The sequence below is a fragment of the Callithrix jacchus genome, chromosome 7 (assembly GCF_049354715.1).
Source record: "Callithrix jacchus isolate 240 chromosome 7, calJac240_pri, whole genome shotgun sequence".
Lineage (NCBI taxonomy): Eukaryota > Metazoa > Chordata > Mammalia > Primates > Cebidae > Callithrix > Callithrix jacchus.
Window position 1 is genome coordinate 47,352,332 of NC_133508.1, and position 141,385 is coordinate 47,493,716.

General features: G+C 49.6%; 2 protein-coding genes and 1 non-coding gene across 10 annotated transcripts; all 3 read left to right on the forward strand.

Annotated features, from left to right (window-relative positions):
- Positions 1-35,998: 35,998 nt before the first annotated feature.
- On the forward strand, positions 35,999-36,105 carry LOC118143329 (U6 spliceosomal RNA). The gene has a single exon (XR_004727556.1). It is a non-coding gene; the product is annotated as a U6 spliceosomal RNA (small nuclear RNA).
- Positions 36,106-41,548: 5,443 nt separating this feature from the next.
- On the forward strand, positions 41,549-81,164 carry SLC25A33 (solute carrier family 25 member 33). Of its 5 annotated transcripts, XM_054258742.2 has the most exons (9): positions 41,976-42,116; positions 42,527-42,634; positions 56,391-56,570; positions 61,490-61,570; positions 69,856-69,933; positions 70,698-70,798; positions 73,702-73,768; positions 78,694-78,974; positions 80,691-81,164. In XM_054258742.2, the coding sequence occupies exons 2-9, from the start codon at positions 42,576-42,578 to the stop codon at positions 80,891-80,893; spliced, it is 1,050 nt and encodes a 349-aa protein (XP_054114717.1). In that variant the 5' UTR covers positions 41,976-42,116; positions 42,527-42,575; the 3' UTR covers positions 80,894-81,164. The 5 variants fall into 5 exon arrangements, with proteins under 5 accessions (XP_035163524.1, XP_017829799.1, XP_054114717.1 ...); XM_035307633.3 differs by lacking the exons at positions 41,976-42,116; positions 42,527-42,634 and adding an exon at positions 41,549-41,809; XM_078330314.1 differs by lacking the exon at positions 41,976-42,116 and having other exon boundaries at positions 42,352-42,634.
- Positions 81,165-87,412: 6,248 nt separating this feature from the next.
- TMEM201 (transmembrane protein 201) lies at positions 87,413-112,588 on the forward strand. Of its 4 annotated transcripts, XR_013519776.1 has the most exons (12): positions 87,413-87,647; positions 95,347-95,467; positions 96,297-96,491; positions 97,833-98,009; positions 99,698-100,050; positions 100,465-100,665; positions 105,851-106,083; positions 107,862-107,933; positions 108,335-108,634; positions 108,845-108,903; positions 109,596-109,733; positions 110,969-112,588. XR_013519776.1 is itself a non-coding variant. In XM_035307639.3 (11 exons), exons 1-11 carry the CDS (start codon positions 87,535-87,537, stop codon positions 111,064-111,066), a joined length of 2,001 nt encoding a protein of 666 aa, XP_035163530.3. In that variant the 5' UTR covers positions 87,413-87,534; the 3' UTR covers positions 111,067-112,588. The 4 variants fall into 4 exon arrangements, 3 of the variants coding, with proteins under 3 accessions (XP_035163530.3, XP_035163528.3, XP_035163529.3); XM_035307639.3 differs by lacking the exon at positions 108,845-108,903; XM_035307637.3 differs by lacking the exons at positions 108,845-108,903; positions 110,969-112,588 and having other exon boundaries at positions 109,596-110,150.
- The last annotated feature ends 28,797 nt before the right edge of the window (positions 112,589-141,385 follow it).

Below are 141,385 nucleotides of genomic sequence, written 5' to 3' on the forward strand. Positions count from 1 at the left end.
GTTCTTACACAAGAAGCAGCAGACAAAATAAAAATCTCAGAGCATTCCTGGAACTGGTGTTGATCAGAAGTCATCCCAGCGGGTTAGTGTCCTAGACAGAGTCACTTTGGCCTGCACGCAGGCATTGTTCGAAGTATGTTACAAATGCTAAGCCACTTAATTCTCGTAAAGGCTTTATACGGCAGGCACTATTATCACCACATTTTATAGATGCAAGGGCACAGAGAGGTTAAGCAGTCTGCCAGAGGTCACACAGTTGCTGAGTGGCAGAGGACGTTTGTACCCCAGCACTCTGTCCTAAGGCCCCTGCTGTTAGCCACTGACAAGGCTGCCTCTGCTGATGGCGGGCTCTCCAGCTGAGCAAGGGTGGCCAAGCATGAGCCAACTGCCCAGCCACTCGGGGAGTGAGACAGGCACATCTTGACACCAAGGAGCAGGCTAGGAGCACCCTGCTTATTTGAGCAACCTGGAGGTCAGAGGCCGACTGAGCCAAGGAGCTCCAAGGGGAGCTAGGAATCCTCAGGCTAGACCGCTCCATCTTCATTCACCAGCCCTCAAGGGAGAGCTCCAAGGACCACATCTGTTCCTGCAGGGGAGCCATGGGAGGCGGCCACCCCTCCCCAGAAAACAAGGTTTGGTGCCTGCCCTTGAGAAAACAGTTTGTCACTGAAGGAAAAACAAAACAATAAAACTCAGCTCTGGGTGAAGGATGGTCCCACTGCTCCTCCACCAGTGTGAGGGAGTGCGCTCCCGAGAAGGGCTCCCTTTTGTAGGAGCAGGTGCATCTCCTCCTGGCCTGGAGCACATTACAACCACATCATAAACGCTCTGCAGGAGAGGATGCTCCACGCTGGCCCCACGCAGTCCGCACCACCTCTCCAGGGGGCTGGAGAGTGAGCAGCGACACAGGAGGCTCCAGCAGTCCTGGCCGTAAGGGTCACTGGCTCCCCTGTGACAGCTGACTCTGCTCCCAGGAAGAGGAACAGGGGAAATTCTAGAAACAGGAGCGGATCCCATCCCAGTGGTCTCTGCCCTCAGAAAGAGGTGACGCTGGAGAGAGGTGTCCCTGCCAGGATGGAAACCACAAGGGCCCCAGTTTCTGTCCGTCTTGTTTACCAGTGGGCATCTAAAATACCATGTCACAGAATGTCCACAATTTTTCTCTAAAGGATTTGATGTGAGAAGCTTAGGTTTTGCAGTCCACGGTCTCTTGCAAATCCCCCACTCTGCCACTGGAGAGCGCACACCGCCCATAGTTTCCAAGAGGATGAAGCCTCCTCCCAATCAAACCTTAGATATGGACACTGAAATTAGATTTTCTTTTTCTTTTTTGAGACAGAATCTTGCTGTGTTGCCCAGGCTGGAGTTCAGTGGTGCAATCTCAGCTCACTGCAAACTCTGCCTCCCGGGTTCAAGTGATTCTCCTGCCTCAGCCTCCCGAATAGCTGGGATTACAGGTACCCACCACCATGCACAGTTAATTTTTGTATTTTTCATGCATGTTTCACCATGTTGGCCAGGCTGGTCTCGAACTACTGACCTCAAGTGATCCGCCCACCTTGGCCTCCCAAAATGCTGGGTTTACAGGTGTAAGCCACCATACCTGGCCTGAAAGTTGATTTTCATATCATTGTCAGATGTCATAAACTACTACTTTTTTTTTTTGAGATGAAGTCTTTCTCTGTCACCCAGGCTGCAGTGGTGTGATCTTGGCACACTGCAACCTCGGCATCCTGGGTTCAAGCAATTCTCCTGCCTCAGCCTCCCAAGTAGCTGGAATTACAGGCATTTGCCACCAGGCCCAGCTATGTTTGTATTTTTAGTAGAGATGGGGTTTCGCCATGTTTGCCAGGCTGGTCTCAAACTCCTGACCTCAGGTGATTTGTCCAGCACCGCCTTCCAAAGTGCTGGAATTGCAGGCATGGGCCACTGTGCCTGGACATGAACTATTGTTCTTCTTTTGATATATTTTCCCAACCATTAAGAAAAGTACAAACCTGGCCAAGCACAGTGGCTCATACCTGTAATCCCAGCATTTTGGGAGGCTGACACTAGAGGATTCCTTGAGCCCAAGAGTTCAAGACAAGTCTGGCTAACATGGCAAAACTCCGCCTCTACTAAAAATACAAAACTTCAGTGCAGCATGGTGGTATGCACCTGTAGTTCCAGCTACTCAGGAGGCTGAGGCAGAAGGATCACTTGAGCCCAGGAGGCGGAGGCTGCAGGGAACCCAGACCACACCACTACACTCCAGCCTGGGTGACAGAGTGAGACCCTGTCTCAAAAAAGAGTAAAAACCATCCTTTGCTTGCAAGTTGTACAAAAACAGGCAGCAGGCGGGGCTCGGCCTGCAGGCTGTAGTTTGCTGACCCCTGGTTTTGTGGCCACAGCCCCAGGGGATCAGACCCAAACAGAAGGCTCCCAGTGCCGTGTGGTCATGGACCCCCTGCCCTCCCATGGGCCCCCATCTAACAACAGCGATTCTCAGCTCACACCTCTCCCGTGGGCTCTTGGATCATGCTTGCTTCTCCCTTTCTGGCACTCACTTGTTTTTGGAGACTCGGTTCAAGTATCTCAGGCTCTGGGAGCCCTCTCTGGATGCCCCCTAGGGTTTTAATGCACCTCTCTGTACTATCTAAGCCCAGCAACCAGGCCCTCAATGCACTTGTTGCCAAGTCTGACGGTGGCAGTTTGTACTCAGCCTCCTCCAACGGCCCAGAAGCTACTGGAGGGCAGGGCGTGGGTCTTCCAGCTCCCTTTCCCAGTTCATGAAACACCGTAGACGCTCTGTAAGTGCTTGCTGGGATCATCTGTCCATCCCTCTTCCTCCTCCTCCTCGTCCTCCTCCTCCTCTTCCTCCTCCTCCTCTTCCTCCTCCTCGTCCTCCTCCTCCTCGTCCTCCTCCTCCTCGTCCTCCTCCTCCTCTTCCTCCTCCTCCTCCTCTTCCTCCTCCTCCTCCTCTTCCTCCTCCTCCTCATCCTACTCCTCCTCTTCTTCCTCCTCCTCCTCTTCCTCCCCGTCTTCCTCCTCCTCTTCCTCCTCCTCCTCTTCCTCCTCTTCTCCCTCCTCCTCTTCTTCTTCCTCCTCCTCTTCTTCTTCCTCCTCCTCCTTCTCCAAGTCACTCATCCCCTAAGTTTGGCTGGCCCAGAGCTCAGACCTGGAGTCTTCTTTTTGTTTTATTTTGTTTTTCTTTTGAGACAGAGTCTCGCTCTGTTGCCAGGTCAGAATGCAACAGCTCAATCTCAGCTCACTGCAACCGCTACCTCCCGGGTTCCAGCAATTCTCCTGCCTCAGCCTCCCAAGTAGCTGGGATTATAAGCCCATGCCACCATGCCCAGCTAAATTTTGTATTTTTAGTAGAGAAGGGGTTTCACCATGTTGGCCAGGATGGTCTCTATCTCTTGACCTCACAATCTGCCTGCTTCGGCCTGCCAAAGTGCTGTCATTACAGGCGTGAGCCGCCGCACCCGGCAGGGCCTGGAGTCTTCTTTTCTCCACCCACCTTCACATCCTAAGTGAGTTCTCCCCACCTCAGGGCTCTAACAGCATCTACATGGTGATGACTCCCCAACGTGTATCTCCAGCCCCAACTTTTCCCGTGAACCCCAGATCTGGAATGTTTTCGGCCACTCTCAAGGCCAGCTTCAACTACTAATCATGAATAGATAAAGGAGGCAATTGGCATGAAACTGGTAAACATAAGGGCGAGTCAGAAATGTGGAGGCATCATGACCCCATGTGACAGAGGAATTAGAGAAACTGTCCCAAAAGAAACCAGTCAAATGGGGCTGGGCGCAGCGGCTCACACCTGTAATCTCAGCACTTTGGGAGGCCAAGGCGGTGGATCACCTTGGCCTGAGGTCAGGAGTTCAAAACCAGCCTGATCAACATGGTGAAACCCCATCTCTACCAAAAATACAAAAGTTAGCTGGGTGGGGTGGTGCCCACCTGTAGTCCCAGCTGCTTGGGAGGCTGAGGCAGCAGAATCACTTGAATCCAGGAGGCAGAGGTTGCAGTGAGCCGAGATTGTGCCACTGCACTCCAGCCTGGGCGACAGAGTGAGACTCTGTCTCAGAAAAAAAGAGAGAAAAGAAAAGAAACCGGTCAAATGTCTGCTCAGCTTGGACCAGAGACCAGAAGCCCACAGATGATTAGACCCTAATACTACAAGAGCACCCCCACTTCATCTGGTTGCTTGTTCAGCCTTCACCCGCTGGCGGGATGAAGACGCTCTTTGGCTCTTCCACCCAGCTGCTGTTTGAGACTCTCCTAGAAGGAGCAGAAAGCAGGCGTCTGGTCCTCTCTGCTGACCTCTCCTCCCAGCCTGTGTTCCAGGGTCAGAGCCCAGTCCACAGCCAGAAGTCCACAGCCTGGGCTGCAAACCCACACAAACGTGTGTGAAGGAGGCTGAGCGCCTGGAGATGGGGAGGGGGTGGTCACTCCCGACAGAATAGATCCTAAGTCCCTGATCTTGTAAAACGTTGACAGTATCAGGCCACGGCGTATTTCCAAGCCCCTTGGAAGCCCATTCTTCTCCTCAACGGGTTTTTTGCCCAGAAATGGTCTTGAACCTCTTGGCCTATCACTTCCTTTTCATATTACCACTCCATTCCTCCTCCTCACATCCTCCCAGACTCTCCCCAACTTCGCCTCCATCTGGACCCTTCATATCAGCCAGCGTGAGGCCACGTCTCCCTGGATCTGCGCCGCGGCCTGCCCTCATCATCAGGCCTTACAGCCTCTCCATCACTTTTATTGCCTTTTCGAGTCAAAATTCCCTACAAAGTCATCCCTGAATTCCATGTGAGAAGACCCAAAAGAAAGGGCAGGCCCCTGATAAGAAGCATCCTCTTATTTCCAAGGTATGCGAGTTTGGTGCAAGTACTTCTCATCAGCCTGATTATAGACGCAGCTTTGGCCAGATGGAGAATGTTTGCGATACTTGTGAGTTTCTGGTCTGTCTGAGCCTGAATCCAGCCTGGGTTTTCTCCCCTCTTTCTGGCCTGCGTTTCTGCCCTCTCCAGATCCTCTCTGTCAAGCCGTAACAGGAGACTGCTCCCTGTTATGTCTGTTTCTGCCTCAAGAACATTCCACCCAAGAGCAGAGCCAGGAGCCCAGTGGGGAATCTTGGAGCCCTGGGTCCATCCCCACCACCTCCTCCGGTCATTCCAGCATCCTAGGCCTCCTGTAAATATCATCGGACACCAGCCACAGTGGCTCATGCCTGTAATCCCAGCACTTTGGGAGGCTGAGACAGGACAACTGCCCAAGGTCAGGAGTTCGAGACCAGCCTGGCCAACATAGTGAAACCCCATTTCTACAAAAAATGCAAAAACTAGCCAGGCATGGTGGTGCACATCCACAGTCTCAGGCACTCGGGAGGCTGAGGCAGGAGAATGGCTTGAACCCCAGAGTCAGAGGTTGCAGTGAGCCAAGATAGTGTCACTACACTCCAGCCTGGGCCACAGAGTGAGGCTCTGTCTCAAAAAAAAAAAAAACAAGCTGGCCAGCCACAGTGGCTCATGCCTGTAATCCCAGCACGTTGGGAGGCTGAGACAGGACAACTGCCCAAGGTCAAGAAAGCAAGACCATCCTGGCCAACATGGTGAAACCCTGTCTTTACTAAAAATACAAAAATTAGCTGGGCGTGGTGACACATGTATAATCCCACCTACTCAGAAGGCTGAGGTAGGATAATCCCTTGAACCCGGGAGGAGGAGTTTGCAGTGAGCCAAGATTGCACCACTGCACTCCAGCCTGGCTGACAGAAGGAGACTCCATCTAGAAAAAAAAAAGTCAGTGGAGCATCTCCCTTGTGCCAAGCACTGCTGGGGAGCTTTGCCACATTATCCCATTCCATCAACAAAAAAAATTCCGGGTTTTTTCTCTTCTTCTTCTTTGTTTTTTCTTTTGAGACAGGGTCTCACTCTGTCACCCAGGCAGGAGTGCAGTGGGGCAATCACAGCTCACTGCAGCCTCCACCTCCTGGGCTCAAGTGATTCTCCCACCTCGGCCCCCGGGGTAGCTGGGACCACAGGCACATGCCAACATGCCGGGGTAAAATTTTTTATTTTTTGTAGAGACGGGGTTTCACCATGTGGCCCAGGCTGGCCTCGAATTCCTGGGCTCAAGTGATCCTCCAGTCCCAGCCTCCCTAAGTGCTGGGATTAGAGGTGTGAGCCACCACACCCAGCCACCTTAACCATTTTTAAGTGACACCAATGTTGCTGGCCTGAGCAAAGCAAGGGATGGGGCTGCCAGGAGCAAGGATAGGGAAGTCTGGAAGGAGCAAGTCCCCCCCAGGCAAATGGAAGCGGCTTTGCAGAGTTAGGTCTGAACTTTTCAGTGGGCCTCCCGTGAAGAGGCTGAGGCGGCAGCTGGGCATGGAGTCCACAGTAAGGGGACACTTGGGGCTGGACTGATGGCTGGGTGGTACTTACATCCTGAGACCTGCTGAGAGCACCTGAGAGTGAGTTGACAAGCAGAGAAGCAGTCTATGGACATGTGAGCATCGGCAAGCCGGCAGCAGACTGAGAAGGAGCAGTCAGGGAAGCAGGAGGAGGATCCAGAGTGCTGTGGTCCCAGAAGCCAGGAAGGATGTGAAGAACAGTTAGGCCAGGCACAGTGGCTCACGCCTTTAATCCCAGCACTTTGGGAGGCCAAGGCAGGTTGAACACTTGAGGTCAGGAGTTCAAGACCAGCCTGGCCAACATAGCAAAACCCTAACTCTACAAAAATTCAAAAAATAGTCGACTGTTGTGGTGCATGCCTGTAACCCCAGCTACTTGGGAGGCTAAAGCAGGAGAATGGCTTGAGCCTAGCTAGGAGGCAGAGGTTGCAGTGAGCCGAGATCGCGCCACTGCACTACAGCCTGGGCAACAAGAGCAAAACTCCATCTTAATTTAAAAAAAAAGAAGAAGAAGAGGGAGCATTTGTTTGCAAGGTCACCAGCGAGCTTGACAAGGCTGATTTCAGGGGAGTGGTGAGGGTAAGTGGCTACCCAGAGTTTTCAAGGCCTGCCCCTCTCCACAGTTCTAGAAGGAAGCCTTAGATGTCCTCCCCACCTCCCTGGCCAAAAGGCGGCTCCTGCATTTCAGTTTATTTTTTCTCCTCATCATTGTTACCTTTTTTTTTTTGAGACGGAGTCTCGCTCTGTCACCCAGGCTGGAGTGCAGTGGCTCGATCTCGGCTCACTGTAACCTCCGCCTCACAGGTTCAAGCGATTCTCCTGCCTCAGCCTCCCGGGTAGCTGTGATTACAGGGGTATACCACCACACCTGGATAATTTTTGTATTTTTAATAGAGACAGAATCTCACCATGTTGGTCAGGCTGGTCTCGAAATCCTGATCTGCCCATCTCAGCCTTCCAAAGTGCTGGGATTACCGGCGTGAGCCACCACACCCACCCCCATTTTTACTATTCTAAAGTGTATAATCCACTGGTTTTTAACATATTCACAATGCTGTGTCATCATCACCACTGTCTAATTGCAGAACATTTTCATCCCACTGAAAAGACACCCTATACAACAGTCATTCCACCTCCCCACCTCCCCAGCCCCCGCAACCACTAATCTATTAGTGGTTGTCTGTACCAATTTGCCTGTTCAGGATATTTCATATCAATGGAATCACAGTTATGTAGCTTTTAGTGTCTGGCTTAGCATCATGTTTTCAAGGTTCATCTATGTATCAGTACTTCATTCCTTTTTATAATTGAATGGTATTTTTTTCTTTTCTTTTCTTTTTTCTGAGACAGAATCTTGCTCTGTCTCCCAGGCTGGAGTGCAGTGGCGTGATGTCAGCTCACTGCAATCTTCACCTCCCGGAGAATCGCTATTCTCCTGCCTCAGCCTCCTGAATAGCTGGAACTACAGGCATGCACCACCACTCCCAGCTAATTTTTATTTTTAGCAGAGACGGGGTTTCACCTATGTTGGCCAGGCTGAACTCCTGACCTCAAGTGATCTGCCCATCTTGGCCTCCCAAAGTTCTGGGATTACAGGCATGAGCCACCGTGCCCAGCCTGAATAGTATTTCATTGTGTGGGTTTTTAAAAATCTACACATTTTAGGCCAAGCAGTGTGGCTCACACCTGTAATCCCAGCACTCTGGGAGGTCAAGGCAGGCAGATCACCTGAGGTCAGGAGTTCAACACCAGCCTGGCCAACATGGTGAAACCCCATCTCTACTAAAAATACAAAAATTAATTGGGTATGGTGGTGCACACCTGTAATCTCAGCTACTCGAGAGGTTGAGGCAGGAGAATTACTTGAATCCAGAAGGCGGAGGTTGCAGTGAGCTGAGATAGCACCATTGCACTTCATCCTGGGCAACAAGAGCAAAGCTGTCTCAAAAAAAAAAAAAGAAAAGAAATCCACACATTTCATGTGTCTATTTATTTGCTGGTGGGCATTTGAGTTGTTTCCGCTCTGGGGCTGTGATGAACAATGCTGCTATGTGCAGGGGTTTGTGCCAATGTATGTCCTCACTTCTTTTGGGTATATACCTCAAAGTGGAATTTCTGGGTCATATGGTAACTCCACGTCCAGCTTTCTGAGGAACTGCCAATCCATGTGCCACTGCAATCCATTTTACTGTCCCCATAGCAATGTCCGGGGTTGGGGATTGGGCCTGTGTGGACAGTATCGGCTCATCGTCCTGGTCTGATTCCCCGGGCGTGCACATAGGCAGCACGCGTGTGTGTGTTGTGGGATGTGAACCCGTGTTGTGGACCCCAACGCTTCAGAGTCTGCTTTCCAAGGAGCCAGTTTCATCAAGCAGTCTAGAGGCTGTCATGGCAATGTGCAACTTCCATGTTCTGGACAAAGCTCGCCCAGGGAAGGGGCAGGAGGCCCAGGGACCCTATCATACTCTCAGCTTCAGCATGGGAGGGAAAGAAGCCTGCTCACAGCTGGGCACGGTGGTTCATGCCTGTAACCAGAGCACTTTGGGAGGCGAGACAGGATGATCACTTGAGACAGGAGTTCAAGGCTTCAGTGAGCTATGATCGTGCCACTGCCCTCCAGCCTGGGCAACAGAGAAAGACCAGAGCCCCATCTCAAAAAATAAACAAAATAAGGCCGGGCACAGTGGCTCGCACCAGTAATCACAGAACTTTGGGAGGCCCAAAAGTTGGCCCTAGCCTTCACCTCATGCATGTCTCAGGTTTGTGTGTAAAGTTTCCCCCTCCAAGGAGTTTGCCATCTCAACAGATCTCACAGCGGGTCGCCCAGACTCAGCCCCTGCCCAGCCCCTCCATCCCGGGCGGATTTGCTTGGTCTCAGGCTCCCCCTGGCGGACACTGAGCCATAGAAAGCCGCATCTGGAGGCAGCTGGCAGCTGGACCACTGACTTGTCCAGCACATTCTCCCGGGCCCACTGCATGCCTCTCATAACGTGGGTCCCTTCACACTCAGATAAGGTCATTCCCAGGCCCTGAAAAACCCTTTTCTAATTTTTAAGAACATTATATTATGGAGAGTTTCAAACATAAAAAAAAATAGAATAATCTAATGAACAATTAACAACACTTGACAGGGTGCAATGACTCATCCCAAGTCTGTAATCCCAGCACTTCGGGAAGCCAAGATGGGTGGATCACCTGAGATCAGGAGTTCAAGACCTGCCTGGCCAACATGGCAAAACCCTGTCTCTACTAAAAATACAAAAAATTAGCTGGACGTGGTGGCAGCCTCCTGCAATCCGAGCTACTCGGGTGGCTAAGGAAAGAGAATTGCTTGAACAATTGCCGGGAGGCAGAGATTGCAGTGAGCTGAGATCATGCCAGGGCACTCCAGCTTGGGTGACAGAGCGAGACTCTGTCTCAACAAAAAATCGAAGAAAAAAGAAAACAAACACTCGATCAATCTCATTCTCATTTCATAGTCACCTGCATCCATTACCCCCAACTGTACTATGTTAAAGTAAATCCCAGATGGCATATTCCTCCATCTGTAAATATCTGTGCATGCATAAAAGGACTCTTTAACATCACCACGTTGTTATACACACCTGAAACAAATTCTTCAACACCACTACCTTATCAGTGTCATATTATCAACAGTCTTATCAATGACAAAAATGTTCTTTTTAAAAATGTTTTGGGCTGGACGTGGTGGCTCACACCTGTAATGCCAGCACTTTGGGAGGCCGAGGCAGGCAGATCACAAGTTCAGGAGTTCTAGACCAGCCTGGCCAAGATGGTGAAACCTCATCTCTACTAAAAATACAAAAATTAGCCAGTCGTGGCGGCACACCTGTAATCCCAACTATCAGGAGGCTGAGGCAAAGAACTGCTTGAATTCGGGAGGTGGAGGTCGCAATGAGCCAAGATCACACCACTGCACTCCAGCCTGGGAGAAAGACTGAGACTCCATCTCAAAAAAATAAAATAAAAAATAAATAAATAAATTTTTTTTGTACTCCCTCAGTATGTTTCCCAGGCTGGTTTTGAACTTCTAGTTGGTTTTGATCCTCTTGCCTCGGCCTCCCAAAGTGCTGGAATTACCAGCATTAACCACTGCACCCAGCTGTTCTTTTTGTAAAGTCAGTTTGAATCAGGATCCACTGAGATTGGTTGATCTTCCATTTAAATCTTTTTCTCTTTAGGGTCTCTGTTTATTTTATTTTATTTTTTTACTTGCAATTCATTTGGTGAAGAAACCGGCTTTTCTATTTTAACACATAATTTAGATTTGCATGTGGCCTGGGATTGCAGCTGTGTTAACGAACTGAGTCAGCGAATTCTGCTGTCGGAGATACAGGGATTTTATTTGTCTTTCTCTCCCAGTTTCCCCACCTCTCTGTAGATCTAGCACTTTTATTAAAAAAAAAAAAAAAAAAAAAAAACATTTTTTAAACAGAAATGTACCTGAGACACTAGCAGAGAAAAAAAAAAAATACCCGACCCTATTTCAAATAACCAGCATTTGTCTAAGTCCTTCTGAGATTTCTGAGCCTGTTAAGGAGAATGAGTCAGGCCAGGCACAGTGGCTCTCGTCTGTAATCCCAGCACTTTGGGAGGCCGATGTGGGTAGATCACGAGGTCAAGAGATTGAGACCATCCTGGTCAACATGGTGAAACCCCATCTCTACTAAAAATACAAAAATTAGCTGGGCATGGTGGTATGTGCCTGTAGTCCCAGCTACTTGGGAGGCTGAGGCAGGAGAATTGCTTGAAGCCGGGAGGCAGAGATTGCAGTGAGCTGAGATTGCACCGCTGCATTACAGCCTGGCACCTGGCAAATGGAGCAAGACTCTGTCTCAAAAAAAAAAAAAAAATCACAAACACGCCAAGCATGGTGGCTCACACCTACAATCCCAGCACTTTGGGAGGCCAAGGTGGGTGAATCACCTGAGGTCAGGAGTTTAAGACGAGCCTGGCCAACATGGTGAAACCCCATCTCTGCTAAAAATACAAAAAATTAGCTGAGTGTGGTGGTGAGCACCTGTAATCCCAGCTGCTCAGGAGCCTGAGGCAGGAGAATCGCTTGAACCTGGGAGGTGGAGGTTGCAGTGAGCCAAGATCATGCCATTGTACTCCAGCCTGGGCAACAAGAGCAAAACTCTGTCTCAAAAAAAAAAAATCACAAACACAGACACATAATTTCTTCCAGTTCTCAGTTCACTCCCGTCATGGTCCCTACTCTGCTCTTCCAGCCGTGGCTATGGCCTCCACCCAGCTGGGGGTCAGCTCACCTGCACCTGCTGGCCAGTTGCCTCTAGAATCCAGTCACACTAAGGATGTCCTGGGATTCACACCTTATAAAGAAGAAAGACCCAGGGAGAAAGCGGAGGCTTCAGGGCTCCCTCAAAGGAGGACACAGGGGTGGCCACGAGCTGGCCTAGGGCAGGGGGCCCATTTACATGAAAGATGTTGTCAGCTGTCGGAGGATAATACCAGAAAAAAATACTAAAAGATGTTATGGCCAGGCAAAGCGGCTCACACCTCTAATCCCAGCACTTTGGGAGGCTGAGGCAGGTGGGTCACTTGAGTTCAGGAGTTCGAGACCAGCCTAGCCAACATGGTGAAACTGAAAATACAAAATTTAGCTGGAAATCGCTTGAACCCAGGAGGCAGAGGTTGCAGTGAGCAGATATCATGCCACTGCACAGAGCAAGACTCAGTCTCAAAAAACAAAAAAATATATTATTAATAAATACTTTAGCCTCACAAATGGGTTTTTAAAAGTGGAATTCTAGACTATTTCCCTAATGGCTCATCCATTATTTCACCAATAGATTATTGCTTTCTCTTCATTTCTTCCTTCCTGAATTAAACTATAACCATCAACTTGAGAATTTAAAACACACATTTTGCCAATTTTTTTTAATTCTTTTTTTTTTTTTTTTAAGATGGGGTTTCACCATTTTGGTCAGGCTGGTCTTGAACTCCCAACCTCAGGTGATCTGCTCGCCTTGGCCTCCAAAGTGCTTGGATTCCAGGCATGAGCCACTACGCCTGGCCAATTTTTTTAAATTCTTATTTGAGCTGGGCGCGGTGGCTCATGCCTGTAATCCCAGCACTTTGGGAGGCTGAGGTGGGCCAATCACCTGAGGTCAGGAGTTTAAGACCAGCCTGACCAACATGGTGAAACCCCATCTTAAAATAAATAAATAAATAAAAAGAATAAAATTCTTATTTGATGGCCGAGCATGGTGGCTCATGCCTGCAATCCCAGCACTTTGGGAGGCCGATACAAGCAGACTGCCTGAGCTCAGGAGTTTGAGACCAGCCCGGGCAAGATGGCAAAACCCCATCTCTACTAAAAATATAAATAATTACCCAGGTGTGGTAGCTCATGCCTGTAATCTCAACTACTGGGGAGGCTGGGGCACCAGAACGCTAGAACCTGGGAGGCGGAGATTTCAGTGAGCTGAGATCATGCCACTGCACTCCAGCCTGGGCAACAGAGCAAGACTTTTTCTCAAAAAAAAATACATAAATAAAAGTGGCCAGGCACAATGGCTCAGGCCTGTAATCCCAACACTTTGGGAGGCCGAGGTGGGTGGATTACAAGTTCAGAAGTTCGAGACCAGCCTGGCCAACATGGTGAAACCCCGTTTCTACTAAAAATAAAATAAAATACAACTGGTATAAAATCATAGAAGCTGCCGGGCATGGTGGCTCACGCCTATAATCCCAGCACTTTGGGAGGCCGAGGCGGGTGGATCACGAGGTCAAGAAATCAAGACCATCCTGGTCAACATGGTGAAACCCCGTCTCTACTAAAAATACAAAAATTAGCTGGGTATGGTGGCGCACGCCTGTAGTCCCAGCTACTCGGGAGGCTGAGGCAGGAGAATTGCTTGAACCCAGGAGGCAGAGGTTGTGGTGAGCTGAAATGGCACCACTGCACTCCAGCCTAGGCAACAGAGAGAGACTGCAACTCAAAAAAAAAAAAAGTAAAAATTCTTATTTGGAGTTGCTGGAAGAGAAGGAGGGGTCAGGTAAAGCCCTGGCACCCTCTCCTTTTGGTATTGCCTCTGCATGTCTTAACACTCAGCTCCCAAAAACCAGTTGGCAGAGCCCTTCCCTGGACTTGTTGCTCATAGAGGGAGGGACTTAGTGAGCGGATGGGCTACTCTGGGCTGGGCATCCCGAGGGGAGGAGGTTTGCCTCTCTCTGACTCTGGTGGTGTGTCCTGGGAGAGCCGGAAGGGGAGGGGAGGAACTTGATCTTCATCTTGGGTAAGGTTGGTAGTGGCTGAGTAAAGAAAGGACTTTAGGGTAGGTCCTGGGGATGGCGGCTCAGGACTCTCAAGAAAGCAGGTGGGGGCCGGGTGTGGTGGCTCACGCCTGTAATCCAAGCACTTTGGAGGCCAAGGCAGGTGGATCACCTGAGGTCGAGAGTACAAGGCCAGCCTGACCAACATGGTGAAACCCTGTCTTTAAAAAAGAAAAGAAAAAGCAGGCAGGGAGAAAACTCAGCGTGGCTACCGTTGGGGACCTTGATTGGTAGGTCATACCTCAGTGCCCACCGCAAAGGTGGCAGCTGCGGACCGACGCGAGTTCGGCCCCGCCCCAAGTAGTGCCCCAGAGCGGCCGCTCCTCGTGCGGCCACCAGGGGGCGCAGCGGCGCCAGCAGGAAGCGAGGGAAAGGGGCCAGGGTGGCCTGGGCGAGGATGCGCCCGGCCGCGTTGCGCCTTGAGCTGTTACCCCGCGGTCCTCCCCTGCACTGCGGGCGCGGAGTGGCAACTACCCCAGCTGGAAAGTGGGGGTGCCGCAATGCAAACCCAGAGGCAAGCTCTCAACTGCCCCCGCCCTTGCTTCTCAATCACCCTGCACACAGTCTCCCCCAAAACCAAAATCCCCCAGGAGAGTGGGGTACCTCCGTTACAATCGACACATCATTGTCACTAAAGTCAGCCCTGACATTGGGGTTCACTCCTGGTCGTGTTCATTCCAGGGCTTTGACATTTGTAAAATGTATTACGGCATGCATCCACCATTGTAGCAACATAAGAACAGCTGCACTGCCCGAAAAATCCGCAGTTCTTTGCCTGTTCATCCCTCCCAACCCCCAAACCCTGGCCACACTGAACTATTTACTGTCTCCATAGTTTTGCCTTTTGCAGAATATCACTGTTAGATAGAGTGAACTCCAAGTTTATCTTCAAAGAATCAGCATGTCAGCATGTTCGGCTCCCTTATTCTTTCATTCTCCATTTTAAAGTTTAACTTGCTTGGAGTTTTAGTCGACAATCTTTTCCACCAGTTCTAATCAGTAGTTCACATCTGTCTCCCCTGCCCCGCCCTGACTCATCCTGGTCACCTGCTCCCGTCACCTCCTTTGACCCCTGCTCACCTGCTCTGACCTGCCTGTAACCGTCCTTCCCGCCAAACTACCCACCCCACCACTCCAGCTCATACCCCTGCTCCCTTTAAAACAGCCGATTGGAATTAGATTAGACTGTGAGATCTAACTGTAAGCCAATAGGGGAATGACACAGCAGTAGGGGCTCCTGCATCAGGAATAAGTACCCCTCCAGTCCCTTGCGCAGGTGTATGCTCGCCATTGTTCCTTCTGGAAGCCGCACCCTTCTATAGAAGTAAATTAGCTTGCTGAGGAAATTTATATTCGAGTGCTACTACTTTTGTGGCATCAAAAATTCTACTTATAGTGGCCGGGTGTGGTGGCTCACGCCTGTAATCCAAGCACTTCAGAGGCCAAGGCGGGCAGATCACCTGAGGTCGAGAGTCCAAGACCAGCCGGACCAACATGGTGAAACCTCGTCTTTATTTAAAAAATTAAAATATGTAAATTTTTTTAAAATAAAGAAAATTCTACTTATAGCATTACATAGCTGGAATCATGCTGCATGTAGGCTTTTCAGACTGGCCTCTTTCACTAGTGATAAGCACTCAAACTTCCTTCTGCCTTTTCTTGACTTGATAGCTCATTTCTTTTCAGCACTAAGTGATATTCCACTGTCTGAAGTTCCATCCTTTTGGGGGCTTTTGGGTTTTTTGTTTGTTTGTAAGACAGACTCTCACTCTGTCACCCAGGCTGGAGTGCAGTGACACAGTCATGGCTCACTGGAGCCTTAAACTCCTGGGCTCAAGCAATCCTCCCCGCTCAGCCACCCAAGTAGCTGGGACTACAGACACACACCATCGTGCCTGGCTAATTTAAAAAAAAAAATGTATCACTGATGTCAGCCTGGGCGCAGTGGCTCATGCCTGTAATCCCAGCACTTTGGGAGGCCAAGGCGGGTGGATCACTTGAGGTCAGGAGTTTGAGACCAGCCTGACCAATATAGTGAAATGCTGTCTCTACTAAATACAAAAAATTAGCTGGGCATGCGGATGCATGCCTGTAATCCCAGCTACTCAGGAGGCTGAGGCAGGAGAATTGCTTGAACCTGGGAGGCGGAGGTTGCAGTTAGCCAAGATTGCACCACTGCACTCCAGCCTAGGCAACAAGAGTGAAAACTCTGTCTCAAAAAAAAAAAAAAAAAAGAGAGAGAGATGATGTCTCACTATGTTGCTCAGGCTGGTCTCAAACTCCTGAGCTCAAGTGATCCTCCTGCCTCAGCCTCCTGAAGTGCCAGAAGTGCTAGGATCACAGGTGTGAGCCACTGCGCCCAGTGCCAGCATGACATCTGCGGAAGGGAAAGGTCATCAAGATGGCTGTCATCAAAACTAAACCGTGACAGGGCTGGAGAGCCAAGACGGTCAAGGTGCATTCGCAAACAGCTTCTGGTGTGCCTTACGAGCAGGTATAAAGAGAAAGGCATTTGCCAGATCAATAGCTGCATGCAGTACCAGGGACCAGAGAGGTGTTAATTTTTGGAGTCACCACTTGGTTAAGCTTACAATAATCCACGATCAGTTTCCAAAGTCCATCTGTCTTCTGTGCAGGCCTAATGGGAGGGTTGAGTGTGGATGTGGAGGGGTCACCACCCCCTGCATCCTCCAACTCCTTGATGGTGGCGCTCATCTCTGCAGTCTCCCCCAGGGATGCAATGTTGCTTTTGATGTACTATTTTCCTAGGCACAGGCAACTCTAACGCTTTCCATTTGGCCTTTCCCACCATAATCGCCCTCACTGCACAAGTTACAGAACCAGTGTGGGGATTCTGCTAGGTGCTAAGTGTGTCAAGTATGCATCTGGAACCAGGAAATAACCACAGGATGGGTTCAGGGATCCACTGGAACCACCACGAGTCAGACACTAAAACTCTACTCATCACCTGACCTCCCTAAGGTGTCCGTGTGTTGCCCAGGCTGGTCTCAAACTCCTGGGCCCAATGATCCTCCTGCCTTGGTCTCCCAAAGTGCTGGAATTACAGGTATAACCCACAGTGTCCAGCGGGCCCACAGTTCCTCTTTTTTCTTTTTTTTTTTTTTTTTTGAGACAGAGTCTCTCTCTGTTGCCCAGGCTGGAGTGCAGTGGCTCGATCTCAGCTCACTGCAACCTCTACCTCCCGAGTTCAAGCAATTCTTCTGCCACAGCCTCCTGAGTAGTTGGGACTACAGGCACATGCCACCATTCCTGGCTAATTGTTTTGTATTTTCAGTAGAGATGGGATTTCACTGTATTAGCCAGGATGGTCTTGATCTCCTAACCTGGTGATCTGCCCGACTCAGCCTTTTTTTTTTTTGAGACAGAGTTTCACTCTTGCTGCCCAGGCTGGAGTGCAGTGGCGCTATCTTGGCTCATCACAACCTCCGCCTCCCGGGTTCAAGAGATTCTCCTGCCTCAGCCTCCTGAGTACCTGAGATTACAGATGTGAGCCACCATACCCGACTTATCTTTTGTATTTTTAGTAGAGACGGGGTTTCACAGTGTTAGCCAGGATGGTCTTGATCTCCTGACCTAATGATCCACCCACCTCGGCCTCCCAAAGTGCTGGGATTACAGGCATGAGCCACCAGGCCGGGCCCAGCTTTGGCTATTCTAATAGGTGGGCTGTATTTCATTTTTGATTTACTGTGCAGCTATCTAATGGCATACGATGTTGAACACCTCGTATCCTGTTTGCCATCTGCATATCTTCTTTGGTGAGATGTTGGTCAGGTATTTGGCCCATTTTAAAATCAGGTTGCTCATTTTCTTATTGTTATTTGTATAGTTTTGGTTTTTGTTTGTTTGTTGCTGTTTTCAGACAGAGTCTTGCTCTGTCACCCAGGCTGGAGTACAGTTGCACAATCTTGGCTCACTGCAACTTCTGCCTCCCAGGTTCAAGCAATTCTCGAGTCTCAGCCTCCCAAGAGGTTGGAATTACAGGCATGCGCCATCACACCCAGCTAAATTTGGTATTTTTAGTAGAGACAGAATTTCACCATGTTGTCCAGGCTGTTCTCAAACTCCTTGAGTGATCTGTCCTTCTCAGCTTCCCAAAGTGCATGCGCCACTGCACCAGTTTACATATATATATATTTTGAATAACCATCATGTGTGTGTATGTGTTGGATTTTGTTTTGTTTTGTTTTTTGAGAGGGAGTTTTACTGTTGTTGCCCAGGCTGGAGTGCAATGGCATGCAACCTCAGCTCACTGCAACCTCTGCCTCCCAGGTTCAAGTGATTCTCCTGCCTCAGCGTCCCAAGTAGCTGAGATTACAGGCACCTGCCACCATGCCCAACTAGTTGTTGTATTTTTAGTAGAGTCGGGGTTTCACCATGTTGGTCAGGCTGGTCTCAAACTCCTGACCTCAGGTGAACCACCTGCCTCGGCCTCCCAAAGTGCTGGGATTACAGCCATGAGTCACCGCGCCCAGTCTGTTTTGTTTTGTTTTTTTGAGACAGGGTCTCATTCTGTTGCCCAGACTGGAGTGCTGTGGTGCTATCACAGCTCACTGCAGCCTCAACCTTCCTGGCTTAAGTAATCCTCCCACCCCAGTCTCTCAAGTAGCTTGGACTACAGATGTGCGCCACCACACCCAGCTAATTCTAACACTTTTGTAGACAGGGTCTCCCTATGTTGCCCAGGCTGGTCTCAAACTCCTGGGCTCAAGCAATCCTCCTGCCTTGGCCTCCCAAAGTGCTTGGATTATAGGCATGTGCCACCACTCCCAGCCCAATCTTTTATCAGGTATGTCTTTTGCAAATATTTTCTCCCAGGTTATGGCTTGTGTTTGCATTCTCTTGACAGTGACTTTCACAGAGTACTAGTTTAAAATTTTTTTTTAAAACGGAGTCTCACTCTGTCACCAGGCTAGAGTGCAGTGGCGCAATCTTGGCTCACTCTAACCTCCGCCTCCCAGGTTCAAGCAATTCTTCTGCCTCAGCCTCCTAAATAGCAGGGATTACAGGCACCTGCCACCACGACTGGCTAATTTTTTGTATTTTTAGTAGAGATGGAGTTTCCCCACATTGACCAGTCTGGTCTCTAACTCCTGACCTCAAGTGACCCACCCGCCTCAGCCTCCCAAAGTGCTAGGATTACAGGCATGAGCCACCACACCCAGCTTCAAGTATCTAATTTTAATGAAATTAGTCAATCAATTCTTTTTTTTATGAATCATGCCTTTGGTGTTGTGTCTAAAAAGTCCTCACCTTACGCAAGGTCATGCAGATTATCTCCTATGTCATCTTCTAGGAGTTTTAGTGTCTTACGTTTTATGTTTAGGTCTATGACCCATTTTGAGCTGATTTTTAGTGAAGACTGTAAGGTCTGTATCTAGGGTGGTTTTGTTTTTGTTTCTTGTTTGTTTTTTGTGTGTGGAAGTCCAGCTGCTCCAGCACCATTTCTTGAAAAGACTATCTTTGCTCTATTGTCTGCTTTTGCTCTTTTGTCAAAGATCAGTTGACTATTTTATGTGGGTGGATTTATGGGCTCTCTGTTCTGTTCCATTGATCCATTTGTCTGTTCTCTCACCAACACTACACTCTATTTATTACTGTAGCTTTAGAGTAAGTCTTTTTTTTTTTTTTTTTTTTTTGAGACATGTTGCCCAGGCTGCAGTGTGGTGGTGCCATCTCGACCACTGCCTCCTGGGTTCAAGCAATTCTCCTGCCTCAGTCTCCTGAGTAGCTGAGATTACAGGTGTGCACCACTACACCTGGCTAATTTTTGTATTTTTAGTAGAGATGGGGTTTCACCATGTTGGCCAGGCTGGTCTCAAACTCCTAACCTCAAGTCATCCACCTACCTTGGCTTCCCAAAGTGCTGGGATTACAGGCTTGAGCCACTGTGCCTGGCCTTATATTGGAGGGATGCTAATGTAAATGGTAATATGTTTTTAATTTCAAATTCCGCTTGTTTATTGCTGGCATTAGGAAAGTGATTGCCTTTTGTATATTAACCTTTATCCTGCAAACTTTCATCACTAGCCTTTTTCACCCTTTAGGTTAGAACCCCATGAGAGCAGGCAGTGGCACTGGGTCATTGGGAGGCCTGGACATGGCTGCCCTGTATGGGTGGGCAGGGTGCGCACATTGCACATTGCAGAGGGAGGCATTCACATCGTCTACATACTGGACATTGTAGATTTGTATGTTCTTGGTGTCAATTTCCTAGTTGTCAAGTGTCTTGAGGAAGAGATACTGTTTTCTAATTCTCACAGAGGAGGCTCTGATCCCGCGATGGCCCTGGTCAAGGTTGGGGTGAGCTAGCTGCCTCATGTGCTGGGCAATACTGAGGACACTAGGCTGAGTGGAGACAAGGGAATGGGCTGGGAGGGAGAGCGTGGTTTCAGATGCAACTGCTGGCCTGCGGTTCTCTCTGTACCATACTTTCTGCTCCTGGTGTTACCCACTGGGCCAAATGCAACCAGCTACTGATTAACAGAGGCCTCTGGGCAGCTGTGTGTGGTTTTTTCCAATGAACCAAGTGCGTAAACTTTTTCAAAGTCGAATGTGGGTCCAGAGGTGTCAAGCACAGAGGTTAAGAACAAGGCTTGTGGAGTGTGACGAGCCATGGGTCCAGTCCCAGCTGTCCACGACCTTGGGCAAGTTATCTGATTCCTCAGCTTCCTTGTCTGTGGATAGAAGGTAGCAGGGGTACTACCCTACAGCCTGTTGTGAGGAAGAGTTACAATGTTGCATGTAAATCACTTAGCATGGGAAACCTCGATAGCAGAAACAGAATATGAATAAGACAGCAAAGAGAGGGTGACACCAGCAGCCCCAGAACTGATTCAGCATTTGGGCCCAGGAGCTCTGATACATTTAGGACCCTGAGAAAATGTTTTAAATCCTTTATAAAATCAGGAGGAAATGGCCAGATGCGGTGGCTCACACCTGTAATCCCAGCCCTTTGGGAGGCCGAGGCAGGCAGATCATGAGGTCAGGAGTTCAAGACCAGCCTGGTCAACATGGTGAAACTCCATCTCCACTAAAAATACAAAAAAATTAGTGGTGAATGGTGGCACGCACCTGTAATCCCAGCTACTCAGGAGGCTGAGGCAGGAGAATCATTTGAACCCAGGAGGCATAGGTTATAGTGAGCCTAGATGGTCCCACTGAACTCCAGCCTCAGCAACAGAGAAAGACTCCATCTTAAAAAAATACAATAAATTAAAAATAAAATCAGGAGGAAAATATGAATATAATAAATATATATCATAACGACTACAGCTTAGATTTCGTTTGTCTTTATACCAATGTAGCTGTAAAAATAATTTTAATGGAGGAAGGTACTCATGAAAGAAAAAGTACCCAGGGCCTGTGAAAATCAAGTCCTACAATATATGTTTCTGAAGCCTTTTCTCCCATCTGCTTTGTAAATAAAAATGAAACTCTGGGCTGGGTGCAGTGGCTCATGTCTGTAATCCCAGCACTATAGGAGGCCAAGGCAAGAGGATTGCTTAAGCTCAGGAGTTCAAGCCCAGCCTGGGCAACATGGCAAAAACACATCTCTACTAAAAAAAAAAATTAGCCAGGCCTGGCATACGCCTGTAGTCCCAGCTACTTGGGGGCTGAGGCAGGAGGATCACTTTACCCCGGGAGGCAGACATTGCAGTGAGCTATGATCATGCCACTGCACTGCAGCCCAGGTGACAAAGTGAGACCCAGTCTCAAAAAGAAAAAAGAATAAAGAGAGGAGAGAGGAGAGAAAGAAATAATAGAAAAAAAGAAAGAAAGAAAGAAACTTCAATATGTCCATTTCTGAGAAAGGACACCAACAGGGGCAACATCTAGGGAGATGCTCTTGGGAGCACCCCCGCCCCCGCAGCCCCAGAGCTCCACTGTTTCCATCCCATGGTCAAGGTGTTTGTCCAGAGGAACGGCAGAAGAAAAACCTCACCTTGGAGCCTGTGAGGACTTGAAAGTGTTTGGTCAGCAAGTGTTGATCCAGTGATTTGATTCTGGGATTCTGTTCATGCTCAGATGCAGATTCTTATTGAAGAAAAAGAAAAAGAAACAAAAAACTTGGCACCAGAGACTCAAACAAACCAGTCTGATCCAGGCACACTGGAGGCAGCCAGGGCTTATAAATAACCACGCTGGCCGGGCCTGGAGGAGCCTGGGCAGTACGGTCTGTCCCCACGAGGGGCCAGTGGCTTCTGGGCCCTAGTTTCACCCCATGGCATCAGCCGAACTGTGATGTCACTCCAAGGAAAGGAGGGAGCACAGGAGGTGGCTCAGATGACTCTCCTGGTGCCTGTCGTTCACTTGCTCTGGCCAGACAGAGGAACAAGCTCCCCAGCTGGCACCAGAAAGGTCACGGGACTAAAGTTACTTGCCTTGAATGGGCACTCCTCAGAGCCCCGCACCTCAGAACCCATAGCTGATTATTATTAAATGTTTTATTTATTTATTATTTATTTGTTAAGGGAAGGAGTCTCACTCTGTTGCCCAGGCTGGAGTGTAATGGCCTGATCTCAGCTCACCGCAACCTCGGCCCCCCAGCTTCAAGCAATTCTCCAGCCTCAGTCTCCTGAGTAGCTGGGATTACAGGCATGCACCAGCATGTCCAGATAATTTTGTATTTTTAGTAGAGATGGAGTTTCTCCATGTTAGTCAGGTTGGTCTCCATCTCCCAATCTCAGGTGATCCGCCCACCTCAGCCTCCCAAAATGCTGGGATTACAGGAGTGAGCTATCATGCCCAGCCTATTTTTTATTTTTAAGACAAAGTCTCACTCTGTCCCCCAGGCTGGGGAATACTGGCAAGATCTCAGCTCACTGCAACCTCCCTCTTCCAGGTTCAAGTGATTCTCCTGCCTCAGCCTCCCTAGTAGCTGGGATTACAGGCATGCACCACCATACCCAGCTAATTGTTCTGTGCATTTTTAGAAGAGACGGGCTTTCACCATGTTGGCCAGGGTGGTCTTGAACTCCCGACCTCAAATGATCTGTCCACCTTGGCCTCCCAAAGTGCTAGGATTACAGGCGTGAGCCACCGTGCCCAGCCTACCTTTTATTTTTTAAGCAACCATTTCTGCTGCTTTCTTCTGGGGTTCCAGGTGAGGCATAAGGGGTGCAGGTGGGCAGCCTGGGGGAGAAGCACCACCATCCTTGGGGGCTGTGGCTGTGGGCTGTGCCAGGCTGGGTCCCCCCCATCACAGGGATCACTGTAACCCCACCACACCCTGGGCTCTCTTTGTCGCATGGTCCCTTCCGAAGCAGCCCTGTGGGGGCACTGCCAAGCCTTCAGCATCCACTATCCCTCCTGTTTCCATACCCCAAATCAAGCCATGGGCCAACATTTTCTTTCCATTCACACTCAATGCCTCATCTGTACCAGGAGAGGGCAGGTCTCCAGGGTCACTTCCAGCACTGACGTTTCATTCCCCACCAAGCATCCCTTTCCCATCCAGGTACTTACTGTATAGACAGAAAGAGGAGCTGCAAGAGAGGTCCTTCCAGGCTGGGTGCGGTGGCTCACACCTGTAATCCCAGCACTTTGAAAGGTCAAGGCGGGCAGATCACCTAAGGAATTCGAGACCAGCCTGGCCAACATGGTGAAATCTCATCGCTACTAAAAATACAAAAATTAGCTGGGCGTGGTGGCGCGTGCCTGTAATCCCAACTACCCAGGAGGCTGAGGCAGGGGAATCACTTGAACTGGGAGGCAGAGGCTGCAGTTAGCTGAGATCACGCCACTGCACTGCAGACTGGGCAACAGAGCAAGACTCCATCTGAAAAAGAGGTCCTTGCGGGCAGGGCCACGGGAGTCTTTAGGTCTTCCAGGCCTTGCCACTGAAGGCTTGAATTTAACCCTTTAATCTTCCCACAGCCTCTCAGGCGCCCTGGAGTGCTACTCAGTGCACAGAATTGAAGATCTCAGGGATAGGACCTGGCTGGTGGCTATTCGTGTTAGATTCTCTGTGCTCCTGTATCAGGTGATGGAGGGCAAGAGCCCTGCAGGCGCGGATCATACAGCAGGGCCCCACCTGCCACCTTGGCCAGGACCCTCACCTGGTCTGAGCCACTCTCCAGCACTGCCAAAACCGGAATATAACAGCATCTACCTTACAGATTCTTCCAAGGATTAGACAGTGTAAATAGATAAAAGGCTTAACCTACACAGTCCCCAGTCTATGGCAAATGCTGCTTTATTTGACAATACATTATTGATGAGGCACTAAGACCCAGAAAAACTGTATTAATTTCCTGTGGCTACTGTAACAAATTGCCACAAACTGGGTGGCTTAACAGAAATTGAGTCTCTCACGGCTTCAGAGGCCAGAAGTTCAAATCAAGGTGTTGGCAGCACTGCACTGTTCCAAAGGCTCTGGGGGAACAGCCTTCCCGGCTTCTTCTGGCTTCGGGTGGCCCCAGGCGTGACTTAGTTTTCTCCCGTGCTGGATGCTTCTGGCCCTCGAACATCAGACTCTATTCTTCAGCTTTTGGGATCTTGGACTCACACCAGTGGTTTGCCAGGGGCTCTGGGGCTTTCAGTCTCAGATTGAAGGCTGCCCTGTCAACTTCCCTACTTTTGAGGTTTGGGGACTCAAACTGGCTTCCTGGCTCCTCAGCTTGCAGGCAGCCTACTGTGGGACTTCGCCTTGTGATCGAACAAAAAATACAAAAATTAGCCAGGTGTGGTGGTGTGCACCTGTAATTCCAGCTACTCTGGAGGCTGAAGCAAGAGAATCACCTGAACCTGGGAGGCAGAGGTTGTAGTGAGCCGAGATTGAAACACTGAACTCCAGCCTGGATAACAGAGCGAGACACCATCTCAAAAAAAAGAAAAAAAGTATTGCTTTTCTTTTGGAATCAGCAGCCAGACAATGTACAAATGTCCTTAAGAGAACCACAGGCACCATCTTCTCTACAACGCAAGGAGAACTCGGGTTATAAACTCTTGCATGTGCTTCATGCAGGGCCAGATGCAGCTTCAGCTGCAGGGACTCCAGCAGCAATGGTCCTCTCCTGGTCAAATGTTTTTGCCAGACTTGCAAAGGGGAACTGATTAAATATGACCCCTTTCCATTCTGACCTCCCACTATGCATTGCCCCTCCTGTCAGGGATCATTATAACAGATGCTGTTGCTAGGGATCTGATGAGGAGAAGGCAGGTTAAGTTTGGAGGTGAATATCTATGCGATTTGTGGTCAAGTCTGTGTATGTAAAATTCTTACAGGAAAGGCTTCTGCCGGGTGCCATGGCTCATGCCTGTAATCCTAGCACTTTGGGAGGCCGAGGCAGGTGGATCATGAGGTCAAGAGAGCGAGACCATCCTGGCCAACATGGTGAAACCTCGTCTCTACCAAAAATACAAAAATAAGCCAGAAGTGGTGACATACGTCTGTAGTCCCAGCTACTTGGGAAGCTGAGGCAGAAGAATTGCTTGAACCCAGGAGGTGGACATTGCAGTGAGCAGAGATCGGCCTGGCAATAGAGCAAGACTCCCTCACAAAAAAAAAAAGAAAAAGAAAGAAAGAAAATTCTTCTGTAACCAGGTGTGGTAGTGCAGGCCTGTAGTCTTAGCTACTCAGGAGGCTGAGGCAGGAGGATTGCTTGAGGCCAGAGTTCAAGGCCACAGTGAGCTGTGATCACACAACTGCACTCCAGCCTGGACAACAGAGCAAGACCCTGTCTTTGAAAAAAACAAAAAACAAAGTCTGGGTATGGTGGCTCCTGCCTGTAATCTCAGCACTTTGGGAGGTCAAGGTGGGAGGATCACTTGAGCCTAGGAGTTTGAGACCAGCCTGGGCAACATAATGAGACCACATCTCTACAGAGACATTTCAAAAATTAGCCAGGCATGGTGGCAGGAACCTGTTGTTCCAGCTACTCAAGAGGCTGAAGTGGAAGAATCACCTGAGTCCAGAAGCCACGTCCACACCGCCGCACTCCAGCCTGGGCAGCAGACCACGACTCTGCCTCACACACACACACACACACAAAACAGAAGAAAAGAATTCTAGAAACACTTTCGCCACCCACTGCTGCTCACCTAAACAATCCAGGTTGGTGCAGGGCCAGAAAATGTGCGGCCAAATGTAGGGGAAAGAACTCTAGGAGCGCCAGGCTGCTGACTGATTTTGAAAGATTATCTTTTTTCCTGGATTAAATGTTTTTTTATTTTTTATTTTTTATTTCTTTATTTTTTGAGATGGAGTTTCGCTGTTGTTACCCAGGCTGGAGTGCAATGGCACAATCTCGGCTCACCACAACCTCTGCCTCCTGGGTTCAGGCAATTCTCCTACCTCAGCCTCCTGAGTAGCTGGGATTACAGGCACGCGCCACCATGCCCAGCTAATTTTTTGTATTTTTAGTAGAGATGGGGTTTCACCATGTTGACCAGGATGGTCTCAATCTCTTGACCTCGTGATCCACCCGCCTCGGCCTCCCAAAGTGCTAGGATTACAGGCGTGAGCCACCGCACCCGGCCCTAAATGTTTTTTTAATACTATTCCCTACTCCAGTCTTCTTGTCTCATGGAGGGCAACAAGAGAACAAGGTTGGTTTGAGTTCTGTTGTGTCACAGGCACCGATTTTCCACCCTAGCAGGACATCCCATAGAGGTCAGGTGGATTCTCGAAGGGGAAGTCAGGCTGGAGGAAGCCTCCAGCGCACAGGGGCTTATTAAATCCCAGAGACAGAACAAGTCCCCAGTAACACTGCACAGTGAGAAGTAAGTGATACAGGAGTTAAGAATAAATTACTGGGTTGGGCACCGTGGCTCACACCTGTAATCTCAGCACTTTGGGAGGCCAAGGCGGGATCACCTGAGGTCAGAAGTTCAAGATCAGCCTGGCCAACATGGTGAAACCCTGTCTTTAAAAAAATAAAATAAAATAATAAATTACTGGCCAGGTGCGGTGGCACACACCTGTAATCCCAGCACTTTGGGAGGCCGAGGTGGGTGGATCCCCTAAGGTCAGGAGTTCGAGACCAGCCTGGCCAATGTGGTGAAACCCCAGCTCTACTAAAAATACAAAACATAAGCCGGTCGTGGTGGCTGGTGCCTGTAATCCCAGCTACTTGGGAGGCTGAGGCAGGAGAATCCCTCAAACCCAGGAGGCGGATGTGGCAGTGAACCGAAATCACGCCATTGCACTCCAGCCTGGGCAACAAGAGCAAAACTCCATCTTAAAAAAAAAAAGAAAGTAAGAAACTACTTAGGCAGATAATGAAGGTACGGAAGTCATCAGTAAGGTTTTCCTTATAATGAATAGCAGCCCCAAATTATTTTCCTTTCTAACAAAGAGTAGCCTGTAAAATGAAGCCACAGACATAGATGCCAGCAGTTGTGCCAGTCACGTTCATGATGGCAGCTCCATATTCCCTTCTCTTTGTTGGCCACCTGTATAGTAAGGAGCACACAAGATAGTCCAGGCCATGGAGAAAGTTCATTTGCATAAGAAGATTAGGGTGGGAAGCCAGCTTTCCCTGCACACTATGTAAATGTCATACTTGATTGAATCAATCTGTGAGCCCTGTGTAAATCAGACACTGTCTCCTCAAATGTGACTATAAAATCCCTCCCATTGGCTGGCTGAGGTGGCTTATGCCTGTAATCCCAGCACTTTGGGAGGCCGAAGCAGGCGGATCATGAGGTCAGGAGTTCAAGACCAGCCTGGCCAAGCTGGTGAATCCCCGTCTCTACTAAAAATACAAAAATTAACTGGGCGTGGTGGTGCGTTTCTGTAGTCCCAGCTACTCAGGAGGCTGAGGATCACTTGAACTCAAGAGGTGGAGGTTGCAGTGAGGCAGAGATTGCAGTGAGCCAGGGTCATCCAACTGTCCTCCGGCCTGAGCAACAAAGTGAGACTCAAGTCTCAAAAAAAAAACCCTGCGCATCCACCACTGGTGGGCCTTTTCCTCTCAGAAGTCCCCTTTCTCATTAGAGAGAACTATTTTCCTCTTTCTCTTTCTTGCCTGTTGAACCTCCACTCCTAAACTCCTGGTGTGTATCCATGTCCTAAGGTTTTCTGGGGCAAGGCAATGAACCCCAGGGTATTTACCCCAGACAACGTTGCTGCTTCAGAAGGACCTAGCACAGGGGACAGAAGAGGAGACACGGAGGAGGCCAAGCCAGGCAAGCAGGGAGGGTGGAGGGAAAGTAGCAGAGGTGACACCAGGGAAAAGAGAGCTTTCATCACCTGGATGCCATGAAATCCCAGTGGATTCTTTCTGCCCTGCTGAAACTGCCATTACAAAATTTGAAATCGATCTGACCTAACCAACTCTATCTTGCTTCTAACCTCCAAGCTGTCCTTCATTCCTGGGTGCAGGCTGAACTAACTTTGGAAAGAACTTAGTTTACATTTTTATATTTTTACTTTTTTAGATAGGGTCTTGCTGTGTCACCCAGGCTAGAGTGCAGTGAGCCAAGATTGTGCCATGATTGAACCTCCACCTCCCAGGTTAGAGTGATTCTTGTGCCTCAGCCTCCTGAGTAGCTGGGATTACGGGTGTGTGCCACCACAGCCAAGCTAAATTTCTTGTATTTTTAGTAAAGACAGAGTTTCGCTACGTTAGCCAGGCTAGTCTCAATGATCTGCCTGCCTTGGCCTCTCAAAGTGCTGGGATTACAGGCATGAGCCACCGCACCCTTTTTTTTATGGTTTAAAACAAAGACGATAACAGCCCTTTCCCCAAACAAACCCTCTCCTTGCCTATGGACTAGACTGTCTTTGTAGGACTAACAGAGTGGCCAAAAGATCAGGAATGATGGTTTAGGGTCATGCAGCTGGAGACTGCAAGATTCTGACCCTCCCCAAACTGCTCCTGGGGATAATATCACTATGGTAAAACCTAAACCAATGCTTGAGATGTTTTGCAGACTCTGCCCTTGACAGACAAGCTGGCACCACCCAGATCAATTAACTGGCTCATCTGATCCTGTGGCCCCCACCCAGGAACTGATGACAGCTTTGAATCCCTATGATTTCATCTCTGACCTGACCAATGAGCACTGGACTCACTGTGCCCACCCCCACAAAGTTATTCTTAAAGGCTCTGATCCCCAGCAGGGTGCTGTGGCTCATGTCTATAATCCCATCACTTTGGGAGGCTAAGGTGGGAGGAGCACTTGAGGTCAGCCCGGCCAACATGATAAAACCCCATCTCTATTGAAAACATAAAAATTAGACTGGGCATAGGGGCTCACACCTGTAATCCCAGCACTTTGGGAGGCCAAGGTGGGCGGATCAGGAGGTCAGGAGATGGAGACCATCCTGGCCAACGTGGTGAAACCCCGTTGTCTCTACTTAAAATACAAAAATTAGCTGGACATGGTGGCATGTACCCATAGTCCCAGCTACTAGGGAGGCTGAGGCTGGAGAATCTCTTGAACCCAGGAGGCAGAGGTTGCAGTAAACTGAGATGGAGCCACTGCACTCCAGCCTGGCAACAGAGCGAGACTCCATCTCAAAAAAAAAAAACTCAAAAACCTCTGATCCCCAAATGCCCAGAGAGATTGATAAAAGTAGCAACTATAAACTCCAGTCTCCCACACAGCTGGCTCTGTGTAAATTACTCTTTTTCTATTGCAGTTCCCCATCTTGATAAATCAGCTCTGTCTAGGCAACCAGCAAGGTGAATCTGTTTGGCAGTTACACTGCTGCAGAGATAAAACCAATTCACTGAGACTGCAGTATTGCAGTAGAGAAAGAGTTTTATTGATTTGGATCTAGCCAAGCCCAAGGACTGGAGTTATTACTCAAATTAGCCTCCTCAAGAACTCAGAGGCTAGAGTGTTGTATGAGTCCATTTTCACACAGCTGATAAAGACATACCCAAGACTGGGCAATTTACAAAAGAAAGCAATTTAATGGACTTACAGTTCCACCTGGCTGGGGAGGCCTCACAATCATGGTGGAAGGTGAAAGGCACCTTCCACATGGTGGCAGACAAGAGAAGAGAGCTTGGGCAGGGAAACTCCCCTTTTAAAAACCATCAGACCTATGGTCAAAGGTATTACATTAAAAAAAAAAAAAACCATCAGATCTTGTAAGATATATTCACTATCATGAGAACAGCATGGGACAGACTTGCCCCCATGATTTAGTTACCTCCCACTGGGTCCCTCCCACAGCACATGGGAATTCAAGACGAGATTTGTGTGGGGACACAGTCAAGCCACATCAAGCGTTTATGGTTTATTCTTGAGACAGGGTCTTGCTGTCACCCAGGCTGAAGTGCAGTGACACGGTCATGGCTCACTGCAGCCTAGACCTCCAAGGCTCAAGTGATCTGCCCCTCTCAGTCCTAGGACCACAGGCATATACCACTATGCCCAGTTAATTTTTGTTTGTTTGGTTGGTTTGGATTTTTTTTTTTTTTTTGAGACGGAGTTTCGCTCTTGTTACCCAGGCTGGAGTGCAATGGTGAGATCTGAGCTCACCACAACCTCTGCCTCCTGGGTTCAAGCAATTCTCCTGCCTCAGCATCCTGAGTAGCTGGGACTACAGGCACGCACCACCATGCCCAGCTAATTTTTTTTTATTTTTAGTAGAGACAGGGTTTCACCGTGTTGACCAGGATGGTCTCAATCTCTTGACCTCGTGATCCACCTGCCTTGGCCTCCCAAAGTGCTGGGATTACAGGTGTGAGCCACCATGCCCGGCCATGGTTTTTTTTTTTTTTTTGAAATGGAGTCTCACTCTCTTGTCCAGGCTGGAGTACGGTGGCACAATCTCAGGTCACTGCAACCTCTGCCTCCCAAGTTCAAGCAATTCTTCTGTCTCAGAACTCCCGAGTAGCTGGGACTACAGTTGCCCGCCACCATACCCAGCTAATTTGTTTTGTATGTTTAGTAGAAATGGGGTTTCATCATGTTGGTCAGCCTGGTCTTGAACTCCTGACCTCACAATCCACCCGTCTTGGCCTCCCAAAGTGCTGGGATTACAGGTATAAGCCACCAGCTACTTGAGAGGCTGAGGTAGGAGAATCACTTGAACCCAGGAGGTGGAGGTTACAGTGAGCCAAGATCGCGCCACTGCACTTTAGCCTGGGAGTCAGAGTGAGACTCCAACTTTAAAAAGAAAAATTGAGAACGTGGCTTGTTAAGGGTATAAATGAGTTTGGGTACATGAAGTGCCGGCTGGTGGTCAGTGCTCAAGGAACGTGCTCCTGCCATGTGGCCAGCATGGGCTCTGTGACCTTGGGCAAAGCACTCAACCTTGCCAGCCTGGAGAACACACTAGCACAGGGTTGTCAGGTGGGTGAAATGCATCCACAATCCTTCGCCCACAATTCTGAAATCCAAAAGCTCCGACAGCTAAAGCTTAAATCCCTTGGCAGCAGAGCCCGACCTGGCCCCACGTAATTTAGAGGCCAACTGACACAGTTTCAGGGTGTTTTTATTTATTTTATTTTATTTTTATTTTGAGTTATTTATTTATTTATTTATAATCCTTCCACCCCAGCCTCCCATGTAGCCGGGACTACAGGCACCAGCCACCATGCCTGGCTAATTTTTGTATTTTTTGTAGAGATGGGTTTTAATCACATTGGCCAGGCTGGTCTCAAATTCCTGAGTTCAGGCAATCCACCCACCTCAGCCTCCCAAAGTGCTGGTATTACCGGTGTGAGCCACTGTGCCCGGCCTCCAGGTGTTTTTAAATCTCATGCAGTGTGACGATTCCCAGATATTATGTGCTGGATGACAGAGTGCTGCCCAGGCCCAGGGGTGTCATGTAAGATGCAGTACATGCCGTCTGTCTGTCTGACTTCTCCACTATCATCAGAGCAACTTCGACATGTGAAATACAGTGCGGGTTTTGGATAAGGGATTGTGTTTACAGCATCCTCTGCATAAGGCTGACGGGCTTAATAAATGCTAATTTTTAAATTTTTCTTCCTTCCCACTCTCCTTTTTTTTTCTTTTTGAGACAGAGTCTTGTTCTGTCACTCAGCCTTCAATGAAATGGCATGAACATGGCTCACTGCATCCTTAACCTCTTAGCCTCAAGCCATCCTCTAGCCTCAGCCTCCTGAGAAGCTGGGACCACAGGTACCTGCCACCACATCTGGCTAATTTCTTTGATTTTTTGTAGAGATGGGGGTCTTGTCATGTTGTCCAGGCTGGTCTTGACCTCCTGAGCTCAAGCAATCCTCCCACCTCCGCCTCCCAAAGTGCTGGGATTACAGGTGTAAACCACTGGGCCCAGCGCCTTTTTTAAGGATTATGTATGTTCTTAGCCTCTTTATCTCCAGCCCACCATACAGCATTTCAATGGATGCAAATAGATACCGGTTAGAATCCCGGTACAACCACTGTGTATTCAGCGTTGGCCATAGCAGGCCTCTAAGCCCTTTATACAGCCCATCTCAGCTGCTGCCTGAGACCAAGTAGCTGGATGGTTAATCACATGCCCCCTGCCCTCTGCCTTCTGCCAAGGCATTTCCTCTATTCAAATCTAGACTCTCCGCCTGCTGTTTAAGCTTTCCATGCCATTACGTGGGGATACAGTCACAGGTCTAATTTAAAAGCGTCCTAGCTGGGTGCAGTGGCTCATGCCTGAAATCCCAGCACTTTGGGAGGCTGAGGCAGGAGGATAGCTTGAGCCCTGGAGTTCGAGACTGGCCAACATGGTAAAAGCCCACCTCTACCAAAAGAGTCACAAAAATTAGCTGGCTGTGGTGCTGTGTGCCTGTGGTCCCAGCTACTCAGAGGTCTTGAGGTGGGAGGTTCCTTCAGCCCAGGAGGTCAAGGTGGCAGTGAGCAGTGATCGCACCACTTGCACTCCAGCCTGGGAGACAGAGGAAGACCCTGTCTCAAAACAACAACAATAAACACGGCATCCTAAGAGGACTTATGTGCCTGACACATAAGTGTTAGAATAGTTATTAATCTTCACTCTAAACTATGTACCATAACTAGCCTCACTGTGCAAGTGAGGAAAATGAGGCATGAAGCGATTGTATAAGTTAGCAGTTTGGCAACAGAACCCTATGCTCTACTTAGCCTCTAGGAAGTAGAGACAAAGGGAAGAGTGGGAGGGAGGGAGGAGGTAGGAAAAAGGTCATTGTCTATCCTGGCGGCACCTGCTCAGCCAGCCATTCCCATGACAGTGTCATGTCATCGATTCATACTGAGCAGCTGCCGAATTCCAGGCATGATTCAAAACATATCAGAGACCAGGCACATTGGCTCATGCCTGTAATCCCAGCACTTTGTGAGGCTGAGGCAAGTGGATTACCTGAGGTCAGGAGTTCGAGACCAGCCTGGCCAACATGGTGAAACCCCATCTCTACTAAAATTACAAAAATTAGCCAGGCAAGGTGGCGTGCACCTGTAATCCCAGCTACTTGGGAGGCTGAGGCACAAGAATTGCTTAAACCTGGGAGGCGGAGGTTGCAGTGAGCCAAGATTGCGCCACTGCACTCCAGCTTGGATGAAAGAGCAAAACTCTGTCTCCAGAAAATAAAAATTTAAACATTTTTTTAAAAAACTTAAGCTTTCCACGCCACATTACATGGGGATACAATCACAGGTCTAACTTAAAAGTGTCCTGGCCGGGTACAGTGGCTCATGCCTGGGAGGCCAAGGCAGGAAGATTGCTTGAGCCCTGGAGTTCGAGACCAGCCTGGCCAACATGGCAGAAACCCATCTCTACCAGAAATGATACAAAAAGCTGGCTGTGGTGGCATGCGCCTGTGGTCCAGCTACTCAGGGGTCTTGAGCCCAGGAGGTCTGGGCCAGAAACACAAGTCTGGGCCTCTTAGACTTGAAAAAGGTGCCTCCTTCTAAGAAATGATTGTGAACATTTGTGGGCAGGGACAAGGAGCTCACAGAAAATAGGAAGAACATGTTCCAGCCTTGTGGGCACAGAGACGGACTCTCAATAGGCAGCGGCCTTTCCTGGTCGGAGCTGGAACAACAGGCCTTTCATTAACGAGGCTTGACTTGCACAGTCTCATTAGGCCCATAGCTGGAAGCCTGGCTCTGGCTGAATCAGTTGAGGAGAAATGAGAAGAGGACCGGCGACCTGCTGGCCATTTGTGCTTTGCCCCCAAATTGCAGTACCTGCCCCTGCTGCCTCTGGGCAGACACAGGCCTCCCAGCTCCCACTCACCTTCCTCCTGGGAGGTCCAGCCCCAGCCTTTGGCTCTCTGCTAAACTGAAATGCTCCTTACAATCCCCCTGCAAAAAAATGAAACCCCAGACTTTTGGGAGTGGGTGGATGTTTTTCCAATAGCCCACAGCTTTTGCAGAAAAACAAGGATTAAAGAAGCAATTAGTGGTTTGCCAACAAGCAGTCAGAGGGGAGAGCAACAGAAATCCACAATGGGTCAGCAGGAAGCCGCAGGCCCTTCAAAATTTGGAATGGTTACAAAAAGCCCACACAAGCTTCTCCTCTCCCACCCCACCAAGTCAGAGACCCAGGGACACTTAAATGAATCTGTCTCTGAGTATAACTGTCTGTGCATGTACCCCCCTCTACACCTGGCATATCATACATACATATATACATGCATACATACATATATTTATGTCTGTAATCCACCTTGCTTTTTCACTTTGTAAGTCAATTTATTTCTTTCATTCTCTCTTTCTTCTTTCTGTTTCTATGTTTTTCTCTGTTTCCCTGTTTTTCTTTCTTTCTTTCTTTCTTTTTTTTTTTTTTTTTTGAGACAAAAGTCTTGCTCTATTGCCCAGGCTGGATGGAGTGCAGTGCTGTGATCTCAGCTCACTGCAATATTCACCTCCGGGGTTCAAGCAGTTCTCCTGCCTCAGGCTCCCAAGTAGCTGGGATTACAGATGCCTGCCACCACACCCAGGTAATTTTTGTAGTTTTGGTAGAGACGCAGTTGCACCATGTTGGCCAGGCTGGTCTCAAACTCCTGGCCTCAAGTGATCTTCCCACCTCATCCTCCCAAAGTGCTGGGATTAGAGGCCTGAGCCAACTCATCTGGCCTACTTTATGGTCAACTTTTCTAAAATACATTTTAGTTAACATACAATAAAATGCACCCATTTTAACTGTAACTTTTAACGAGTTTAATTCTCATTGTGTGGGCCAGGCGCAGGGGCTCACGCCCGTAATCCCAGCACTTTGGGAGACGGAGATTGGTGGATCACCAAAGGTTAAGAGTTCGAGACTAGCCTGTCCAACATGATGAAACCCCACCTCTACTAAAAATGCCAAAAAATTAGCTGGATACCTGTAATCCCGGCTACTTGGGAGGCTGAGGCAGGAGAATCGCTTGAACTTGGGAGGCAGAGGTTGCAGTGAGCCGAGATGACGCCATTGCACCACTCCAACCTGTGCAACAAGAGCAAAACTCAGTCTCCGATTCTCATTGCATGTATATGCCTGATCAGGGTATGAAGATATGAAACATTTTTGTCTTCTTCAGCCTCTTTGCAGTCAGTCCGCTCCCATCCCCAGCTCCAGGCATCCACTCTTCTCTTCTCAGTCACTAAAGATTAGTTTTACCCTTTTAAGAATTTCATATAGCTGGGCACAGTGGCAGGTGCCTGTAGTCCCAGCTACTCGGGAGGCTGAGATGGGAGGGTCGCTTGAGCCCAGGAGTTCTGGGCTGTAGTGTGCTATGCCTATCAGGTGTCTGCACTTAGTTTGGCATCAATATGGTGATCTCCCAGGAGTGGAGGACCACCAGGTTGCCGAAGGAGGGGTGAACCAGCCCAGGTCAAAAACGGAGCGGGTCAAAACTCCCGTACTGATCAGTAGTAGGATTGCTCTTGTGAATAGCCACTGCACTCCAGCCTAGGCAACCATTTCTAAAAAAAAAAAAAAAATTCATATAAATGAAATCATATACTTTTTATGTCTGGTTTTTTTTCTTTGTTTTTATTTATTTATTTATTTTTTGAGACAGGGTCTGCTTCTGTCACCCAGGCTGGAGTGCAGTGGTGCAATCATGGTTTACAATAGCCTCGACCTCCCAGGCTCAAGAGATTCTCCCACCTCAGCCTCCAGAGTAGCTGGGATTACAAGCGCACACTACCACACCCGGCTTATTTTTTAAATTTTATGTAGAGTGAGGATCCGTCTATGTTGCCAGGCTGGCCTCAGAATCCTGGGCTCAAGCAATCCTTAGCCTCCCAAAGTGTTAGAATTACAGGCCTGAGCCACCATGCTCGGCCTCACGGCTTAAGCCATCCTCCCATCTCAGCCTCCTACATAACCATGACCACAGGTTTGGGCCATCACACCTGGCTGTAAAAATAACTTTACATGTGCTCGCTTCAGCAGCACATATACTAAAATTGGAACGATACAGAGAAGATTAGCATGGCCCCTGAGCAAGGATGACACGCAAATTCATGAAGTGTTCCATATTTTCATTTAAAAAAAAAATTTTTTTTTAAAGACAGGGTTTCACCATGTTGGTCAGGCTGGTCTTGAACTCCTGACCTCAGGTGATCCACCTGCCTTGGCCTCCATAGTGCTTGGATTACAGGCATGAGCCATCACACCCGGCCACTAAAAAATTTTAAAGTAAATAAAAGTTTTAAAATGTCTAATATATAAAAATAAACAAATAAAAATAATTTTACATTTGATCTTAGCCAAAGGCCAAGAAGGAATGTAAAAATATATATATTTTTTAAGACAGAGTTTCCCTCTTCTTGCCCAGTCTGGAGTGCGATTTCGGCTCTTTGCAACCTCTGCCTCCCGGGTTCAAGTGATTCTCCTGCCTCAGCCTCCAGAGTAGATGGGATCACAGGCATGTGTCACCATGCCTGGCTAATTTTGTATTTTTAGTAGAGAAAAGATTTCTCCACGTTGGTCAGGCTGGTCTTGAACTCCTGACCTCAGGTGATCGGCCTGCCTCAGCCTCCCAAAGTGCTGGGATTACGGGCATGAGCCACCACGCCCGGCCCCAAAAAATAATTTTTAAAAAAGTTTTAAATATTAAAATAGAGATGGGGGCCAGGTACAGTACCTCATGTCTGTAATCTCAACACTTTGGGAGGCCAAGGCAAGGAGATCACTTGAGGTCAGGAATTCAAGACCAGCCTGGCTCGTATGGTGAAACCCTGTCTGTACTAAAAGTACAAAAATTAGCCAGGCATGGTGGTGGGAGCCTGTAGTCTTAGCTACTCGGGAGGCTGAGGCAGGAGAATCACTTGAACCCAGGAGGCAGAGGTTGCAGTGAGCCAAGATCGCGCCACTGCACTCCAGACTGGGTGACGGAGTGACAAAAAAAATTATATTAAAGTTGTTTGCAGCTAGCCAAAACCTTTTTTTTGTATATTGACCTTATTTATTGTGATCTTGCTAAATTCACTAATTAGTTCTAGTAGTTGTTATACAGATTCCTTAGAATTTTCTAGTAAATAGTTACATCACCTGTGACTCTAGACAGTTTCACTTCTTTGTGATCTTTTCATATTTTTTTCTTTTTCTTGCCTTACTGCACGGACTAGGGCCTCTAGTACAACACTGAGTAAGTGGTAAGAGCAAATGTCTCTGCTTCTTGCCAATCTGAGGGGGCAGATGGTCAGTTATTTAATGTTGTGTGTGATGCTACCTGTAGGTTTGGCATAGATGCTTTATATCAGATAGAGGAATTCCCTCCTGTTCCTCGTTTGCTGAGAGCTTTTTTCATGAATAAGTGTTCAGTTTTGTCAAATGCTTTTCTGCGTCAATTGACATGGTCATCTGATTTTTCTCCACTATTCTCTCTCTCTTTCTCTTTCGCTGTTTTATTTTTCTTTATTTTTCTTTTCCTTTTGCCATTGACATAGCCCCAGGAGGTCCTGAGAACATACGTCCCCGTTATTCTCTTAATATGCTGAATTATATGGATTGAATTTCGAATGTTAAACCAACCTCTAATTCCTGGGTATCTCTCATTTCGTCCTGATGTTTTATCCTTTTTCTTTTCTTTTTTTTTTTTTTTTTTTTGAGACGGAGTTTCACTGTTGTTACCCAGCCTGGAGTGCAATGGCGCGACCTCGGCTCACCGCAACCTCCGCCTCCTGGGTTCAGGCAATTCTCCTGCCTCAGCCTCCCAAGTAGCTGGGACTACAGGCACGCACCACCATGCCCAGCTAATTTTTGTATTTTTGGTAGAGACGGGGTTTCATCTTGTTGACCAAGATGGTCTCAATCTCTTGACCTCATGATCCACCTGCCTCAGCCTCCCAAAGTGCTGGGATTATAGGCGTGAGCCACTGCACCCAGCTGTATTATCCTTTTTCTGTATTGCTGGATTTGATTGCCAATATTTCATGGAATCTCTGTTATATACCCAGCACACAGCCATGGCCACTGCCTGAGCTGGTGTCAGAGAAGCTCTAAAGTCTGGCCGGCAGAGGAAGGGGGTCATCCTAGGCAGGGAAAAGAGCAGGTTCAGGCCGGGCATGGTGGCTCATGCCTGTAATCCCAGCACTTTGGGAGGTGGAGGTGGGCAAATTACCTGAGGTCAGGAGTCCAAGCCTGGACAACATGGCAAAACACTGTCTCAATTAAAAATACAAAAATTAACTGGGCGTTGTGGCACATGCCTGTAGTCCCAGCTACTGGGGAGGCTGAGGCAGGAGAATCACTTGAACTCAGGAGGCAGAGATTATAGTGAGCCGAGATCGTGCCACTGTACTCCAGCCTGGGTGACCGAGTGAGACCTCATCTCAAAACAAACAAACAAACAAACAAAAATGAGCCAAACATGGTGGCACACATCTGTAATCCCAGCTATTTGGGAGGCTGAGGCAGGAGAATCAATTGAACGAGGGAGGCAGAGGTTGCAGTGAGCCGAGATCACGCCTCTGCACTCCACCATAGGTGACAGAGTGAGGTCTCCTCTTAAAAGAACAACTGCAAAACCCAGCAGGTTCAAAAGCTCAGGGCATGACAGATCATTGCATCAGCCGCTATGTAGCTGGGTGACCTTGGGCAAATCTATCCTGCTTATCAATAAAAAGGCAAGGAAAGCAACTGGGCTACCAAACATTGTGAGTATCCAATGGGACCTTGGGAAGGTCTTAAAAGCAACAAAACATGAAACGCCTTAGGAACATTTTTTTTTTTTTAATTTTCTTTCTTTCTTTGTTTTTTTTTAAGATGGGGTTTCACCATCATGGCCAGGCTGGTCTTGAATTCCTGACCTCAGGTGATCCACCCACCTCGGCCTCCCAAAGTGCTAGGATTACAGGCGTGAGCCACCGTGCCCGGCCAGGAACATTCTAATAGGAAGACAACTCTGACAAGGAGGTGGGGAGATCTATCGTTGTGGGCACACAGCACTGGACAGACAACACTTGGGAAAAGAAGGCAGGAGGCCAGCTGCTACCTTGGAGTTAAGAGCTTGGGTCCCAGCCTCAAACACCTCTGTGAGCAAGGAGCCAAGACGAAGGGCTATGCTCCAAGAATGGCACCTCCTAGGGCTTCAAATCCTGCCCAGAGATCCAGCGTGGTGGCCCAAGCCTGTAATCCTAGCACTTTAGGAAGCCTAGGCAGGGATATCACTTGAAGTCAGCAGTTCGAGACCAGCCCAGCCAACATGGTGAAACCCCCCCCAACCCCCTTCTCTACTCAAAAAAGATTAGCTAGGTGCGGGGGTGGGCACCTGTAATCCCAGCTACCTGGGAGGCTGAAACAGAATTGCTTGAGCCCAGGAGGTGGAGGTTGCAGTGAGCCGAGATCACATCGCTGCATTCCAGCCTAGGGGATAAAGCAAGACTCCATACTAAAAAATATATAAAAAATAAAAAAATTATTTATTTTTACTTTTTTTTTTTTTTTTTTTTGAGACAGGGTCTCACTCTGCCACCCAGGCTGGAGAGCAGTGGCACAATCTTGGCTCACTGCAACCTCTGCCTTCTGAATTCAAGTGATTCTCCTGCCTCAGCCTCCCAAGTATTTGGGACTACAGGTGCACAACAAGATGCCCAGCTAATTTTTCTATCTGTAGTAGAGACAGGGTTTCACCATGTTGGCCAGGCTGGTTTTGCTGGCCTCAGCCTCCCAAAGTGGTGGGATTACAGGCATAAGCCACTGTGTCCAGTTACTTTTTTTTTTTCTTTTGTAGAGATGGGGTTTTGCCACGTTGTCCAGGCTGGTCTTGAGCTCCTGGACTCAAGCAATCCGCTCTTCTCAGCCTCCCAAAATGCTGGGGTGACAGGCGAGAGCCGCTAGGCCAGGTCTCTTTACTTCTTTTTGTCAGATATCAGATATCTCATTCCCTAGGATGGCTTCCCCTTCTCCTAGGCCTAGGAGCAATGGCTTTAATAAAGTAATCACTGTATTTGCATTTTGGAGGACTGCTCCTGAGAGCTGTTTTTATTTAAAGAGTCCCAGCAATCAAATACAGATTGGCTTGCTAACTCCTATGTTTCCACACAATTCCCTCCTACTTAAGCTCTGTATGTTTACACACAGGACATCTAACTGCTTGTTCTGGTCAAGGTACAGCTTTCAGCAGCTCTGAGAGAAGAGAAAGGGTTGGTATGTTCTACGGGTAAATGATGGGCTGCTGAGAGAGAGACAGGGAGATAGAGTCCAAGGTAACAGGAAAGTTTCTGGCACTGGCGCCTGTGCAGTCGGTGATGTCACTGCCAGGACAGGAAACAGGAGAGGGAGAGCAGGTTTGGGGGAGGGGAAAAAGGATAAGTTCAATTTGGGACCTTTATTCATTAGTTCCTTGGCCATTACTAGGTGGTAGCTACCGTGTCGGGAACAACGATGAACAAAAGAAACAAGGTCCCTGCTCTCCTCAAGCTTACCTTGCTGTGTGGGAAGGAAAACTTACAGAAATCAACAAAGGAACCGCAGGAGTCTGGTTCAATAGTCATGTGACAGACTGCCCTGCAGAGGCGGCCAGGGAAGGCTCCATCTGGGGGAGACCTGGAGATTAGAGGTCAGGCTGAGTTTGACAATGACCCAGAAACCTAACAATTTGGATGTCTAGGTCTGGGCTGGAGATGATCAGAAAGGAAGCAAAAAGCATGCTGTGAAATATACGCAGCATATAATACTACTTCAAGGGAGATCAAAAATGCACATAATGATAATGATTATTAATTATTTGAGACAGAGTCTTGCTCTGTGGCCCAGGCTGGAGTGCAGTGACACGATCTTGGCTCACTACAGCTTCTGCCTTCCGAGCTCAAGCCATTCCCCAGCCTCAGCCACCCAAGTAGCTGGGATTACAGGGCTGGGCCGCTGTGGCCATGTAACTTTTGTGTTTTTAGTAGAGACACGGTTTCTCTATCTTGGCCCCAGGCTGGTCTCTAATTCCTGGCCTCAGGCGATCCACCCGCCCTGCCGCCCGCCTCGGCCTCCCAAAGCGTTGGGATAGCAGTCGTGAGCCACCGTGCAGGGCCTCACTGATTATTTGAGACTGTTTAGATTGTGGCTGGGGCGGGGGGGGGGTCCCCTAAACTGGGTGGTAAGTTCAGAGATGTGAGATGTAACACGTAATCTGAACACCTTTTTGCACACGTAAATATCACAAAGTAAACTTTTAAAATAAGGCAACGCCTAAGGCCTTGCGAGGCTTCTCTGAGGAGCGAGGACCATGCAGTCACAGCCAGTTTCCACTGCCTCCACGCTCCGGCCTAAGCCACCCCTCTCCCCAGCCATCCGCTAAGGGCTGGCTCCGCCCCAGAACCGTGCGATCTTCCCGCCCACATCCGCCCCATAGCCAATGGGCGCTTGGGATTTGGGCCCACACCTCCGTCACGCCCCGCCCCCGACTCGCGCGCCCCGTGACGTCACGGCACGGCCCCCGCCACGTGACGGCCGCGCGCCGTGCTCTTGCTCCCCGCCGGGCTCGCGCCGTAGAGGCCGGTGAGGCGCCGGCGGCCACGCCGCGGAGGTAGCTGGCCGAGCGGAGCCGGGCGTTGGGGCCGGCGCGCGCATGGAGGCGGCGCTGGCGGCCCCCTGAGGGCAGCTAGGAGACCGGACCCGGCGACCTAGCGCATCCCTCGAGCCGCCACGCGCTGTGAGCACCGGGTGGCGGCGGGCCGCGGAGCTGGCGCGGCCATGGCGACCGACGGCCGGCAGAAGGAGAACACGCTGCTTCACCTCTTCGCCGGCGGGTGAGTCGCCGGGCCCAGCCTCGTGCCCCGCCGCCGGCAGTCCCTTCGGCCTCAGCGCCGGGCTCGGCCCCGGCCTCCCGCCGCTGTTACCGGCCCTACCCGGGCTGCGGCGCCGGCGCCCGGGAGGAGGAAGTCCCGGCGTCGGGGACCGGTGGGCAGGGCCGGGGGGGCTGTCGGGCCTTCCTTACCCCCATCCTGACCGCAGCCCCGAGGGCGGCTGCGCCCCGTGCGGTCGCGCCACCCCCGCCGCCCATCCTCCTCCCCACAGCGTCCCCAGCCTTTTCCCATTCTGAACAATCAGTGGCTGGTGAGTGTGGCTCCGCTGCGGTCCTGCCTGGACGCGGTGGCGCGACCCCCCAACCTTCTCCCGGGGCCTTTCCCGAAGCGCAGCGCCTCAGAGCCCAGGGCAGGATCCCTGATGCTCGCGTGTGCCCGGGGTTCCTCAGGGCAGCGCGGGAGGTCATCCGGACGGACAAAAAGGGCTGCGGGCGTTGGACGCCAGCAAGGCCTGGAGGGTGTTGGGGACGGTGATGCTGGCGGCCACACGTGCGGTGGCCAAGCCAGGGACCCGCACGAATATGAGGTCTGGAAGGTGTGTTAATAGACTTCTCGCCGGCTGGTGGATGCTTCCAACGCCGGAGACCGCAGAATTGTTAGGTGTTCCTTGTTTTGAAAGCTGCCTTAGGTCGATCGTCAGGCACCTTAATTTTTTTCCAGTGGAGACAATGCGTTTTTAGGAGGTTGAGTTCTGAGGCTAGAAAGGGAGATGATTTTCACCTCGGTGGCCCTCGCCACCTCCCCGCCAGCACCCACCGTGAATAGAAGGTAAACTATTTCTGAGTATTAGTAATTTTCTTTTTTCCTTTATCACAGCCGGTGGCTTGGGGTTCTGTTGGAGTCTTCCAGATGTTTGGAGTCGTAATTTGAGGACCTCATGGGCCTGGCACAGCAATTTTTGAGTGTAGTATATTTTGCATAAAATCAAATCGTTTATCCTGGATGATCATCTTAACTTGAGTAGTGTTAGTTGCAGCTTGGATTCCTACCTGGATATGTTCCTTACAACAGTGGTTGAGAAACAGATGATGACTGATGAAAGCGTCCCTGAGCTTTTTTGTACTTGTATTGTGGGCAGTCACCAGGTTACTTTCTCTAACCAAAACCTTTGGTGGGTCTTCATAGATAGGAAGAGTTTCTCATTCATTCCTTTCAGATCATTCCTTTGCAACCGTTCTTTTCATGTCTCCATTGGGACTTCTCTTTTTTTGTTTCGTTTTTTGTTTTTTGAGAGAGAGAGAGTCTCTGTCACCCAGGCTGGAGTGTAGTGGTGTGATCTCTAGGCTCACTGCAACCTCTGCCTCCTAGGTTCAAGTGATTCTCCTGTCTCAGCCTCCTGAGTAACTGGGATGACAGGCGCCTGCCACCACACCTGGCTAATTTTTTTGTGTTTTTAGTAGAAAGGAGGTTTCACCATTTTGGCTGGGCTGTTATCTAGAGACGGGGTTTTGCCATGTTTGCCAGGCTGGTATCCTGACTTCAAGTGATACACCCTCCTTGGCTTCCCAAAGTGTTGGAATTACAGGCGTGAGCCACCACACCCGGCAGAGACTTCCTTTGAGAGTAACACAAGGGGGAAGCATTCTTAAATTAAGCCACTCTTCATATAAATTTGTCTTTCTCGGAAATTTTAAACAAGCTGGCCATTTTTTTTTTTTTTGTCTCACACGTTTTTTAAGCCAAGAAGGATAATTTTTTAAAACATGAATTTATGCTCAGTGACTTTTACTTACTGTTTTTAGTGAGATGGTCTTTGAAAATTTCTCTTTCTATTCGGAACCGGGTGAGTTGCATGCTGGAGCAGCCTCTGTGGAAGCTGACTGTGAAATAGATGGCTCTGTCTTGTTGAATCTCCCTCTGTACCCTTCACTGTGCCCTCTGGCTGCCAGATTCTCCTGCTAGGGCACCAGCCTTTTACCTTGTGATGGAGGAAATCTGCAGTGGCCAGCAGAGCTCTCCTGCTTGATTAAGATGTAGGTAGTTTATTAGAGTGGCGCCTGAAGCCATTGGATTTAACAAGTTTCGGTTCCTCTATAGCAGCAGTTTGAGATTCCAGAAAGAAAAGACAGCTTCCAAAAGGATGTTTTCAGAGTAACTATTTAGATTTTGATCCACTCTCACTAACCTAAAATACTTCACTTTTTGTTAGAGAAGAACATGAAATGGCTGAATTATATGGTTAAAATGAGTCCACCCAGAGGTCCCACCTAGTCCGGTGGAATATGTGCTGCTTTGCTCCAAGTAACTAGTTGCCAGTGTTGTTAAGCTGGCGTCTTTCCAAAAATGAAGTGCACTTCCTTTGAAAAGAAGTCAGAGCCTCCACTTTAAAACTCTGTCACATTTCTCTTGTTCATCAAATAGCCTTTGGAAACTGTAATATCTTTATTTTCTTTTTTTTTTTCATGCTGCTGATAAAGGAAACTGTAATATCAACCAAGTTTAATGCTGTCACTAATAAATGATATTGAACACGTATTTTTTTTTTTTCTTTTTTTTTTTTTTTTTGAGGCAAACCCTCACTCTGATGCCCAGGCTGGAATGCAGTAGCACGATCTCGGCTTACTGCAACCTCCGCCTCCTGGGTTCAAGCCATCCTGCTGCCTCAGCCTCCTGAGTAGCTGGTATTACAGGTGTGTGCCACCACGCCCAGCTCATTTTTGCTTTTTTTTTTTTTTAGTAGAGACGGGGTTTCACCGTGTTAGCCAGGCTGGTCTCAAACTCCTGATCTCAGATGATCCGCCCACCTCAGCCTCCCCAAGTGCTGGGATTACTGGCATGATCCACTGCGCCCCACCTCTAAACAAATATTTTAATCGAGTATAACAGACTTATAGAGAGTTGAAAATTAATTTTAGATCCTGGAAAATAAAAACTACACCAAAAATTCCAAAATGCTGGGATTCCAGGTGGAACCACCATTCCTGCCTAAATTTTTTGGATTCTTTACAAAGGGACAGTACTCCTATATTGTTATTGTAATTAGTTACATTAATAGTGTGTTTCCCTTTAAGATAAGAATGGGAAGAGGAACCTCCCACCAACCCACACCTAAAAAAAAGCAGTTTAGGAGAGGCTCCATGCCTGCAGATGTGGACCAGATGTATAATTTTATATCCATTTTAAAAATAGGCTCATGTTCTTTAAATTGCTTTCTTCTTAGTAATATATTGAGTGTTAATGGCAGTGTATACCATTAGTTGATCATGTTGACCTACCATGCAATGCCTAGGTTTGGGGGAGATGGCAATGAAGAAGGAAGGCAGACCTGATTTCTAAGTGCAGTGACTGGTATTCACTGACATGGTTAGTCACAGGCTACCTAACTTATTCTTTTTTGTTGTTTTCGAGATGGGGTCTTGCTCTGTCCCAGGCTGGAGTGGTGCAATCTCTTGGCTCACTGCAACCTCCACCTCCCGGGTTCAAGCAATTCTCCTGCCTTGGCCTCCTGAGTAGCTGAGATTACAGGTTTGCCATCACGCCTAGCTAATTTTTGTATTTTTTAGTAGAGATGGGGGTTACAGGCTGGGCGTGGTGGCTCACGCCTGTAATCCCAGCACTTTGGGAAGCCAAGGTGGGCGGATCACCTGAGGTCAGGTGTTTGAGACCAGCCTGGCCAATATGGTAAAACTGGCCAATATGAAACCCCACCTCTACTTAATCTCCAATAATCATCCTGTTAGCCAGGATGGTCTCAATCTCCTGGCCTCTGGTGATCTGCCTGCCTCAGCCTCCCAAAATGCTGGGATTATAGATGTGAACTACCACCCACGCCTGGCCGAGTCAGAGGTTTTTAAGGTTTTTGGTACCTACACAACACCTTCATAAACTGTCTGAGGGTGAGTTACTTCTGCATGAACCGTATTCATTTGATGTTTAGTACCTTTAGTGTTTCTGCTGTTTGCAGCTTTCTTCCCTCTTACCCCCAAATCTGGGTGATATTATTTTTTAAAAAAAAGTACTCAAGCACATTTTATTGTTACTACATAACAAAACCTGTCATTACTTTATTCATTTATTTTTTTGAGAGGGAGTCTCCCTCTGTCACCCAGGCTGGAGTGCAGAGGTGGGATCTCGGCCCACTGCAGCCTTCACCCCCCAGGTCGAAGCAATTCTCCTGCCTCAGCCTCTGAATAGCTAGAATTAGAGGCATGTGCCGCCTTGCCTGGCTAATTTTTGTACTCTTAGTAGGGATGGGGCTTCACCATGTTGGTCAGGCTGGTCTTGAACTCCTGGTCTCTGGTGATTCACCTGCCTTAGCCTCCCAAAGTGCTAGAATTACAGGCATGAGCCACCGTGCCCAGCCCTGTCATTCCTTTTCTATTGTTTAAACCATCTCATCAAGAAAAACACAGAAGTGCTCTGAGGTGGCCCTTCTGTGTGAGGGCTTGATTTGCCAGAGGAAAATCCTATAAATTTTTCCCATCAAATGGCCTGGGGGTTCTGGTTGCCCGTTAGTGTCAATATGTCCTTCATCTTCTGGGCAGGCGGTTAACACAGCACAGTGCCCATTTAGATCTACCCAGTCCCTGAAATAGCTGGGCTAAGCTGTCCTTAGATTTAGAGGTTGATCCTAGATTAGATACTTTGGGTTTTATTTTTATGGCATGCTCTTTTGTTTTGTCATCATAACCTTTAAAATGTATTTTAATGGGAATTTGATATCTCTTAAGATCTTAAACTAGGCCAGGTGCAGTGGCACATGCCTGTAATCTCAGCTACTTGGGAGGCCAAGGTAGGAGAATCGCTTGAATTCGGGAGGCAGAGGTTGAAGTGAGGCTAGATTACACCACTGGACTTCAGCCTGGGAGACAGAGCAAGACTCCATTTCAAAAGAAATTTTTAAAAAAGATCTTAATAATAAGCCGCAGATATTTTCAAAATTCAGTATTTTCCCACCTATTATGGGTGGCTGTTGCCAGGCATACTGAGGTACTTGTCTCCATAAATTAAATCTTTGTTAGCTAATGGTTACTTTTTTTTTTTCTTTTTTGAAGCAGCATCTCTCTCTGTCACCCAGGCTGGAGTGCAGTGGTGCTGTCTCAGCTTACTGCAACCTCCACCTCACGGGTTAAAGCAATTCTCATGTCTCAGCCTCCTGAGTAGCTGGAATTACAGGCACATGGCACCATGCCCAGCTATTTTTTGTGTTTTTAGTAGAGACTGGGTTTCACCATGTTGTCCAGGCTGGTCTCAAACTCCTGACCTCAGGTGATCTGCCCACCTCATCCTCCCAAATCATGTACCCTTCCTAAACAGATAACGAGGCAAAGTTGATGTTGCACTGTGGGCAGGCTTCAGTGAGTCAGGGCCAAAACTAGAGGCTTGAGCCACTGCGCCCAGCCAATGCCAGGTTTTAAGTAAAACATTCCAAAAATGTACAGTGTATACAGAAAAGCATCTAATGTTTTTCAAATAGCACAATAGAGGTAGCAGGTAAAATGGCGGTTATCAAAGTTCCAAAGATTACTAGGATTGCAGGGTGTCTGGCAGTATCATTTGTTAGCAGAATATGGATAAGCTGTGAGCCTGGAAACTGGCTGATCATCATTGGGGTGGTGATTATTATCAGAAAGAGCACATAGGCCTTGGTCTTAGTGCCCGATATGCATGTATGCCTAGGGAACAGAAGCTCTTGTTGAAGAGGAGTTGTTTTTTACAATTTTTTCTTGGTAGTTGAAACTCAGAGTTAAAAGCACAAATCTGTGTGCATAATTTAAAATTTTATATGACTTTCTGATCACATAAAGACACTTTTTTAAAAATCCCGGTATATATATTATAGTAGTGATGTTGTAGTTTTACTCTGCTGTCAACTGGAGGCTAGGTGCCTAATCCATGAGGGGAAAATTAAACCAGGGCAGCGTGGGTGTAAGAGGATTAGAAGGTTAACTATATCTTCATGTAATAAACACAAGACTTCAATTTTGGAAAGGAAAAATGAGAGAAGGTAGAGGAATGGGGAGGGGAGCATATTTTTATCTTTTAAGAAAAGGAATACATAGCCTGGGCGTAATGGCCCATACCTGTGATCCCAGCACTTTAAGAGGAGGCCAAGGCAGGTAGATCACTCGAGGTCAGGAGTTCAAGGCCAGCCTGGCAACCTGGTAAAATCTTATGTCTACTAAAAATACAAAAAAAATTAGCTGGGCATGGTGGCGCGTGCCTGTAATCCCAGCTACTCAGGAGGCTGAGGCAGGAGAATTGCCTGAACCCAGGAGGCAGAGATAGCAGTGACCCAAGATTGCGCCATTGCACTCCAGCCTGGGTAACAAGAGCGAAACTTCGTCTTAAAAAAAAAAAAAAATTAGCTGGGTGTGGTGGCGCAGGCCTGTAATCTCAGCTACTTGGGAGACTGAGGTAGGAGAATCACTTGAACCCGGGAGGCAGAGGTTTTAGTGACCTGAGTTCACACCATTGCACTCCAGCCTGGGTGGCAGAGAGAGACTCCATCTAAAAAGAAAAGAAAAGGAATACATAGTTAAAAATTAGCCAGGCATGGTGGTGCGTGCCTGTAATCTCAGCTACTCGGGAGGCTGAGTCAGGAAAATCACTTGAACCCAGGAGGCGGAGGTTGCAGTGAGCCGAGATTGCGCCACTGCCCTCCAGCCTGGGCGATAGAGGGAAACTCTGTCTCAAAAAAAGGAAAAAAAGGGAAAAGGTGCAGAAAAAGTTTAATTAGTAGTTTCTTTTTAGAAATAGGCAGATAGACTTCAAAGAGTATCTCTTGTGACTCCTTTTAGACATGTAGTTAACCACTGTTCCCAGCCTTGCCTGCCACTGAATTCAGATCCTTCAGATGTTTGCTGTGAATGGAATATCCCGCAGAGAACTTTCTTCCCACTTTGGCATCAGTGACTGACTAGAACACTGTTACCTTAGAAGCAAAATTAAATTAAAGTTCAGGGTGTTTCCTCAGAACTGTTAAGACAAGCATGAGTCCCAATTGGTCTTTGGAAGATTATTTATGTTAGTAAAACTCTTCAACTGCTTTCTTGAAAAGTTTAAGTGTACATTTTGTTTGACTAGGTTCATTTAGAAGCATTCAATTGTAAATAATAGAAAATTCAACTTCAAACTGGCTTGATTATGGGTGCAAAAACCTGAACTCTAGAGGGAGCATAGGCTTCAAGTGAGAGTTTAGCTGAACAGTGCTCAGTGTCACGGGGAGCGGCCCAGCCATGTCTGCTTGGCCTCTGGTAACCTGCTTTATTCCAAGACTGGTCCTGCATAGCCACAGGATGGCTTCCAGCAGCAGCTCCTTATATTTCTCCCACTATTGAGCAAGTCTTCAGTGTAACTCTCGACCCACTGGGACAGGTACCTTGCTCTAACTAAACCAGTCATTGCTCCCAGGGAAACTATGCTGAATACTTGGACTAAAATCATGTACCCTTCCTAAACAGATAACGAGGCAAAGTGGATGTTACGCTGTGGACAGGCTTCCCTGAGTTAGGGCCAAAACTAGACATGAGTTCAATCCTGTCCCCACTGTGTGATTTAAGAAATTAGGGATCTTGGCCGGGCATGGTGGCTCACACCTGTAATCCCAGCACTTTGGGATGCTGATCTGAGGTGGGCGGATCACGAGGTCAAGAGATTGAGATTATCCTGGTCAACGTAATGAAACCCTGTCTCTACAAAAAAAAAAAAATTAGCTGGGTGTGGTGATGCATGCCTGTAGTTCCAGCTACTCAGGATGCTGAGGCAGGAGAATCACTAGAACCTGAGAGGTGGAGGTTGCAGTGAGCCCAGATAGTGCCACTGCACTCCAGCCTGGCGACAGAGCGAGATTCTATCTTAAAAAGAAAGAAAGGAAAAGAAAAAAATAATTAGGGATCTTGGCTGGGCACAGTGGCTCATTCCTGTAATCCCAGCACAACCCCGTCTCTACTAAAAAAAAAACAAAAATCAGCCAAGCATTGTGGCGCACATCTGTAATCCCAGCTACTCAGGAGGCCGAGACAGGAGAATCTCTTGGACCCAGGAGGCAGAGGTTGCAGTGAGCCGAGATTCCGTCAGCTTGGGCAGCTAGAGGGAAACTCCATCTCAAAAAAAGAAAGAAGAAGAAGAAGAAAGAAAATAGGGATCTTGTTAAGATAGGAAGAGGGGAATGCTGAGGAGGCAACCGGCAGTGCCACCAATCCATTATACGGCCATCAAATAGATTGCCCATTTTATTGTTCTGGGACAGGGTTTCTCACCTTTGGCTGGATGATCGTTTGTCTGTGAGGGGTGGGCTGTCTTGTGCATTGTAGGCTATTTTGCAGCATCTCAGGCTTCTACTCCCTAGATGCTAGTAACCCCTGTCCCCCATTTCATAACCCAAAATGTCTTTAGACATTGCCAGATGTTACTGGGGTGGGGACAAAATTGCCTCAATTTTTTTTTTTAAGTTTTTGGGGTTTTTTTGTTTGTTTTGTTTTTCTTCCTGTCACCCAGGCTGGAGTGCAGGGGTGGGATCATTGCTCACTGTAGCCTTCACCTGCCATGCTCAAGCAATCCTCAGCTTCCCAAGTAGCTGGGACTACAGAGTAGATGGGACTACAGGTGAGTCGCACCACACCAAGCTAACTCCTGTAGTTTTTGTAGAGATGGGTTTTCACCATGTTGCCCAAGCTGGTCTTGGAACTCCTGATCTCAAGCAGTCTGCCTGCCTTGGCCTCCCAAAGTGCTGGGATTACAGGCGAGAGCCACCATACCCAGCCATGGCCTTCAAACTTGAATCACACAGCCCTGATGAAGAAGGAGACCCAGGCATCTGGGATTCCCTCCCCCTCTGTCATCCACTGTGCAGCTCAATAGAAGAGAGAGCAGGCCAGCTGGCGCCTCCTGAATCTCCTTCCTGAAAATAACACACTTGGTCTTGAGGAAACTCTCTGGAAGACACTATTTTTACTTAAAACAAAATCAAACCAGACACCTTTTCACATGAGTCTAAAACTGTAAACTGGAACCCTTTCATATGTGATACCTAAAGCAATAAACCTAAGATTCTTCCACGTGTAACATCTAAAGTATAAGCCTATATAAAGGCAGAACCTTCCTTTGTTAGATGAGCTGGGTTTTCGACAAATAAACTCCTCCCTCCTTTATTTGGTGTTGGAGAGATCTGTTTCCCGTGGCCGCTCCTGCTATACTATGATTAAAATCTGCATATCTCCTGTATAATTATGTTACCCTGTTAATTTTATACATATTATAAGACCTATATACAAAATAGAAATTAAATGGGCCAGGCGTGGTGGCTCACACCTATAATCCCAGCACTTTGGGAGGCCCGGGTGGGCAGATCATCTGAGGTCAGGTGTTCAAGACCAGCCTGACCAACATGGCAAAACCCTGTCTTTACTAAAAATATAAAAATTATCCAGGTATGGCAGTGCACACCTGTAATCCCAGGACTCACGAGGCTGAGACAGGAGAATCCCTTGAACCTAGGAGGCAGAGATTGCAGTGAGCCGAGATCACACCACTGCACTCCAGCGTGGGTGACAGAGTGACACTCCATCTCAAACGCAAACAAACAAAATACAAATTAAATGGTGGAAGTTATAAATAAAATGCTGTTTCTTTCTGTGTGCCAGTGGGTCATCGTGCACATCTCTTACAGTATGTATCCCAGTTTGGAGATTGGTGGTCTAAAATACTGCTTGCCAATCAGATTACTCCATTTTCTAACTATGTGAGGCTAATGCTGTGTCAGCATGAAACCGGAGGTTGAATATGACTTTTCCTTCTGTCTGAGCACTGGCTATTGGGGCCCTCAGATGAACCAAGAGGATCCTAGTCTAAGACTTAGGTGGAAGAATCTGCTCTGTTGCCATTGACCAGACTGTCTATGCAGAAAAGAACTGTTATATGTGTCAACATTGGGGTGTGTGGAGGGCAGAGGGGATTTTCCTATTATTGTCCCCAACTCTATCCCCAGCCCCTAGTAGGTCTGGGGCTTGTAAGGCAGGGAGACTGGTAGTTTGCTCTGTGGCCAGATGCCTCCTACAAGTTAGAGGCTGTTGCATCAGGCCAAGCCAGCAGAATGAGAAGGGACTGGTTGGTGTGCTTGGGAAGGACGCTCACTTTGAGCTAATCTTGTTGCCTCCTAGAGGTCCCATTGGCTTGATGTCAAGGAGCATGGGACCAGAGGAAGGCACGATACCTAGTTCTGCCCATAGGACCTTGGGGCGAGGAAGGCAGAAAAGAGATTAGAGGATGAGCTGCTGGTGGGACCAGTGGGAGTTCCCAGTGTTGGGCTCAGGTAGGTTGAACGCCATCTACAATTCAATAACATTCACCCAGGCCTCCAGTACACCACAAACCTGTCTTTTTTTTTTTTTCTTCTGATACGAAGTCTTGCTCTGTCACCTAAGCTGGAGTGCAGTGGCATGGTCTCAGCTCGCTGCAACCTCTGCCTCCAGGTTCAAGTGATTCTCCTACCTCAGCCTCTCTAGTAGCTAGAATTACAGGTGCCTGCCACCATGCCCAGCTAATTTTTGTATTTTTAGTAGAGATGGGGTTTAATCATGTTGTTGGTCAGGCTGGTCTCAAACTCCTGATCTTAAGTGATCTGCCCACCTTGGCCTCCCAGAGTGCTGGGATTACAGATGTGAGCCATGTGCCTGGCCTATTTCTTTATATGTTCTTGAGACGGGTTCTCACCCAGGCAGGAGTGCAGTAGTGCCGTCTCAGCTCACTAAAACCTTGACCTCTCTAGGTCAAGGGAGGGTCAGGTGACCTTCCTAGTAGCTGTGACTACAGGTGCACACCACCATGCCTGGCTAATTTTTGTTTGTTTGTTTTTTGTAGAGACAGGACTCCAGCCTGGATAACAGCAAGACCCTGTCTCTTTAAAAAAAAAGAAGCTGGACACAGTGGCTTACTCCTGTAATCCTGGCACTGTGGGAGGCCGAGGCAGGCAGATCACAAGGTCAAGGGATCAAGACCATCTTGGCCAATATGGTGAAACCCCTTCTCTACTAAAAACAAAAAAAGTAGCTGGGTGTGGTGGCACACAACTATAGTCCCAGCTACTTGGGAGGCCGAGGCAGGAGAATGGCTTGAACTTTGGAGGCAGAGATTTCATTGAGCTGAGATCACGCCACTGCACTCCAGCCTGGCAACAGAGCGAGACTCCATCTCAAAAAAAAGAAAAAAGGCCAGCAGGATGAGAAGGCCTGCCACCTTCAAAGAGGTCACTGACTCACTGTTACTAGGGCATTTGCTTTGCTGGACAAACACACCATCCTTTGAACAGTGGCATAGACTTGGATGACAGTTGGCCAAAGTAGTGAGTGCAGTTTGCTTAGGGACAAAGCAAAGGTGGCTGACTTGTATGGTATTTGAATTTACTGGCTTTCTGATGAAAGGATTTACCCAGAAACACTTTTTTTCAGTGATTTGAAGTTAACATTATTGAACACAAATGGATTTCAGATATTTCTTTATCTTACTGTGTAGCTGGTAAGTTTTTCAGTATCTTTAAATGTTATACATTTTAGACATGTGGTTATTACGATAGGTAAAAGCATTTTGTATGAATAGACATGGGTTAGAAAGTTTTTACATCTATAATTTTTATTTTTGTTGTTTGTTTGTTTTTTGAGATTGAGTTGTGGTTTTGTCACCCAGGCTGGAGTGCAGTGGTGCGATCTCAGCTCACTGCAACCTCTGCCTCCTGGGCTTAAGCCATCCTCCCACCTCAGCCTCCTGAGTAGCTGGGACTACAGGCATACATCACCACACCCAACTAATTTTTTGTGTGTATATTTTTGGTAGAGACAGGGTTTTGACCTGTTGCCCAGGCTGGTCTCAAACTCCTGAGCTCAAGTGGTCCACCCACCTCAGCCTCCTAAAGTGCTAGGATTACAAGCATGAGCCGCCACACCTGGCCACTTCTATCTTTTTTAAACATTTCTTATTATAGCCTATTTTCTTTAGGTATATTCTAGTGCTTAGAGAAAATTACACAGACCAATATTAAGCTAGGCCCACAACTTGATTAAAAATAAAAATAGTCCAGGCACGTGGCTCACACCTGTAATCCCAGCACTTTGGGAGGTCGAGGTGGGTGGATCACTTGAGGTCAGGAGTTCAAGACCAGCCTGGCCAATATGGTAAAACTCCTTCTCTATTAAAAGTACAAAAATATTATAGCTGGGACCTGTAGTCCCAGCTACTTGGGAGGCTGAGGCAGGAGAATCGCTTGAACCAGGGAGGAGGAGGTTGCAGTAAGCTGAGATCGCACCACTGCACTCTAGCCTGGGTGACAGAGTGCAACTGTCCCCCCCAAATAAATAAATAAATAAATCACACATGGGGATTTTACTTCATTCATTACCTTCAGAGTCTGCGTTAGGTGCTAGGTTTGCTTCTAGATTTCCAGCACTTGCCTCTAGTGGAGTCGGGAAGCTGCGTAAACATTCTGTATGTCCAGGCCGGGTCTTCCTTCCTGTGGTTACCTTTCCAGGCGGAGATGCTGATGAGCTATTATTGACCCACCTATTTCCTGCCAGGTGCCTGCTACACTCTGGCTGCAAGAATGATGAATAGCTCTTTTCCAGGGAGCTCCCAGTCTAGTGAGGAAGACTTTTTTTCAAATATTTAGAAACCTTAGAAGACATTCTCCTTGAAATCTCAACTGAATAATTCCTTTACTTAGTAAATACTGTTTAGGGCCGGGCGCGGTGGCTCACGCCTGTAATCCCAGCACTTTGGGAGGCTGAGGCAGGTGGATCACGAGGTCAGGAGATTGAGACCATCCTGGTCAACATGGTGAAACCCCGTCTCTACTAAAAATACAAAAAATTAGCTGGGCATGGTGATGCATGCCTGTAGTCCCAGCTACTCGGGAGGCTGAGGCAGGAGAATTGCCTGAACCCAGGAGGCAGAGGTTGCAGAGAGCCGAGATCGCGCCACTGCACTCCAGCCTGGGTAACAAGAGCGAAACTCTGTCTTAAAAAAAAAAAAAAAATACTGTTTAGGAACCCATTGAGCCCTGATGCCAGGGATGCAAAGATGAGTAAGGCCACAGGTCTGGATCTTGAGGCGTTTATCAGATCAGAGTGATGTTTGCCAGAGTGAGGCCCTGTGTCACTTGTAGGCACGGGTGAGGATGTGTCTATGGCCCTTGACATCATTAATTATAGGTAGCCCATCAAACTTGCTATTTCTTGGATAGTATTGTTTAAGAGATGATGAAAGTAGGTATTTTAGGATAAATAAGTGAGTTGTCTTGAAGAAAAATATTTAAATAGTAATTCAGGTAATATTTCGATATGAATATGTTATAAGGGTAATACTCAAATAATTGGCTTAGGGGATGTGATCCAGAGATGTGACTAATGAAAACACAGGAAGAACTGACTAGTTGTGAATGATGGCAGCACAAGACTTCATTGTTGAAAGTGCTCAATCAGATTTTTTTTTTTTTTTTTTTTTTTGAGACAATCTTGCTCTGTCACCCAGGCTGGAGTGCAGTGAGTGACACTGCAACCTCCATCTCCCACCTTCAAGCGATTCTCCTGCTTCACCATTCCCTGTAGCTGGGATTACAGGCATTACAGGCATGTACCACCACACCCGGCTAATTTTTGTGTTGTTTTTTTTATTGGATTTTACCATGTTGGCCAGGCTGGTCTCGAACTCCTATCCTCAAGTGATCCACCAGCCGTAGCCTCCCAAAGTGCTGGTAATACAGGTATGAGCCACGGTGCCTGGCCAAAAGTAATTAATAAAATTTTAAGAAGGGTCTGTATTGGGGTAAAAATTGATTTTTAAAATAATATCTTCATCTGAATGAACTATTTTGTTTGAATGTGCAAAAATAGTTGTCTAGAGTCTTCCTTGCAGCATGGTAGTGAAATTGAAATGGCATGAATGTCCAACAGTAGGAAATTGGTTAAAATCTTATCCATCAGTAATGAACAGATAGTATGATGCCATTGCAAATGATGATGCAGGTGCATCATTTTCCATAGAAGGGCACTCAGAATACCAAGATACTGGGAATGGGTTAGGTTAAAATGCCAAGAATGAAAAGTCCCAAAGGGTGTGCTAGATGTGCTAACTTGGGAACAGTAGTTATCTCTGTAGCTCTAGAATTTCATCTTATTTATTTATTATTTTTTTGAGATGGGAGTCTTGCTCTGTTGCCCAGGCTAGAGTACAATGGCGTGATCTTGGCTCACTGCAACCTCTGCCTACCAGGTTCAAGCGATTCTCCTGCCTCAGCCTCCCGAGAAGCTGGCATTACAGCCACCACGCCTGTCTAATTTTTGTATTTTTAGTAGAGATGGGGTTTTGCCATGTTAGCCTAGCTGATCTCGAGCTCCTGATCTCAAGTGATCCACCCGCCTCGGCCTCCCAAAGTGCTGGGATTACAGACATGAGCCGCTGCACCCTGCAGATTTCAACTAATTTTTTTTAATCTCCCTTGTATGCTAGTTTTAAAGAGAGAAGAGCTGCACTTCTCATTCCATTGTGTAAAGGATAGTATAGCTTCTCTCATCCGCTTCGGTTTCCTTTCTTACAGGTGCGGAGGCACAGTTGGTGCTATTTTCACTTGTCCACTAGAAGTCATTAAGACGCGGTTGCAGTCTTCAAGATTAGCCCTCCGGACAGTCTACTATCCTCAGGTTCATCTGGGGACCATTAGTGGAGCTGGAATGGTGAGACCAACATCCGTGACACCTGGACTCTTTCAGGTTCTGAAGTAAGTTCATTCCCCATTCAGTATTCTCTGCTACTGCCGCCTACACACCCTTTACCCCACTGTCAACACAGAATGTTCATTGGGCTTATCAAATGTGATGTTCTGATTGCATAGCCTTGGCCCTTAACTTAAGAATTCGGTTTCTTTACCAATACCTTTGAGCTATGACCTTGCTCCCCTGGCAGCAGGGGTCCCAGTGTGCATGTGACCATCATCCGGGTCAGTTAGAGTAACCCAGCAAAGCAAACCAAAAATCCATGTGTGTAAATTGTTGCATCAGATTGTCGCTCTTGCTCAAAGCTTTTGAGGGATAACAGAGAAGGGGTGGTAGATTAAAATTTTTAAAATTGCACAAGAGAAGAGTTGTGAATACTATATATTTTTTATTTATTTATTGAGATGGAGTCTTGCTCTGTCACCCAGGCTGGAGTGCAGTGGCACAATCTTGGCTCACTGCATCCTCCACCTCCTGGGTTCAAACGATTCTCTTGTCTCAGCCTCCTGAGTAAGTGGGACTACAGGCTTGTGCCACCAAACCCAGCTAATTTTTGTATTTTTAGTAGAGACTGGTTTCACCATGTTGGTCAGACTGGTCCCGAACTCCTGACCTCAGATGATCTACCCGCCTTGGCCTCCCAAAGTGCTGGGATTACGGATGTGATCCACCACTCCTAGCCATAAATATTTTTAAAAGAAACAAAATGGTTTTTGTGGGGTTTGTTTTTGTTTTTTGCTTTTTATTGGGAAATAATTTTAAATGTATAGGAAAGTTACATTTAATAAAATGGGTTTTAAAATTTATTTTATACTTGAGCTACCTGCCCATTTTATTATTGTTACTGTAGGAAAAATAATTTATTTGCTTATAAAGTAGCTAAATATTCGTAAGTCGAATTTGGCTTATCAGTCTATGCTTAAAAATCAAATTCAGAAGAGAACTTATGGAATATCTGATTTTTAGCTTAGGACCTTGTACTTTGAGATGCTCTATAAATAATAGTTGAATTTAACTGAGCATGATATTCAAATCTCTGGTACGGATTGTTGGGAAGAGTGTGTTCAAGAAAGACATTTATCAAGAAAGCTATCAGTGTAGAGATTTATTTGGGAAATGTTAGAAAAAGAAGTAATAAAATAATGGAGATGCTTTTTTTTTTTTTTTTTTGAGGCGGAGTCTTGCTCTTTTGCCCAGGCTGGAGTGCAGTGACATGAACTCGGCTCACTGTAACTTCTGCCTCCCGGGTTCAAGCGGTTCTCCTACCTCAGCCTCCTAAGTAGTTGGGATTACAGGCACCCACCACCATGCCCAGCTAATTTTTTTTTTTTTTTTGTATTTTAGTAGAGACAGGGTTTCACCATGTTGGCCAGGCTGGTCTCGAACTCCTGACCTCCAGTGATCTACCTCGGCCTCCCAAAGTGCTGGGATTACAGGTGTGAGCCACCGCACCCGGCTGCTCAGTTTTAAAAACCACGTATTTAGCACTTTTAGGCACAATTTAGATAAGGCAGGATGAGTTGGAGAGTGCTTAATTTATTTTAGGTATGTTTTGTTTGTAAGACCTACCTGTGAGTCACTCGGTCATTCATGCCAAATGTGTACAACGGTACATTTGAGCTTACTGAGCAGAACTGAACAGCAGGACCAGCTGCCAAGGACAAATGAGGGCATCAGAAGCCCAGTCAGGGAACTAGGGAGATCAGTGTTCAAGGCTGCAGGAGAATTGGGGTTTTGTTTGTTTGTGTTTTTTTTTGAGATGGATTCTTGCTCTGTTACCCAAGCTGGAGTGCAGTGGTACAATCTTGGCTCACTGAAACCTCTGCCTTCTGGGTTCAAGTGATTCTTCTGCCTCAGCCTCCCAGGAGGCTGAGGTAGGCAGATCACCTGAGGGCAGACCACCTGAGGTCAGGAGTTCAACACCAGCCTGACCAACATGGAGAAACCCCATCTCTACTAAAAATACAAAATTAGCCAGGCATGGTGATACATGCCTATAATCCCAGATACTCAGGAGGCTGAGGCAGGATGATTGCTTGAAACTGGGAGGTGGAGGTTGTGGTGAGCCGAGATTGCACCATTGTACTCTAGTCTGGGCAACCAGATCGAAACTCCATCTCAAAATAAAAAAAAGAAGAGGAGTAGAGACACTGGGCAGGAAGGTTGGGGGTGAGTACAGGAGAGACAGAAGCACAGAGGTGTGAAGGGACACTTTGGTTTTAGGACAAATCCGAGTCCGTGGTCCCGAACAAGATGGGACTGTGAAAAACACCCCCTCCTGCTTTGCCTTTTCACGTGCATAGGCAGTGCCAGTGTCCCGGGTGACACCTTTCTTCTAAGGAACATACAGTGCTTTGGACGTAAGGAAACCGAGACAGGTAACATTACTTCAGTAACGTTTAAAATGAACTTCCTCTTGCCAAATAACTCATGACTAGTGAATTTGGATTTACTGTAACTGGGGAACTGTTACCCAAAAGTATGAGTGTAGACGGGGCCAAGCTTGGAAGGTAAATGGGAATGTTTCTCCATTTTAGGTTTTACAGGATGTGTGGGTTGAGTGTCCCTTATCCGAAATGCTTGGGACCAGAAGCAGTGTGGATTTCAGATTTTGGAATATTTGCTTCATCATACCAGTTCAGCATCCCCAGTCTAGAAGCACAAATTCGCCACGGGGCATTTCTTTGAGCATCATGTTGTCACTCAAAATTTGATTTTTGAACAATTTGTTTTCTGTGGGGGGTGGGGAGGAAGAGAGAGAGAGAGAGAGACAGAGAGACAGAGAGTGTGTGTATGTGTGTGTTCCCTCCCCTCAATTAGGGCAATTATTTATTAAAATTTAAATCAAAGGAAAAAAGCCACTCCATGTTTTAATACAGGAACAACTTCCATACCACACAAAAGACAAGCTATTTTCCTTATGGGCCCACTGGCTTCATTGGTTAATGCAGCTACACAATAATGAGCCATCACTTACATGTGAATACTTTGTTTTTGTTTTTTGGTTTTTGTTTTTTTTTCCGAGACAGACTCTCGTTCTGTCGTCCAGGCTAGAGTGCAGTGGTATGATCTCGGCTCAATGCAACCTGCGCTTCCTGGTTTCAAGTGATTCTCCTGCCTCAGCCTCCTAAGTAGCTGGGCCTACAGGCGCCTGCCACCGGGCCTGGCTAATTTTTGTATTTTTAGTAGAGATGGGGTCTCACCATTTTGACCAGGCTGGTCTCGAACTCCTGACCTTGTGATACTCCTGCCTTGGCCTCCCAAAGTGCTGGGATTACAGGCATGAGCCACTGTGCCCAGCCACGTATGAATGAATTGATTGATTGATTGACAGTTTCCCTCTTGTTGCCCTGCTGGAGTGCAATGGTGTGATCTCAGCTCACTGCAATCTTTACCTCCTGGGTTCGAGCGATTGTTCTGCCTCAGCCTCCTGAGATTATAGGCATGTGCCGCCACACCTGGCTAATTTTGTATTTTTAGTGGAGACAGGGTTTCTCCCATGTTGGTCAGGCTGGTCTCAAATTCCCAGCCTTGGGTAATCTGCCTGCATTGGGCTCCCAAAGTGCTGGGATTACAGGTGTGAACCATCACACCTGGCATGAATACTTTTAAAATCAGTTTATTATATTAACATCAAAATTCAAACAATGACATTATTAAGTAAAATTTTAGTTAAAATGTTTTATTAGAAAGGCGTTTGTAAAGTGGCATTTTTCACCCAAGAGCTGTTTTATTTAAGATTTATTTCCTCAGCTTTATTATATATTTTTAAAAGTCTCGGCCAGGTGCAGTGGCTCATGGCTGTATTCCTAGCACTTTGAGAGGCCAACGGAAACGGATTGCTTGAGCCCAGGAGTTTGAGACCAGCCTGGGCAACGTGTTGAAATCCCATCTCTACAAAGAAATTAGCTGGGTACGGTGGCTTACACCTGTAATCCCAGCTACGCAGGAGGCTGAACCCAGGAGTTGAATATAACTGAGCGTGGTGTTCAGATCTGTGAAACTGATTCTTGGGCAAGAGTGTGTTCAAGACAGACGTTTATCAGGAAAGCTACTTATCAGTGTTGAAATTTGTTTGGGAAATGTTAGAAAAAGACATAATAAAATGCAGGTGGTCTGTTGTAAAAACCACAAATTTAGCACTTTTAGGCACAATTTACATAAGGCAGGATGTCCTTGAGCCCAGGAGATAAGGCTGCAGTGAGCTATGATTGTAAGACTGTGTGTCCAAAAAGAAAAGCTTATCTCACATAACTAATAACTTGCAAGTAAAAGACTACTTTAAAAAATTGTGAGTACATAGTAGGTATATACATTTGTGAAGCAAATACTTTAACATAGTATTACTTGATTTTTCACAACCTTAGCAGACTAGTACTCGGGTGTGACATTACCTCTATTTTAGAGAGGAGGACATACAGGTTAAGGGTTAAGTGACCTGCCCAAAGCCATGTTCAATGTAGATCCACCTTGTTTCTAAGAAAGACTCGAAGCTGCTAAAAGTAAAGTAAGAAACGAACAAGCCCCAGGCTGAGCCTCTGCTGCTTTTCCATGAAGGCAGCAGCAGTTCCCAGCTCAGAGACCCCTAGGACTCCACCCTCCTGCCTCAGCGGCTATTGCTCCCGTTGCCTTTGCTGTGCCTGCAGCCTTGCAACCTCTGGCTGTTGGAGGGTCCCCGTGCTCAGACCCTGACCTTCTCTAGCTACTGCCACTCCCTCTGTGGGCACACTTAGTCTCATGGCTAAAAATGCCATCTGTAAGCTGGCAGCCTTTCTGCTCCGAGCCTCACGCTCCATCCAGCTGCCTGTTTGACAGCTTGGATGTTTATTAGCCATCCAGGAGTAACATGAGCAAAACAGAACTCCATAAAAGCTGCTTCTCCCAGAGTCTTTCCTGTCTCTGATAAAGCAACTCCATCCTTCAGCTGCGCAGATCTCAGCCTCACAGTCATCCTTGGATCTTGTTTCTCAATCCTGCAGCAAATCCTATCAAGTCAACCTTCAAAGTAAGTATAGAATCTGACCCTTTCACTGCTTCCTCCACCACTGTCCTGATGGAAGCCACTGTATCTTACCTGTATTGGTACATTCGCTTTCCGACTGCTCTGGCTTGAAACCTTGCTGTCCTCTACCTCAGTGTGTTCTCTTTTTTTTTTATTTATTTATATTTTTTAACCCACCTGCAGCTGTCTTGATTGATTTATAATACCTCAGTCTGTTCTCAGCAGAGCAGCCAGAGAACCCTCTGCTCAGATTCCTCTGGAGTTGCTGTCCCCCTTGAGTAAGAGCTATAGCCCTCCCTGCGGCCTACCAGGCTCTACACTGTTGTCATTCTTCCCATCACTTCTAACTTCTCATCTCCTATTCTCCCCTTTGCCTCTCCAGCCGCCTTTTTGTTCTTTTAAAGGGCCAGGAATGTTTCCCACTGCAGGGTGTTTGCAGTAGACGTTGTCCACATGACTGACTTCCGCTGTTATCACCTTTGCAGGAAGACCTTGCAGTGACCATGCTATTTAAAAGCAAACTCACCCAGCCCGACTTCCTGCTTTATTTTTATCCACAGCACTTACGTCCATCCAACATACAGTGTACTTATATCTATTCTTTTCTTCCTCTTCACCACCCCCTCCAATGGGACTTCTTTGGAGGTAGTGACTTTGGTTTGTTTTGATTACTGAAATTGCCCCCAAGCATCCAGAATGTTGCCTGTCACATAGCAAGCATTCCATGCAGATTGTGTGCATGAGTTTTGGCCTGTCAGGAAGATATAAAGGGCTTAACACCCACCCCCCATGTAAATAATAAAAACTGCTGTCATTATAATAGCTACCCTCTGCTTTAAATGCAAGGCTTTTTTTTTCTTTTTACCCTTGAAGTCTTTTATCTCTTAATAGAGGTAAAAAAAAAAAAAGGGGGAACATCATATTATTACATAACTCATGTGAAGAAAGCGTACTCACTCTTCATGAGAAATGTGTGTCTTTTCCTGTTAATAAGTTCTAAAAGCAGTCTGTAACTCAGGACTTACATAAAAACAATATACCAACGTGGGTGGCTTAACGGAGGGTGACTCCTTTTCAGCCAGCCACCATGTGGGTTGAAGCCACCATCCTCTCTCACCTGGATTATTGTACTGCTTTCTGTTTCTTCATTAGCCATCCCTAAGCTAAGGGCAGTGACAATGGTTTACAGGAACAGTCTTTATCTACTAAGTGATCCAACAAGAACAAGAATACAGGCTTTTCTCTATCTACACAACCCATGTTAGTTTCCTGTTGACATTTTTAGAAGACACTGTTTATCAAAAACCCATAAAAGGCTGGGCACAGTGGCTCATGCTTGTAATCCCAGCACTTTGGGAGGCCAAGGCAGGCGGAATACCTCAGGTCAGGAGTTCTAGACCAGCCTGGCCAACCTGGTGAAACCCCATCTCTACTAAAAAATACAAAAACCAGCCAGACATGGTGGCAAGTGCCTGTAATCCCAGCTACTCAGGAGGCTGAGGCAGGAGAATCACCTAAATCTGGGAAGCGGATGTTGCAGTAAGCCGAGGCAACAGAGCAAGACTCCATCTCAAAAAAAAAAAATCCATACGAATAACCAAATAAAATGGTCATTCATTTAAAAGTTGGCTTCTTATAAATAGTCTTAATCATTTGGGGAATACTACTTTAAAAGACTTGTCAGAGAACAGAATTTTTTGGTAGGACGTTTATTTTTCAAAATTCAAATCATTGTTTGCTGATGTCTCATATTAAGTTAACCTGTTAGAGAAAACATATTCTTTATTGAAGAACCTATCTTTTTTTTTCTTTAATATTTACTTAAAAAGAAAAAAAGGCAAGATGTTAACAGACTCAGGTGTCTGCTATTCAGTTTGCCACAGTAATAAACAGTATATGTATTTCAGGTATTTGCTTTAAAAAAAATAAAAATCTTCTGGCTTATTTTTTTCCGGTAATTCTTACTGTTTAAACTGCTGAGATACATTCTTTTTGTTTTTTCATGTGGCTTTTTCTTCTGAAAAGTAATGTGTTAGTAATCTCTTAACTGTCTTTTAAGAACTGCAGTGTTGAGATGAGACATTTGTCTTGGATTAAATTGTGGTATGCGTATCATGATATAAAACTGGTAAAGACAATGAAATGCTCCAAACAAGACCCTGATTGTTTTTCCCCCTAAATGAAAGTTTGTGACTGTGGGAAAACAAATCTGGGTCCTTCTGGGCTTGATTTTGCAGCTGAAATGTACCATTTATAGTAGGATCTTAATTGTTCCAGAAAAGTTTTGTAAGCATCCAGCTAGGTTAGAAGTTTGGATTATGTAACAGATTTGGCTTTTTGCCAACTGTTAATATGTGTAACTATGGAGACCGCCTTTCTTAAGTTCTTAAAAGACCTGAGTCACTTGAGGACACAAGTTCCTTACTGCATTATGGATGAGTGGCTTCAAGCTCCCTGGAGCCAGAGATTCCCTTAATTGTGTTTAAGTGACTCCTGAAGCTGAACAGGGTACATTAATGGGGACCACAGAAAGGAGCTGATCTTTACACAACTTCTCAATATATACTTAGCATTTGAAAATCTTGATTTATGTGCTGTATTATAAAGTATAGGTCACTTCAAGGTGCTACTTGAGAGAGGTTTTAGTTCAGAGAGCTTGACCTTTTGAAAAAGCAATAGTGAGCTGGGCACGGTGGCTCACACCTGCAATCCTGGCACTTTGAGAGGCTGAAGCAGATGGATCATGAGGTCAGGAGTTTGACACCAGCCTGGCAAACATGATGAACCCCGTCTCTACTAAAAATACAAAAATAATTAGCCAGGCATGGTGCCACACACTTGTAATCCTAGGCACTGCTCTCCAGCCTGGGCAACAGAGTGAGACTCCATCTCAAAAAAAAAAATTAATTGAGCACACTCCTGTAATCCCAGCTATCCGGGAGGCTGAGGCAGGAGAATCCCTTTTACCTGGGAAGCGGAAGCTGCAGTGAGCCACACAGCTTGGGCAACTGAGTGAGACTCCATTTCAAAAAATAAAAAAAAAATACAAAAATTAGCTGGGCATGGTGGTTAGCCCCTGCAGTCCCATCTACTCAGGAGACTGAGGCTGGAGAATCGCTTGAACCTGGGAGGCAGAGGCTGTATTGGGATCACTCAAAAGGTCCTGGACTTACACCTGCCAGTAAGGAAAAGGTTTTGATTAGAAAATAATAGCACTCTCTCTATATAATATTTTTATGTAATTTAATTACATAAATGGGACTGAGGTCTGGCTACTTTTAAAAATAATAGCTTTTTGGTTTTTTTGAGAAGGAGTCTCACTGTGTCAACCAGGCTGGAGTACAGTGACGAGATCTTGGCTCCCTACAACCTCAACCTCCGCCCCCCAGGTTCAAGCAATTCTCCTGTCTCAGCCTCCTGAGTAGCTGGGACTACAGGCACGCACCACCACACCAGGCTAATTTTTATATTTTTAGTAGAGACAGGGTTTTACTGTGTTAGCCAGGCAGGTCTCAAACTCCTAACCTTAAATGATACACCTACCTTGGCCTCCCAAAGTGATGCGTGAGCCACCATGCCCAGCCAATAAGAGCTTTATTGAGATAATTTTTTTAGTAGATTCTTTAGTATTTTGACATAAGATCATTCCGTCTGTGAATAGAGGTAGTTTTACTTTTTTCTTTCCACTCTTTTTTGTCTAATTGCTAGCCTACTACTTTTTAGGAAAGTTCTTAAAGGTACACATAGTCTCTATTTTAAACATCCAAAAATTCGGAAAAGTGAGGCTAGGATTCAAAATTTTATTTATTTTATACATTCAGAGAACCTAGAGCATGAAAAGTTGCATAGTAATCTGAGGAAGGAGAGCTGGAAATAGACAAAGCTTTAATATTATCCAGTATGCTGTGGACCAGAATGTCAGCTGTACCTCTTTTGTGTCAAAAACCAGCTTAATTTGGGAAACTTTCTCCATGGAGAAAGTGGCAGTGGTAGAAATAGAATAGAAGGATTCACTTACTGTTAGCTTTGTAGGGACATCTTTTCTATAAAGTAAAAAATCGTTTTATCATAACTTCTGTGTGTTATAATGAAGGTAAAACATTCTATTAACTGTTTTTTCTTTTTGAGATGGAGTCCTGCTCGGTTGCCCAGCTGGAGAGCAGTGGTGCCATCTCAGCTCACTGCAGCCTCCACCTCCCAGGATCAAGCAATTTCCAGCTAATTTCTGGTTTTTTTTTAGTAGAGTCGGGGTTTTACCATGTTGGCCACGCTGGTGGTCTCAAACTCCTGAGCTCAAGTGATCCACCCACTTTGGCCTCCCAGATGTACTAGGATTACAGGCGTGAGCCACCACTCCCAGCCATTCTATTAACTTTTGACAAGCATATAATTATTTGTGAGCTAGATCAACCCTGAGGACTATCAAGTAGAAGGTACTACTAGTAAATAAAGATCCTCAATAAGAAAAGGAGATTAAATTAGAGAAGACCGTAATATAACAATGTAAATTCTATTGGATACCATGGAAACCAAACCATTGAAGAGAGTAAATGTAATCAACCTGAATAACTGTATTGCAGCAGAAAAATGCCTCTAAAGAATGTTCCATTAAATCCTTTTAGGATTTTCTGAGTCTCTTTTAATCAGAAACAATATTTAACATTTTTTGTGACAAGCACAAGGTTATAGAGAAGTCGGAACCCCTTTTATGTTGCAGGTGAGAATGTAAGGTGGTGTAACCACTGTGGAAAACAGCCTCATGGTTCATCAGAAAATTAGGCATAGAATTACCACATGTCCAGCAATTCCACTAGGATTCCACAAAAGAATCCAAAGCAATTGACTCAAACAGATATTTGTACACCCATGTTTATAGCAGCACTATTTATAATAGCCAAAACCTGAAAGCAACCCACGTGTCCATCAATGGATAGATGTGATATATACAGCAATGGAATAGTATTCAGCCTTTTTAAAAAAAAAAAAAAAAAAAAGAAATTCTGGGTGGTCGCAGTGGCTCATGCCTGTAATCCCAGCACTTAGGGAGGCCAAGGTGGGTGGATCCCTTGAGGCCAGGAGTTTGAGACCAGCCTGGCCAAGGTGGTGACACCCCATATCTATTTAAATATATGTATATACAAAAATTAGCTGGCAATGGTGGCACTCACCTGTAATCCCAGCTATTGTGGAGGCTGAGGTATGAGAATCGCTTGAACCCAGGAGGTGGAGATTGCAATGAGCCAAGATCTTGCCACTGCACTCCAGTCTGGGTGATGGAGTGAGACCCTGTCTCAAAAAATAATAATAAAATAAAAAGAAGGAAAGTCTGACACATGCTGCAACATGGATGAACTTCAAAGAATAGGCAGAATAAGCCGGTGACAAAAATAGACGTGACTCCATTGATAAGAGATACCTAGAGTTGTCAGATTTATAGACAGTAGAATGGTGGCTGCCAGGACCTGGCAGGAGAGAAGTCTAGGGAACTAGTGCTTAATGATTGCAGAGGCTCAGTTTGAAAAGTTGGAAAGGTTCTGGAGGTAGATGGTGGTGATGGTTGCACAACAGTGTGTATGTACTTAATGCCACTGAACTGTACGCTTTAAAATGGTTACAATGGCCCAGGGTTGTGCTCCCAGGCCCTCCCAAGAGGGAAGGGAAGGGAAGAGACAGGGCCAGGTGGGCGTACTGGGCCCTCACCATTCCCTTGAGTGTGAGTGCTTTAGGTGCAGGGGCCTCAGAGTTGACAGCCATCGATCCTCTGGTGGCCTCGAGGTGGTGGCAGGGCCACCCCATGCAGTCTGGATGGGACCAGGGACTGCACAACCAGTCTCCAGAGGAAGGTTCTGCTGGGAGGAAGGGCTCCCACTTTGCTTCTTCCTGCGCTTTCGCAAATGATTCCAAGCTTACATGGCATTTTGGTATAGCAAAATGAAATGTAAGGAACCAAAAACAACATAATTGAAGGCAGTAAAGCCAAAATTAAATAGGAAGATCATTGGTCAAGGAAGATCCATGGGACAGGTCTCAATCTGGCATCCAGGCTGGAATGCAGTGGCGCAATCTTGGTTCACTGGCTTCGGTTCAGGTGTATATGTGCAGGTTTGTTATATAGGTAAACTGGTATCCCAGTGGCCTTTTGCAGTTTATTTTGTCCACCCAGTATGCTAAGGATGATAGCCTCCAGCCTCATCCATGTTCCTGTGAAAGACATGATCTCCTTTTTTATGGCTGCATAGCATTCCATGGGATGGAAAATAAAGGAAGCAGTGTTGTATTATGTGCATTTCAGCAGGTCTTCTTGAAATTTAACTAAAAATATGACTGCTCTCTCTTCAGAGAACTGCTCTTTTCAGTACCAGTTACGTCAAACAAACCAGCCCCTAGATATTTATTGTCTGCTATTCTTGATCATACTTGAGAAAATATTGTTAAATATCCTCACACTAGGAATAGAAGAAAAAAACGCCTGTCATAATTTTACGGAATATTTTTGCATTTCACTAGCATTCGTTGATCTTTTACTTTTGGCAAACATTTCCATTATATTTCAGGATTTTGTACTTGTAAGCATTAGATTTACAAAATACCACATCTGCCTATTTGCTCAAATTATTTCCATTACTTATGGCTTTTTGCATTATCCGGTTTTCCTGATAGCTTGTATAGATTATTGTCTGAATTTCTCTAAATTCAAGACAAGCTTTCTTTTCAGTGTCGAAAATTATTTTATTTCTTTACAGTAATTTTAAAATAATTCCAAGAAGTTTTTATATTTGTTTAGGGATACTATATTACAAATATTAATTTGATATTAACACAAAAAGTAAATGAGTTAACATTTGGCCATACAGATGTTTGTGTTAACCCAAAAAACTACTGGATGCAAACTGTTAGGTAAATCTGAGGTTTCACTGACAACTTTAAGATCTCAACCTAAATAAACGTTTTTATTAAATGTTCAAATGAGAGCAAGAAAATAAAAATTATTCTTAAAATGAAAAAAATGGTTACAATGGTAAATTTTCTATTATGTGTATGTCACCACACAAAAAAAAAGTTTAAAAGAGAAAGCAGTCATGGTATAATCTTTGGACTTGAGATATTAGGCTTTGGTTTTAAATAACCGTCATCCTGTCCATGAAAATTTTTAGAGTTTCCTATTCCTTAAAATCTGGCCCCTCAACCAACTTTTTTTTTTTTTTTTTCTTAATTTTTGAGACAAGGTGTCTCTCTGTTGCCAAAGCTGAAGTGCAGTGGTGTGATCATGGCTCACTGCAGCCTTGACCTCCCAGGCTAAACAATTCTCTCCCCTCAGCCTCCTGAGTAGCAGGCACCACAAGCACACACCACCACACCTGGCTAGTTTTTTTCATTTTTTGTAGGGATGGGGTCTTACTATGTTGCTCAGGCTGGTATGGAACTCCTGGGTTCAAGTGATGTGATCCTCCTGCCTGGGCCTCCCAAAGTACTGGGATTATAAGTATGAGCCACTGAGCTGGCTCTATTCCATATATCCCTGTATAAGATTCTACTATATAAGGTAAAGATCTAGAAGATAGAATTGTTAGAAGCAGCAAATCCAAAAGAAATCTCTGAACCTGTTTCTCAGTGAATCTTGTTATGTTGAGGATATTATTCTCAACATAATGTGTGGAACCCTCTGCCATACTCATCCTACCTTCACAGGATTTCATTGTATAGTGTAGACCCTGCACAGCTTCCTCTTGTGTGAACAGGGGAAATGACTTCTTGAAAATATGTCAAACTGGGCCAAGTGCAGTGGCTCAGGCCTGTAATCCTAGCACTTTGGGAGGCCAAGCCCATCCGATTACCTGAGTTCAGGAGTTCAAAACCAGCCTGGCTAACATGGTGAAACCTCGTCTCTACTAAAAATACAAAATTAGCCGGGGATGGTGGTGGGTGCCTGTAATCTCAGCTATTCGGGAGGCTGACGCAAGAGAATCACTTGACCCGGGCGGCAGAGGTTGCAGTGAGCCGAGATCGCACTACTGCACTTAGCCTGGGTGACAGAGCAAGACTCTGTCTCAAACAAAAAAGAAAAAATGTCTAACTGGTGCTTTCTGAAGCAGTTTTTCACTGTGTGTATGATAGCAGTATTCTACAGCCTTCCCCTTCTGTATTGTAATCGAATCAGATAAGAGTCGAGCCTGAGATCACTCAAACATTTTATTCTCTCAAGAAACTAATGGGAAGGTTGACTCCTTATCATTTTTCATAGGCCTTGCCTAAGGGGTTTTAAAGATTTGTCTTTTCTCATTATTCAGGTCGATCTTGGAGAAAGAGGGACCAAAGTCACTTTTTAGAGGCTTGGGTCCAAATTTGGTTGGAGTTGCACCATCAAGGTAAGCATTAAACTTTCCAGTTAGCCATGCGAAGCAGTATGGAATGCTGGGCCCTTTTTTTTTTTTTTTTTTTTGAGATGGAGTTTCGCTCTTGTTACCCAGGCTGGAGTGCAATGGCGTGATCTCGGCTCACTGCAACCTCTGCCTCCTGGGTTCAGGCAATTCTCCTGCCTCAGCCTCCCGAGTAGCTGGGACTACAGGCATGTGCCACAGTGCCCAGCTAATTTTTGTATTTTTAGTAGAGACAAGATTTCACTATGTTGGCCAGGCAGGTCATGAACGCCTGACCTCGTGATCCACCCACCTCGTCCTCTCAGAATGCTTGGATTACAGGCGTGAGCCACTACGCCCGGCCAACAGTTCAAATTATATTCAACATTCTCGTTTTGGCACAAGGTGAAAAAGTGTGGTCTATTCTAGAAATATTTTAAAAAGTTAAACTTCCAGTGTGTTGATGCTTAAAGGATTGGCATTTATCCAGAAAGAAGAATGTAAAAGGACTTTGTAGATGTCTTCCCAAAATCTCACCTCCCTCGATTACTTCAAACACCTCTGTCATCACTAAATCATTTCTGGAGGGACAAACAAGGGCTTCCTGAATGTGCCTGTGGCAGGTTTTGGTTTTAGCACAGGTGAGGACGAGCTTTTTGGCTACATGGCAGCTTCTTTCTCGTTTTATTTTCCTAAATTTTTCAGGTGTTCTGGAGGGACATAGAAAGTTGCACCATGATGATTTCTTTATAATGTTCTCTTTGTTCTAACAGGGCTGTATACTTTGCATGTTACTCCAAAGCCAAAGAGCAATTTAATGGCATTTTCGTGCCTAACAGCAATATTGTGCACATTTTCTCAGCTGGCTCTGCAGGTATGTTACCCTAGTGAGTGAAGAGAGGGTTTCTCTCTCGCTTTTCTAAAGCATGCATTGTGCCAAACAGTTTCTTCAGGAGTTAGAAATTAGCTCCCTGCTTCCTTTGCACCTAAAATAGTTTTTCTAAAGCTTTGTTACAACTGATACAATGAGTCAGAGTGGTTTGTAGCTTGATTTTATTTTCCTTGGCTACTAAAGCTCTTTATTTGCCCTCAGAATGTACATGCTCTATACATGCTACTGGTATTTCATACTTTGGGGGGTTTTGTTGTTGTTGTTGTTATTTGTTTTTGTTTTTTTGAGACGGAGTTTAGCTCTGTCGCCCAGGCTGGAGTGCAGTGGCATGATTTCAGCTCACTGCAACCTCCACCTCCCGGGTTCAAGCAATTCTCCAATCTCAGCCTCTCAGCTGGGATTACAGGCACCTGACACTATGCCCTGGTAATATTTGTATTTTTAGTAGAGACGGGGTTTCACTGTGTTGACCAGGCTGGTCTTGAACTCCTGATCTCGTGATCCGCCCCCCCTCAGCCTCCCAAAGTGCTGGGATTATAAGCATGAGCCACTGTGCCCGGCTTGTATTTCCTTCTTCTAAAGGAATAGACATAACTTTCCATGTCTTCCTGTTTCCCCATCAAGTGATTTTTTCTTTTTTTTTGACACAGTGTCTCATTCTTTTAAAATGAGACTGGAGTGCAGTGGTACAATCTCGGCTTACTGCAGCCTCCACCTCCCAAGCTAAAGTGATTCTTGTGCCTCAGCCTCCCGAGTAGCTGAGATTACAAGTATTTGTCACCATGCCTGGCTAATTTTTGCATTTTTAGTAGAGATGGGGTTTCACCATGTTGCCCAGGCTGGTCTCAAACTCCTAACCTCAAATAATCCACCCGTGCTGTGGTTACAGGCATGGGCCACTACACCCGCCTCCATCAGATGATTTTCTAAAATTAGAGCTGCTTTGCTTTCTTCGTGATCCTCCCATAGAGGGTCCCACACACACTGTATACAGTTGGCACTTCTTTTTTTTTTTTTTTTGAGATGGAGTCTCACTCTGTCCCCAGACTGGAGTGCAGTGGTGTGATCTCGGCCCACTGCAACCTCCGCCTCCTGGGTTCAAGCGATTCTGCCTCAGCCTCCCAAGTAGCTGGGACTACAGGTGCATGCCACCATGCCTAGCTAATTTTCTGTATTTTTAGTAGACACAGGGTTTTATTTTGTTAGCCAGGATGGTCTCGATCTCCTGACCTTGTGATCTGCCCGCCTCAGTCTCCCAAAGTGCTGGGATTATAGGCATGAGCCACCTTGCCTGGTTCAGTTGGCACTTCCGACTCCAGCCCTGGGTGATGCAGTTGGGGTGTGGGGCTTGCAGTGGAGTTTTCCAATAGGGTCCGTGGCAGCTAGTAGGGCATCTGTTCTCTTTTGAGGGAACCATTCCACTTCCTACAGAAAAGTTACAGCAGGACTTTTCCCCACGATGTACTGGTTGCAAAACATGAACGTGTAGCTTTCTGAGAGAAGGTTCTTTTATATAGAGTTCTACGTCCATTTATATAGAAGTGGTTTTTAAAATTGGTTTTGTTTTGCTTTGATACAGTGTCTGGCCCTGTCGCCCAGGGTAGAGTGCAGTGGCATGATCTCAGCTCACTGCAGCCTCTACCTCCTGGGCTCAAGCCATCCTCCTGCCTCAGCCTCTCATAGCTGGAACTACAGGCATACACCACCATGCCCAGCTAATTTTTCTGTATTTTTTGCAAAAATAGGGTTTAACCATGTTGCTCAAACTGGTCTCAAACTCCTGAGCTCAAATGATCCATCCGCCTCAGTCTCCTAGAGTGCTGGGATTATAGGTGTGAGCCACCAGTAGGCTGTGCCTAGAAAGATAAATCGGCATTTTGCAAACAATTTGCATCTGCTACCAGTCTGTAAGATGCACACCAGTTTTGACTGCTGTTGTTACTCCAAATACAAGTGCGACCAACAAATAAATATTGTCTGAATATTTATAGCTAATTATTTCTAGACCCTGAATAGAAAATGCTAAAGTTGGTTTATACAAGGAAGCCATTGCTGTGGAATACAGAGCTCCGAGGAGGAAAGGCAGAGTTCCAAAAACAGGTTGCTGTTCACTTAAAGATAGGCCAGCAGTGAGTTGCCATGAGCTAAGAACTACTAACCCGCTTTGTGACTTTTGCCAAGTTAATTTAGAAAGAAAGCCCTTGGTAAATAAACAGGCCTTAAAGAAGTCCTTAAAACCAGTGGCATAGTATTTGATCCTAGTATCAAATTAATCTGCCCCCCGCCCCAGCACTGTGGAGAGCATGAGGTATTAGAGAAGCGATACTGTATGTCAGATTATACCATGTTGTTGCTTTTCTTGATTGTCCTGGAATGGTTCACAGTGTTGAGGTGGGGAAGGCTTGGCTGGATGTGGTGGCTCATGCTTGTAATCCCAGCACTGTGGGAGGCTGAGGCTGGAGGATCACTTGAGCCCAGGAATTGACACCAGCTTGAGCAACAAAAGAGACCCCCATCTCTACAAAACAAAAAAATTAGATGGAGAAGGCTTACTGACAAATGGTTCCTATAAGTGGATCAGTCTTAAAAGTTAACAAATTGTTTCTATATCTGAAGATTATAAATTGGGGTTTAGGACAGTTACAATTTACAGTAGGAATCATGTTAACACAAATATCAACAGCACCACCTAGAGGTTGAAAAGACTTGAATACCAGTAGATGTTACACTTAACGGGAAAACCAAAGCTTCTATCTGCAGGACAGAAATAAAACAGCTTCCTGCCATCTACTTTTATTAGGCCATTGAAATCCTGATTTCAAAGTTTATCATATGATAATAGACATCTTTAATAAGTACTGACCTTTACTGTTTTTTTTTTCCAGCTTTTATCACAAATTCCTTAATGAATCCTATATGGATGGTTAAAACCCGAATGCAGCTAGAACAAAAGTAAGTAGTAAGGACTTTATTATTAACAAGTAATAACTTGTTTTTTAATAAAGGATTTTGGCGATGTTTTTCTTCTACAATTCTCCCATATCTCTAAGGGATGAAATACAGAGTCCTTAGCTATCTCCCTTCTCGTTTTCTAAGTCTAAGCATGTGTGGGGCTCCTTCCGTGTTGAGGTTTGTGCTGTGGGCATCACGGGAAGATGAGGGCCAACAGAGATGACAAACAGCAAGAAGGGGGTTTCTCTGGTTGTGTCCCCTGAGCCTGCCTTTTCAGATAGCCAGTGACTGCCCTTTGCAGACCCCACCCTAGTTGGAGTGCTGTGGATTCTCCTCGGATGGCCTCCCTTTCCAAAGGGAAGACAGTAAAGGCAGAACACAGAATGTCCTCAGACCTCAGAAAGCTAATTTTAGTCTCCAAAGGCCCTCAGCTGTAATAGGTTTTTGCCCTGAAACTCCTCCAGCCAGGGGTTTGTAACGTTTTGGCAGGCTATGGATTCCTTTGGCAGTCTGGTGACACCTGCAGGCCCTTTTTAGAATAATGTTGTTGTTTTTGGTTTTTTTTTCTGAGACAGGCTCTCAGTTGTTGCCCAGGCTGAAGTGCAGTAGTGCAGTCTCGGCTCACTACAACCTTTGCCTCCCAGGTAGATTCATGTGTTTTTTGAGACAAGGTTTTATTTATCACCCAGCCCTGACCTCCCAGGCTCAAGCAATCCTGCATCAGCCTCACATCCTCAGTAGTTTGAGACCATAGATGCATGTCACCACACCCAGCTAACTTTGTTTTTCTTGTTGAGATGGATCTTGCCATGTTGCCCAGGCTGGTCTCAACTCCTAGGCTCAAGCAATCGTCCCACCTCAGCTTCCCAAAGTGCTGGGATAACAGGCATAAACCACCACACCAGGCCTTACAATAAGGTTTTTAAAAATACATTTATCAGTGATATAGTAGTATGCCTCTTTAACAGATTAACAAGATCTAGCAGTAGTCCAATAACTACCATAATTTCTAAGAAGTGATGATAAACAGTGCCCTTTGATGTTTTCAGCAAATGTAATGTGACATGAAAATACTTTGTGTCAAATCACCACCTCTACTATTGCCATCACCACTCCGGCTAGTACCACCACTGCTACTCCCACTACTATTACTACCACTACTACCAGCACTAATACTCCCACCACCACCACTACTACCACTAGTACCACCACTGCTACTCCCACTACTATTACTACCACTACCACCAGCACTAATACTCCCACCACCACCACTACTACCACTAGTACCACCGCTGCTACTCCCACTACTACTGTTACTACCACTACTGCTACCACTAGTACTCCCACCACTACTATTGCTACCACTGCCACTACTACTACCACTACTGTTACTACTACCACTACCACTTCCACTTCTACTACTGTGGCCTGTTTGTCTTCATTCATAATTGAAGGAAAGCTGATTTTGGTTAGGGATTAGGGTTAAAGATACCATTTTCTCCCCAGTCCAAGTGAAGGAACTACCAGCATTCTATTAAGAACCCCTATGTTGGCCAGGCACAGTGGCTCACACCTGTAATCCCAATTATTTTGGGAGGCTGAGGCGGGTGAATCATGAGGTCTGAAGTTCAAGACCAGCCTGGCCAACATGACGAAATCCCGACTCTACTACAAATATAAAAATTAGCTAGGTGTGGTAGTGGGTACCTGTAACCCTAGCTACTCGGGCTTGAGAATCCTAGCTACTAGGGAGAATCGCTTGAACCCAGGAGGTGGAGGTTGCAGTGAGCTGAGATCACACCACTGCACTCCAGCCTGGGTGATAGAGTGAGACTGTCTGGGGAAAAAAAAGGCAGGTAGGGAGTGAGAACACCCTAGGAAGGGTAGGTAGGGGGCCACAGTTGATTTTTCTTTCTAATGACCCTGATAGCTTCTGCATAAGTCACTGACTCCAAGTTCCCCAATCTCTTCTGTCCAAAAGAGAGCCTTCCAACTCGCGTCAGGCCTAACCATTTGAACAGACCACTTGCTCAGACTCTGTCAATGAATCTGTTCCTCTCAGGGCAAACTCCTAATTCAGCAGTCCTGTAATTTATCCAAAAATGTCATGTGCTTTTATACCTCTGTCTCGCATGTATGCTCTCCCACACCCGAGATCCCCCCTCCCATTCCTGGTCATGCTGTCACCTATCCTGGAACTTTGGTAATTCCTCCTAATTCCAAGTGTTCTACAGTGTCCTTATATCAAGTCTGTTTAGCAAGGGATAAACGGGTCCATCAGCTGAGAGCCTTTATGTACGTTCTTGTCATTCTACCTAATAATTATGGTGCTCAGAAGACTTGAGAACTTTCTTTGGGTGAGCTCTGTTAATATTTGTCCCTCACAATGGATATTTGTTGCTTGCACTAGTCAATAGGGAAAAAGCAGGGAGCTTCGTCTGGGAGCTTACAGCTTTACAGATAAAAAAGAAAATTAGGCCGGGTGTGGTGGCTCATGCCTATAATCCCAGCACTTTGGGAGGCTGAGGCAGGTGGATCACAAGGTCAAGAGATCGAGACCATCCTGGTCAACATGGTGAAACCCCGTCTCTACTAAAAATACAAAAAATTAGCTGGGCATGGTGGCACGCGCCTGTAGTCCCAGCTACTCAGGAGGCTGAGGCAGGAGAATTGCTTGAACTCAGGAGGCGGAGGTTGTGGTGAGCCGAGATCGCGCCATTGCACTCCAGCCTGGGTAGCAAGGGTGAAACTCCGTCTCAAAAGAAAAGAAAGTGTGTTAGTTCTGGGGATCTGTAAGACAGGAAGTGTGGTTGGTGTGTACTGTGTGCATCTGCGCCGGAGAAGGGAATTTTGGAAAGATAAGACCAGAGGAGCAGGGGAGCCTAATCCTTCCCAGGCCTGAAAGAGAGTTTAGAGTTGGGTTTTGAGGGTAGTGGAAAGTCATCAGAGCAGTGGTCCTCAGGGGAAATGAGGATGGAGATGGGGGTGTACCCTCCAGGGGACAGTCAGCCGCAAAGTTTGGAGACATTTGTAGTTGGCATAACTGGGGTGGGTGTTTTTGGCATCTAGTGTAAATAGAGGCTGGGTTGCTGCTAAACATCTACAAGGCACAGGACAGCCCCCTTCTCCCCTAACTGAATGGTCTAGCCATAAATGTGAATAGTGCCATGAAGAAGAAATTTTGCGTGGTTTTGAGCACAGGAGTTGCACGGTTGGATTTATGTTACAAAGGTCACTGTGCCTAAGGAACGGGGAACAGTCTATGGGGAGATGATAAAGAAGGGACAGAGGCCAGCTGAGACTGACTGAAGCCCAAAGGGGGCCTCAGGTCTTCGCCTCCTGGGAGGGGCCTGTGACGTGTGACCGGTGCACACCTAACTACACTCATCCAGTGGCCTACTCCCTGCCTTGTGGTCGCAGTTCATAAATAGTTTATGTCCTGGGGTAGGAGCCTCTGTACCTGAGGGTTTTCATTCACTAATTTTATAAATTTAGCAATAATAGAATTAAAACACACTATTTGGAGATGAGTGCTGTCAGAAATCTAATGAGAAGCCTCACCAACAGGTTGGAATGTTCCCATTTTTCTTTCTTACTATTTTTTTTTTTCCAGAGATGGGGACTCACTACATTGGCCAGGCTGGTCTTGAATTCCTGGCCTCAAGCAGTCCTCCTACCTCGGCCTCCCGAAGTGCTGGGATTATAGATGTGAGCCACTGCACCTGGCTCTTGCGATCGTCCTTTACCTTTAACTTAGTCCTGTATTCCACTGAAAGCATTGCCCGCATGTCATGGCTCGTGACTGTTAATCTAGCAGATATGTCACGATCGGCTTTCTGGATTGTTCTAACTGTTTTGCATTTGTAGGTCCTCTGTGATGAGTCTTACTGCTCCCTGCAGCTCTTTCTAAAATTAGGTCAAATGCTAATGATTTTATGAACATGTTTCTATGACTCTTGATACAGATGTAGCTAGTATTCTGTGGGCCTGTCAGGTGTCCCAGCTAATTGGTCTGGCCTCACAGTGGGCTGAGGATCAGCTGACAGCAGTACAAAGATAAGTGGGAAAAACTGCTCAAACCATGTTTTTCCTCCACTGTCACACCCCAACAGTCACTGACCCAGAAGATGACCTCTGTGACCAAATGTGCAGGGGTTTTTTTTCCCCCACACACAAGCAGCGGACACCAGCTGGATGTCCTTTTGTTCAGTTCCAACATTGTCTACCTGGAGATAGCGTCAGATTCCACAGTTTGGGGGGCTCAGTCTCCAGGACTGCCCACCCTCACCCACCCACACACCAGTTGCATGTCTGGGCCTCCAGAACTGAACAACCAGCTTCAAGTTGGGGTTCCCGTGACCCTCTCTTTGGGTTCTATTAATTTGCTGGAGTGGCTCACAGAACCCAGGGAAACACTTAAAGTTGACTGGTTGGTTATAAAGGACATTGCAAAGATACAGAAGAAGAGACAGGTAGGGACAGGTACAGAGTAAGGGACAGGGAACTTTCATACCCTCCCTGGGGGCCACCCTCCAGGAGCCTCCACTGGATCAGCTCTGGAAGCTCCCTGAAACCTGTCCGCTTGGGTTTTTATGGGAGCTTCATGCCAGCAGCATTCCTTCCCCCAGGGGATAGGAGGGGACTCCATGGAGTAAGACCAACAATCAGAAAGGTGTAGGGACATTAGAGAATGACCTTGGGGCAGGTGAAAGGAGAACAAGGGACTCTCAGAGGCTGCCCCTGAGGCCTCACACACCCCACATTATAACAAAAGGCAAGGGCTATGGGAATTAGGGGTCAGGAATGGAGAGGAAAACCAGTATCAATCCTAACACCACCAGGAAGACCCACCTACTGTGTGATGTCTCTGTGTATTCCACCATGATATGACTCCTTAACAGCCTATGCCGGTCTCTTTTACGCAGAGTGAGGGGCTCTAAGCAGATGAATACACTCCAGTGTGCTCGTTATGTTTACCGGACCGAAGGCATTCGTGGCTTCTATAGAGGATTAACTGCCTCATATGCTGGAATTTCCGAAACGATAATCTGCTTTGCTATTTATGAAAGTTTAAAGAAGTATCTGAAAGAAGCTCCATTAGCCTCTTCTGCAAATGGGACTGAGAAAAATTCCACAGGTTTTTTTGGACTTATGGCAGCTGCTGCTCTTTCTAAGGGCTGTGCCTCCTGCATTGCTTATCCACATGGTACGTGTTGCTTTTGTTCTTCCAGAACAGTAAAACAGCTGTCAGGGTTGTCATTTGTGGGTATATCTAGACCTCCGTGGCGCACGTTGAAGCACAAGGTCCCTGCAGGTTAGGTCAGTGAGTATGAGGGAAACGGGCACTAACCTCATGGATGTAGGTCATGTTGCGGGGTAGGGGGACTTGAACTTACCTCCAGCTGGTTGTGGCCAAAACTTGCTGTTCAGAAATGCAGACCCTGGGTTGCTGAACTTCTGCTGTTTTCAAAGAAGCTAAAAATCTGGATTTTATTTAATATTGCTTGAATCAAAATAATATGGGAGCCAAACTTAAAAATCACTCAGCCTCCACTTTTAATGGAACCTTAAGTAAGGCTACTTTGGGTAAGTTTATTAAGTTATAGAATTGTTGACCTACTGACCTACTTATTTTTTTAAAATGCTTAGCTTATTGTGCAATGAAAAACAGGTTTATTTTCATAAACTTACTGTGCTGTCAGCTATGACAAATGCACATGGTCAACTCAGTAACAGGTGCTGAATCTCCCTCGTGTGCTGGAGCACTAAGCTGACCCCAAAGGACACCTGAGAAAAGAGGTCCCTGATGCCTCCCAGGGCCTGAGGTCCATGTGACGGCAGGAGTGATGAATGTCCGACTGTGGGCGCCTGGGAGGGAGGGCCGGCCAGATGGGCAAAGGCTGGCAAAAGGAGAGGGTGGCTTTTGAGTTGGACAGAGTAGAACAGGTTTGCAGGAGGAGGAGAAAACTGAAAAGTGTATGAAAAGAATTTGCTGAATATACTGCATACTTCATGCAAATTACACCTTCAGAGAAATTAGCACTTGGTTAATTGGGAGTAACATTAAGTCCCATTCAAACTAAGCTTTTTTTTTAACCTCTTAAAAGTTATTTTGCTATAATCCCAGAACTTTGGGAGGCCAAGGTGGGCAGATCATCTGAGATCAGGAGTTCAAAACTAGCCTGGCCAACATGGTGAAACCTCGTGTCTACTGAAAATACAAAAATTAACCGGGTGTGATGGTGGGTGCCTATAATCCCAGTTATTGGGGAGGCTGAGGCAAGAGGATCACTTTAACCCTGGAGGCAGAGGTTGCAGTGAGCCGAGATTGCACCATTGCACTCCAGCCTGGGTGAAAGAGCAAGATTCTGCCTCAAAAAAAAAAAAAAAGTTATTTTGCACTTTTGTGTATATGTAAGCATCCATAGTTGACCAAATCCTAGAGCTGGAAAAGGTTCTAAAAATTATTTTTTATTGTCTCTCTAGGTATGTGACTCTTCTGTCCAAATACAGCTGAGATGGGAAATAGATATAGTTGTAAACTTGACAGTTTATTTTTTGAGACAGAGCCTTGCTTGCTCTGAGGCTCAGGCTAGCATGCAATGATGTGATCCCGGCTCACTGCAGCCTCCACCTCCCCAGTTCAAGTGATCCTCATTCCTCAGCCACTCTAATAGTAGGTGTGCACCACCACACCCTGCTAATTTTTGTATTTTTAGTAGAGATGGGGTTTCACCATGTTGGCCAGGCTGGTCTCCAGCACCTGGGCTCAAGTGATCTGCCCACGTCTGCCTCCCAAAGTTCTGGGATTACAGGCGTGAGCCACTGCACCCAGCCTAACCTTGACAGTTTTAAAGCTGTGTGTTGTGGGTTCTTTCCCCACTTAATATCTGGTGTAAAATAGGTCTTTCTCTCTCTGCAGAAGTCATAAGGACGAGGCTCCGGGAGGAGGGCACCAAGTACAAGTCCTTTGTCCAGACGGCGCGCCTGGTGTTCCGGGAAGAAGGCTACCTCGCCTTTTATAGAGGACTCTTTGCCCAGCTCATCCGGCAGATCCCAAATACTGCCATTGTGTTGTCTACTTATGAGTTAATTGTGTACCTGTTAGAAGACCGTACTCAGTAACAGGCCAGAAAATTGTGCTCTAGAAGAATAAAACTGAAAAACTCTAGAGATTTTTTTTCCCCATTGATGTTTAGAATGATTGAGACTGAAACAGCAAAGGCCATAAAATATCTGGCTCATGTCACCTGTTGGACATTTCCTTTTGGATTCATGCTTTCTGGAAGGTTTAAATTCATTAACGTTAATAGTTAATTATAACTTTTTTTTTAACTTAAGAGGATTCAGGGTTAAGCAGCAGCTAAATTAAATCATGCTGTTTAAGTTAAGTGTGCATCCGGCTTGCGTCCTCTTTTATGCTTACTGTACCATGAAGGGTTTGAGAAGTTCAGAGAAACATGCCCTAGAAATGCAGAGAAAAATGATAAAGTCAGAATACAATTTGTTTGATAAACTGACTTTAAGATCTTATACTGCTAGACAGGGAAGAAGTATCACATTTTGGCCGGGTGTGGTGGCTCATGCTGGTAATTCTAGTACTTTGGGAGCCAAGGTGGGTGGATCACCTGAGGTCGGGAGTTTAAGACCAGCCTGGCCGATGTGGTGAAACCCTGTCTCCATTAAAAATACAAAATCTAGCCAGGCGTGGTAGTGAGTGCCCGTAATCCCAGCTACTTGGGAGGCTGAGGCAGGAGAATTGCTTGAATCCGGGAGGGCAGAGGTTGCAGTGAGCCAAGATCACACCACTTCACTCCAGCCTGGGTGACAGAGTGAGACCGCATCTCAAAAAAAAAAAAAGTGTCACATTGTGATCATGGTGTATGGACCAGGACAAATTTTCCAGCATTTTGTCTCCTTTGTCCATTTCCAATTACATGCAGATTGATCATCTAAGCTTCCAGACTACTGAGATGAATATATATAACTTTCCTTTCATCTTTCTTTTTTTTTGAGACTGAGTTTTGTTCTTGCTGCCCAGGTTTGAGTGCAATGGCACAATCTCAGCTCACCACAACCTCTGCCTCCCAGGTTCGAGTGATTATCCTGCCTCAGCTTCCCAAGGAGGTGGGATTACAGGCATACACCACCAGGCCTGGCTAATTTTATATTTTTCGTAGAGACAGGGTTTCTCCACCTTGGTCAGGCTGGTTGGTCTCCTGACCAACAGGTAATCTGCCCACCTTGGCCTCCCAAAGTGCTGGGATTACAGGCCTGAGCCACCGTGCCCGGCCAAATATATATAACTTTCTGACAGTAAATAAGCTATAAAAAATTGCCTGAAGTATCCTCTTCTCCCTACTTTGAAACAAAGACAAGGGTTTGTTGTGTTTTTTTTTTTTTTTTTTTTTTGAGATGGAGTTTCACTCTTGTCACCCAGGCTGGAGTGCAATGGCATGATCTCAGCTCACTGAAACCTCCGCCTCCTGGGTTCAGACTATTTTCCTACCTCAGCCTCCCTAGCAGCTGGGATTGCAGGCATGTGCCACCACACTCAACTAATTTTCTGTTTTTTTTTTAGTAGAGATGGGGTTTCTCCATGTTGGTCAGGCTGGTCTGGAACTCCTGACATCAGGTGATCCGCCCATTTCAGCCTCCCTAAGTGCTGGTATAGCTGTGCCATCCACTTGGCCCAAAGGCAAGAATTTTTTTAAAGAACTGTTTATCAGTGACCCACAGGCCTCCTGGATATAGTTCCAGAAGTTAAGACCAGGTACCTTGTTAAGTGTGAGACAGCGTTGCTGCCATATTTGGCTGTGAATCCAGAATGTGTTGAAGAACAGTTATTCCCAGCGAGGTCTTTAGCCCTGTGCCCAGACGGATCTCTGCTCTTGTAGAAAAGGAGCACAACACAGCACTCTGGGTCACCCATCCGAAGAGCTCACCTTGATTCTGATAGAAAGTGCTGGGATTGTTTAAATATCCTAATTCAACATTCAAAAAAGAAATTACCAGATGTTACCCCCTTGGATTTAAAGCAAATTTAATAAGGGAACAAAAAGATGATACTAAGAAGACCAGTAAATCCCACAGTCTTTCATTAGTTCTTTCTCTGGAATTTAAATATATTGTACATGAAGGTTGTTTTTCAATCTGAACGTCTAGAAAGATACTCATTTCTAATACCTATGCACTGTAGTTTCAGATTTAATTGCAAACACTCTAGTGGGGTTAAAAGGATATTTCCAAGTTATGTTTACTTTTCACCTTTATATAGTCCTAGGGGAAATTAACTGGTGTTCTTGACTCTAGTAATTTGCTCCAACTACTATGAAGAAGTCAAAATGAGTGACTTTAGTGAAGCTTCTGCGCTTCTAAAATGCATGACAGTAATGCTATTCCAGATGGTTTTTTTTTGGTGTGTGTGACAGAGTTTCACTCTTGTTGCCCAGGTTGGAGTGCAATGGTGTGATCTCAGCTTACCACAACCTCTGCCTCTGAGGTTCGAGTGATTCTCCTGCCTCAGCCTCCCAAGGAGCTGGAATTACAGGCATGCACCACCATGCCTGGCTAATTTTGTATTTTTAGTAGAGATGGGGTTTCTCCATGCCGATCAGGCCAATCTTGAATTCCTGACCTCAGGTGATCCACCCATCTCGGCCTCCCAAAGTATTGGGATTACAGGTGTGAGCCACCAAGCTGGCCCAGAAGCTTTTTGATTTTTTTATTGTTGTTGTTTGAGATGGAGTCTTACTCTGTCCCTTCCAGGCCTGGAGTACAGTGGCGCAATCTCGGCTCACTGCAGCCTCTGCCTCCCAGTCTCAAGCAATTCTCCCAGCTTAGCCTCCCGAGTAGCTAGGATGACAGGCGTGCACCACCACACTCATACTTTTAGTAGAGATGGGTTTCACTATGTCAGCTAGGCTGGTCTTAAACTCCTGACCTTTGGGGATCTGCCTGCCTCAGCCTCCCAAAGCACTGGGATTACAGAGTGACATCTTATTTTCATATTCACATTCCTATTTTAATATTCATATTTGATGATGGCACTTAGCAACATCCTCCTATATCCATATTAAAACACGTTTTTCAAGATTTAATATAAAGGTGTAAAATTGCTTCATTTTTCACTCATTCTTGAATGAATAAATTTGGTACTGACCTATTATAATTTTAGTTTCTGCTTCTCCTGTCCCAGGGCATTGAAATGCAAGTTGCTTAAGCACCCAAAGTAGGAAAGAAGATGCTTTCTCTCTAAAGGGGCTCATTCAATTTAAAAATGGGAAATAATCTGTGGTTTTCTCTTAATTTGTATGGGGATATAGGAGGTGTATATTGTGTACGTGAGATGTTTTGATAGGGCATGCATCGTGAAATAAGCACATCATGAAGAATGAGGTATCCATCTCTTCAAGCATTTAACCATTGAGTTGCAAGCAATCCAGTTACACTCTGTTAATTTGAAATGTACAGTTAATGTCTGGCTAGGTGGTTCACACCTATAATCCCAGCACTTTGGAAGGGGGAGGCAGGCAGATCATTTGTGCTCAGGAGTTCGAAACCAGCCTGGCAACATGCTGAAACCTTGTCTTTATTTTTAAAACTAAAAAAGCCGGGTGCGATAGTGTACACCTGTGGTCTTAGCTACTCCGGAGGCTGAGGCAGGAGAATGACCTGAGCCCAGGAGATGGAAGTTGCAGTGAGCCGAGATGGTGCCATTGCAGTCCAGCTTGGGTGACAGGAGTGACCCTGTCTCAAAAAAAAAAAAAAAAAAGTAGTTTATTAATGACTGCTGGGTATGGTGGCTCACACTTGTAATCTTAGCACTTTGGGAGGCAGAGGCAGGTGGATCACCTAAGGTCAGGAGTTTGAGACTAGCCTGACCAACATGCTGAAACCCTTTCTCTACTTAAAATACAAAATTAGCCTGGTGATACGTGCCTGTAATCCCAGTTATTTGGGGGGCTGAGGCAGGAGAATTGCTTGGACCGGGGAGGTGGAGATCGCACCACTGCACTCCAGCTTGGGCGATAAGAGTGAAACTCCATCTTAAAAAAAATATTACAGACTGGAGTCATCCTATTGTGCTTTTTTCTTTCTCTTGTTTTTTAATATAAAGGTTTTTAAAATTAAAAGTTTTCCTTTCTTTTTTTTTTTTTTTTTTTGAAACCGAGTCCTTGCTCTGTGGCCCAGGCTGGGGTGCAGTGGTACAGTTTCAGCTCACCTCTCAAGTTCAGACGATTCTCCTGTCTCAGCCTCCCAAGTAACTGGGATTACAGGCACCTGCCAACACACTCAGCTAATTTTTGTATTTTTAGTAGAGACGGGATTTCACCATGTTGGCCAGGCTGGTCTCAAACTCCTGATCTCAAGTGATGTGTCTGCCTCAGATCTCAGGTGAGCCACCTCACACCTGTCATTCCAGCACTTTGGGAGGCTGAAGTGGGAGAATTGCTTGAGGCCAGGAGTTCAAGGCCAGCGTGGGCAACATAGGGAGACCCTGTCTTTACAAAAAAATTAGCTGAGCATGCACCTGTAGTCCCAGCTACTTGGGAGGCTGAAATGGGGGGATTCCTTGAGCCCAGGAGATAGAGACTACAGTGAGCGGTGAGATCATGCCACTGCACTCTGACCTGGATGACACAGCAAGAGGGGCATCTGAGCCTGTGGAGTGGTCTGACTCCAAAGTCAAGATTTGGCAAACTTCCATTCCATTTACTTAAGAATTACCGATCCACAGAGGATGTTGCCTATCAAGATGTGCCTCAACTAATGCATGTAACAGAATTGGCCACATAGATTACACAGTCCTTCCTTTGGGTGGGACATGCAAACAAAGTCTTCCTTGGGAAGCAAATGGTCCTTTTTTTTGTTTTTGTTGTTTTGGGTTTTTTTTTTTTTTTGATACAAAGCCTCACTCCGTCGTGCAGGCTGGAGTGCAGTGGCATGATCTCGGCTCACGGCAACCTCCGCCTCCCGGCAACCTCCGCCTCCCGGGTTCAAGCCATTCTGCCTCAGCCTCCTGAATGCCTGGGACCACAGGCCCCTGCCACCATGCCTGGCTAATTTTTGTATTTTTAGTAGAGACAGGGTTTCACCTTGTTGATCAGGCTGGTCTCAAACTTCTGACCTCAGGTGATCTATCCGCCTTGGCCTCCCAAAGTGCTGGGATAACAGGCATGAGCCACTGTGCCCGGCCAGCAAATGGTACTTAAACCCAATGCCTGCTCTTTTGAGGGAAGATACACCTTAGATCATTTGGTTGTTTGCTCATGGCTGGGGAAAGCAGCCAAGACCACATGGAAAGGCTTTTGCTGGGTTACTCACAAGAAAGAGGAGTTCCAGACCAAGTGAACCTCCAGGTTTCCTGTCTGGTTCACTCCAGTCCTTCCCACCTACTGAATGTGCATGATTTGGGTGTGGACAGATGAACTGGCTGCAAGAGTTAAAAAAAAAAATTGGCGTCAACCCATCACCACCCACAAAGAGTTTACATTGTTAACCTCAATAAAACAAAGCTGTCAGAACACTGGAACGTATTGTGTAATTGGATACAAATATTTTCTGTTTAATTTTTAAAAGCTAGTAATTTAGCTTAAATCGATAATGAAACAGTGACTTCCTCTCAAATATCCCACCACCAGCTAATCAGTTTGCAGTTCAGCGTTACCCATTCTCCACTTCACACAAACACACAGCTTTATTCAGCTGTGGATATTATTTAAAAATCAATCTGCATGTTTTTTGTTCTTGTTCTCGTTTTTGTTTTTTCGAGAAAATTGAATCTCCCTCTGTCACCCAGGCTGGAGGGCAGTGGTCTGATCTCGACTCATTGCAACCTCCACCTCTCAGGTTCAAGCAATTCTCGTGCCTCAGACTCCCGAGTAGCTAGGATTACAAGCGTACACCTCCACGCCCAGCTAATTTTTGTATTTTCAGTAGAAATGGGATTTCACCACGTTGCATAGGCTGGTCTTGAACTTCTGACCTCAGGTGATCTGCCCACTCAGCCTCCCAAAGTGCTGGAATTAGTATTGTGAGCCACTGCTCTCCACCTGCATGTTGCTTTTATTCTCAGAATAATTAGTAATTTACTATTACTATTACATAGCATGTTGCTTTTTAAAAAAAATGTATCGTCCATCTATGCCAGTAACTCCAGGTCTGGCATTCTTTCCAATGGTTGCATTATGTTCCGAAGTATAGCTATTCTATGATTTATTCAACCACATCCCTATCCGTGGACTATCGTGTTCCTAAAAAGCTAGTTTTTCAACCTTTGGAGCAGCTTAATAGCACTGGGCGCATAGGCTGGTTTGGCTAGACAGGATTAGCGAGGGGGAAAAAGACTCATTACAAGCAGTTGCGTACGCTGGAAATCTCCCCTTGGCAGAAGGTCGGTGGACTTTCGGACGCCGGACCTCCCTGCCTGGCGGCCGACGCGGGAGGCAGAGGGCGTGGCTTTCCCGCCGAGCTCCGCGCCCCGCCCTCCCCGGACCGCCTTCCACCTCCGGCCGTGTGGGGGCGCTCCTGGGCAGGTGCTGTCGCTGCCGCCGCCGCCCCGCCCACCCAGGCTCATTCCGCGTCCCGATTGGCTGCGCGGCGGGAGCGCGCCGAGTCAGGGGGCGGACCCGCGCCCGCTACAAAGCGGCGAAGGTCACGGCGTGAGGAGGCGCGCGCCGCCGCCCCGCGTCCCGCCTGCGGCCCGTGCCCACGGCGTCGCCGCCGTCCGTCCGCCCGCCTGCCGTCCTTCCGTGCGGGGAGCCATGGAGGGAGTGAGCGCGCTGCTGGCCCGCTGCCCCACGGCCGGCCTGGCCGGCGGCCTGGGGGTCACGGCGTGCGCCGCGGCCGGCGTGCTTCTCTACCGGATCGCGCGGAGGTGAGTGCACGGCTCGGCCCCACGCGGCCCTCGGCGCCGCCTGCCGGGCCCGCCCTCGCGCCGCCCCGGCCCGCTGCCCGCCTCGGCGGGGACCCGGCCTGCTCGCGGGCGCGCGGAGACCCCCGGCGCGCGCCGCCGGCCCCCAAGACATGGTTGGGACTGCGGTCAGAAAGCGGTTGCGGAGTCGGGGGCGGGGCGAGGACTCCAGGAACGTGAGGTGCGGGCGGGAGCGCGGCGCGGGGGCCACAAACTTCCTCCGGGAGCCGCGCGGGGTTGGAGCGGGTGCGCGCGGGCCGCCCCTACCCTCAGCCCCACGCCAGGCCCTGCTACACCGCGATGTAGCGATCGCGGCTGGCGCTTGCCGCTCTGCATGTGACGTCCCGGGTGTTTTCCTACACACCTCACATCCGCGCGTTTCAGAGCCGCAGCCCCTGCTTCCCCTAGAGCAGCTGAGGGACAGGGAGGCTGAGTAAATTGACATTAATGAAAGGAATCATGGTTTGAGCCGATGGAGCCTGTAGGGTAGATCCCTAAGCTGGGCCGCCTCCCAGAGGTGGTCAAGGCCTGAGATGCTTCAAAGCCGTTCAAGAGGGTCCGGGGCCACCCTCATCCCTGCCCGGCTCACGGGTCATGCAGGTCCCTGTGTTCAGATCTGGCCTCTTATTTTTTATTATTATTTTGTTTTGAGACAGAGTTTCGCTCTTGTTGACCAAGCTGGAGTGCAATGGCGCGATCTCGGCTCACTGCAACCTCCGCCTCCCGGGTTCAAGCGATTCTCCTGCCTCAGCCTCCCAAATATCTGGGATTACAGGCATGTGCCACCACACCCGGCTAATTTTCTGTATTTTTAGTAGAAACGGGGTTTCACCATGTTAGCCGGGCTGGTCTCGAACTCCTGACCTCAGGTGATCCGCCTACTTCCTGCTCCCAAAGTACTAGAATTTACAGGCATGAGCCACCGTACCTGCCCAGATCTGGCCTCTTTCATTGGCCTCCATCGCCAGGGATAAAAGCTTCGTGGCCTCTTGCTTCAGCAGAGCCTTGCTGGTAGCTTACTGTCTCTCCACTTGATCCACCATTCCAGAGGGCAGGGGGAAATTGGGGTTGAGAGCATCCTAGAAAGAAGGGGTGAAGGGACTTGCCCACTCAGCAGCAAGTGGCAGAGCTGAGATTTGAACCCTGACAGTCTGGCTGGTCTGTTTGTTCTTCCTTAACCCATAACCGGTGCTGCTTCTCTCCTCCAGGGGGAAAGCAGGGGGAAAAAATTGCAGGTGGTTGAGTCACAGGCTTCCCAGAGGAGAAAGGGAAGGGAAGGACATCAGCTGTGCCTGGTGGATAGGCCAGATGTAACTGAGAAGGGTAGGTGGGGGTTGAGGGACCGCAGCCCATGGGTCCTTGACAACCCAAGTCTCTCTATGTCAGTTTCTCCTGGGTTTCTGGAAGCTGAACATCTGCAGGATGAGCTGGTCCAAGCTGGTGGTTTTATACCCAGGGGACTGAGGTCCATAGACCTCAGGTGATTTGCTCAGATTCCCAGAGCATGTTGGCAGCTGAGCTGGTCCAGCACCCGGTGTTTTCCTGGACGATGCCACCTCTCAGCTAACCCAGGATGGGGGATGTTGCCCCAATGATCAGAGCCTGGGTGAGGGTGTGGCCTCCCAGCCAAACAGCACCTCCATTGTGTTTATTGAGGCTGGACACTGCAGCCATCCTCAGGGGTCCTGTCTCCCCTTCCTGCCCTGCTGGCTGCAGCTTTCCATCTCCTGGGAACAAGAGTATGGGGCCTTGGAGAAGTATTGGGCTAGCTGGTGCCAGGGGAGTTAGGAGGGTGCCAGGAAGTGCTTTCACAACCCTGATGACACCAGTGGGTCATGGTGTGATGCTGGGACCCTTGCTGTGGATTGGGTTGAGAAAGGCCAGCCCTTCCCAGGAGGCTTTAAGATGTCCTTACAGAACACTGCATTTCGCCTGGCAGTCATAAATTGGCCACTGTCATGATTCAGAAGCCACACTAGCCTAGCAAGAGACTGAGCCTTCCTCCCTCTGAGGAGGAGAGTGCCGTGACAGCCAGGAAAGAAGCATGGACTCTGGCTGCAGTGTGGGTTTTGAATGACCCTTGGGAAGGCTTGTAAGGAGAGTTGTTTTTGGAAGGCGACTTGGCTGGGTGGGTGTTTGCAGGCTCAGCATAGAGATGGCAGAGAGGAGGGTGTAGAAGGAGCCGGCAGGTCAGCCCCTCCTTGTGCTTTAGGACTGGCAGGGGCGCCTGGGAAGGAGGCCGCTTCTCTGAAGGACTGAGTCCTCCCACAGCCTCAGTCAGGGCCCACCCTGGCTCCCCCACGAATGGAGTCCTCTCACCCCCGTGATTGTTTCCGATGGGAGCAGCTGATGACAGCTGTAAGCACCGCACACTGTCTTCTCATGAAACCGCCAGGGCATGCCCTACTGTTCTCCCATTTTACAGATGAGGAAGCCAAAGCTTGAGGAGATTGGGCTACCAGCCCCACATCATCTGGCTGTCAAATGGTAGGGCCCTGCCTCACACCAGAACTTGTCAGCCCAGCTTCCCGCTCCGGGGGCTCACAGAGCACCTTGACTGCTTCTCTGCACCCATGGGAAGCCACCAGGGTCAGCACAGTCACAGGGCAGACGCCCCAGTTCCACTTCCCTGTGTCCAGGCCATTGTGAAGGCTGTGGCTTCCTAGGCCTCCCTGTCACCTGGACACTGCTGCTCCGGTGTCTGTCCTCAGCCCTCTTCAAACAATGCCCAGGATCCGTGCCCTGCCAGCACATCCCTGCACATACCACCATCCCTCTGGGGCTTTGTTGGTGTTTACTAGGATTGTCTCCTTTCTAGTGTTTGGGGACAAAGAGGATGCAACCTCCCAGAGGATATGCAGCAGAGCCTCATTCTGAAGTCAGAGTCCCCTGTAACGGCTCCTCCTGTTTCCAGGCTCACCCCTCCCACTCACTCTCCTGCTGCGGCACATTCTCCCTGAGCAACCACTGCACCCTGCGCACACATTGGGTGGTCCCCTCCCACTGCTGTTTGTCCTGCTGGTGAGCACAGCTGTGCTTTGGGGCGACAACAGATGCACCGATTATTGGCCTCTGTCCTGTGGCATCTGTCACCAGCTGCCCTGTGAGGTCGTCGCTCTTGCCTTGCTCATGTTGCATCTCTGCCAGCCTAGCGTGGTGCTTGCTAAACTGATGGGCCGTTCCACTCGCACCAGACTGGGGTCTGTTCCCCAGAAGGGTGGATTTGGGGCATTTTCCATCTTGGTGTTGGAGTTACTGCTGTGGATTTAAGTGTGTTTTGCTTGGAGACAGGCTGCAGGCCTGGCAGTGCAGCGTTCTGAATTGCATTTTGATGCTGTTGTTGCTGAAGCCCAGAAGGCCCCTTCTCAGGTTCTTCTGGTTCAGTGAGACATGGCGTTGCCCACCTAAGCAGGAATGCAGGCAAGGAGCTGCCTGGGAAGCTGTCCTGGGATGTCCTTGTGGGAGGCTGGCCTCTGGCTCCCTGGGTCCCTGCAGGAACCTGACTCTCAGTCTTTCCACCCCCACTGGGGCCAGCACACAGTATCCAAGGTCCCAAGCAATGCACTGGGCCCCTGTCTGAGGAGGCTGTGATTTCTCATGGCTTGGCAGAAACTCTGGGAGATGCCTAGCCTGCTACAGCCACTGAGCTCCCCAGGGCAGGGACCAAGCCCCGTCCAGTGCCACTTCCAGCAAGTGTCTGATTCCTGACATGTTCCTAGGCTGAGGACCCAGTGCTAGGCTCACACCTAGAACAGAGCCCCTCCCACCTGCAGGGAATAGTGAGGTGTCGTGCAGGAGCTTTGTTTATTTTTTTGAGACGGAGTTTCGCTCTTGTTACCCAGGCTGGAGTGCAATGGTGAGATCTCAGCTCACTGCAACTTCCGCCTCCTGGGTTCAGGCAATTCTCCTGCTTCAGCCGCCTGAGTAGCTGGGATTACAGGCACACGCCACCATGCCCTGCTAATTTTTTGTATTTTTAGTAGAGACGGGGTTTCACCATGTTGACCAGGATGGTTTCGATATCTTGACCTTGTGATCCACCAGCCTCAGCCTCCCAAAGTGCTGGGATTACAGGCTTGAGCCACCGCGCCTGGCCAGGAGCTTTGTTTTAATATTTGCCTAGGCTCAGGAGTGGTGTCATCATTAGGGGCACATGCCCATCTTGTTTACCCTCAGTGTGTGTGCTGGGCTTGTGGACAGGGCGGGTACAGAGCATGCAGCTGCCCTGGCTTTTTCTGAGGGGCCCATCTCCCCTGGGGTGACCTCAGGCTCCCCAGGGGCTCAACATCAAGCTAGCAGGAGCTGGGAGAGTGGCCTCCAGGCCCTCATGTCTGCCCACCCAATGGGACCCATAGGCTCAGCTGCTGTACCCCTAGAGCTGGGACTGTTGTGGGCAGGGGCAGCCCCTCCCGGCCCGAGTTCCTCTCTTTCTTGTATTGCAGGGACATTCTGTCATGTCACCTTAAACCTTGTCCACCAACTATGGTTTGTCCTAGAGTCAAGTTAAGGACGGAGTCTGCTGGCTTGCAGAAGAGAAGTGGGCTGAGGATTTTTCAGGGAAACTTGGGGGCATCTCCCAGAGCAAAAGCAGGGCCCAGCCTAGGCTGGCTCAGAAGAGATTGGCCCAGATGCTGCCTCAGCAGGCTTGGCAGAGGCCAGAGGCTAGAACTGCCCCCACCTGCGTGAGGACCTTGTTCGAGCCATGGACAGTGTTTCACATTCAGTCACGTGTCTGAAGCCACTGCGCTGGCACTGGGGGGGGGCCTGTAATTCATGCCCAGCTCCCCGTCAACCCCTCCCTACCTGCCTCTCGGGAACTTTCAGGGCTCCCCCGCAAAGGCACCATGGGAGAGGACCCCATGGCAGGTAGGGCCCACCTGATGAAAGTGGTCGGCAGCTGCTCTGGCCCCGAGAGAACCCAGCCCCAACTTTGGCAGGGATTACCAAGGGCTGAGAGTGACAGGAGCTGGAGCCACTGGCCCCAGGGACAAGAGCTAATCCCTTGCCTCCCCCTCCACTTCCAGGCTGGCTCATTCTAGATGAGTGGAGCCATTTCCCTAGCAACAAAGCTGGGGATTCTGAGTGGAAACATGACTTCCTGGGGTGGGCGGGGCTTCGTGGCAGGCACCCTGGAGCAAAGCCACAGTCCCTGCTCAGCTGTCATTGGTCTTCCACGCAGGCTCAAGGTCTAACCTAACTTTTCTTTTTCTTTTTTTTTTTTTTGAGACGGAGTTTTGCTCTCGTTACCCAGGCTGGAGTGCAATGGCGCGATCTCGGCTCACTGCAGCCTCCGCCTCCTGGGTTCATGCAATTCTCCTGCCTCAGCCTCCTGAGTAGCTGGGATTACAGGCACGCGCCACCATGCCCAGCTAAGTTTTTGTATTTTTAGTAGAGACAGGGTTTCACCATGTTGACCAGGATGGTCTCAATCTCTTGACCTCGTGATCCACCCGCCTCGGCCTCCCAAAGTGCTGGGATTACAGGCTTGAGCCACTGCGCCCGGCTGACCTAACTTTTCAAACAGAGTAAGAGAGCTGAGGCGCCCTTCGTGGGTATAGGAGGCCCATCACCCGAAGGCAGTTGAGTGCAGAGCCTTGTCCTGGTACTGGGCTCTGGGGTGGGGGGTCAGTAAGCAGGTCATCACCCATCAGTATACACACCCGTGCACAGATACAAAGAAGCCTGTGAAACAGGTAATGAGCACAGAGCAAACCACTCGCTTAGTTGCCGGGAATGCTATTTGAGCTCACAGCCAAGCAGCCCTGTGCCCGCCCCAGAGCAGGGCTCCTGTGCTGGCTGCTTGTGTACTCAGCACCCAGTGGCGCTGTCCTAATGCCAAGCCCTGAGGGCCTCCCTGCTTTCTCTCATGGGATCCTCACAGTGGTCTCTCCTGGGGCAGGGATGCTTAGCAGGTCCCTTAGACAGGTGAGGGATGAGACGGTGGCCCCAGGAGGCAGAGCCGCTCTCCAAGGCCTTGTCTGGTGCCGTGCCTAGCAGGCTGGCTCTGTTTTGTCGCTGGACCACAGGCCTCGCCTACTGTCTCCATGCTGTTGACAAGATGCAGCAGTCCCTGTGCACTGTGAGGGCTTGGGTCTGTGCTGGGGCAGGAGGTGTGGGGTCAGAAGGGTGTGGGCTGAGGCTGCTGGGGAGATGCCAACTGCCCTTTTGGGCCCTGGGCCTTCCTGGCAGGGCCTAGTCCCAGCTCCCCTTCTCTCCCAAGCTTCCCCACCCTCCATGTAACTAGGCTTTTTTGGGTATTACTCTAGGCCAGGCACTGTTAAGTTTGTCCCATGAGCAGTCCCTCATGAGGGAGTTGCTTTCTTCCCCAACTAAAAGGTGATCAGAGCCTCCCTTAATCTGCCCCTGGTCAGGAGAAGCAGGTGGAGGGGACAGCAGGCAGCCGAAGTGGTGTCAGAAGCAGGAGCCCTTCTTCCCAGGGCCCAGCCTCCCTTCCAAGCCCCTGAAGAGCTGGCTCTTTGCAGAATGCACCTTTCTGTCTTACATCACTGCATCCTTGCAGCATGCAGAAGCCGGGGGTGCTGTGATTGCCCCCACTTCCCAGATGTGGGCACTGAGGCTGAGAGCGCAGGAACCTCCTGGGGCTCCGTCCTCCTTTCTCTGAGCAGCGCCTCAGGATGAAAGGCCAGAGGGTCGTGCTTTCTGGTCCTGTGGATAGGGGGTCCAAATGTGCAGGGAGAGGCTGCCCACTCTGGCAGGGGCCCAGGCATTGCCCTCAAGCTGGAAGCGGCTTCTGGGGGAGAGATGGGGATTAGGAGTGGAAAGGCCAGGGCCCCAGAGCTCCCACAGCTGCTGCCTGTCCCCCACATTGTTTCTGGATTCCTGGAACTGGAGGAGTTTTTTGGGCAGTGGTGGTCTCTCTTCCTACCCCTCTCCAGCCCCCCAGTGTTCCACAGGCAGTGAGGTGGGTAGAAGGGAGCCCAGAGCATGGATCCCCCAGTGTCTGGGCTGGGATTATCTCGAGGCCCCACCTGTCACCACACCTGTGGCCAGCAAGGGCCACTGTTCCCTCCACCAGAGAGGTTTGGCCCCAACCTGGGCGGCTGTCACTTGCTCCCTCCCCTCAGTCTCCTTCGCTCTCACACCCTGGGACTCAGTCTGTGTGTGTGTGTGTGTGTGTGTGTGTGTGTGTGTGTGTGTGTGTCTCTCTCTCTCTCTCTCTCTCTCTCTCTCTCTCTCCTCTCTCTTGAGCACAGGAGGCCCCTTTCAATCTGGAAGCTCCTTGGAGTGTACTCTTTCTGCAGCCCAGGATCGGGGACCTTACGGGGGAGGGGTGGTCCTAGAGCCTGGTCCCAGTCAGCCCTGTGGCCTGGTGGATCCTGGCCCATATTGCTCTCCATGTGTGAGCCCCAGGCCACACTGGTGTCTGGGGATCTGGTGAGGCTCCAGCTGGCCTCCTCCCCTTGAAGACTGAGAAGCCCAAGTTGGCCTGGCCTCCTCGGTGGACGCAGCTGCATCCAGTCTGCGTTCGTCTGCCTCAGAGCCCTTGTTCCTCCTGCTGGCCTGGGGCCCATATCTCCAGCTTTGCATCCCCAGATCCCACTCCCGGCACCCTTTCCCTGGTGGCCCTGGGGCAGGGCATGGAGGTCCCCTCCAGCAGGTGCTGGGGTCTTCCAGGCCGACCCGCTCTTTCCTTGGTCCACAGGATGAAGCCAACGCACACGATGGTCAACTGCTGGTTTTGCAACCAGGACACGCTGGTGCCCTATGGGAACCGCAACTGCTGGGACTGCCCCCACTGCGAGCAGTACAACGGCTTCCAGGAGGTGTGGGGCCAGGCAGGCGGGCAGGCATGCGGGGGTGGGGGTCCAGGAGGCGTGGGGCCAGGTGGGTGGGTGGGTGGGCATGTGGCAGTGGGGGATCCTGAGATTTGCACCTTGAGGCCACCCTCTTTCCCTGCCCTGCCCTGGGGCTAGCAGGCCCTGAGCATGGTGTTTTATGTACTTTGTCTCGCTGGATTCTCACCACTGCCTTGGCGCTGCGCCCTCACTTGAGGAGGAAACCAACGCAGGCAGATAAGGGGTTCACACCCAGATCTTTCTGGCTCTGCATCTCATTCTCTGTACTAGATCAGGGCTAACAAACCTTTTCTGCAAAGGGCCAGATAGGATTTTAAGTTTTGCAAGCCATTTGGTCTCTGTCACAACTGCTAACCCTGTCAAGCCACTGTAGATAACACAAGAGTAAATTAGCCTGGCTGTGTCCCAATAAACCTTGATGGCAGAAACAGGCAGCTGGTCCACCGGTCACAGTATGTTGTCCCCTGGAGCAAACCAGGGTTTGCAGACTGAGTTCTGAGAGGGTAGGTCTCTGAGGACTCATGCTGGCTAGAGTGTGTGGGTGGGTGGCAGGGCTGGAGGCCCTGCACTGTGCTTGGCTAGGTGGCTTCACTGGACCTTCGGGTTTCATGGAGATGTCGTGAGAAGAAAACCAGCTGCTGTTCTGTGCAAAACGAAAAGAATGGAGATGTGTGAGATCCACTACCACCTGGCTGGAGCGGCCCACTAGGGACATCACCAGGCCTGAGCCAGCTGGGAAGGCCTGCCCCACCCAGTGGGGCTCCCCGCTGACCACGAGTCCACCTCTCTCCTGCAGAACGGCGACTACAACAAGCCAATCCCCGCCCAGTACATGGAGCACCTGAACCACGTGGTGAGCAGCGCACCCAGCCTACGCGACCCCTCGCAGCCGCAGCAGTGGGTGAGCAGCCAGGTCCTGCTGTGCAAGAGGTGCAACCACCACCAGACCACCAAGATCAAGCAGCTGGCTGCCTTTGCTCCCCGCGAGGAGGTGAGGCTGGGTTGGGATGAGAGCGGCCCTGGCTGGGGCTGGGGATACTTAGAGCAGCGGGGGACAAGCACATGTCAGGTGCTGGCTCTGGGCCTCTGGCCCCTGCTCTGCCAGACAGCGGCTTTTCTGTCCTGTGTGCCCAAAGGGCCCCCTCATCCTGACCGCTGCCAGCACATTCCAGGGTGTGTGAGTTCTGCTGTCCCCATTGGAGCTGAGCTGCTTCTCTCCGTGTCTAATGGTCACTGCTGTCTGGGTTCCAAGCCTAGGAACACTGTGGAAACCTCAGCACCTGCCAGGCCAGAGGAATTTGTCCCTGGGCAGTGGGAAGAAGGGGCCTTGGGCTCCAGGTGGGGCCCCGTTGGACCCACCCTGTCCTGATTCTCTGCATTAGCCTTGCCTGCTGGCGACCCCGACAGTCTGCTGTGGGGTTGGTGGAGGGTGCCTCTGGCTTCTGGGAGGAGGAAAAGGAAGCTAGACACTGCTGAGAGGCTTGGCATTGGGAGGTGGGCCGAGCTGGGAGCCTTGCCTCGCCTGTGCCCACCGTGGCATCCAGGAGCCTTGCTTTCTGGCTGCTTCTGCCTGCCCTCGGCCATCCCAAGGGGTCCTGGCACCACAAGAGGCAGGTCCCAGCTGGGGCCTAGAGATACAGGCTCTTTGGGGTCCAGCCTGGGAGGGAGGGAGAACAGAGATGAACTCAGGCCGAGGCAGGGATGGGGAACTGCGGGAGGGGAAGGCAGGGCTGACTTGGCAGCCAGGCAGCTTTTCAGCATGCTTGATCCCAGCAAGAAATCACACTTATGACCTCTCGGCACTGTAGGCCAAAGCATTTTCTCCCTCAGAAACAGAGAGGGAGAGGTGCATTGCTCTGTGTCTGAGGGGAGAGAGGAAGGAGACCTGTCTTCTGAGCTATTCTGGAAGCTGAAAGAAACCTCCAAAGCAGCAGGCCTGGCTGGGGGCTCTGTCAGTCCGAGTCCAGGCGGTGTCAGCCCGCAGCTACCTTCCCCTACCTTCACCCAGCTTCCTGGAGGTCTGCGTGTGGGGAGCAGGCCCTGAGTCCTGGCCTGCAGGTGCCTCCCTGGAGCAACAGAACCTCGTTAGTGTCCCCATCACCTGTGGGCCCTGCCCTGGAGTGGCTCTCACTCCCCGTAGCCCATATGACCATATACAGTGGGCATTTGTCCTGTTGGGCAGAGGGGAAGTAGGTTCACAGTGGGGTTGACTTGTCCCCAGTCACCCCCCCAGTAAGTGGCAGGTCAGGATCTGATTCCATGTCTGACCTGTAACGCAGAGGCAGCTCAGCCACCCCTGCAGATGTGAGCTTGTTCCCCCCGCTCCCTGCAGGGCAGGTACGACGAGGAGATCGAGGTGTACCGGCACCACCTAGAGCAGATGTACAAGCTGTGCCGGCCATGCCAGGCAGCCGTGGAGTACTACATCAAGCACCAGAACCGCCAGCTGCGCGCCCTGCTGCTCAGCCACCAGTTCAAGCGCCGGGAGGCCGACCAGACCCATGCGCAGGTGGAAGGCAGCATCCACAGAGTAGCGGGAGTGTTGAGTTTGTTCAGGAAACCCTCCCAGAGGGCTGGGCCCCAGTGACCAGAGGGTAGTTCTTCAGAGCTGAGCCCCTTTATTTTTTATTTATTTTTTTGAGACAGAGTCACATTCTGTCACCTAGGCTGGAGTGAAGTGGCATGATCTTGGTTCTCTGCAACCTTCTCCTCCCAGGTTCAAGGGATTTTCCTGCCTTAGTCTCTCTAGTAGGTGGGATTATAGGTATCTACAACCTCACCCGGCTAATTTTTGTATTTTTTTCATAGAGATGGGGTTTCGCCATGTTGGACAGGCTGGTCTTAAACTCCTGAACACAGGTGATCCACCAGCCTCAGCCTCCCAAAGTGCTGGGATTACAGGTGTGAGCCACCATGCCTGGCCAAGCTGAGCCCCTTTACTCTGGGGAAGCAACGTGCCCATGGGGCCACCTCCCTACCCTGACCCCAGGCCCCTTCATGTCATTAGCCAGGTGGGTGTCCCCAGGAGAGTGACTGGTAGCACCATGTGTTTGTTAGGTGGGTATCTGAGCATGGGTTTTGGGGTGGCCCTGCTGTTTCTGAGCACTTTCCTGGAACTTGCATTTGTCTTCCTAGCCGCCTTGGTGGTGCTCTCTTAGGCCCTGGACCCATTTACAGCTGTGGAAATCCCACTCAGGAAAGCTGAGAAGCTTACACAGGGCCATGTCAAAGCCCACACCTGGTATGCAGTGGCCCCAGGGTTTGAGCCCGGGACCATCCAGCTAATACTAATTGTTGTCATAGTACTCAGTTGATGAAATACTCTGTTCGTTTAAAAAATCAGATACGGGAGCGAGGTTAAGAATGAAAATCTACCCCCACAAAGAAACTCCTATCCACCCTTTTGTGTCCCCAGATGTGACCTGGGTCTGATTGGCACGTGGTTTCCAGTCTATGGCTGGGACATAACCACACCACTTCTGCCCTGCCACACGTTTGCATGGCCAGGCACCAGGTGGACCGTATCCTGGGACCTTTGGTTCTCATTCTAACTGCCTTGTTCCTGGCCTGAATAACTTACTACTGTACTTTTAAGGTTACCTTTTGCCACAGTTACCTGTTCATTTGTGTCAGTTCCCATTAAAATAACAATAGGAATTTTTGGTGAGAACTCAAGAAAACAACGGAGAAACGCCTATTTGGAGGCCAAACACAGTGGCTTAGGCCTGTAATCCCAGCACTTTGGGAGGCCGAGGCGGGTGGATCATTTGATGTCAGGAGTTCAAGACCAGCCTAACCAACATGGTGAAACCCCGTCTTGACTAAAATACAAAATTAGCCAGCTGTGGTGACATGAACCTATAGTCCCAGCTACTTCGGAGGCTGAGGCAGGGACTCACTTGAACCTAGGAGATAGAGGTTGCAGTGAGCCGAGATGGCACCACTGCACTCCAGCCTGGGCGACAGAGCGAGACTTTGCCTCAAAAAAACACATTTGGAGAAATAAGGTCACTACAATATGGAGAGACTTATTTAAAAGGAGAGCGTGGTAGGGCAGCACTCCTCCCAACCCAGAGGCCTGAGCCCAGGATGTGTGGGAATGTGGGTCCAGCCAGAACCCCACACAGAGTGGCATCAGTGATGGCTAGGGGTGGCTCTGTGACCTGTTGCTAACCTGTCACTCTTCCTCCTTTGCAGAGCTTCTGTTCCTCCGCTGTGAAGTCCCCAATCCAGGTCATCCTGCTCCGTGCCCTTGCCTTCCTGGCCTGCGCCTTCCTACTGACCAGTGCACTGTATGGGGCCAGCGACCGCTTTGCCCCAGGTGCCACCGTGCCCTTGGCCCTGCCACCTGGTGGCAATGGCTCAGCCGCGCCTGACAATGGCACTGCCCCTGGGGCTGAGGGTTGGCGGCAGCTGCTGGGCCTGCTGCCCGAGCATATGTCAGAGAAGCTATATGAGGCCTGGGCCTTCGGACAGAGCCATCAGACGGGCGTCGTGGCGCTGGGCCTGCTCACCTGCCTGCTGGCAATGCTACTGGCCGGCCGAATCAGGTGTGTGTGGGGCCGGGGCCAGCAGTTGACGGGAGGGGAACTGTGTGCTGGATCACTGCCTAGGGCAGGGGCCAAGAGACCCCACTGGGTACACAAACCTAGGCTGAACTCCACCATGTCGCTAATACAAGGCTTGGTCCCAGGGTCTGGGAGTCATCAGTTGGGTACGGCAGCATAGCAGACACCCTCTGAGCCAGTCCCCTGCACACCTGCTGTGAGCTGGGACCCAGTTACCTCCTCTCTCCTCCTCCGGCTCTGTCAGGGTGATGACAACCACCTGCCTCCTGTGTTATGGGGTCTCACATGGGAGGCTCGGGTTCCCTGAGTGGGAGCGTGCCTTGTGAGTGCTGTGTCCACATCGCCCATCCTCACTGGTCTCGTCCTGCACTGGGTGACTCCACTGCTTCCTTTCAGGCTTCGGAGGATCGACGCCTTCTGCATGTGCCTATGGGCCCTGCTGCTGGGACTGCACCTGGTGGAACAGCACCTGCAGGCCTCGCCCAGCTGGCTGGACACGCTCAAGTTTAGCACCACGTCTTTGTGCTGCCTGGTCGGCTTCACAGCGGCTGTGGCCACAAGGAAGGCGACAGGCCCACGGAGGTTCCGGCCCCGAAGGTCAGAGAAGCAGCCGTGACTGCGGGGGGAGGACACGCAGATGCGCAGGCCCAGGCTCTCCCAGTCCGAAGCGGCCCCTCTCTGCCCTGCCTCTTCTCACCTGGTCACTCCCACTCACCCCCAACCTCAAGCCCCGGGTCCTGGCCCAGCCCCTCTACTGCCTTGAAGAGTCAGTCACCCCCCTTTTCCTTTCTGGTACCACCACGATTCCCGAGTCTCCTGTAGTTACTTGCCACCATCGAAACCTCTCTGGCCAAGGCCCTTTTACCGTCCTGGTGACTGGAACGTGGGTAGCACCCACACAGGCTCTGACCCATGGCTTCCTGCTGGCAGCTCTGGGCATCCCCCACACACACACCACGCCATTTTCTGGCTCTGACACTGTTGGGGGAGGTGCCCGGTTCTGCTGTCTTCCCCTCTGAGCCCTGGCGCAGGGCTGGTGACAGTGGCTGCAGGCTGGGCCCCTGGCATGCCCTGACCGTGCAGCAGAGTGAGCCAGGGATAGCACAGAGCCCCCACCTCGCCCCCACTTAGCACCTTCGGTCTATCCCCTTGGTCCTGCTTGCGGCTGAACTGGCCCTGCCGGAGGTGGTGGAACTGTGAAGGAGACAGGGCTTCGGCTTGGCCTCCTACTCTAGGACCCTCCTGAATCCCTGGAGATGGAGAGTGTGGTTCTCAGGCCCAGCCTGGCCTTTGCCTTGAGTTTGGAGAGCGAGAGCCTCCCTGAGACAGGCAGTCGGATCCTGTGTTGATCTTAGGCAATCTGAGGTTTTCCAAGGGTTAAAGGGGCCCAAGGCATGCAGGCCCTCAGTAACATTAGGTTATTGTCATCCTGTCCCGCCCTGGCCTGTCATGAGCCTCCCCGGACCCTGGCAGTGGCTCACGGAGGCTCCCCAGCCTCCTGCTCTCCATGGCCCTCCGGGGCTGCCACAGCCCACATGGCCTAGCCCCACTGTGCCTTCCGAGTCGGGAGGGGGCAGCCCGCAGACCTGCTCCTCAATAACAAGGCCTGGCCAGGTCTCAGCTGCTCCCAACCTCAGTTAGCCATCTATGAAATGAGGTAGACCCACCTCCAGAGCCCTTAGCTGCCAGCCTCAGTGGGGTAGGGATCACGTAAGGTGGCTTGTGAAGATACGCTCTGGAAGTCAAGGGGCTGCCACGTACAGAGGAAGTTCCCAGCCTGGGGCTGCCAGTCCAGAGTGGCCTGAGGCCATCCCCTGCTGGGCACATTCCCTCTGGCTGTGCACTCCCTAAGGGCCAGCATGTCCTGCTGCCCGCCTTCCGGATGTGGCCGGGGTGTGCCAGCTGCTCTCCTATGCATTGGAGCCCGGGGGAAGCAAGAGCAGATCACAGGTGCGTGAGGGTCACACCTGCCACCTGGGTCTGCAGGGATGGAGGGGGCAGCTGCCGGGTGCCACTGATGTGAATCCACCACACCTGGGGGTCCTAGAGGCTGCCCCTTCCCAGTGATTGGGTGGCAGCTCACGCCGTGTGCAGTTTCACAAGTGAGGAGCCCAGGTGCATCAGGAGACCCTCAGGGGCTTCTGTAGCCTCTGTGCACAATGGGCTTTGTGGCTTCAGACAGGACCCCAGTGTGGCTGGGCTCAGCTTGTTCTGTGTGGAGCGTGAGGTGAAAAACCGCTCTGAAAAGCTGTGGACGGGGCTGCACTTCCCACTGGTTCTGCAGTGAGGAGTGTGGGGTTGAGCCGAAGTGGCCCTCAGTAGTGTCTGTCTGAGGGGCAGAAAGCCGCCTGCCTGTCCATTCGCCCCACCTCCCACCCTGAAAAAAACCCATCTGAGAGGAGGACGTGGTGGAGCCAGGGCAAGAAAGCATCCTGTTGGCGGGCTGTGCCATTGCTTGCGTCTCGAATCTTCGGTTCTCGAGGAAGTGTTGACAGTGCGATGCTAATTTCTGCTTTTCTTGGCATTGGGTAGAAGCAGGACATCTGTGTGTATGTGTGTATTTAAATTAGATTATTTATAATAACCAAAGCCAGCCCTCGCGCTGGCGGGATCCTCGTGCCAAGCTGATGGCACTCCTGCCCTCTGCTGGGGTCCGAAATGACATCTCAGGAGGTGGCTCTTAGCTGAGTGAGGCTTCCTGCCTTTTTTAGAGTTTGGCTTGACTTTTTAAATTATCCATCTGTCCCTTCAAGTTACACTACGTGGAGAAAATGCCACCACCTTCGAGTATTGGGCAGTAGCTGAGGAAGTGCAGGCACCACTGTGCTGTGGCATGTTGACCAAGCATGTGTCACCCCTGCCAGGGACCTCTCCTTGCAGGGGACTTGGGAGGGCCATCAGACCTTCCAGGGTCCAGGTGGGGTCATCCTAGGTATAGGTGACCATCCCTGAGACATGAGTGAGGTAGATTCAGCCATCCTCACCCTCAGACGTGGGGTCCCTACCCAGGTGGAGCAGGCTCCCCGTGCGCCTTGCCTGGGAGCAAACCGCCAGGACGCAGCCTCCACGCCGCACCTACCGCGCCCCGCCCAGGAAAGAGCCCGTGACCTTTCTGTCTGTGACTGTTGCCGAGTCTCTGTTTCGTGTTGTAGAATTGTGGATAATTGTCTAGTGACCCTGTCACCACTGTAACCATCGCTCCCAGCCTAGATGTCGTGTTTTGGATGCTGTTTTCAATAAATGCCTCTGGGTCCCTGCTTTTACCCGCTGGCGTCAGGTCCCGCGTCTTTCTTCTTTTTTGTTCTTTCAGAAGGGCTTCTGTGCCAGGGCTGGGGTGGGCTACTGTGTTTGGGGTACAGACATGTCGACAGGAGTCAGGTTTGAGAGCCAGTGACAATGACACCAGTGGCTCAGGGGGCCTGGCTTCCCTCGATTGCCTTTCTGGATCGTATTTTTTCCGTCTCAATAAACTGCTGCTTAAAACGTGGTCTCTCTCCTTCCACTCTTGACGTGGGCTGGGATTGGATCAGAGAAGACCAGATGCCTCCCCTTGGTGTCAGATGAGTGTGACTGAGGCACTCCCTAGGGCAGCATCCAGGCCTGATCCTCGGCTCTTAGTCCCCCCTGAGACGAGGTTTGAGGGCACAGGGCAGTTTGGGGGGACCTCTCACCAAAGGAATTGTCAGCACCTTTAGAGTTCCTCAGAGCCCAACGGATTGGGCTCCTTTAGCTGGGGGAGGCTTGCTGGGGCCCCCTTGTAGAGCCTAGCCCCTCATGCGCAACCCTGTGAGCGATTTACCAGGTCTTCTTGCTCACTGAGTGATGCTCCCACATATCACAGTGAGGGGTCAGACTGCCAAGGAACTCCCCACAGCACCATCTTCAATAGCACTAAACTGAGAACAACAGTACCTGTGCCAGGCGGTCAGGAGATTCAGCTTTTAAGCACTGAGGCAGCCCCAGGCAGGGTGAGCAGGAGCTGGGAAGAGTGGGGACGCACTGGCATGACCCAGCCGCTCCTGCTGGAGCCAACCCTGGGGGCCAGGAGCTGCGGGGCCCAGCTGTCCACCTCAAACTCACAACCCACTAGGACCTTCCTCTCATCATCCTCCAGCAGTGCTCACAGATCAGTGGGGGTGCTGGTCACCCTTGGCTGACTCTTGGCTACGTCTGCGCTGCTGGGTGGAGTGGGCACAGGAAGCCCAGCACAGAGCTCTGCTGCCATCTGCTGGGGGGGCCTGCTCGAGGCCAGAGTCCTGCTGCCCCACAAACTCCCTCATTTTGTGGAGGGTCATGCCCCAGGGTCCCAGCCACGCCTTTGCTGCCCCTGCCTGAAGTGTCCTCAGGACCATTCCCTCAAGTCACAACACTGTACTGCCAAATGCTACCACAGTTCTAATGAGACAACAGAAAATCTCATCTTCTGTGTAGAGGTGGAGCCTTCCCTGCAGTCTTGGGGCAAGGTGGTGGGCCCTGGACCTGGGAAGCACCAGTCAGTGGGTGGGGCACGGCTGTGTCCAGCCCAGCTGACCGGCCCTTCCCCAGGGTCCCTGGCTCAGCTCCTGCCTTGATACCCACATTCCCTGAACGCTGGGCCTCACCTTTGATTCCGAAGTCCAGGTAGCCTCCTGGTACCTTGGAAGGCATTAGAAAGGTCACACGAGTCTCCAGGAAGTCACAGCTGACCCCTCACTTTCCTTATACAACTTTTTTAGAGGGAAACTAGCTGGGAGGTTGGTGGCATGTGGCTTGGCATTTGGTCATGATGGGCATGGGTCCCTTAGTCAGCCCCAGCTCCCACAGGGCCTGGGCCAGCCTGCCCGCTCACCAGCACGTTGTCCGCTGGGCTCATATGTCCCTTGGCATCGAGGTAAGGCTGGACCCCCGCAGCTCCATCCAGACGGTGGACTAATGTATTAACTGCCTCCGTCCCCCTCTCCCCTCTGTAATCGGGTGCCTTAATCAGAAGCATGGTTGACGTTCTGGTGTGGGGCCATCGGGTCCTGTTGCGTGATTTGTACCATCTCGAGTTAAAGAGACACTGTCACCTTCCGTCTTGCGGGCAGCCTTGTGGTCTTCCTTAAGTTCAGTTTTGTTGTCGTGCTGTGAGAGCCTCTTCTAAGGGATTCTAAGGCCTGGCTGCCCCTGCAGATCTGCTCTACCAGGAACTTTAGAGGAGTTTCCAGAGTGCGAGACCAGAGAGCAGGAAGCAGCCTCCCAAGGGCAGAGCTATGGGAGGACTTCCAGGAATCATGCCTGGGAGCAGAGGGTGCCCAGAGCTGTGCTGGGGCCTGACTTCCTGTGATCCTGGCCCATCTGAGAGATGAGCCAGGGTGTCCCTAAGCCCGGCCACTCTGTGGGGAGGCTCTGGGCACAGAACAAGAAGTGGCAAGGAGCCCAAGTCCGTTAACACTTCATTGAGTGCCTAGCATGGGGGTGGGCATTTTTGCTTCAAGGCAGAGGGGTTGGCACAAGGTTGGCAAGGGCGACAGTGTCACTTTAATACCGAGACTCGTAGTGGAGATAGTTTGCTGTGAGCCGAGGGGTAGGAGGGGGCATGCGGGGAGGGCTGGGTCTCACTGGCCCCTCCCAGCCACCCACTCCTAATGGCGTGAATGTGGTTGAATTGCTTTTCTGCTTTAACTAACGCACGCCTCCTCTGGGACCCCGAATTAGGCCCCCACCTTGCATCATGGGAGAGTGGTGGGACTCACTATCCAGGGCTTCCTCCAGGACCTTCTGCTGACCCTCTTCTTCTCCCATGCCTGACGGGCCCTTGCAGGTTCTTCCCAGGAGACTCTGCTGGCCTCTTCCCCACCAGCCCCAGCCTGGCTATCCCTCACGTGGGCGTCGGAGGCTCTCCAGCGTCTCTGTTCATCCCCAGCCCGCCCAGCTTCCTGCCTCTCGCCAACCAGCAGCTCTTCCGGTCTCCTCGACGGGCCTCACCCTCCTCATTGCCCGGCCGCCTCAGCCGGGCCCTCTCACTGGGAACCATACCCTCTTTGACTCGAGCAGGTAATGGATACCCAGGCATTGGCAGACAGGGCTTGGGGCAGCTGGGACAGAACTGTGGGTAGGTACATAGCATAGGGAGGGCCAGGAAGGGTTAGTGTTCCTGCTACAGAGACAGGCAACAGAACTTTGAGCCTCAGTTTCCCCTCAAAGAAATGGGGCTCATGCCTATAATCCCAACACTTTGGGAGGCCAAGGTGGGAGGAAGGCTTGAGGCTAGGAGTTCAAGACCAGCCTGGGCAACATAGGGAGACCCTGTCCCTACGAAAATTTTTTAAAATTTACCCGGCACCATGGCATGCACCTATAGTTCCAGCTATTTGGGAGGCTGAGGTGGGAGGATCACGTGAACCCAGGAATATGAAGCTGCAGTGAGCACTTTACCCTGGGCAATAGAGCAAGACCCTGTCTCAAAAAAATAAAAGTAAAGTGCCTAGAATTGTCACATCAGCTGGGAAGCCCAGCAGGGTCCCTAAGCCCCAGCTCTGGTGACGTGACTTTGGCTAGGTACGTGCACTGTGCCGTGCCTAATCTTTTCCTCTAAAGTTGGAACACGCCCCTCAGCAAAGGGGGCCGCTGCAGTTATTCTGGGGGAGGAGATGCTGATAACAGCAAGGCCGTCTCCTTTTGTGTGGTTCAAGGGCAGGCCATTTTGCACACACCGAGGTTGATATTAGGATGGTTTTGCTTTTCCCCTAAGCAGAGATAACCCCCCCTGTTTTCAGGGCACCCCAGCCTGGTGATGCTTGAATGGAACTTTGGGTGGGAGGTGCCAGGAGCAGCCCTGCCCTGGGTCTGAGCACTCCCAACGGAGGTGGTGGAGCTCAGGGACTTCTGTTTTAAGCCCCTTAGGAGGGGTGTGGCAGTCCCCGGGCTGGTTCAGGCCTCTGAGACCGGGCCTCCTGCTCATAAAGAGAAACAGGCAGTCTCCCAGCTGAAGCTCAAGGCAAGGACAGAGCGGCCTGTCTGCGGTGGCGGCAGAGGTCTGTGGGGCACAGGCTTGTCTCGGAATGTGCAGTGACAGATGGGATCACAGTTTCCCTGGCCAGGGTGGGTTGGAGGGAGGAGTTCTTAGAGATGCTGGGCAAGGCTGCAGCGCTGTGGCCAGAATATAGCTTGCTGTTTCCCTCTGTCCTCACTCTGCTCCTCTGCGCACACCTCATCCCTGCGTCCTGTAGCCCATGCCTGGCAGGCAGATGGCCTCTCCCAGCATCCACAGAATGGGTTCTAGAAGGACCTGGCTGGTGTGCTGGAGTCATTTGACCACCCTTCCCCAGCCTGTCCCCTGGCCCAGTGAGGGGAGGGTTATTTGGGTGCTGCAAAAGAACCTTTGGTGCCCACAGGCAGCAACAGGACACAAAGCAGCCTCCAGGCCACTTAGAAATGGGGCCCCTGCTCTTAGGGTGCATGCCCCTGACTTAGGAAAAGGCAGCGTGGTCGGTGCTCTCTGGGGTGGGGTCTCGGGGTCTGCCATGGGTGGAGAAAGTGGGACTCAACGGCTGGAAAAGCAGGGCCTTGGAAGAAGGGCACGGAACGAGGAGTGAGCAGTATGCCCGGGGCCGACTCTTCTTACCACCCGCCAGGAGCCTCAGTTTCTTTTCTCTGCAAAAAGAATGTGCCCAGCACCCTCAGATGGCAGTCCAAGGGACCTGTGAGCACCTGTGTTTTCGTGAAAGCGCGCTTGTAAACAGCAAAGGCTGGGTTGGGATTCAGCAGAGCATTTGTGGGGGCCTCTGCGTGTCGTCCACAAGCCTGATGTGTCACCTGCTTCTCTTCTCCAGACTCGGGCTATCTGTTCAGCGGTAGCCGCCCACCATCTCAGGTGTCTCGATCTGGGGAGTTTCCCGTTTCAGGTGAGGACAGAGCACTAAGTGGGGGAGGGGCAGTCAGGGCTGGAGCTGGCGTACCAGGTGCCAGCTGGCAGCAGGGCCTCGGGTGAGCTGGCCTTGCATCTCCAGGGTTTGCTGCTGTCTGGCCTTGCTCTCAGCTGAGGATGGTGCCTGGGGCTTTGGATGGAAAGCAAGAGCAGGGGGGCCATGGCTGAGGCTCCAGGATCTCTCCTCTCCCTTGGGCGCCTGGTCGGGGGCAGCCCTCTCCTCCCTCAGCTTTACATCAGCTTCCCCTGCCCCCAGTCCTGTACCTTTCCTTTCTTCCAGGTTAATAGAAGAAAACCCCCATTAATGAAATAGCGTGTCACAGTGCTGCAGTGACAGGAGCCCACGTTCACATAATCTTCCTCCCTCACACCCTCCAGATTACTTCTCTCTGCTGTCAGGGAGCTGCCCCTCCTCTCCGCTCCCTTCCCCAGCGCCCTCCGTGGCCGGCTCAGTGGCCTCCAGCTCCGGCTCTCTGCGCCACCGCAGGCCCCTCATCAGCCCTGCCCGGCTCAACCTGAAGGGACAGAAGCTGCTGCTGTTCTCGTCACCCCCTGGAGAGGCCCCCACCACGCCCAGCAGCTCCGATGAGCACTCGCCTCACAACAGCAGCCTCTTCACCGTGGAGCCACCCCAGGTGCCCCGGAGGCCACCCCTGCAGGACACGAAGCATGCCCTGGGTACGGCCTTCTGACCTGCCTGAGTAGCAGAGGGAGGGCCTCTGCTGCCAGGAGGCCTGGCTGGGGGCCGAGGCTGGGGGTCTTCCTTGCTCTGACTCCAGCGTGCACCTTCCCACTCTGGATCTCTAGGCAGCCCCCTTCTGACTCTAGTGACTCGAACCCTCTCGGACATTGCCCTCTACTGGCTGATTGCATTTTCTCCTTTTGCAGTTGACCTTCAGGGTCCTCTGTTCCTTGGAACTGATCGAAAACACATCACGCATTGCCAGGTGCGTGTGGTCACAGATACTGTTTCACACAAATGGCGCTGCACTGCAAAGCATTTAAAATTTTTAAAGTTAGCCCCCAACCTTTAAAATCTACAACTTTCACATGAATGTGTAGATTTCTTTTTTGTTTTTTTTGTTTGTTTGTTTGTTTGTTTGTTGAGATGGAATCTCACTCTGTCGCCCAGGTTGGGGTGCAGTGACTAGATCTCGGCTCACTGCAACCTCTGCCTCTGAGGTTCAAGAGATTCTCCTGCCTCAGCCTCCTGAGTAGCTGTGACAACAGGCACAAGCCACTATACCCAGCTAATTTTGTATTTTTAGTAGAGATGGGGTTTCACCACGTTTTCCAGGCTGGTCTTGAACTACTGGCTTCAAGTGATCCACCTGCCTCGGCCTCCCAAAGTGCTGGGATCACAGGCATAGCCACCTCACCCAGCCTCGAATGTTTAGATTTCCTGTGTCTCTTAACGGTGTCAGAAGATCTGGTCTCCTTGGGCCTGAATACTGGCAGAGAGATGGCAGGCCAGTCGAGCAAGGACCTGGCCCCCCACTGCCCAGGGTGGATGAGTGTCTTGGGACAGGCTGGATCCCCACTTCCGACAACTGTCCTTAGAGGTGAAGTGTAGCTGCCCCACATCTGTCCCTGGGGGGAGCCATGAGCACCACTGAGATGCACACCCTTCTTCCTGCAGACCTGAGATCCAAGCTGGAAAGAGGCAGCGCCTGCAGCGGCCGCTCCATCAAGAAAGAGGACGACTCTTCCCAGTCATCCACCTGTGTGGTGGACACCACCACCAGGGGCTGCTCGGAGGAGGCCGCCACCTGGAGAGGTCTGCACCCGGGTTGTGGGAGGGGAGTGGGGCGAGCACACATCCCCAGCCACCATCTCCCCTGGTGGGTGCAGAGTGCAGACAGAGAGAGAATCTCCCAGGACATTGCAGTCCCGGAGCGGCCAGCAGGTAACCCACCCAGCACCTCTGAATCCAGGGTCAGGGACTCAGCAGCCAGCACTCCCACCCTTGGGACACGGGTCCAGATCTGCTCGATTCCAGTAGCTTCTGGCCCCAGGCAGCTATTTAAATCAACTGAGTTAAAATTAAATAAAGTTTGAAATGTAGTTCCTGAGCTGCAGTAGCCACATTTCAAGTGCTCACTAGGCACCTGTGGCCTATGGCTGCCGTCCTGGCCAGAAGTGCCTAGAGAGCCTGGGCGCTCTGGGACCACGTGGCACTGGGACTGCGGCCCTGCACCAGGTACCAAGCTGACTGGCTCAGATCCCAGGTTCTCTGCTCACTGTCCTTCGGCACAGGGACAAGAAACCGGATCAGGGGTCCATATCATCACGCCCCGGATGGGGAGGAGGAGGTGTTTGTTGAGGGAGACAGACAGATAGCAGGAAGGGCTTTTCCTGGGAAGGTCATTTTGTACTAGCTCTTGAATCCAGTGCTGCCTCCAGATCAGGCCAGGCTGGAGGGTGGCCCAGCAGCTCTGGGGCCTTGCTGAGAACGTAGGCTGTGGCAGGTAGACCTGGGCTGGCTGCTTATTCCCTTGGAGGCTTGGGTGGGGGTGCTCCTGCCCCAAACCCCCATGTCCTCATCTGTAAAGTGGCTGTCCTGGTCACTGCCTCGTCGCCCAGGCCCCACCTCATGACAGCCCAGCTCACGGCCTTCTTGGCAGCTCACAGTTAGGAAAAACTGTGCCTTCAGGGAGGCGGGGATAGAGGTGTCTTTCCTGCTAGGGAAGCCTTTGGCCAAGAGAAGATTTGGGGGTTAGCTTCACCAGCCTGGTGGAGCACCCTGGGCAGAGCCTTAAGCTCACCACAAACTGCATGCTCTAGGAGGCTGCTCAGCTGCACAGCAACCCCACCCATACTTCGTGTTCTAACCAGGACTCTCTCTGCGGCCCCACCCACACCCCGTGTTCTGACCAGGTCTCTCTGCGGGCCCACCCACACCGCGTGTTGTAATCGGGACTCTGCAGCTTCACCCATACCACATGTTCTGACCGGGTCTCTCCACGGCTCCACCCACACCCCATGTTCTGACCAGGTCTCCCCCCTCTGCAGGTCGTTTAGGCCCCTCCCTGGTCCGGGGCCTCCTAGCCGTGAGCTTGGCTGCCAACGCCCTCTTCACTTCAGCGTTTCTGTACCAGAGCCTGCGCTGACCTGCCGTCAGAGCCCCTCGGAGGGGAGCAAACCGGTGCCTGCTGCTTGACCACTGCCGGCCTCAGAACCCTCCCTGGAGGGGCTGCCACCTCTGCCCTCATCTCCAGGGCGCTTGACCTCACTGGACTGTGAGCTGTCCTCAGGACACCTGCCCCTCCTCCCTACAGGACTGCAGGGCTGAGTGTGTGTCTGGGGTCACACACTCTGCCTGCCATCTCCTTGGCTGACATCGGTTGTGTTTGGTGCTGACACTGATCCCGAAGCCAGGGAGCCCTAAGGGCTGCATGACCCTGGGGTGCTCCCCACTGTTCAGCCCTGCCTGGCAGGGACGCCAGTACTACTGTAACTGCAGCAGGAGCTGCCCGGCCTGCCTTCTAGCCTCACGACCATAGGCATGGTCACATCTGTGTACTGTACTCCCGTCCCACCTGGGGCCACCTCAGAGCCCCACTAAGCTGAAGGCCCCCTGGGGGAGAGGGTGGCATGGTCCTTGTCATCTGCCCCATCTCGCCTCTTCCTGTGGGGTGGGCAGAAGGATGCCCTGGACCCTCAGAGCTCCCCGGCCTGAGCTGCCAAAGCCCAGCTGGGCTTCCAGGACCAGTGCCAGCCCCTGCCCTGCCCTCCCCTGCTGGGTGTTCCTCTGCTTTGTGACCTCTGTTGGCCTTCCAGGAAGCAGCCCCGTTACCCCAAGAATGCAGAGCCCTGGCCGGCTTTGCAGGCCTGCACATCTGGTCCTTAGCTTCGCATGGAACTGCAGGGCAGACTGGAAGGGGGCCTTCAGATCTCAGATGAGACTGCACCCCTTTGCCCACCCTGCTGGGCACCTGCCTCCCTTCAGCCCCTGAGAACCCTGTCCTCCCCTGGTTCTCCTGCCCCACTCCCCTGATGGGGCTCCTTCCTGGCACTGAAGAGGGTCCTCCTAATGCTGTGAGGCAGGGGTAGGGACTGTGCACCCATGGCTATCAGAGCCCCCACCCCCACCCCCGTCATCCCACCCTGGACCTCAACATGAGCCTGGGGCAGTGCGTGTCTGCTGGTTATGTGCTCATGCCGGCTGCCTCAGTGGATTCTGAGACTCACTGCAGGGCAGGAGGAAGGGTCTTCACTCTGCCATTCAGGGATAAAGTTTAATTTTATTTTTCTACACATTTTGCCAGGTCAGGCATTTTGCTAGTAAGCAGGATGCCCCCAACTCTCCCTGCCATGGAGGATTCGTTTTTTTAAGCTTTGGGTGCTTTTTTAATACTTTTTTTTTATGTGGGGAAGGAACTTGCTCTGGCATCAACCTCCTCTCCCCCGACACCTGTCCTGAGAGAGATGGATACTGCCTCCTGCCCTCCCCACCCTCTGAAACATGGGGGATGGAGGCCTGGGTGGCCTCAGGACTTTTGAGTCCAGCTGCCAGCGAGGGTCCCAGCTCGGAGGCAGCACCTGCAGTCCCCATTTTTGTACAGCGGGTGGATGTGTGTGTGTGTCGAGTTTTTTTTATTTTTTGCTTAATAAAACCAAACTCCATTCCCCAGTGCCCTTCCTCTCTGGCTCTGAGGGCACTCCCTCCTCTCAGCCAAGCAGCCTGGCCTCTCTTGCCTGGACCTTCGGTCCCAGCACCCCCCAGAGCCAGGGGACAGGCCTGGCAGGAGGGGGTTTTACTTATGTTTTGTTTCAAAGAGAAAACACAACCTTATTTTTCTTTACAAAAGCAAAAAAGGAAACCAAAAAAGATAGAGCCTTTGAGTCATGCCTGCTGTCTGTCTATTCGTTTGCTTGGGCCCCTCCCGGGTAGGGTCCCTGAGAAGGGGGCTCTCATCCACTTTCTCTTTCTTCTTCAGTGTGGGGCTCTGGGTGTGGAAGATGGGCCCTGTGTCCCTGGAAGGGCTTAGGGATTTGGACAGGAGACTTACTGCCTTGCTGAGCCTGGGCCAGAAGGGCATCCCAGAATTTGCTGTGCAGAGAAGGAATTATGTCCAAGCAGGAAGCACTCAGCTCAGCTCTTCAGAAAAGCCTGACCCCATCCGCCATCCCTGACTGTCCTTGCCCCTGGCTGCAGTGGCCAGGGCCAGCATGTGAAGAACACCTTGTCTTCTGTGACTCCAGCAGCTGGGCTGGGTACCGGCACCTGCGGCCTATGCAGTACCCCCGAGCCCTCTTACGGCCAGGAGTGCTGACTTCAGGGCCCAGTGCCTTGGCTGGATGGGAGGCCAGAGAGGGCTCCGAGCTGCTGCACAGCTCCATACTGAGAGGCAGCGGGGATGGGGAGTGGCCAGGGTGTCACAGCACAAGTTCTGGGGTCACCTTTATGGCGACTGTGGGGCTGCATTTCTGTTGGCTTCAGTTGACTCAGAAGTAACAGGATGGCTGTCCAGGGCTGATGTGGGGACCTTTAAGCCACAGCACTATGCAGAGGGAGCCCTACCAAGGTGGGCCTGTCATTCTGACCCAGAGCCCAGCAGGCAGGAGGACCACAGCCATCGAGCCGGGGGCCGTCTCCCAGGGGCCAGCAGGGCCAACCTGAACTGGACCCTGAGGCAAATGGTGCAGGGCTGGGCCAGCTCCACCCCCGCATCTCAAGGACCCAAGGTCCTCGAGATGTTCTCTGGGGAACATGATGTTGGAACCTGAGGCTCAGACCCCGGCCCAGCATAGAGAGGCCACGTGAAGGCAGTGGACAACCGAGCACCGTTAGCCATGAGGGTTCTCCCCACTTCAGGAGCGCCAGTGGTAACACCAGCTGTGGCCTTCTTATCAAAGGTAACACATTTATGTAGGAAAACTAGAAATAGAAGTGAGCAAAAAAAAAAATGCCCCATAATCCTGGCATTAAGATACTGGCATCTGCTCTTTGTGGTACTTCGTTTGTTTTGAGACAGGGTCTTGCTGTCACAAAGGCTAGAGTGCAGTGGTGGGATCATAGCTCACTGCAGCCTCAACCTCAGGGGCTCAAACGTTCCTCCCGTCTCAGCCTCCCCAGCAGCTGGGACCACAGGTGGCACCACCACACCCAGCTACTTTTTGTTGTATTTTTAGAGAAAAAATACACTCACCTCAGCTTCCCAAAGTCCTGGGATTATAGGTATGAGCCACTGTCCCTGGCCAGAATCTTCAGTAGAATGATTTACCTCTCAAGAATTACCCCAAGGGACCAGTGCAGTGGCTCATGACTGTAATCCAAACACTTTGAGAGGCCGAGGCAGGAGGATCTCGAGCCCAGGAATTTGATAGCACCCTGGGTCATATAGCGAGAACTCACCTCTACAAAAACATTAAGAAAATTAGCTGGGTGTGGTGGCACATGCCTGTTGTCCCAGCTACTCGGGAACCTGAGGTGGGAGGATTGATTGAGTTCCTGAGAGGTCATGGCCGCAGTGAGCTGTGTTTGCACCACTGCCTAGCCAGAGCAACAGAGCAAGACCCTGTCTCTAAAAAAAAAAAAAACGCTAAAGCTTTTTGTGTGTTGCATTCCAGAAAGGTACAGAAAATTCGTTTTGTACCTGAACTGAGTTTTGCTTTAGAAACCTGCCCCTGTTCCCAGGCGTCTTCCACAGTGCAGTTGAAAGCTCATGAGATCAGGAAGGACCTTGGAGAGGTGGAGAGAGGCAGGCAGGGTGCCTGGCACCCCAGCTCTCTAGCAGAGCAGTTCAGTTTTCTTAGGATTTCACTTAAGGTGAATTTGTAGGTTGGTTGCAGAAGGCAAGAAGCCATCTGGTCTTGGTGGGTTTGGCTGGCTTCTTCACTGCAGCCTGTCTTGTCAGCAAGGTCTTTATGACCTGTGTCTTATGCCAATCCCCCTTTTTCTGTTTTATACAGAAAAGTCTACTGATTTTTATTTTATTTATTTATTTAGAGATGGAGTCTTGCTCTGCCGCCAGGCTGGAGTGTAGTGGCACGATCCCGGCTCACTGCAATCTCTACCTCCTGGGTTCAAGTGATTCTCCTACCTCAACCTCCCGAGTAGCTGGGACTACAGGTGCCCAGCTAATTTTTGTATTTGTAGTAGAAGCAAGGTTTCACCATGTTGGCCAGGATGGTCTTGATCTCTTGACCTTGTGATCTGCCCGCCTCGGCTTCCCAAAGTTCTGGAATTACAGGCATGAGCCACTGCGCCTGGCCCTGATTTTTATTTTTTTAAGTTCAAAAACTACAGTAGCATACCAACCAACTAACCATGTGACACTGGGCCCCTCTGCACAACAGGAAAGGGCCTAGGTGATGCCCCTGTTTCTTCTGAGGGACCATCAGAGACAGGAACTCTCCCTCCACCCCCACCATAGGTGTCTTTTGTGGGGTCCAGAGGAGCTCTACCACTGCAAAATTATTTCTGTGATAGAAACTGAGGACATCTTGCTGCAAGGGCAGAGAAAAGTGGGAAAACTTTTCAGTCCTTAAAGGGCTGGGGTGCAGCCCCCTCAGCTTGGTGCCAACTTGGGGCTGGCTCTCCACACACCCTTTCACTGGCCCTAAGTTTGCATGTCCAGCCCCATTCACTGGGTAGGACTGAGCTGGACCACAGCGAAGGAGGGGAGGAATCCGGGATTTCCACAGCAGGTACTTTCCTTAGTTCATCCATCCTCAGCCACGGCACAACCATCAATATGGTGCCCCTAGTGTGTGCCAGGCTGTGCTGGGCCCAGGGGATACGATGGAGCAACACTGAGCTGTCTGTGTCCCAAAGAGCTTACTTCAAGTAGGTGGTCAGACTTGGGCAGGCGCACAGATACTCAAAAAGTGCAGGAGCCAGGCGTGGTGGCTCATGCCTGTAATCCCAGCACTTTGGGAGGCCAAGGCGGGTGGATCACGAGGTCGGGAGTTCCAGACCAGCCTGGCCAACATGGTGAAACCCCGTCTCTACTAAAGATACACAAAAATTAGCCAGGCATGGTGGCAGATGCCTGTAATCTCAGCTACTTGGGAGGCTGAGACAGGAGAATCACTTGAACCCGGGAGACAGAGGTTGCATTGAGCCAAGATCGTGCCATTGCACTCCAGCCTGGGCAACAGGACAAGACTCTGTCTAAAAAAAAAAAAAAAATGCAGCAGAAGCCGGACGCAGTGACTCATGCCCATAATCTTAACACTTTGGGAGGCCAAGATGGGCGGATTGAGCTCAGGAGTTTGAGACCAGTCTGGGCAACACAGTGAGTGTTAGTAGGGTATTAGTAGTATTAGTAGAGTATTTATCTCTACTAAAATACAAAAAATTGGGCATGGTGGTGCCAAAAAACAAAAGTGCAGCTGAGCGGTGGGAATAGCTGTGGGGTGGAGCTGAAGCTTGAGGCCAGCTGTGGGAGGCTGCTCTAGGTGGGAGGAAGCACTTGTGCAAAGGCCCTGGGGCCAGCTTTCCAGGAACTGAAAGGCTAGTGTGGCAAGAACCACGGTAGGAGGAGGAGGGCAGGGGCCACCCATGAAAGGCCCTCAAAGGCCACTTAGGGATTTTAGGTCTCATCCTAAGAACAAATGGGAAGCCAGAGACAGGAGCAAACTTTGCATTTGCCAAAGACACTCAACTGAACATGGAGACTGCGCTGGAAGAGCCCAACAATCAGAGAGCCAGTGGGTGCTGCCAGTAGGCACAAAGAGCAGAGGGGCAACACCCACCAGCCCCTGGGAGAGGAGGAGGGGACCCAAGGTGGCCTCTGGGTTTTGGACTCACACAGTGGGCTGGGTGGAGGGGACCCTCTAAGGCCTAGGGTAATGCCAGCAGGGGCAGCATGTAGGTTGTCAATTTTGTTAATGAGTTTCAGTTTTTTTTTTTTTCTTTCTTGAGACAGAGTCTCGCTCTGTCACCCAGGCTGGAGTGCTGTGGCACAGTCTTGGCTCACTGCAGCCTCTGTCCCCTGGGTCCAAGTGTTTCTCAGGCCTCAGCCTTCCAAGTAGCTGGAACTACAGGCGCTTGTAGTTCCCCAGCTAATTAAAAAAATCTGGGACTGGGTGCAGTAGCTCATGCCTATAATCCTAGCACTTTGGGAGGCCGAGGCAGGCGGATCACCTGAAGTGAGGAGTTTGAGACCAGTCTGGCCAACCATGGCCAACATGGTGAAACTCCATCTCTACTAGAAATACAAAACAGCCAGGCGAGGTGGTGCACGCCTGTAATTCCAGCTACGCAGGAGTCTGAGTCAGGAGAATTGGTTGAACCCAGGAGACGGAGGTTGCAGTGTGCCAAGGTCATGCCACTGCACTCCAGCCTGGGCGACGGAGCAAGATTGTCTCAAAAAAAAAAAGAAAAGAAAAATTTTGTATTTTTTTTAGTACAGGCAGCGTTTCACCATGTAGGCCAGGCTGTCAACTTAGTTTTGAGCGTTTGCACTTGCTGGTTCAGAGACACTCACTGGAGTCCTCCACCCTCTATTCCCTGCCTGGAACCTGCACCACCACACAGCACTCCCCTCTCATCCTTCAGTTCTCGTCCTAAATGGCAACCCACCACCTGTGTGAGGCTTTCCCCCATTCTCTCAATATCCGAGAGTCACTTCCACTGAATCAGGGCTGTGCTGTGATTGCCTAGTGACCGCTGGACTGTGTGCCTCCCCGTTAGAATGTCATTTCCATGAGCGCAGGGATGTTGGTTCATAGTTGAGGCCCATTAAACATTAAATGAATGGTTGAGTGAAATGTCCCTTAGCCATGTGCAGGCATCTCCAGGTCTAAGCTCTGAGGAGAGGTGACAGGAGGGACATGCGTCTGGGGCTCGTGAAGCCAGGGTGGGAGCGGTGAGCTGCGACTGAAGCTCAGAGCTCCTGGCTTTGACGCACCCATTCTGGAGCTGGAGGAAAGAAGGGAAAGGGAGAGAAGACGGACGGGCTGAGCCCAGAGGGTTGGAGGTGAGCTGCTGGCTCAGCTGGGCCAGAGCTGGGAGTAGATCGCAAGCGCGGCTTCGGAAGAGCGACCCTGTGCCCTCCATCTCCAGAGAGGCCAAAAACTCACTTGGGGCTGGCTATGGGGGCTCACACCCTTATAATCCCTGCCTTGGGAGGCTGAGGCAGGAGGTTTGCTGGAGAGCAGGAATTTGAGATCAGCCTGGGCAACATAGTGAGAGCCTCATCTCTACAAAAAACTTGTAAAAAATTAGCCAGGCATGGTGGCACACACCTGTAGTCCCAGCTACTCAGAAGGTTGAAGTGGGAGGATCACTTGAGCCTGGGAATTCCAGGCTGCAGAGAGCCATGATTGCACCACTGCACTCCAGCCTGGGCAACAGAGCAGGACTGTCTCTAAACAAAATTTTAGTAGAAGAAAATTGAGCCAGACGCGGTGGCTCAAGCCTGTAATCCCAGCACTTTGGGAGGCCGAGACGGGTGGATCACGAGGTCGAGAGATCGAGACCATCCTGGTCAACATGGTGAAACCCCATCTCTACTGAAAATACAAAAAATTAGCTGGGCATGGTGGCGCGTGCCTGTAATCTCAGCTACTCGGGAGGCTGAGGCAGGAGAATTGCCTGCACCCAGGAGGCGGAGGTTGCGGTGAGCCGAGATTGCGCCATTGCACTTCAGCCTGGGTAACAAGAGCGAAACTCCGTCTCAAAGAAAAAAAAAAAAGAAAGAAAATTGATTCAGCACCAATACCTCTGCACTCCAGTTTGATGGGAAGGGTCACAGCCCCTGCACTCTTGTGTTACTGGGAAGGGGTCCTGATCCAGACCCCAAGAGAAGGTTCTTAAATCTCACACAAGAAAGAATTCAGGGCAAGTGCACAATGCAAAGCAGAAGCAAATTTATCAAGTAAAGTGGTGAAAGAATGGCCAGTCCATAGACAGAGCAGCCCCAGGGCTGCTGGTTACCCATTTTTATGGTTATTTCTTGCTGATATGCTAAACAAGGGGTGGTTTATTCATGCCTCCACTTTTTAGACCATATAGGAAAACTTCCTGATATTGCCATGGCATTTGTTAACTGTCATGGTGCTGGTGGGAGTGTAGCAGTGAGGACAACTAGAAGTCACTCTTGTCACCATCTTGGTTTTGGTGGGTTTTAGCTGGCTTCTTTACTGTAATCTATTTTATCAGCAAGGCCTTTATGACCTGGGTCTTGTGCCAACCCCATCTCATCCTGTGACTTAGAATACCATCACCATCTGGGAATGCAGCCCGGTAGGTCTCAGCTTTCTTTTACCCAGCTCCTACTCAAGATGGAGTTGCTCTGGTTCAAAACCCTCTGACACTCGGGCTAACAATGTGGACAGGAGGGGGAGACAGGATTAAAGGAACAGTCACAAATCGTGAATTTCAGCTATCAGAAGAGATAGCAGAGTGCTGGGTGTGGTGGTGCACGCCTATAATCCCAGCACTTTGGGAGGCCGAGCAAATTACCAGAGGTCAGGAGTTTGAGACCAGCCTGACCAACATGGTGAAACCTCATCTCTACTAAAAATACAAAAATTAGCTGGACATGGTTGCAGGTGCCTGTAATCCCAGCTACTCAGGAGGCTGAGTCAGGAGAATCACTTGAACCCAGGAGGCAGAGGTTGCAGTGAGCCAAGATTGCGCCACTGCACTCCAGCCTGGGCGACAGTGAGACTTGGTCTCGGAAAAGAAAAAAAAGGAGACAGCAGAGGCCAGGTGGCATACAAAGCCCCTTATAGTCTGGAAAATCTGTGACCTGGCCAGGGTGGGTAGGGCCGCCTCAGGGTGGGTGTGCACGGGGAGGTGGAGGCAGAGTTGGCAGATGGCTGGTGCTGAGAAAGGGGTCCTGGAAGGTTTGTAGCATCTTTCATTGCAAAGGACTGGGGTGACACAAGCTTTGACCCTCCAGTGAGCTGAGGCAGGATGCTGGAAAAAGGTTCCCAGGCTGAATGAAACCACCTTTGCAAACTTTATAATACTGAGAAAATACAACAGTGAAAGAGATCTGACCTAAGCAATTTCATCTTGCCTTTTGCCTCCAAACTGCCCTTGGTCATTCTAGGGGCGTGAGCCAAGCTAATTTTGGAAGGAATTTAGTTTATGGTTTAACCTTAAAGCAAGGATGATAATAACCCGTCACAAAACTAAAACCACCTTGGTAAGACTGATGAAAGGCCACAAGGTAGGATGATGAGAGGGGCCTGAGTTCTGCTAACCATAGATGTAGTTATAAATGATTACCAACCATTGTTCCAGGGGTCACAAGATTTGCAATTTCCCCAGCTGCTCCTGTAAGTAATATCAGTATTGTAAAATTTAAGATTGGCCTTTTGCTATATCTTTTCAGACTTTTGTATTTCTGAAGACTAGATGACTCCACCCAGCCGGAGACTCAGGACTCACCCAGTGCTGTGGCCCCTACCCCGAAGTGGACTGGGCACAGGAGGACTGGTTGCCACACCTCTGTGATTGCATCCCCAACCAGTCAGCAGCACCCATCCTCTAGCCGCCTGCCCACCAAACTATCTTTAAAAAACTAGTCTCAGGCCAGGCGCCGTGGCTCAAGCCTGTAATCCCAGAACTTTGGGAGGCCGAGGCGGGTGGATCACGAGGTCAAGAGATCGAGACCATCCTGGTCAACATGGTGAAACCCTGTCTCTACTAAAAATACAAAAAATTAGCTGGGCATGGTGGCGCGTGCCTGTAATCCCAGCTGCTCAGGAGGCTGAGGCAGGAGAATTGCCTGAACCCAGGAGGCAGAGGTTGCGGTGAGCCGAGGTTGCACCATTACACTCCAGCCTGGGTAACAAGAGCGAAACTCCGTCTCAAAAAAAAAACTCTAGTCTCTGAATTTTCCAGGAGGGTAAATTGAGTAATAGCAAAACTCTGGTCTTCTGTTTAACCACCTCTGTGTGAATTCAACTCTTTCTCTTGCAATTTCCAGCTTCCCTCCCCACTTTTTTTTTGAGACAGAGTCTTGCTTTGTCACCCAGGCTGGAGTGCAGTGGCATAATCCCGGCTCACAGCAACCTCCATCTCCTGAGTTCAAGCGATTATCCTGCTTCAGCCTCCCAAGTAGCTGGGATTACAGACGCCCACCACCATGCCCAGCTAATTTTCCCTGTCTTGATAAATCAGCTCTATCTGGGCGGTTACATGAGGGCTACTGGGGGTGTCCCCAGGTGGCGGCCCCTCTCCAGTCTCATGCTGGAAGACACTGACGGCTTTACTTCCTTGGATCAGTTATGGGGAAGGTGCCTGTGCCACCCATACTCAGAGGGTCTGTGTTGTTTAAGACTGGTGAGAGGGTCAGGGTATAGATCCCCCCCACCCATTCAGTCTGGCAGTGCAGGGGACAGGGAATGGACATTTTCATCCTTATACCGTCATTTTGTTTTATGTTTTTTGAGATGGAGTTGTGCTCTTGTTGCCCAAGCTAGAGTGCAATGGAGTGATCTTGGCTCACTGCAACCTCCACCTCCTGGGTTTAAGTGATTCTCCTGCCTCAGCCTCCTGAGTAGCTGGGCTTACAGGCACATACCACCACACCCAGCTAATTTATAGTATTTTTTTAGAGGAGACAGGGTTTCACCATGTTGGCCAGGCTGGTCTTGAACTCTTGACCTCAGGTGATCTGCCTGCCTCGACCTCCCAAAGTGCTGGGATTACAGGTATGAGCCACCATAATTTTTTTTTTTTTAAGCAGTGATGGAGTTGTGCCTCCACCCCTTCTGGCAAAATAAAAAGAATAAGTAGCCAGGAGCAGTGGCTCATGACTGTAATCCCAGAAGTTTGGGAGGCTGAGGCAAGTGGATCACAAGGTCAGGTGTTCCAAACCAGCCTGGTCAACATGGTGAAACCCCATCTCTACTAAAAATACAAAAGTAGCCAAGTATAGCAACGCACGCCTGTAATCCCAGCTACTTGGGAAGCTGAGGCAAGAGAATCACTTGAACCCAGGAGGCAGAGATGGCAGTAAGCCAAGATTGCACCACTGCATTCCAGCCTGGGTGAGAGTGAAACTTCATCTCAAAAAAAAAAAAAAAAAAAAGAATAAGAGCCTGTCTGGACAAAGTGTTAACTTCAGTTCCTTCTAGGGTTGGACTGGCTGCAAGTTCATCTTCTCTGACAGATAAAAATTCCCAGGGATGTTTTTTATGGCAATTAGCCTCCTTCTGGACAATCTGCCTTTAATCAGATAAGAGAAATCCAGGAAAAGCCCCCTTGCGCATTTGCTGTTTTCCAAATCCCTTGTTTTAAGTCATCATCATAGCAATTCGGCATATTTTGGGATGTTATTTCCTGGATTCCTTCAGCAGCCACCTGCTGTTGGGTATTTAGGCTTAATTAAAGTTGGCAAGGCATCCTCAGCTAGAGGCTCAGCTGCATGGGAGATGAGTTATAGGAAGTCCTGTGTACGTAAGGGAAGCTCAGAACACTTTCATTGCACATTTTAAATAAATGCCTCTGGGCCAGGTGCAGTGGCTCATGTCTATAATCCCAGCACTTTGGAGGCTAAGACAGGCAGATCACCTGAGGTCAGGAGTTCAAGACCAGCCTAGCCAACATGCTGAAACCCCATCTCTACTAAAACTACAAAACATTAGCTGGGCTTGGTGATGGTGGGCACCTATAATCCCAGCTACTTGGGCAACTGAGGCATGAGAATCACTTGAACCCGGGAGGGGGAGATTATAGTGAGCCAAGATCACACCACTGCACTACAGCCTGGGCAACAGAGCAAGACTCTGTCTCAAAAATAAATAAATAAATACTTCCAGTCAGGGCGCGGTGGCTCACACCTGTAATCCCAGCACTTTGGGAGGCTGAGGCAGGTGGATCACAAGGTCAGGAGTTCAAGACCAGCCTGGCCAAGATGGTGAAACCACATCTCTACTAAAAATACAAAACATTAGCCGGGCATGGTGGCACATGCCTGTAATCCCAGCTACTCGGGAGGCTGAGGCAGATAATTGCTTAAACCCGGGAGGCAGAGGTTGCAGTGAGCCGAGATCCTGCCACTGCACTCCAGCCTGGGTAACAGAGTGAGACTCCGTCTCAAAAAACAAATACATTGATACATAAACACATACCTCTGACATGTGCCTTGGGATGGTGATCTACCCCGTATACCAACTGGCTGGGTGGGAGAGAGAAGCAAGTCCTGATACAAGAATCCCTCTGGGTTCTCAGAATTTTGAGTTGTAAAAGAAAGTAAAATTTGGGGACTCTACATTTACTAGGGCAGAGGGCAATAAGCCCTGGAGACTGATTCACATCGCATGTTTGTAACTCCTGCCCTTCTTAGATTGTAGATTAACTTTCTTCCTCGCTCGTCCTGTTCTGTAAATGACTGGAGAGACCAGAGACCAGACCTCCTTCCCCTCTCCAGTCACTGATGTTTGTTGTAAATTAACTGCCTCCTCTGTTGTCCTGTGACTCGCTCAGACCAGATGGCGCAAAGGACCCCATGACTGTTATACCCTCAGTGGTAAGGTTAAAATATACCTTTCCTGAAAGAAAAAAACCACCTCAACTAATCAGATTGCATTAAGCCTTATAGAGAAAGATGTTGAAATTCTGTTAAGTGGTCCTAAACTTTATCTATATAAACAATCCAAAATTTCTACACTTCAGATTGAAACTGGCTTTGCACAGATGACGACAGTGAGAGGAATCTAGCATGGCCGACTCCATGACGCTTCTAGCTTCAGGATGGCTGTTTGTCAGACTCATTCCTGGGCATGGGCCAAGCTAACCATGGGACGAATTTAGTTTATAGTTTAAGGTTTTTGTTTTTTTGAGACAGTCTTGCTCTGTCACCCAGGCTGCAGTGCAATGGCACGATCTCGGCTCCTTCGCCTCCTGGATTCAAGCGATTCTCCTGTCTCAGCCTCTCAGGTAGCTGGGATTACAGGCACATGCCACCACGCCTGGCTAATTTTCGTATTTTTTGTAGAGACAGGGTTTCACAATGTTGACCAGGCTGATCTCGAACTCCTGAACTCAGATGATCTGCTTGCCTCCCAAAGTGCCGGGATTACAGGCGTGAGCTACTGTACCCAGTTTATAGTTTAACTTTGAAGCCAGGATGATAATAGTCCCTTCCCAAAACTGAGCTGTCCTTGTTTGGGGGCTGAAACCACTAATGAAAGGTCACAAGATTAGGATTATGGGAGGAGCCTGAATTTTGCTAAAATGTAGGCATAGTTTCTGTAGTTCCTTACTGCTCAGGAGTCATGTGGCCAGAGTCACAAGATTGTGGCTTCCACAGTTGCTCCTATAGATAACATCACTATTGTAGAACCTAGGATTGGTCTTTCAACGTTTTTCAGACTGACTCCATCCAGACTCATGACTAATGACTCAACCAGTCCTGTGGCCCCTTCCAGAGAGAGATGGACCATTTTCTACACCCTATTTTTTTTTTTTTTCTGAGTCTGTATTTTGCTCTTGTTGCCCAGGTTGGAGTGTAATGGCGTGATCTTGGCTCACCGCAACCTCCGCCTCCAGGGTTCAAGTGATTCTTCTCCCTCAGTCTCCCGAGTAGCTGGGATTACAGGCATGCGCCACCACACCTGGCTAATTTTGTATTTTTAATAGAGATGGGGTTTCTCCATGTTGGTCAGGCTGGTCTTGAACTCCCAACCTTAGGTGGTCTGCCCGCCTGAGCCTCCCAAAGTGCTGGGATTACAGGCGTGGAGCCACTGCTGCGCTGGGCCACACCCTATGATTTTATCCCAAACCCATCAGCAGCATTCATTCCCTAGTTCCCCGCCCACTAAACTGTTACTGAAAAACCCTAACAGTTTAGGGTTTTTAACCCTAAACTCTTTGGTTAGGGTTTTTAGGGAGATGGATTTCAGTAGTAACTCCATCTTCCATGTGGCTGGCCTCGAATAATTAATAATTAAACTATTTCTTTACTGCAATACCATGGTTAATAATTTGTGTGCCTTTTCTCCTTTTTTCTTTCTTTCTTTCTTTCTTTTTTTTTTTTTTTTGATACAGGGTCTCACTCATGTTGCCCACACTGGAGTACACTGGTTTTTCAATAGCATGACCACAGCACACTTCAGCCTTGAACTCCTGGGCTCAAGTGACCCTTTGTGTCGTCCTCCCAAGTAGCCCTCCTATTATACTGCCCTTTTGTCAGGTGATTTTCATCAAATCTTCAGAGATGGAAGGAGAAGTTTTCCCCGGGCCCCTATAGTTTTGGCACGGTGAGCAGGATTCCAAAGCCACTTTGCCCTTCTGGAAGCTGTAGTCAAGGGAACCCAGGGCCTGAGAGGCCAGCAGAAGGGTGAGAAGTTCTTACCGGCTGGGCTACAGGCCTCTCTCTCTGTAGAGTCTGGTTGAGCAGATAGTAAAAATTACTGTTTATCTCTTTTTCCTCTGCAAAATCTTGATTAATGGGAACAAAAGATCTGTGTGATTAGTCTTGGGTATAGCAACTCTGGTGTACTTTTTTTTTTTTTTTGAGATGGAGTCTCACTCTGTCACCCAGGCTGGAGTGTGATGGTGTGCTCTTAGCTCACCACAGCCTCTGCCTCCCGGGTTCAAGCGATTCTCCTGCCTCAGCCTCCTGAGTAGGTGGGATTACAGGTGCCCGCCACCACACCCAGCTAATTTTGTATTTTTAGTAGACAAGGTTTCTTGATGTTGGTCAGGCTGGTCTCGAACTCCCAACCTCAGGTGATCTGCCTGCCTCGGTCTCCCAAAGTGCTGGGATTACAGGTGTAAACTACTACACCTGGACTTTTTTTTTTTTTAAACAGTCTCGCTCTGTCACCCAGGCTGGAGTGCAGTGGCATGATCTCGGATCACTGCAACCTCTGCTTCCCAGGTTCAAGCAATTCCCCTTCCTCAGCCTCCTGAGTAGCTACTTACAGGCACCCCACCACCACACATGCCTAATTATTGTATTTTTAGTAGAGATGGGATTTTGCCCTGTTAGCCAGGCTGGTCTCAAACTCTTGACCTCAGGTGATCCACCCATCTCAGCCTCCCAAAGTGCTGGGATTACAGGCATGGGCCACTGTGCCCAGCTGTCTGTCATGTTCTGTCATAAACAAGAAAAGAAGTCCATTGCTTAAGCTGCCCCTGCATACTGGTCAGTTTTGCCGTTCTGGATGAGGTTCTGTGTTAGGCAGTTCTTGAATTGCTATACAGAAATACCAGAGACTGTGTAATTTATAAAGAAGTGAGGTTTCATTGGCTCAGTGTTCTGCAGGCTGTACAGGAAGCATGATGCTGACATCCACTTGGTTTTTGGGAGGCCTCTGGGAGCCTTCACTCATGCAGAAGGAGAAGTGGGAGCCAGTTCAGGACACGACAAGAGCAGAAACGGGTGGGAGGAGGCACCGCACACTTTTAAACAATTGGATCTCATGAGATCTCACTCACTATCCCAAGGACAGCACCAAGATGAAGCTAAATCATGTATGAGAAATCTGCCCCATGATCCAGTCACCTCCCACCAGGCGCCACCTGCAGTTCTGGAGATTACAATTCAACACGAGACTTGGGGGTACAAATATCCAAATGATATCAGGTTCCCTCTTGTTTTATTAACTTGAGAGCTTGACTTGTGAAAAGGGAGAGCACTGTCTCTTAGTCTTCACCATCTGGGGGTATGATTTTGGGGTCACATCCAGTGTCCAATCTGAAAAGATTGGGAACCCCAAGACACGAGATTTTAGGCAGGATACTCTGTTCGGAATGTGCTAAGCTCTCAGGGAGTTTGTCTGAGGAAGTCCCATCTATAAGGAGACTTTGTCATCTCAACTCATGCTGCTTGGTTATTCCTGAAAAAATCCAACCCCAGGAGGACCTACCCAGTATCGCAGATTAGTGGGCTTGTGACTGGCAGACACCCCAAAATGTGTAGGGTACTAGAAGTACCTTATGCACAAACACCATCCTTAACTTTCTGTGGCAACAAGCGTCTTTTGCCACCTGGGCGCGGTGGCTAACGTTTATAATCCCAGCACTTTGGGAGTCTGAGGCAGGTAGATCAGGAGTTCAAGACCAACCTGACTCACATGGTGAAACCCTGTCTCTACTAAAAAGACAAAAAAATTAGCCCAGCGTAGTGGCACATGCCTGTAATCCCTACTCAGGAGGCTGAGACAGGAGAATCACTTGAACCTGGGAGGTGGAGGTTGCAGTGAGCCGAGATCATGCCATTGCACTCCAGCCTGGGTGACAAGAGTGAAAATCCATCTCAAAAAAAAAAAAAAAAGTCTTTTGCCATCTTACCCTATTCCTGGGAGTGACTACTGAGACTGCCTCTTCTATGCCTGTTCCAGAAAACACCTCTTGATTATATGATAAAAACTTATTGTAAACCTGGAAAATTACCTCCTGGGAGTTCCATGAAGAGGTGGATTGGATTGAGTCACTATTAGAATAAATATACCATTGAAATTATAATCATCTGTGGCTAAACATGAATATTTTAAATTAGAAAGCCTTCTATATTTGAAAAATATTGTAGACCTCTCTCATTCCAAACAATTGCCTATTTGAATTTATGGGTAGTTAAAACTTTTTTTTTTTTTGGAGACCCTTCTGTCTCCCAGGATGGAGTGCAGTGGCATGACACAGCTCACTGCAGCCTTGAACTCCTGGGTTCAAACAGTCCTCCCACCTCAATCTCCTGTGTAGCTGGGATTACAGGGGCACACCACTACCTTTGACTTTTTTATTTTTTGTAGAAATGGGATATCATTATGTTGCCCAGGCTGATCTTGAACTTCTGGCCTCAAGTAATCCTCCTGCCTTGGCCTCTCAAAGTGCTGGATTACAGGTGTGAGCCGCCATGCCCAGCCCCAACTTCTTAAAAAACACGAGGTGGCTCATGCCTGTAATCCCAGCACTTTGAAAGTTTGAGGTGGACAGATCACTTGAGGTCAGGAGTTCAAGCCCAGCCTGGCCAACATGGTGTAACCCTATCTCTACTAAAAATACAAAAATTAGCCAGGTGTGGTGGCGCGTGCCTGTAATACCAGCTACTCGGGAGGCTGAAGTATGAGAATCACTTGAACCCAGGAGGCGGAGGTTGCAGTGAGCCAAGATCACGCCACTGCAATCCAGCCTCAGCAACAGAGCAAGACTGTCTAAAAAAAAAGAAAATGTGGCGGGGTGGGGGGCAGGCACGGTGGCTCATGCCTGTAATCCCAGCACTTTGGGAGGCTGAGGTGGGCAGATCACCTGAGGTTGAGAGTTCAAGAACAGCCTGACCAACATAGAGAAACCCTGCCTCTACTAAAAAAAAATACAAAATTAGCTGAGCATGGTGGCACATCCCTGTAATCCCAGCTACTTGGGAGGCTGAGGCAGGAGAATCGCTTAAACCGGGGAGGCAGAGGTTGCAGTGAGTGGAGATTGCACCATTGCACTCCATCCTGGGTAACAAGAGCAAAACTCTGTCTCGGAAGGAAGAAGGAAGGAAGGAAGGAAGGAAGGAAGGAAGGAAGGAAGGAAGGAAGGAAGGAAGGAAGGAAGGAAGGAAGGAAGGAGGGAAGGAGGGAAGGGAGGGAGGGAGGGAGGGAGGGAGGGAAGGAGGTGGGTGGTCTGGAGTTAGAAGGTTCAATTGAATTGTTTGAGGTGACAAGGTAGGAGAAGCTGACTCTACCAGACTATGGACCCAAGTTCTTTGTCCTCTGCCTTCCCACTTATCATAGTGGCTGAACTGTCCATGCTCCTATCCCAGCCCCCAGCCCCTGCCCACCACAGCGGATCCCAGTCTGCTTGAGGACCTGGATGATCCCAGTCTTCTCAAGGACAGGGATCCCGCAGCCGCTCCCTCCCTATTCTGCCTCCTCACCGGTTACCCCTTTTCCTGGATTACTCCCACCCTCAACTAGCAAACAGGCTGTCATTTCCCCCATCTGGAGATAACCTTTCTTTAGGGTATGTGTCTTTATTGTATTTTGTTTTGTTGTTGTTGTTTGTTGGTTTTTTTTTTTTTTTTTTTTTGGAGAGTTTGAGATTTTTTTTTAACACGTGCGCTTTATTGAACTGTAGAAAAGTGTGTGAGGATAAAGGGCAGATACAGGACTCCGCTGGGGGCAGGGCGAGGAATGGAAGGGGGAGTACACGGGGGACAGGTCACGGGCAGAGCCGCCGGCCGGGATGATTCCTCTTGATCTACTGATAGGCTTGCAGAATCAGTACTGGGATGATGATCAGCAGAATGGTCATGATGATGCCCAAAACCAGGGCCCAGACGTTCAGCCACTTGGCGCTGGAGGCGTAGGCCTGGGTCCCAGTCAGGTCACCAACCATCTTCCTGTCCCTAGACTTCACGGAGTAGGCGACCGCTTTGAAGCCCAGGCAGCAGGAGTTCATGAAGAGGGTGTTGAACATGAACCAGACGACGTGGTCGGGCACGGAGGTCTCACCACGGATATGGATCACGGTGGATGTCAGGGGAGTAGGGTTGTGGGGCACCCCCAACGCAGCCACCTCTTGCTCCTCCTTCAGCATCTCATAGTTGGGGGGATGGTCAGTGTTATCGGGAGTGAAGGTTTGGCAGTGTGGTTCACGGTGTCCAGGGAACACCAGCTGTGGTTGGTCAGGTTGCTGGGATGGTTCCCCGAGTTTGAGATTTTTCTCTATTTATTTTGGAGACAGGGTCTTACTCTGTTGCCCAAGCTGAAGTGCAATGGTATGATCATAGTTCACAACCTCAAACTCCTGGGCTCAAGCAATCTTCCCACCTCAGCCTCCTAGGCCGCTCGGACCACAGGTGCACACCTCCACACCCAGATAGTTTTAAAAATCTTTTGTAGAGACAGGGTCCTGCTATGTTGCCCAGACTGTTTCTCAAACTTCTGGCCTCAAGTGATCCTCCCACCTAAGCCTCCCAAAGGGCAGGGATTACAGGAACGAGCCACCATGCCAGGCCATAAAATTTTTTCTTTTCTTTTCTTTTGAGATGGAGTCTCACTCTGTCACCCAGGCTGGAGTATACATGGTGCGATTTCAGCTCACTGCAACCTCCGCCTCTCAGGTTCAAGCGATTCTCCTGCCTCAGCCTCCCAAGAAGCTGGGATTACAGGTGTGTGCCCCCACGCCTGGCTAATTTTTGTATTTTTAGTAGAGATGGGGTTTAGCCATGTTGGCCAGGCTGGTCTCAAACTCCTGACCTCAGGTGATCTGCCTGCCTGGGTCCCAAAGTGCTGGGATTACAGGAGTGAGCCACCTCGCCTGGCAGATTTTTCAAAATATAATAATATCAAGTTGAGGGACTGCTCTCCCTCTTTGCCTTTCTTTTTGAGTTGGAGTCTTTCACGGTCGTTCGGGCTGGAGTGCAATGCGAGATCTTGACTCACTGCAACCTCCGCCTCCCAGATTTACACAATTCTCCTGCCTCCGCCTCCCAAGTAGCTGGAATTAAAGGTTCCCGCTACCACACCCAACTAATTTTCAGTAGAAATGAGGTTTCACTATGTTGGCCAGGCTGGTCTTGAACTCCTGACCTCGTGATCCACCTGCCTCGGCCTCCCAAAGTGCTGGGATTACACACGGGAGCCACCACACCCAGCCTCCTCTTTGCCTTTCATTCCTTTCTTGCCCTTCCTTAGCAATTCAGTCCAAAAGGCACTGGGAGAGCCGCAAGCCATGGAGCGCCCCCCCAGGTGGCCAGGTGTGGCATCAGACCCCACCCCCACCCCCCCGCCAGGTGAGGGTGGAAGTCACACAGCAGGGCGACCTGCTGGTTGGTATCGGAGGCATGAGTGGAGAGGAGGGAGTCCTGGTGGGGGGTCAGCATGGAGTGAGAAAGCCCATTTGTAAGGTGAGGGAGCCCATGTGGGGTGAGGGGGGTACCTGGGACCTGGCACTGGTGACCAAGGCCCCTAACCCGCTTTAGTCTTCCCCATGGCACTTACCACCAGCAAGGTGTTATAAATGTGCTTGTTTGTTTCTGTATCATGAGCCCCACCCACCCACTAGAAGGTCCTTCAGGGCAGAGACTCGGTCACTGCTGTATCCTCAGGCCGTACTGGTGGCATTTCGTAAAGTGCAGAATGAATGAATGAAACCTGTAGCCCTTCCCCCTTGACCTTCTTGAGCAACCCGCGAGACTTGGCAACAGCTGCCTGGGGCCGCAGGTGAGAGAGAGAGAGAAGTGAACCCTGTGTTTCTGCTTTGACCACAGAGGAGACAGGGGAACAGCTTTCACCAAGCAGAAAGGAAGAGTGAGCCAGGGGCAGATGGGGTGGGCAGGAGCCGGGATGGGGCAGATTCTGTTTGCGGGAGCCTGCCAGAGCCTGGTTGGGGACCCCCCTGAGGCTGCTGGAGAGGGAGATCGCAGAGCTGTGCAGGGAGGAGGGGAGGATCAGCGCAAGACTAAGCTGCCAGCAGCAAGGCTGCAGCAGGCGTCTCTAGAACAATCTGCCACTTCCAATGCAGGAATTAAGAAAGGAGGCCGGATGTGGTGGCTCATGCCTGTAATCCCAGCACTTTGGGAGGCCGAGGCAGGTGGATCACTAAAAATACGAAAATCAGCCGTGCGTGGTGGTGCACGCCTGTAATCCTAGCTACTCCTGAGGCTGCGGCAGAAGCCCTTGAAACTGGGAGGCGAGGTTGCAGTGAGCCGGTATCGGGCCACTACTCTCTAGCCTGGGCAACAGAAACAAACAAACAAAAAAGGAATGGGAGGTTTAGGGGGGACACAAAACACAGTTGCAACAAAATGAGCTTTGCTGACTCGGTACCTGCCCCAAGATCCCAGCAGCGCCAGGGTTTACGCTCATTTCCCCATCCCTGGAGGAAACGGGCTGGAGGGAAAGTGAATTCTGCGTTCCCAGACCCGAAAGTACGGCGGAAACCACGCAACGCGGCCCAGCGGGCAGCAGGGGGCGCCGCTGAGCCCGGGGCTGAGGGTTGCGAGCGGCGGTGGCCTTGCCCCTCATGGCCACCAGGTGGCGCCGCACGCTTCCCTGGCGCCCAAGTCCTAGCCGCGAGGTCGGGTAGCCGATGCCCCGGGGAGAAGCGCGCGGGAGAAGCGCGCGGCTGGGCGGCCTAAGGCTCCGGGGCCCCCGGACTCCGCCGCGGCCTCCTTGCCTCCTGCAGGGGTGGCTGCAGCACAGAGGTGTGCACCTCCACAGCTGGCCCCACACCCGCGGGGATGGAAGGAAAACCGTGCACGAGGCTGAGAGCACGAGCTTCCAACAGGCTCAGGTTCGAATCCCTCTGCAGCTGCCTGCACGAAGGCGCGCGGCTTCACCTCTTTCGGCCTCAGTCTTCTCACTTCTGCAGTGAGAGCATGACACTGATCTCACAGGGCGGCTGTAAGGATTAAATTTGGTGAAGGTGGTGGTGGTGATGATAACATGTGTACTGAGTTCTCATCTAGGTCAGGAATGATTCTGGTCATTTTCCAGATATGAACTCATTATTCTAGTTCCCTGTGATGTGTTTCTTTTCTTTTCTTTTTTTTTGAGATGGAGTCTATCACTGTCACTCAGGCTGGAGTGCAGTGGCTCATTGTAACCTCCGCCTCCCAGGTTCAAGCGATTTTCCTGCCTCAGCCTCCCAAGTAGCTGGAATTACAGGCATGCACCACCACGCCTGGCTAATTTTTTGTATTTTTAGTAGAGACAGGGTTTCACCATGTTGGCCAGGCTGGTGTTGAGCTCCTCACCTCGTGATCCGCCCTCCTTGGCCTCCCAAGTGTTGGGATTACAGGCATGAGCCACTGCGCCTGACAAGGCCTTTTGTTTCTAATTCCACAGCCCCGCAGCCCACGGTGACAGGGAACAGAGGCCTCGGGTCAATCTGAGAACAGTGGAGGAACCATGGAGGCAGAAGCCCCTCCTGCTGCAGCCAGTGGGTGTAGGCTGCAGAGAGCCAAGATCAGGCCACTGCACTCCAGCCTGGGCAACACAGCAAGACTCTGTCTCAAAACCAACCAGCAAAAAAGAAAAAAACACTGGGTGCGGTGGTTTGCACCTGTAATCCCAGCACTTTGGGAGGCGAAGGGCAGGGCATCACCTGAGGTCACCAGTTTGAGACCAGTCTAGCCAACATGGTGAAACCCCATCTCTACTAAAAAATACAAAAGTTAGCTGGGTGTGGTGTTGTGCGCCCATTACCTACCGAGTGTGGTAATCCCAGCTACTCGGGAGGGTGCGGCAGGAGAATCACTTGACCCTGGAAGGCAGAGGTTGCAGTGAGCCAAAATCTCACCACTGCACTCCAGCCGGAGCCACAGAGCGAGACTCCATCTCCAAAAAAAAAAAAAAAACCCTTTTTCTGGGGGTTCACTCTGTGTGAACATTTTCTGGGGGTTCGCTCTGTGTCAGGCACGGTTATAAGCTTTTTCTATATGTGAATTATCTAATTCCAACAACAATTCTAAAAGGTGAGCACTGGCCTCTGCTGTGGTCTAAGCAGCCCCAGAGCCTTCTGGGAAAGCGCCCCTGCCATGGAGGGAGGATGGGCCAGTTGGGGGTGAGTGGAGGCCACAGCTCAGCTCTGAGGTTTCAGCCTCAGTGCCGGGCCGAGTGCCTTCCTTGCCTTCCTCACACGGAGGTGGCCCAGAGTTCGTGGCCCCAGTGAGCTTGGTTGGAGGTGTGTTGAGTTTGAGGGCTCCGTGGAACGTTGGGGGATGCCCAGAGGCAGGTGAAGGACAGGGTGGTGAGGAGAGATGAGCTGTGATCGAGGCCAGGGAAATACGAGCGGGGCAGGAAGGGGGATCCCTGAGGACTAGGGTCTGCCAGTGTCCTCGGAAGGAAACCCTGGGCAGTGGGAACTCCATGGAAGCGTCCCCAGAGCCCTGGTTTGCTGGCTATAGTCTGTCCTGGGGTGGGGCAGGCACAGCGAGGGGGCTTCATGACCCAAGTGAGGGGTGGGCCTGGGTGGGAAGTATTTTCAGCTGGGTTCTCTCCCCACTGTCACTGGAGTGAGGCCACCTGAGGTCACCTCTTCCCCTGGGGGTCTCGGGCCACTGACGCCCCTAAGGACCAGGGCTGCTATGAGTTGCAGTCCTGGGTGCAAATTGATTCTAAACTCTTTTGAAGCTCTGAGTCCTGGGGCCTCATGGACACATCTACCTGAGTCTGTGTTGGGGGTCAGTGCCCTCCCTCTGCGACTGTCAGCAGGGTGCCTTCCCCCTAGGGAAGGCACCTTCTCTTCTCCAAGAAAGAAGCCAGGGCATCTGTCCTCCCAGCTCACACATTCCAGGAATCCCTCTCCCCTTTCTTACCACCAGTGGAGAATGAGGATGTGCTGAGAGTCCAGAACTGGTGCTCCCTGCCCCCCACCCCACCCCACCCACCACGTTCAGAGGCCCAGAGCAAAAACACAGGAGAAATAGAAATCAAAGCCTGAGAAAGACTCCAGGAGCCATGACCCCACCATGGGAAAGGCTGTGTGACCTTGGCCAAGTCACTTCACTTCTCTGAGTCTACTTGCCTGTCTGTAAAATGGGGTGATGGTCTCAACCTTCGGGAGCTGCTGGGAGAAGGTGAGCTAAGATGTCAGATGCCGGGTACAGGTGTGATGTTGGGTCTAAAAACAAAGCCCCTCGCAGCAGGGTCTTCGCCTGACTCCACGAGCACCCTCCAGCCCCCCGCCCCCACAGTCAGGCCAGGCCGGCCCCCCGACCATGTTCCTGTAAGGCTGCAGTGGTGGGGCAGCCACACTCATCTGGGGAGTGCTTCTGCAGCCTCACTCTCCACTTCCTGTTTTTCTCCCCAACGAATTTTGCGCCATTGCTCTTTCATGGGGCCAGGGGGGAGTGGGGGTGGAGGCGGAGGCCTGCCTGGGAAGGAGGCCCAGGGTCGGGGAGAGGAGTGTGCTTTGGACTCTGCAGTCTCCAGCTCAGGGTAGCTAAGGGGATGCTGGGGCTGGCCCATGGGGAGCAGAGGAGGCCTCAGCGTGGTCCTCACTCTGGAAACAGCATTTTCCCTAGGCTTGAGACTGGCTCTAGGAACGGACTGATCCAGGCTGGACCCACATCTCTCTGGTGATACCAGAGGCAGAGGGACCATCTGAGAGGTGAGTCCAGCCTCCCTGCTTCCCGGAGGTCGTCAGCCTCGCATTATGGACTGCAGGGTCCTTCGGTGTCAGGACCCCCTCCGAAGGATGTGAAGGGGCTGTTTCTGCACTGGCTAGGATGGGGATATTTGTCCTTTCTTCTCTTATTTTTTTTTTTTTTTTTTTTTTTTTGAGACAAAGTCTCACTCTGTTGCCTGAGCTGGAGTGCAGTGGTGCGATCTCAGCTCACTGCAACCTCCACCTCCTGGGTTCAAGCTATTCAACTGCCTCAGCCTCCTGAGTAGCTGGGACTACAGACAGGCACACAACGCCATGCCTGGCTACTTTTTGTATTTTTAGTAGAGACAGGGTTTCACCATGTTGGCCAGGCTGGTCTCAAACTCCTGACCTCATGATCTGCCCGCCTCAGCCTCCCAAAGTGCAGGGATTACAGGCGTGAGCCACTGTGCCCCGCCCACATTTGTCCTTTCTTTTCCTTGGCTACAGGCCCTTGCCCCTGGGCAGAGCTTCACTTTGTCTGTTCATGACCACATCACCCGTGTATTCGTTCATTCAGCACTTCTACAGACTCACTGGTGACACCCTCTGGGAGCCTGACAAAGGGCTGGCAGCCCAGAAGACCGTCCAGAGCCACACAGAGTCCCTCTCCCAGGAGCAGCCCAGCGAATAGGCAATCACGTTGAGTAGACAGAGTGCTGGCGGGGGATGATACAGCCTGGAGTACGATGAAGGGTCCCTCCGGGCAAGGGGGCCGGGTGGGTAACATCTGTGCTGGGCCTGAAATCTACCGAGTAGTTAGCAGAGAGAGAGAGAGAGAGTGTGTGTGTGCATGTGCACATATGTGTGGAAGAGGGCAGAAGGAATCATGGGGAAGGGCATTCCAGGTAAAAGGAACAGCATGTGCAAAGGCCCAGAGTTGGACAGCAAGCCTGGGATGTTCTGAAGCTACAAGTCCCGGCTCCTGGCCCAGTAGGGAGGGTGGAAAGTGGGAAGTGATGGGAGGTGACCCTGGGAGGCAGGCTGGGTTGGTTCCACTCAGATGATTATTTGTTCTCAAGCTATAACCTCACCCTGCACCCCAGGACAGCCCAAGCTCAGAAACCAGCTCCTGTTCGCTCCAGCAGGAGAGGGGACTGACTTTACGACAGAGGTGCAGGGTGCTCTTATCAGACCCAGCGCCACAGACAGCCCAGGGACACTTCCCAGCGCTGCTCACCTGTCCCCATCTGCCCATCTGCACCACACCTGCCAAGCAGATACATCCTGGATCCCTTAACCCAAGGAGAACTATGTGCGGTCCCAGCCTACCTTCCTGGGAAGGACTTGATTAGCCTGTGTCGGATCTAGGCCTCCCTTCCAGTCCAGCCAACCGGCTGGTGGTCAAGTGTGAACGCTAAGCACCTGTCCTCATGGCTACATGAGAAAGGCTTACCAAAAGGGGATCGGACCGGCTGGGCATGGTGGCTCACACCTGTAATCCCAGCACTTTGGGAGGCCAAGGCAGGTGGATCTCTTGAGGCCAGGATGTCAAGACCAGCTTGGATGACATGGTGAAACTCCATCTCTACTAAAAATACAAATAATTAGCTGGGTATGGTGGCAGATGCCTGTAATCCCAGCTTCTCAGGAGGCTGAGGCAGGAGAATCGCTTGAAGCCAGGAGGCAGTGGTTGCAGTGAGCTGAGATCACAGCAGTGCACTCTAGCCTGGGTGACAGCCCAGGTGACAGAGTGAGACTCCAACTCAGAAAAAAAAAAAGGCAGGGGCAGGTCAGCCTAATGGCCTAAAGGCCAGTATTGTCCATTCTAGTTAATTCCATTCTGGTCCTCCTGGCACACAGGCCTGTGCCCAACTTCTTTGGCTTTTCCCAGATATCCCCATACCAGTTGTCCTTGCTTTGCCTGGACTTGCCACACCTCAAAGTCGACCTCAAATACCTCTGCCCTGTCAAATGAGGTGATCCAACCCACGTCGCCATGTCAAACACCGTGTCAAACAGCGGCATCCAGGGTTCTGTTCAGAGTTGTCCTCTCCATCTGATATCCGTCCTTCCCTCTTCCTTCTTTCCTTCCTTCCTTCCTTCCCTTTTCCTTTCTTTCTTTTAAAATTTTTATTTAGTTATTTTTTTTGAGAAGGAGTTTCACTCTTGTTGCCCAGGTTGGAGGGCAATGGCGTGATCTCGGCTCACCACAATCTCCGCCTCCCAGGTTCAAGCAATTCTCCTGCCTCAGCCTCCCAAGTAGCTAGGATTACAGGCATGTTCCACCACACCTGGCTAATTTTGTATTTTTAGTAGAGACAGGGGTTTCTCTATGTTGGTCAGACTGGTCTCAAACTCCCGACAGCAGGTGATCCGCCCACCTCGGCCTCCCAAAGTGCTGGGATTACGAGAGTGAGCCACCACACCTGGCCTTGCCTTCTTTCTTTTTTTTTTAGAGACAAGGTCTCAGCTATGTTGCCAGGTTGGATATAGTGGCTATTCACAGGTGCAAGGATAGTACACCTCAGCCTCGAACTCCTGGGCTCAAGCGATCCTCCCAGCTCAGCCTCCCAAGCAGCTGGGGCTGCAGCCATGTGCCATCATGCCCAGCTTCCCTCTGCTTCTGCTGAATCTCCTCTCTGGTGGCTCTCCAGGACCCCTTCAACAGAGGAAAAGATCGATTTAACCTCTCCTACCATACTTCTATAGAGTGAAAATGTGGTTGCAGTTTACAAAGCACTCTTGGCATTCCAGACTGGTCGGGTAAAATGAACATTAGAAACAAGGTATCACATGGGGTTTGCTCTGTGGTTACCTTCCTTGGCCCCTTTGTTGACAAACGTGGCTACTCTAGGTTCTCTGCCCATTGAGAAGGAATCTCTAGGTCCTTTCTAGTCTAGAGTCCCTCAGGCCCACCCTTGAGACTTCCTTGGGAAGGAGGCTTCTAGGAGGTGATGCAGTTGCCTTAGCAACCTGATTCTTGTTGGTGCTGGTACTTTGGCTTAGGAATTCCCCAGGGGGATGAGATATCACAAACCTCAATTTTCCAGGTTTGATTTCCTGAGTTTCAACTCTCCTAAAATGTTAGTTGGTTGCCTGTAACTTTCATTTGGGATCATAGCATTTACCAATAATCAATGTCATGAAATCTTAGGCAGAACATTCAGCCTTAGACTAGGCCATGTCCCCAAGGTTTGGATTTTTTTAGCAGCAAATGTGAGGGGTACCTTTTTCTTTCAGCCTGAGAGTGAAAAGAGAAAATAATCGTCTGGCTTGGGATAGAAAGATTTTTTTTCTCTAATTTCTTTTGGAATGCTACCCATGCCTGCCCTTTTACAGCTGGACAATGGGAGATACCATCATGTTTGTGTTGGAAGAGGAAGTACTTAAGAGGAACGGGAGACCAGAGGTTAAGGGTTGTGTGCCCCTGTGGCTCCTCCCAGATATTCCCATCCAAGTTGCTGTCGCCCAGGCTGGAGTACAGTGGCGCCATCTTGGCTCACTGCAACTTCTACTCCTGGGCTCAGGTGATCCTCCCACCTTAGCCTCCTATGTAGGACTACAGGTGTGTGCCACCATACCTGGTTAATTTTTTTTTTTTTTGTGACAGCTTGCTCTGTCCTTCATGCTGGAGTGCAGTGACATGATCTCAGCTCACTACAACCTCCACCTTCCAGGTTCAAGCAATTCTCCTGCCTCAGCCTCCCGAGTAGCCAGGATTGCAGGTACGCACCACCAGGCCTGGCTCATTTTTGTATTTTTAGTAGAGACGAGGTTTCACCATGTTGGCCAGGCTGCTCTCCAACCTCTTATCTCATGTGATCCAACAGCCTCGGCCTCCCAAAGTGCTGGGATTACAGGCATGAGCCACTGCGCCAGCCCTAATTTTTTTGTTTGTTTGTTTTTGAGACGGAGTCTCATTTTGTCACCCAGGCTGGAGTATAGTGGGATGATCTTGGCTCACTGCAACCTCTGCCACCCAGATTCAAGCGATTCTGCTGCCTTAGCCTCCCAAGTAAGTGGGATTACAGGTGCCTGCCACCGTGCCTGGCTGATTTTTGTGGTTTTTAGTAGAGACACGGTTTCACCATCTTGGCCGGGCTGGTCTTGAACTCCTGACCTCATGATCCACCCTCCTCAGCCTCCCAAAGTGCTGGAATTACAGGTGTGAGCCACCGCGCCCGGCCTGGCCCTAATTTTGTATTTTTGGTAGAGATGGGGCCTCACCATGTTGCCCAGGCTGGTCTCAAACTCCCTGAGCTCAAGTGATCTGCCCACCTCAGCCTCCCAGAGTGCTGGGATTACAGACATGAGTCACTGCATCCAGCCTCCATATTTCCTAAAGCTTCAGCCTTTGAGTCCTGTGAGGTCACTGAAAATAGTTTAACTGATCTGTTAACACATAAGGAGATCCACCAGTGTCCCATCCAAAAATAGGAAAACTTCATTGCCCCTCACTCTGCCTTGAGTCAGCTAGTTTTGTACTTTATTTGACAAATTGTTTCTTTACACTCCACTTCTGACACTGATATCTGTATTATTTATTTATTTATTTTTGAGATGGCGTTTCGCTCTTGTTGCCATGGCTGGAGTGCAGTGGCACAATCTCGGCTCACCACAACCTCTGCCTCCCGGGTTCAAGCGATTCTCCTGTCTCAGCCTCCTGAGTAGCTGGGATTATAGGTGCTCACTACCACACCTGGCTAATTTTTTATATTTTTAGTAGAGACAGGGTTTCACCATGTTGGCCAGGCTGGTCTCGAACTCCTGCCCTCAGGTGATCCACCTGCCTCGGACTCCCAAAGTGCTGGGATTACAGGCGTGAGCCACCACGCCTGGCCCAGTGTCTGTATTGATTGTGATTTTTTGTTTTGAATAACAATATCTAACTCAAGAGAGTATACTGAGTTGACTATTGTCTTCCCAAAAGTTGTGCTTACCCAAGACCTCAGAATGTGACCTTAATTGGAAATAAGGTCTTTGCAGATGTTAGCTGAGATGAGGTCACACTGAACTTGGATGTCCTTTTAGGAAGAAGGGAATGTACTCTGGGCGCGATGGCTCATGCCCATAATCTCAGCATTTTGGGGGAGCAAGGTGGGTAGATCACCTGAAGTCAGGAGTTTGAGATCAGCCTGGCCAACATGGTGAAACCCTGTCTCTACTAAACATGCAAAAATTAGCTGGGTGTGGTAGCAGGTACCTGTAATCCCAGCTACTTAGGAGGCTGAGACAGGAGAATCGCTTGAACATGGGAGGCAGAGGTTGCAGTGAGCCAGGATCATGCCATTGTACTCCAGCCTGGGTGACAGGGCAAGACTGTCTTTAAAAAGTAATACAAAATTTAAAAAGCTATAGAAACCAAGAGCTGGAAAGTTGCCTGGAAGTTTCTTTCTCATCGGTGTCCCTGTGTGTCTGCTGCATGATTCTCTCTCAGTATCTCTTTCTCTGCATATCAGCTCCTATGATTTCCTCTCTCTGGAGGCTGTCGGGGAGGATCCTTCCTGGCCTCTTCCAGCTTCTGGTGACTCCAGGCACTCCTTGGCTTGTGGACACCTCGCTCTGTGGGAGACTAAAATCTGCCACCCCAAAATACGTTTCTTTTCATATTCTGAGATGGCTCATTAGATAAACTGCAGACTATTTTCTCAAGACACAAGAAGAAATTATTTTTTAAGAAAAAAAAAAGACAAAAACTGCAGACACAGGAATAGCTCTGAAAAGTTTTTTCTTTGTAAAAAGCATATATCTGTAAAGGAGTTCTAGGCCAGGCATGGTGGCTCAGGGCTGTAATCCCAGCACTTTGGGAGGTCGAGGTGGGAAGATCACTTGAGGTCAGGAGTTCAAGACCAGCCTGGCTAATATGGTGAAACCCTGTCTCTACTAAAAATGCAAAAATAATTAGCTGGGGATGGTGGAGCGCATCTGTAATCCCAGATACTCGGGAGGCTGAGACAGAAGAATCGCTTGAACCTGGGAGGCAGAGGTTGCAGTGAGTCGAGATCACGCCACTGTACTCCAGCCTGGGTGACAGATTGATGCTCTGTCTCAAAATAAATAAACAAATGGGCCAGGAGCGGTGGCTCACGCCTGTAATCCCAGCACTTTTGGAGGCCAAGGCGGGCAGATCACCTGAGTCAGGAATTCAAGATCAGCCTGGCCAACATGGAGAAACCCCGTCTCTACTGAAAATACAAACAAATTAGCCGGGCGTTGTGACAGTCGCCTATAATCCCAGCTACTCTGTAGGCCGAGGCAAGAGAATTAAACGTGGAGTCGGAGGTTGCAGTGAGCCAAGACTGCACCATTGCACTCCAGCCTGGGCATCAGAGTGGGACTCCGTCTCAAAAAATAATAACTAAATAAATAAATAAATGAAAGAATAAAGGAGCTCTCCATGAGTAAGCAGTGGATGCAAGCAGAGGCTTTCTCTGAGGCTCCTTATCAGCCTGAAGACGGGTCTAGGAAAGATTCTTCATAGGAAAAGA

What these genes read in the sequence shown, in the direction of transcription:
- TMEM201 (XM_035307637.3), top strand. Translation starts at nt 87,535, where the DNA reads ATGGAGGGAGTGAGCGCGCTGCTGGCCCGCTGCCCCACGGCCGGCCTG. An exon ending in CCGACCAGACCCATGCGCAG is followed by an intron (nt 98,010 to 99,697) that starts GTGGAAGGCAGC and finishes CCTCCTTTGCAG; the next exon opens with AGCTTCTGTTCCTCCGCTGT. An exon ending in ACCCTCTTTGACTCGAGCAG is followed by an intron (nt 106,084 to 107,861) that starts GTAATGGATACC and finishes TCTCTTCTCCAG; the next exon opens with ACTCGGGCTATCTGTTCAGC.
- SLC25A33 (XM_054258742.2), top strand. Translation starts at nt 42,576, where the DNA reads ATGATTTTCACCTCGGTGGCCCTCGCCACCTCCCCGCCAGCACCCACC. An exon ending in CTATCAAGTCAACCTTCAAA is followed by an intron (nt 61,571 to 69,855) that starts GTAAGTATAGAA and finishes CTCATTATTCAG; the next exon opens with GTCGATCTTGGAGAAAGAGG. An exon ending in TTTCTCAGCTGGCTCTGCAG is followed by an intron (nt 70,799 to 73,701) that starts GTATGTTACCCT and finishes TTTTTTTTCCAG; the next exon opens with CTTTTATCACAAATTCCTTA.